Below are 144179 nucleotides of genomic sequence, written 5' to 3' on the forward strand. Positions count from 1 at the left end.
AGAACACTTCAGTGGCCTATTCAGGTTTCATGAATCAAACTTTGGGTTTTATCTTTTTTTTTTCCACTACAAATTCAAGAGAAAAAAAAATTAATGTGGTGATTGTGGACCATTGTCTTTAATGTAACAGTATACCAATGATGAGACTCTCGCTGAATATAGTTTTTCAGTCTTCTTCAATCTCCTTCTTCATGAGCTGAGGATTCGTCACAGTTCTGTGAGAGACTGAAGCTCAATAATTGTCGACATTAACAAACGCAACACATCCATTGTGTTGTCAGAGTCCAACAGCAGTAACCACGACAGATGTAGACGAGACAAGAACACAGGAACACAAGTGCACTAAAAATCAGACTACTATTAAGTGCATAAGCAGGTTTCTCCTGATGGGAGATACTGTGGTGATGTTATGGTGACTGGGCCATCATACAACATCAGACATTTACGAGTTTATTGCAGTTATATCTCCTTGTATCATTAATCTGACAGGAGTAATAAAACAGAGCTTCTGTTTCATCCTCTCCCCAGGTGAGTGTGTATAAATAACGCCGGCACCATCCAGCGCAGTACGCTTTTATAGAGAATTAACTTCTGATTCAATTCATGAGGGGAAGTGTACTCGTTTAATTCATTTTGTCCAACCTGTGTGAGTGAATAAGGGATGTTTCTTTTTTTCATTTTTCATTTAATTCCATTTAAATGACCCATCTTTTAGTGGATTATACAATAACAATAAACCTCAAAAAAAAAAAAAAAAAGAACAAGTAAATCATCCATAGACCTAAATAAAAAGGTCCTTAGTGGCAGTTGTAGACATGTGGATTATCCAGTGTAACAACACAAAAATCCCAAATCCCTGCAAGAGTTCTAATAATTACTACATCCCACATTGTGAAAATGTTGGAGGATCACAGAGGTTCATTCATTCATTCACGGTAACATTCCTTGCTTTACTCAAGCAAATGTGCCCATTGCATTGTTTTTGCACTTCCCTCGAAACAGCTAATGCAGCAGCACAGCATCACAGCAGTTTGTGAAAGCAGTATAATGTACAGGATGTGTGTGACATGGACACCAGTTTTATTTTTCCTGCACCGCGTTTCTTTGAATGAAAAGCTAAAAACCTATAAACTGTGCTTGAAGGAGATGTCAGGGTTGATGGCAGGTGTACAAAGTGCTGAAACGTAACAGATGAACGTGAATCGGCCAACGTTGTCAGTGAACATCATCTTAACGAGGAGGCCAGCAGCAGTCAACAAGGCTGATATGTTGGTACATCCCTATGACCGACAACATTATGATTGTGTAATTGTTTATACTGAAAGTGGCTCTACGGAAAGCATGTTTATTAAAAACAGGGCGATTTGTCCTCTGAATGCTTTCCTATGTTTTAGTGTTAACTGTGATGTTAATTGTGAAACCTGGTAGAAATCTTCTATCGCAATGACCAAAGTTATGATCAGACTATAAAGAAAGAGAGAGGGAAAAAGAAAAGAAATGGTAGTGTGGGGGTGGGTGGCTTGAGGTGGGAGTGGAGGGGTGGATGTGGATGAGATTACCACTTTAAGCACACAGAGGCTTAGTGCCACTATTATCCTCCTGTGGGGGGATTTTCTGTGTGAATTATGTAACAGTAATGCTTCCACACGAATCAGTACACAGTGGTTTAGTTGTAGTCTTTGTCTATCTCCTCTGTTCATCTCACTGCTCTGAGACGACGCGCTCAACTCCTCAGCACCGCGATCAGAAACACCTGCTGACAGGAAGGGTGGACCAGCTGTGGGCAACAGAGATGTTGTCATGACGACAGATTGATTGACAGGTGTTGCTATGATGCTAGAGCACTGGTGAGCAATAACATGAAGTACAAGAAGTTTATAACCATCATGCAGGCAGCTCTCGGAGTCGCCCCCCTCAACAAGAGAGAGCTGATCCCACCACCACGCAAACTCTGGAAACCTGCACGGTGAGTTGTTGTTGTTGCTGTGTGTGTGTGTCTTGTGCGTGTGTGCATACTGTATGTGTTGTGTGTAGGTATATTTCCACTGAGTATGTTTCATTTACATATGTTTACACTGTGGCTCTTTAGTCTGTTGTTTTACACACACAGTCAATCTGGTCGACCTGCTTTCTCTGCACTCTATTGTACTTTATGTCGCATATGTTAGTTTATTTAGTATGTTTAGTCTACTTTTTTTTTTAGGCCTTTTTTGGTTCTTTGTTTGCTTACTTTTGACTAACCTACACTGCTGTAATGGGCTACTGGATGCTTGAATTTCTCTCAGGATCAATAAAGCATCTATCTATCTATGTGTGTGAGTGCATGAGAAATCAGCCAGTGTAATTGTGGTGGTCAAAAAATCAACGCAAAATCAAAGAGAATCTATTTGTGTTAATGATACCTCAGCTCCCTGCAGGCCTTCAAATTAAAAGCTGACATTAATGTTTAACAGCCACTGCAACTGTTCAGCCACTTACATGTCTTTGCTTGTGCAAGCTCCATGCATGTTTACCAATGTATTCAGCTGTGTGTTTTTTCAGTGCACTTACGAAGAGAATGTTCTGGTTCTGAAATTTATACTTGATCTTCTACTTATTTAAAAATCAGACAGGAACCTTACAATATTCAATGACTTGATTGATTTAAAAGGGTGAATGATGTACCACTAATAACTGAAATCGAAGTGCTCAGTTTATCATATATAACAAGTAATAAACAAATTATGACTCGTTTTTGCTTTTCAAAGTAATTGCACTCAAAACAATCAGTTAAATAAAATTAAGTCACAATGCAAACAATAACACTGCAAAGAGATTCCTAAAATTTAAGTCAAAGTGCTTGATTTGACAAATATGTTGACTATGTTCAGTTCTGGAATATTTTCATTTTGTCATTTGTCATAAAAGTTAAAGAGAGATAATAAAATGCAACACTGATCTTAAGGTGACTTCTCATGTCACCTTTATCATATTGCTGTTGGTAAAACAGATAAAACATTAATTCTGGGGGCCTTTGGGCTGTTGCCTTGTGGGTAATTCAACCATGGCGGGATCACTTCTCAAACATCTAAAAAAAACCTTTCAAATCATTTTAGATCACACCCATGGAATGAATCTATTTATTTGTATTCTCTTATCAAAATCTGATCATGTTTTATTCTGGTAAAACCAAATATGTGCATATGAGCTGGAACCAACTAATTTTAACTAATAATATCATAACATGCACCCATCAATCAATCTTCAGCAGCACCTGTCAGAAGTTCTGCGCATGCTTGGAAAAACTCTTTCCATACCTCTGTAGGACATGACTTGGAAAAATCCATCTTACCAAGGAAGCATTCTTGACTTTGAGAAGCAGTGGAAGACTCACTTACAAGAGCACGGACCGTTCTTCAGACCAGATTAGGCTCGTCTGAGAGCCCGTCCTGTGCAGAATTGATCACTTGCAATCTCCCTACAGTGAATGCTGGTTAGATTTCTGTCCCACTTGATTTCTGTCCCACTTCTGTCCCACATTTCTTTCCTCCATGTTTGACTTGTGATGTTTCCAGTTTATTTATGTAGTCTGAGGAAGACAAGTCTGCTCAGCTGATTTATATATAGCAGCAAACTGATTTATGAGAATTTATGTAAAATGGTTGAATCATGGACAGATCACTCAATGGGCTACCAAGTGATAATTAAAACTGTAGACTGTGTATGAACTGACTGACTTTTTCAGTGGTTGGACTCGGCCCCTGACTTCCAGTGAAGAGAAATGTTAATGCTTCAGCATACCAGGACATTTTCCTGGTATGCGTGTCCAGGTGGGAGTCTACACCCACCTGGACAACCCGGCAAGCACTGTGAGAATCATGTTCTTTGATTTCTCGAGTGTGTTTGACACCATCAGGCCGGCTCTGTTGGCTGAGAAGCTGACAGCGATGCAGGTGGATGCCCCACTGGTGTCCTGGATCGCATACTATCTGACGGGCAGACCGCAATATGTACGCCTAAAGTGCTGCTTGTCAGACAGAGTCATCAGCAACACCGGGGCTTCACAGGGGACCGTCCTCTCTCCCTTCCTCTTCAGCATTTACACCACAGACTTTAAGCATTGCACAGAGAGAAAAATTTTCTGATAGATAGATAGATAGATGGGGGGGGAGTACAGGACTGTAGTAGACAACTTTGTCACATGGAGCAGGAAAAACCACCTACATCTCAATGTGACAAAGACCAAGGAACTCGTGGTAGACCTGAGGAGGACTAAGGCTCCAGTGACCCCTATCAACATCAAAGGGGCCACTGTGGAGGTGGTGGAAGAGTACAGATACTTGGGGGTGTACTTGGACCACAAACTAGACTGGTGCAAGAACTTGGGCACTGTTTACAGAAAGGGCCAGAGCCGCCTCTATTTTCTGAGGCGGTGGAGGTCCTTCAGCATCTGCAGGACGATGCTGAGGATGTTCTATGAGTCGGTGCTGTCCAGTGCCAACACATAAGCTGTTGCCTGCTGGGGCAGCTGCCTGAGGGTGAGGGACACTAACAGACTCAATACAGTCTTTAAGAAGGCCAGCCATGATGTGGGACAGGAACTGGACTCTCTGACAGTGGTGTCTGAGAGGAGGACGTTGTCCAAAATAAGAACTATACTGGACTTTCCCTCTCACCCTCTCCACAATTTGCTGATCAGCTACAGGAGCTCATTCAGCAACAGACTCTTACTCCCATGATGCACCACAGAGCGACACAGGAAATCATTCCTGCCTGTCGCCATCAAACTGTTATTGTGACTGACACACATACTTTTATATATATAATGTATATATGCTACAAGTGTAAATACCTGTATTTTTTTGATTTATACTTATCTTGTTGTTTATCCTATTTTTATATCTTTCACTTTTCTTTCTTGGTCGGGAAAACTGCAAGTGCAATGTCTGTACGAAAAAGAATTTCCCCTCTGGGATAAATAAAGGAATTCTGATTCTGATGCTGTGCTTCCAACTATGTGTCAACAGTTTGTTGAAGGTCCTTTTCTGATGCAGCATGACTGTGTCCCACTGCACAAAGCAAAGTCCATGAAGACATGTTTGGTTTGGAAGAACTTGACTGAGCCCACACAGAGTCCTGACCTCAACCCCATCAAACACCTTTGAGATGAGCTGGAACAGAGACTGTGATTCAGGCCTATTTGTCCAACATCAGTGTCTGACCTCACTATTGCTTTACTGCACGAATGGCTGAAAATTCCCACAAAAACGTTCCAAATTGTTCTGGAAAGCCTTCCAAGGATAGTGGAAGCTGTTACAGCTGCAAAGCTGTCTATGCATTTAGAATGTGATGTCATTCTAAATGCATGTGGTGTAAAAGTCAGGTTTCCCAATACTTTTATCTATATAGTGTATGAGTCATAACATTTTAATAAATGTAATCAAACTAGTGAGATGTCTCCAGACTGCCCTGCCTGTCTCTGTGAGCATAACTGAGTAAATGTGAGGTTGGAGGGGTCAAGCATGCACTTGTCAAAGCCCTGCAGGGCAGATGCATCCTGTGTGCATTTATCATGTGTACTGGTTTTGAGACTCATTAAACACTACATGAAAAGCAATAATGAAGGTAGTTGGAATGTAAAGTAAATTAATGAATAGTACATCTTTTTATAGACTTGATGAGATGACACAAAGTAACTTACAGTATGCTGTCTGCACACTAATGATGAGCAGTAATAAGCCAAAGAATGTCCCCCGTGCAGGAGGTTATCCTGTACACAATAGCAGTCACATGGACCTTATGAATCATTCAATGTATTTGAGTCACTCAGAAGCTTCAGTAGCAAAACAAACACTTTATGCTGATGGGTTGTGCTGTCCCAGCTGTATTTTCATTGTATTTTATTGATGTTATAAACCTTATAGAATCGTTTCTGCGTGTTACTTTCGTATTAATTATTGCTGTTGTTGCCGTTGCTGTCATGGTTTGAATGAAAAATCGTCCCCCCATGCTCCCCCCAGCCATTGTGTGCTTGTTTTGCCAGCTATTTTTATACACTTGTATGACTGCACCCAACATTGATTGAAAGGAACAAATTCCCGCCCCTTCTCACAGGAGTATGTGTGTGGATACGTATTCCTGTAGGTGTGAAGGGACAAAATCTGTTTACACGGTCACCTTGTGAAGACCCGCCTTTCTTATGGGGACAAAATGCAAGTCCCCACAACATAAATCATTTTTCATTTTTTTTTTTTCATTTCTCATTCATTTTTGCTGTTTAGCACAGTTTAGTAGACGTTTACTTGTTCCTTTTGAAAAAGTTGTAAAAAACATGTCACATGTTGGTTTGTTAGAAGAAGTAAACACACACATACACGCACGCACACACACACACACACACAGGTGTATACACACCAACACACACACAGACACACACACACAGGCACACACACATACAGGCACACACACGCACACACACACACACACACACACACACACACACACAGGTGTACACACACACACACACACACAGGTGTATACACACGCACACACACATAGACACACACACACACACACACAGGCACACACATGCACACACATGCACACACACACACACACACACACACACACACACACACACACACACACACACAGGTGTACACACACACACACACACACACAGGTGTACACACACACACACACACACACACACAGGTGTATACATACCAACACACACACACACATACATACGCACTCACACACAAACACACACACACACACACACACACACAGGCACATGCTCACAAGTCTTGCGTGCAGCAGCAGTAGTAGCGCAGGCATCCTTTTCCCTCCATCTCTCCCTTCCCTCTCTCTCTCTCCCTCTCTCTCTCTGTCTCTCTCTCTCTCTCTCTCTGTCTCTCTCTTTCCCTCTTTCTGTCTCCTCCTCCTCCTCAGTCTTGCTTGGTCTCCGCTCTGTCAACAGCTCCTGCATCTCTCTCTATCTCCTCTCTTTTTCATCTGTATATCTCCCCGCCGTTGTTGTCATCTATCACCATGCGTCTCGGCATCTCCTCCTTCATATCGGATATCCTGAGCACCTCCAGTAACATCTGTTTCTGCTGGACCGAGGGCAAGGTAGAGTGAAACCTCCTCCACCTCCACCTGCACCACCCTGCTGCTGCTGCTGCTGTGCTCTGGAGCAAGGCAGGAGCAAGGGCAGCTACAGAGCTCAGGGCCCCTGGGTCCTGCTGAACACACACGCACACACACACGCACACACACTTATTATCTTACATGATGTTCCCGTGGACTGCTGTGGCTACACTGTGGTGTGTGTGTTAAGAGTTTGCTGTGTGTGTGTGTGTGTGTGTTTTTGTGCGCAGGAATTTGTGATTATTGTCAAGGTCTGACTTGCTCAGTTGTGTACTACTGGATTGGCTGAACTGATGTTATAGTAGGTTACAACATATACATTGCTGACAGTCTGGTGGTGTGTTGGGACAGAACCTGTACAGGGTTCATATGTGGTTCACACAGGCTACTGTGCTTTGAGGGTTCTCTTATTCTTTACTAAGATCCATCATCCCCTTTGCCAACATGAGACTGTTACATATGTTTAAATACTATTCTTTCCAGCCTTAACTGTAATGCCTAAACAAACCCTAAACAAATTTAAAGGCCATATCTTATTCCTATTAAAGATAAGATGCTCATTCTCCTCTCTGTGCATCCAGTACAGGGATGTATGGCTGTATTTAGCCTAGCTTAGCATTAAGGGCGAAACTGCCAGTCCACTTCTATAGCTCTTACAAGAAAGTTCAAATCTCTCTAATAAACTCTCTATGCCTTCTTAGCCAGCAAGCTAATCACCAGTTATCATATATTAATATAGTGACTTAATAGGAACAAGATTCACTCCAGGTGCAACTCTGACGTGGCCTGACTTATGTCTTGGGATGGGGTTTGGATGCTATTGAATTGTGAAGACGATACATGTAGTGTGCACCCTGGCTGTTGGTCCAGGTACTGCTTTCTGGCTCGTTGGTTGATCCACCACTTTGATCCACACTAAAATAGCGAGGTCAGGTCCTGCCCTTTCCAATATTCCCCATGGAACCTTAAATGGTAGTTGATGACAAGAGCAAAGATTGTTTTGATCTTGTTCAAATTGTGACATGAAGTACACATATGATATTTGTCAAGCTTAAATCTCAGTCCAATTAAAAATAAACTGAGTTATATCACTGCACAAAAAGTTTTATGTATTAATTATTGGACTTTAAGATATAACATTTTGTGCAGACACCGGTTAACTGGTCATCAGTTCTTTCTGGGACAGAAAAGTATACTGCAGGTGGATAGGTTTTTATCAGAGCTTTTTATCAGAGCTTTCATTTGTGACAGGTAAATTTCTCTCCCGGGTTGAAAAATGAATACCACCTGGTGTTCTCAGGTCAGCTTACTTGTACACGCAGTGAAAGGATGTTATACAGTGTTTGCTTGTAAAATACATATTTATTTTTTATCAGCATTTGGCTCAGCTGCTTAACAAAGCTGATCATAATTTCTCCACTGCTCTATCAGCTGTACTGGAGTGCACCACAACAGAAGCTGTGCGGGTGTGTGCGTGAGTATGTGTGAGATCATAATGACAAGAAGATAAAGAGATGACTTCATTGATATTGACATACATCCTCTGGGAGTGTGTGTGTGGACGTGAGATATATAGGGAGACTTGAAATTTTGAACGTAATGTAACAGTGACTCTGCTGCTGGAAGTGCGATTCAGAGCTCATGCTGTGTGTGTGTGTGTGTGTGTGTGTGTGTGTGTGTGTGTGTGTGTGTGTGTGTTAGATTGATGGATTTGTCCCGGGACTGGAGCAGTATTAGATTCAGTGCTGGGCGTCGGCAGGGGAGTGCAGAGGCAGCTGCGGATCTGTCGCTGATAAACCAATCAAACATAACGGCAGCCTCTCTGTCCACTCACAGCTGGAGAAACACATCGTCAATCCTGCACTATTTATCTGGTAGTCATTACTGTAACACAGCCCAGAGGCATCGATTCAGCTACGCTAAGGTGTGGCAAGGTCACCTGACAGAAGAACTGCCAGCATACAGATAGCAAAGGCAACCGTGTGTACACCTGCATCACAGTTATTTTAGCCAGAACTCTGCAAAACACCTCATATTAACATTGTATGCTTATTATGGTATGATGCAAATTACAGTAAAATCCCAGTATAATTTGAAAAAACAGCAAACGACAGAATTTCATAAAGTACACCTCATGAATAACATCAGAAATTTCTAAATGTTCTAAAAAGCATAAACAAACACAGACTGGAGGTCTGAAATACATAAATACTGCTGCATAAGAGGTACCAAGTTGTTTTTCCAAGCTTTGCCACATGGTGCTGCGACAACCACCTGAAACTCAGTATTACCAAAACCAATTAGGTTGTGGTAGACATTTGTGTGAAGTTTTGTCATAATTAGTGTACCGGTAATTCTTGACTTATGCTTCTTTTTACTGTCTAACTTAAGAAAATTATTTCTCACTCTTTCTCTCCCTCTTGTGCTTTCTGTCGTGTTTTCCAAGTAAATAACACTAGTAGCCAAGGTGTTACATTAATGGATAAAATGGAACAAGAACAAAAGAGCAAAAGAGGAATGATTCAGGGCAGGCCACTGCATTGTGGAAACATTACAACCTTGGAGTGACAACAGATAAAAACCTCTATCCTCTTCAAGACCTTGTATGTAATGTTCTGTCCTGGATTATAAGTGTTTGAATGTTGTCTGGTGTAGCCATGCTCATCTCATTAATAAAGGGAGAAGACAGAGTTGATCTACATATCAGCCACAGTGTTAGGTGCAGGTAGTTTGCTGAAATGTGTGTCTTCATACTAAACTTCTGGCCTCTTGGTTAACAGTAGTTCTAGCTGTGTAAACAGTTGGACCACCGTGCCATATTCTATGTTGGTCTTGTGCCATTGTCATTGAAGAAGAAATACTAATATAGTCTCAGTTGGCTCGAGTCTCAAATTCAGCAGTACAGACAGCAGTGCTTTACAGACGGTCTCAGGTTTTAGCAATGTGCAGAACTGCGTCAAAATAAACCACAGTGTGTGTGTCCTCGTCATAATGAACATGTCATGCAGTGTAACAGTGTGGCTAGCTGATGTGTTTTTAATAGTTTCAGGACAGTGGAGCTCTATGGCACAGAGATAGTTAAGGATTTTGAATTTAAAATCTCGCAATCTCTGGAGTAAAAATACAGTTTAGCTCAAAAAAGGTCAGTTTCCTGGGTATGTAGATAGCACATGAGCATTCTTACACATATGTTAACATTCATCCCATGAATGGCCTGTCTCACTTTGATTGCTAATGTCTTCAGCTATTTAAGAAGTGTGAGTTGAGCCTTCACGCCTTGCTGTAGACCGTGGCTCACAGTGGAGACAGTGTGAGTGTTTCTCTGTGCAGTGAAGGCTGTTTGTGTCAGCACAGTGTCACCCTAGACTGGAGATGTGAGGAGGGGGTGTCGTTTTTATTGTGCGTGTGTGAGGTTGTGGCAGAGTGCAGGGGTGGGTGGGACCGTATTTCTTATTCTAATCAGTGTTGTCCTGTTGGGCCGATAGGCGAGCGCTTCTACAGATTAATGTTCCTCTATTGACTGATCCATTTGGCCGTGTGGATAGATGGCACCCTAAGGTGACCCACAGGCTACAGTATTCACTGTGTCTCCGTTTACACACTGCTGCACTCTGGAACACACTACAATCATACTGCCACACACACACAGACATACCTCATCAGAGCAGCAGAGTGCTGTCAATACGGGATTATTATTAGCAGCAGCAGCAGGCTGCATGTTAAACAGGCACAGAGTAACCATGAGGTGACAGGTTGCACTGCTGTCTCCTCTGATCTCTATTTACAGTTTCATCTCACCGACTACAGAAACATACGAGTGATTGTAACGTCACCCAGAGGTTGGTGAAGACATGTTTCGAAAGCTGTTTATGGATTCTAATTTGCTGCTTCCAGCAACTTTTACTGCAGCCAGGAAATCCTAGTTTAGACCAGCAGACACCAGCTGCCAAGGCTGACCATGACAGAAGCCTGCCAGTCAGGCAATCAGACGTTTCCTCTGATGCTCCTCTACGTATGATCCCCTCAAGGTATGGATCAAGGAGCAGGAACGTGCAGGGAAATACTGAAGAACAAATCAAGTAGAGAAGAAGATTCTTAGTGGGTTAGATCACTTTCTAAGAAGAGAAGTTTGTTTTCAAATTAATATGGATAAATAAACAGAGATAACGTAATGCTGCAGTTGAATTCGTGTTCACATGTTGATATTTAAACCATAAGCTTACAATGAGTAAAGCACCGAAACAAGAAGGCAGTTTGCCCTAAAATCTAAAGATGTGGTTGATATTTTGTCTTTAGCTAGCGTTGTTAAGACTATTGCTTCACTTGTTTCTGTTTTGTCATATTTAGACCTGTAGTATCAGATATTGTTATCACTGGGCTCAGCGACTTGCACTGGTGCCTTCTACTGTATATGTGATACTGGCATTTTTTCCCTGCCATAATCATCTACTCTGACATCATGTGATCCTAAGATTACGTTGCCTAAAATTGCATATGATGAAGACAAATGTTGTAAAATGTTTTTTTCATCTGAGCTCTTATGTCCCCACCACTTGTCAACACAAAGTGATGCCATTGGTCAAAGGGAAACCAGCTGAGATTGAGCACAGCTGTGAGGCTTATGAGCAGTGTGCAACAGCCAAGGTAGTGCTTTTCGGTCATTTCTCTGTGTGTCTGATAGAAAAGATGCAATTTTATTTCAGTCTGTGTATACAGTGCATATTTTGTGACCACAACCTACCGACATGCTGCTCTCACTAAGCAGTATGTGCAGACATGGTTAAACATTTTCCAATGGCGTAATGCTTATTATTATTATTTAGAACTAGACACACATTAGAACATGCAGAACATTAACTTTGTGTGTAAATACTGAGATCTCTCAAGGTAAAAAAGAAGTTGGGACTTTTTTGACACGATTGTTCAGACTTGTCCTGGAACCTTTTTAAGACACGTTTTGTATGTGTATCACATTTGTATCCAAGGTGTTTTAAAGTCACTCAGAGAGCAATTTAATTTCTGTATGGCCTCTGTTAGTCATTAAATAGAATATGATTCAGGGGCCCAGACTTGAAGAAAGGCCCTGCAAATGATCACTTGACAGTGATCAGAGCTGTTTTTTATTTAAGGACAAGATCACCTAAGGATGTGTTCAGACAGCCCCTGGTGCTCTGTTTAACGTCACATGGATCTCTAAAAGTCCAGTCACACCACAACATGACTGCAGCAACAGTGAGCCCTCAGAAAATGTCATCATTCTGTCAAGTCAAGGTCAGAAAAGCTGAACCACAAATAACAACACTGAACAAAAATAAATAAATAAATGAAAAAACACTGTCTGCAGTGTAACACTGGGAGTCCTTGCCAAGCCATGGCTCAAATGCTAGAACCCTGTACCATTGTTCTTTGAATCAGATTTCATTTTTCATTTTTCTTGCTCTATGCATCTGAGCAACTACATGAATTAAACCATGTAGGACCAGGGGATTGTGAAATATCTGCCTCCTGAATCTACAGTGATTTATGATCTCTTCTAATTCATTCAGTGGATTGATAGTCATGAAGAGTTACTTTGGCTCCAACAGCAAATGAGGATTTGGTCCTTTTAAATGAAGAACAGCAGGCAGGAGGCTTGTTGACATCAACCTTTTACCCCTTCACATTTATTTGATAACTTAAATCAGTAGTTACTTTCCAGCTTTAGATTTATACAATACATAGTACATCAACAAATACACTTTGATAGAATTATATCACTAAGATTTTATTGATCCCAAGGGAGAAATTCACAAGCTATGCAACAGTACATAAAGTAGTTACTTACTTTATCTACTTTAGAGTAACATATATTTTATTATATGTAAATAAATTCATATTATAAATATTATTAATAAGATTCTGCATGATGAGCACTTGTACTTAAGCATATTTTGATGCCTATACTTTTACTAAAGTAGATTTTTAAATGCAGGACTTACATGTAAAAAAAATATATTTACACTAAAGTAAATGACCTGAGTACTTCCCCCACCATTGCTTAGGACCACTGGCCAAGCTGCTGCTCTGACGAGTTGGGAGTGAGAATGTGTTGCCACAGCACTCTGTCTCTACATGTTGGGCTCTAAATGTGGGATATCGACATTTATGAATAAAACCAACAGCTCTCGTCTGTTTATTTCATACCACTCTGTTTTGTGACTTGTCTAAATTTGCTCAGAGGTTGTCACTTAGCAGATGTCTGTCTCTCAGCTGTTATGTCTTACTACTGGCCTGCATGAACAAGCACGTGAGGAGACTGCAGTCCATAACTGCTTCACTCAGAACACCCCACCCAGCCCCCTCGACAAACACACACACACACACACACACACACACACACACACACACACACTTACACACACGCGTCGGCCAGGCTTTCTATTTAAGAATTCTGTTCTGTGCCAGTTTTGTCTGCAGGATTGGATTAAAAGCAGTTGGGTGTATTGACCTGTCTTACTTGCTCCATTTCATTAAAAAGGCATAACAGAAGAAAATCCTGCAGACTCATCTCGTACCACCTCACAGATCTTTACCTGGTGTGCCTGTCTGCTGACAGAGAACACATGAACGCATACGTAATGAGATTATACACTGTCTCTTTGCACGTTTTTATACATCAACACAAGAGCTGCAAACACACAGCAGCTAATGCCACACACACACACACACACACACACACTTTTTAAATGGAAGCATGCACACAAGCACATTTTTTTGCTATCTTGACACATTTTCAACAGCCACGCTGACACATGAACTAAGGTGAAAATAAAACATGGCTCTGACCCAGTGTTCAGGAGGTCACCTCGTCTTTGTCTTTCCACATCCTACCCAATACTCCACCTCTCTGCCTCTTGCTGTCTCATTCGACAACCCAACAGCCTTTGGCATACAGACACCATAAGACACAGAGCTGCAAGGGTTCATTAAGCTCACAAAGAATCAGTAGGATTTATACTGTTTCATATTACAAATGACTGTGATACACTGTGTGTATAACTGGGGTAGAACTTTTCATTTCACAGCTCCATTAGCTCCCACAGTCACTTTCTGTTTTATTGGCTAAGTCTTGTACTTGGCATATTGCTCCCTAACACAGGGGTTGTCAGCCTTTGGTAACTTCAGGCCCACTTCCCAAATATAAGAGAAAAAAAAATAACATTATAAAAGTAGAAAAAATAAACTGAGCTGATTTCACTTGATTTAAACAAATTCAACACGCTCAGTGTCACTACATGTCATTATGAATCCAGATTTACTTGAAAGTCACAACAAAATAACAGAGAATTATCTGAGATAGGTCTAATCAGCATCGTGTGAACTCATTTGCAAGGTTTTGAATATATTATTTATTTACAGGTGAAAGTCCCCCACTGACCATACGCTAGAGAGCCTTGACTGACTACCCCCATGGGGAAGTGACAAAATATGGTTTTGTAATTCAGTTCTTCATGAGAACAAGTTGTGGCAACACAACTAATTCAGTAAAGCATAGACCGGACTTGACTTAGTAAACAGCCGGAGCATCTGTCTGTAAGAAAAAGTCTGATTCCCATAACCGGTGTCTTCCACCTCACACCAGACTTTATTATTATTATTATTTTTTTTTTTTTTTGATTTAAGTTACTTTATTAATCCCAAGCTGGGAAATTACTTCGCTGCATTTAACCCATCACTGATTGAAACACACACACAACATGCAGTGAAACACACAGGAGCAGTGGGCTGCATCAAGCGCCCGGGGAGCATATTGGGGGGTTAAGTGCCTTGCTCAAGGGCTCATCAGCCAGCTAATGGGGGGGTGGGGACATTATCACTCCACCACACTCAAATTTTTCCTGCCCATCCGGAGGGCAATAGGGGAATTGAACCAGCGACCTTCCAAACACAAGCCGCTTCTCCAACCTCTAGGCCACGGCTGCCCCTCAGAGAAAATCTGACATCAAACTAGTCTTCATTTCTCCCACAAGTTCTGCATCATAAGAACTGTTGCTTCAGTCTCTGTGCAGGTAGACTTTTGTGTAGCTTATGAATGGTCTCTGTAATATTGACTTAATTCAGCCTTGTCACAGACATGCCTTGGTTTTTCGGATATATTCTGATCTTGTTCTGTGCTTAGTATTTTGTGTCTCTGTTTTGTTGTTATATTACTACAACCCTTTACAATCCTCTTAGTGTTTTAATCTGTCTAGCTTCTAATTTGTCCCTTATAGTGTTGGTATCCCTATGAACTTTTACTTTCAAACTGAATAGCATTAAAGGTTTAAAAATTATTTATCTTACTATTAGAAGTCTTTTGACAGAAACTGATTTACTCTGTGCATGGTTAGTCTAACATAATCCTAATATTATTATTATGCCTTCTGAAACATGGATTACTAACAAAGTATGTGAAGCTCAATGTCGGTGGCTCCATCCATTGCCATCTTGGCTTTCCCCTCCCAGCTAATCCAGAAATGGACAAATAGGTGGAGTGTGGGTGGAGCAGAGGAAAGTTACTAAAACACACCCACCTAGCTTGAAGCTACCTAGCTAGCTAAGGTTAACAAGCTATGCTATTGCTGTGTTCACACTATAGACTGTGTAATAAATAGCTTCACAATGAAAGAGAAGCATCATGTCCTCGAAAAAGAGACAGTTCAACAATAACTATGCATCTGGCTTAACACCACTTTGAACTGGTGTCTTCCACCATACACCAGACAACACACATTATCAAAAACTAACATCAAACTTGGCTTCCTGTCTTTCTCTGAGGTGCTTGATGCACACGTATGTATAATGTAACTCTATTTCTATTGTCCAACTTCTTCCTTTCCTTCCTTTCTTCTCATGTTTTCTTGCTTCTAGGGATGTTTTTCTTATCTTTTGTCCTCTCCTCTTCCACCTCCCAGCTTCTTGTCCTGCTGCACATGCTCTCAGTGTCAGAGAGATGTGTGTGTGTGTGTGCATGTGCATCTCCTGCAGCAGTGTTAATTAGCAGAGGCCAGATGGATGAGGTGATGGCGTGTTATAGTACCCTCTACAAGGCCACTCCCACTTTTATCCATCACATGCTCAAACACACACACACACACACACACACACACAGAGAGAGAGAGAGAGAGAGAGAGAGAGAGAGAGGCTTACATAACCCAAACACAGTGCAGTGCAGATGTGCCCTTATTTACAGTTATATCTATTTTGAGGTAAAAGTGAAATGTTCTACTGTCTGCCTGCAGATGATTAGACTGAACAGCTGTTGTCATTTGGAATCTTTGACTTTTCAGCTCACTTCGCTTCCTTTCTTTTATTTACTCCTATTGCTATTTCTGGTCCCTTTATATGATGTAGACCTATTTTTGGTAGGGGCTCAAAGGGTGACACAGTTATTAGACAGCCATTTTCACACTCAGAAAGAGAGAGAGAGAAGAAGAGAGGAAGAAAGGCAGGTAAAGTCAGGTTTCAATATTCATGATGTTGCTCTCTCTGCCTAGGCGCACTGCAGCAGTCTCTCTCTCCTTCTCTCTTTCTTCCTCTTCACTTCTCTGTTCAGCTTCCTCAGCAGGTTGCCACTATTCCATAAGCATAATCTCCCCCTCTTTCTCTCCCCCCTTCTCTCTCTCTCTCTCTCTCTCTCTCTCTCTCTCTCTCTCACACACACACACACACACACTGACACAGTGACCTTGACAGACAGCAGCGGCACAGGCTGGAGGCAGAAGTTACTCTTTGACTCTTAATCACTGATTCAGGATCAGAACAAGCAGTATTTACCATAAGTAATATAATTACAAGGTCAGATCTTGTAATGCTGAGCAGTGACAGTTCTATTCAGGCTATTTTTTGCTATTTGCTATCACAAATCTACAGCTTATTTTTAAATTTTCCAGCTGTGGGTAGCTCCTCTACCTTACATGTTACATTATGGGACAACAGAGACCATCAAAACTTATAAAATCAGTAATTTTAAATGTCTTATTTTGTCATCATTCCTGCATGAACACATGAGGCACTGAAAACACCACTGGAGCTAATATATGGAGCTCACTGGAGCTCACTAGAGCTCATGCTGACTGGCAAAATCAATCATTTGCCAGTCAGCAATGACCAGTAAATGCAAGTCAAATTATAATGCAAACGAGGATGAAATCTTAAAGGGACAGGTCACCCCAAAGTCAACAATGCATATTTTCCTCCTACCTGAAGTACTATTTACTCATCTAAATTATTTTGGTATCAACTTTGGAGTTTTGGTGATTTCATCTGCAGAGACGTCTGCCTTCTCTAGAACATAATAGAACTGGTGCGCACAGCACTTATTTTCTTTACATATTACTCTGCAGATGGAGGCATGCATCTACTCATGGATGTGAGGCTAGCTGACCAAGCTGACTAGACTAACTAATATTACCGTTAATGTTTACCATCTCACCCTTTCATACTCAAATCAGGGTGTCTTCTTTTACTGAAGTTCTACTTCACTGAAGTAGAAGGTATCTCTCTCCTATATTGGAAAGTGAGTTTCAATGATATTTTCTGCAGATACTGGCAAAGCCTAAATGTCAAAAGTCTTGTGAATAGATACGGGGTCTGGGGAATGTAGAGTTCAAACTGAGATCTGCTGACTGGTGCTTCTACGGGACACAGCACAGCAGAGATGGTATCTACTGCATTACAATTCTCATCTTGGACAACTGCTTTGTTGTCATGACACAACAGAATCTAAAGTTAACATCCTGAATGTGGCTAATGTGGAATATCTATTCATATCATACTGACATTTGCATAGCCTGCATACTGAACATTCAAATCAGTAACAGTATCTGTTTATTGATGACAATGATCAGAAAGGGTCTTTTCACTGTTTACCTGTCCATTCATAAGGCAGTGAATCACCTGAACAGCGAATCGGTGGTATAAAATGGTACTCTCACCAGGAGATATCTGCATGCCGTGTGTGTGTTTGTGTTAGCGGTAAAGCCCTGCCCAAAGGTGTGACACTGATAGAATGTATTCGTAGAGTCTTGAGATTACTCATTTCACAAGGTAATCCTGTAGAAGAAATGTGCTGTGTGACCCGTTATCAACCATGATCGAAGCTCTTTGTCCTTCAAGGGATTGTTTTATCTTGGTGCTTGGTCTATAAATATTAATGGGGATTAGAGCAGTATGAGGTTCATTAGAATCAGAATCAGAATTCCTTTATTAATCCCTGGAGGGAAATTCTTGAAAAAAAAAAAAAATTAAATTTAATGCTTATGATTTAAAAAAGAAAGAAAAAAATAAGTCTATCCTAAATATCACAATAAAAGTGAGCCATAGATCATATTCCCATCAATACTCTTGACTACTCATATGACACAACTTCTACTGATATTTGGGCTCAAAATAAGTGTAAAACCCATCCATCCAGCTACATTTTAGTGTCCTGGAACCACCAGGATCAGATGCATTAACCATTTCAAATACCTTCTTGAGCTAGAGGGCTTCGGTTGGTGCCCCAGCACACACACACACACACACACACACACACACGACTATCAGGTAACATCATCACAGTCACCACCTCCACAATGAAGACTTTCTTAGAGCTTCAACCAGACAGTCCTATTTCATGCGCATTACATGTTTGAGTTCATCTGATCCACCCACTGACTTTCTCTGTCAACCACCTCAGCAGTCAGTGCTGTTCCCCTCATCACCTCTGCGTCTGTGGGACCTCTGAAGTCATATGAACTGGTAGGATATAACTGAACTAGTCTTCAATATGGACAGCGCATGACCAGCACAGAAGTCAAACAACAAAACATAGACACACAGATTCCTTTCACTGCATGTCATATTGCAGTTCTGTTGGTGTCTGAGTATGTGTGTGAATGCACAGAAATATCACGGGAGTGCTTTGATTAGAAAGAGCTGTACTGCTCCTGATGAGCAGGTCAGCACCATGTATGGTGCTACTCAAAATTTAGTCACAATTTAAATGTTCTTTGTTGCACCATGTTCCATTTATCTCCTATGTGACATTTTGTTGGTCCTCTCACAGTTCTTCTCCTATTCTAACTGTGATTCAATTCTGTCATAATTAAGGTCCCTTTTCACCTTGTGTTTCCATTATTCTGTCCCAAACTGGGGATGCTGTGCCTTTTGTTAGTCCTGGTTAGACTCAGCCTAGCTTTATTAATGGTTGAGTTGGCTGTCTGATCACATACACTAACAAGTTGTGCGACTATATTTCTCTGGGCGTTCTTACTCTTTTTGTTCTTTCTTCAGGACACATTGTCCTCTCTTCTGGAATTTTCTTTAATCTTCATTCTCTTTATTGATACCACTTCTTTTGTTCTTCTTCTTGCTTTCTGTCTATTTTGTGTAGACGTGTACGATAACCGTTCAACAGGGATCTGTCAGTGTCAATGGTGGAGTTACTGTAGAATGTGATGGATACCACTCTCTGTCCACTGTCGGTGTCCCACACACATGAACACACACACACGCACAGGATGAGGATTTACATGAGGATGAGGATGTGGGATTTACTGCTATCATCTGATACAAAGAGACAACTGAGATGAAGAACCCATTTGCTTCTGCCTGTGTGTGTGTGTGTGTGTATGGACACGTATTCCTGTAGTTGTGGGGACAAAAATGTTTACACATTCAAACTGTGAGGACCTGCTTTACTTAAAGACTTGCTTTAAGGTTAGGTTAAGCTAAAGGTTAGGATTAGGCAGGTAATGTTTATTGCTAAGGTTAGGTGGTGGTTAAGCCTCCAGGAAATGAATGTCATGTCAATGGAATGTCCCCAAACATGACTGTGTCTGTGTGTGTGTGCATTGTTTATTTATTTTGCTTTGTTGATGTGATTTCACATCCTACATCCTATTCAGAAAGACTGTATATCAGTGTTGGGAGTTGGTTCACAGAGATAAACTGTGGGTGGAGCTCTTTCTCCATTTTGCTACAGTGAAACCATCACAGAAGTGAAGAGCAGAATGGCAGTAATTTTGGTTATTTTATTCTAACCAGTCAGGTGTTGCTAATGTGCAGTGTTTATAGTCATTTTCAGTTGAAAAAGCAGCAGTTGCTTCTAAATGTTGATATTGAAAGTAAATTTGCTTACATGTTATTCATTTTTCATTTAGGTTAAGAAATAGACACAGACAGAAAATGAATGCTTCAGGAATCAGGACTAGCATCCATTTTCCAGAACAGTCTCAATAAAAGAATTGCCCCCTCCACCACATGCCTCTCTCCTCTCTTCTACTGCTACTCTGAAGAAAATTGATAAAAAACTGAAATAGTCACATGGCAAATATAAAAATATATATCTCTATATGTACACCTTGACCTACGTAGATATTGTATATATAGTAGAGTGCACAACAACACCAGATAAAAAAACAACAATAATGATAATAATGATGATTATTATTATTCTTAATCCTGATGGGTAAATGAGGGTGTAAAAGTGATAAGTGGAAATGTGTTTCAGGACTGAAATGATTTTTGAAGTTGTGCTGAATACATTTTGTCTTGAACTGACAACAAACAACCTGTAGTGCCATATTGATCTCCTCCATGCTTCTCAACAAATTTTCTGTAGATATTTTTCTGTCTGAGTAACTGATCCATCAGAAAAACTCAACGTTAGATGTTTTTAAAAATGTGAAAAAAGTGAAGAAGTTAAAAGCAGACCACAAAGATTTCCAAATCACATTTCTGCTTCAGGCAGTCAGATATTCAGAGTGAACACTTAATCTGCAAAGTCAATTTTCTGCAAATGTTTGGAATTTTGTCCGATACTCATAATATTTCTAATAACAAAGGTGAAATGGAAAGAGTGCAATCATGACACTTTCCCACATAATGTAATCCACACATATAAAAATCAGCTTTGATTAAGCACAAGAACCAAAAGACAGATGTTGCATGTTAAATATTTACATGTCCTGTATAATCCCTGTGAGGATAAACTGTTCTCACTGGAATGCAGTGCTATAAAACCCAGTGAGACAACGGATAAAGAAGAGATTTCTACTGTGCAAGAGGAAGGAGAGTGAAAGGAGCTCATCGAACAGTTTAATCCTTCAGTGGAAGATGAGGACCATAGAACTGTTAGATTGTAGCTGTTGTAAACCTCAGTCCAATTACTTACAGACTGATAATCAAACAGACTTAACTATGATATGAGGCTCAAATTCTAACTGTGTAGATTTTGTTTAATTAATTTAACTCATTCAAATGTTTGTGTATCCTGGTTTTGCTGTCTACAAAAGCTGTTCAGGCAGGTTTGAAACAGTCCAATATTTTGGCAAAACCTCTTGTTTTCTAATACCCAGAGCCACATGAGAAAAGCAACATCAACCTTGACTCCAAAAAAAAACAGAAGCCTACAAAATTGGCTTTAGCAAACACATTTTAAGAATTGCATAAGGTTACTACTTTAAGTCAACATAACAAATGTTTATATTACTATGTTCACACTCATCATATGCTCTGTTCCTGGCAACTAAAAGGTTCTGTTTAGACAACTCAAAGCTTTCGAGTTAAAGCCAGGATTTCCATTGTAAACAATGTACTAACTGATACAAAAATATTCCCTCTTACGCCTTACCGTCCACACCCTACTTCCAATGAAGAGAAATCTTACTGCTTCAGCAAACCAAGACATTTTGGATGATGCTATGCTTCCAACTTTGTGGCAACAGTTTGTTGAAGGTCCTTTTCTATTCCAGTATGACTGAGTCCCAGTGCACAAAGCAAAGCTCCATAAAGACATGGCTGGATGAGTTTGGTGTGGAAGAACTTGACTGATCCACATAGAGTCCTGACTTCAACCCCATCAAACACCTTTGGAATTAACTGAAATGGAGATTGTGAGCTATCCATCAAATGCTCTACTGCATGAATGGGCCAACATTCGGACAGAAACGCTCCAACATCTTGTGGAAAGCCTTCATAGAAGAGAAGAAGCTGTTATAGTTGTTCATTCAATCATTGGCAATGCTTTTGACCACACTCACCACAAATCAGTTTAGATAATGAAAGCTCCTATCCCATACACTGTATAATTTATTCAAAATTATACCTTCCAACAAGTCCAGAACTGTCTGATTTACATAGATGTTGTGTCCAGTTTCATGATTTTCTGTTTAAAGATGTATTGATCTACTGTTCCCTTATATAACTTGGGTAGATATAGCTATTGTATAAATCTGTCTGTCTTTATTTTTGTCCCAATATATGTGTGTGTGTGTGTGTGTGTGCATGTGCATCATTAAGACAGAGAGAGTGCTGACACTGGTGTTTCCTTGTAGGGAGAGATCAGAGGTGTATGTGCTGAGGCATTTGGAGGGCTTAAACACACACTGCCTGCACTCCCAGCAGCCTCACACTCTAAGTGTGTGTGTGACTCCCTGTCGGCATCAGGTATTCCACCAACACACTCAACTGTTCCCAATGTCATGGATATACTGCATACAGTAGGTCAGTTAGAGTGCCACAAGAAGCCCAAAGCACGTGATTCAGCTGGCCTGGTTTAGTTGTAACTTATTTATTTTAATTAAACACTAGCTCACACTATCTATAAAGGTGTAAATGTGTAGCTTTGAGTTGTTGCTGTTTGTTATCATTATTATTATTATTCAGCGTCTGTATCACACTTTCTTTCTCTATTTCTTTCTCTATCAGATTTTGCCTGCTTTAGTTTTCAATATCCTGCTACTTAAAGGGTCATTTTACCCAAATTATCCCTGTAGTTCAGTGATTCCAACCAGGGGTGACCTACTTGGAATCCTAATACCCGAATGCAAGCATGAAAGCAGAGAAGTGTAGAGCTTACAGGTGACAGGAAAATGGTTAAAAAAATTTTGTTCTAAGCTAAGTAGATAATGGGCTAGAATTATCTACTTACTGTATTTTGCCCATTTATTGGTAACTTTTAACAGCAATGCTTAAATGGTGAAGTGGTTAGAAGGCTAAATGTAATAATATCAATGGCTCAAACTGTTATATCAAAGTGAAAGTTAAATGATGGGCAGATAAAAATATATTCCATTATTCAATTGTTAAAGTTAAATGTACTGGATAAGTTGAAATAGTAAAATGTATTTGATATGGGATGCTAAATATAGTGCATAACATACTGTAAATACATAGGTGAAAGTTGGTCTTTAAAACTTGTTGTTTTAAGTTAACAATAAACAGTTGAATGTAATGGACAAATTGCTGAAATGTCCAGTGTCTTCTACCCCTGAGTGGCAGCAGAGCAAATGCAAATTTAACCAAACTGAAGTGAACACTAACATCAGGTGAGGTGAATGGGAAATCAGTTTTAATTTCTTGTGTATTTAATTTATGTAATTAATTTGTGAATTTTCTGTTTTCCATAAGCTTCCATATGAACTGCGAGACATGAGAAGTTGAGCTATAGATAGAGACCATTTATTTCCTCTCCTGATATTGTCATTTTTCTCAGATTAATTGTAGCCTGTTTGACTTCAGGAGAGGAAGAATAAAAATAATAGAATAAAAATTTCAGTACATTTTGTCAGCTAGTTGCTCTTGATATATTTTCTATATAAAACATGTATCAGGAATAATTTCCCACATTTTCTGTCACAATAATATTTTTATTGACATTTACTATGTTAATCGACAGTGTGTGAGAAAGTGTGAGCCAGATGAGCCCTGTAGGTTGGACTGAGCATTAGCTCCACATCTGACTCACCTTGCAGTAGGCCTTAAGCATATTTACTGATTTTTAGCCTAACTATTATAGGCTATATTTTATCTATCCTTGTGTAATATGAGCTGTTGTGTCAATTGAATGAAGATATGTCCCACACTGATAGGTAAGTGTTTAACCAGACAGATTTCAACACACTGTCATTAACACATCCTTATCTACAGTTGAGGAAGCACAATGTCTAGATGTGTCACTGTACGGGTGGTTACCATACTTGTAGGTTTGAAGGGTTTTGCAGCAGGATCAGTGCAGTGTGCTCCTGTCAACACTACCTTAACCTTAAAACATGTCTGTTTGGTCAGTGTGCCGGGGTGACAGCCAGACTGAACGTTCACAGGTTTCACCTGTCTGCAAAGTTTGGATGTTTTCTTCCCCCTCCTGCTGCTTGTCTTTCTCTTCTCTCTCATCATTTAAAGCCATGGTGTCTGCTCAGCACCAAACAGAAGACACTGTTAGCAACTAGCTGGTGAACATATCTTTGGCATTTAGCAGCTAAAGAGACAGATGTTTTTCTCTGGTTGAGACCAAAAACAGAGCTAAAAGTAGAGTGAATATTGGACTTAAATTCATCAGGTGGACACAACCACAACTTCAAGTGAAATGTTTAAGTCTGCTGGATGTGGTTCACTAACCCGCCATTGACTATTTCACTGTGTGTCAGGCAAATGAACATTTTATGAAATAAAATTATTTTAGCAAGGAACAAAGCAGGCACAGAGTTCAGTAATGAGCGACACTGAAACAACCTGTTCATCTTTTTTCTGACATCCTGAGAGGCCTGCTTCCTCCCAGGCCCATATGAAATCACACAGTTGGGACTTTATGATAATTTAGGAAACATGTCATTTAGCTATTTTTAATCAGAGAGAATGGGAGTGTTTTTATGCACAGGCACAAAAGGGACCAAAGAAGTTAAATTAAATGTCAGCCAGAATATGAAAACAGTTTGAATTGATGTGCAGCTCAGTTGTCCCTCCAGATGCATTATGATTCTTCTAAGAGACTGATTTATATTCATCACTGCACTGACTCTGTATACATAAAAGAAGAGCTTATTTACACATCATTTGCAAATATGACACAGTAATAACCATCACAACCTTCACTTAATTATCAAATTTAATTCTCAACCTCATCACACCACAGAATGTTTGTCAGTTCTCTGCTTGTGCAGCAGTGTTGCCTGTGTGTGATGCTCAGTGGTAAGCCACCACTCTGATTTGTATGGAAGAAGATATCCAGAGCAGACTGAAACGGTGACTCAGCAGTTACAAAAAGATTTCATGTTAGCGTATGTCACATCTTGTGAAATAACACCTTTAAATTGAAGGCATACATGGTCATAAAAGGAATGCTAAGAGAATAAAGGAAAAGTATACAAAGAATACGTATTTCGTAAGTTAAAATGTGTAAATGTTATCTGTATATTGGCAGGTTTTGTGCATTTAATTTCAAACAAGTTTTGTTAGCTTATTTATAAAAATAAATCTTCTGAGCACTGAATAATTTAAGGGCTGAGTTATTCACAGTTATAACTACATGCAGCCACACTGGAAACATAAAGTGTTGGTTGTTCTGCACTGCTGCATTGCAAGACAAAGTGAAAAACCATTCATTATGGAGAGGGAGAGATATGATTTTATTAAAATATGGAAATAATACTGCACATTTTCGGACACTCTCTCTATGAAGGCATTCATTGTGTTTTCCCGAGTGGTTCACATGAAAAGTAACAGAAATATTTGCGTAACAAATGACAAAAGAGAGAAACCCTGGCTCCTCCTCCTGGCTCACCTCCGCACAGCTGACAGCAAGTCATGAAGCAGGTGAGGTGTGAATGATCGATGGTTTCAGAAGGTTACAGAAATGTTGAATACAACTCAAACAACAATTAATTTAATGTGTCATTAACCTTGTTATTGCACTACTTCTACTGCTACTGCTGTAATAAATATATTTCTTGTTTAATTTTTGTTAAATTGCTTTTTGACCCACGTGACTAATTGATTGCATGGGTGAGTGTACAATATGGAAATGTTTCTGTTTTTTCTTCTCTCTCTGTCTGTCACAGCATATTTCATCAGTGTCCATCAGTGAGTCAGGTTTGGCAGGCGAAAGAGTCATGTGCCCTTAGTGTGACATCTCTGAAAGACAGATGTGAAAAACACATTTTAAATGTGTGGCATTGGGTGAAGGGATGATACAGTCATTTTTGTAGAGGGTGTAAAGGCAGGAGAAAACCCTGCAAAAGAAGAATAATTTCTGTTAATCATACTGTAGAGGAAATGCTCAAACACTTACACAAAAGGATGAAGATCATGTAAACACATTACTCAGTGTTATGGGTAAAAAGAGGATGTTGGTGGTGCCTCCTTTCCTTTCTGGGGCTGTTGTATTATAGATGGATTGTCTTTTTAAACATTCAGCTAAAGGGCAAAAGCACAGTGCACTTTTGATCAAATGAGAGTCACAGTAAACTTTTTCCCTGTCACTCACAACACTTGTCACTATATCTTTGTCTTGAAATAATCCAGCACTGTTCCTCTCCTTTCTCTCACTGGGCTGTTTGGTGTGTTTCACCTAGCAGCCTCTAGATGTCGCTGCGTCTCTGTTACCGAGAGTCTGGACTCTCAATGGTGGCTCTGTCAACTGACTGTCTTCATGCAAATTCTTATTTGCATGAAGACAGTATTTAACTTGCAACCTTAATATATTAAACTTTGAAGGAACTCATTTAAACATAAATAAAAATTGTAAAAATGATTTTTTACAGTAAAATAGTAGATTTTTTTTCATTATATAATGGGATTTGATAATACCGGTATATGTGGACAAAATATTGGAAAATGTATCCAATTAGCAAGGGTTGAGTGCAATTTATTATTATTTTTTGGGGATTTTTTGTCTTTTATTCAGATAGAACAGCTGAAGATATGACAAGAAAAGGTGGACAGAGAGAGGGGATGTCATGCAGCAAGAGACACACAAGCAGGAGTCAAACCTGTGGCCACTGACAGCCACAGTACACAGGTCGCATGCTCTACCAACTGAGCTACAGCAGTGCCCAATGGTGATGGATATAAATTCAGAACTTTCGTTCATGCAGAAGCTTGATGCATAAAGGAGCAAATCAAAGAGAAGTTTTGCCCTAAGGTAGTTTTGACTTTTTAGAGACTGAGGTGTTGTTTTCCCACTGGCAACAGGCCAAAGACTGGTGGTCCTGATGCTGCTACATCTGTCTGTCTGTCTGGCTTCATCCTGGCTTGAAACATGATTCCTCATCATTGTGGTGACCTGCTGGCTTTTCCTCAAGCGCTACATTCTGGCCAGCATTTTCACATGATATAGATCATGATAAAGTCCCTAATACCTAGTCTTGCTGATGATAAAACTATTATAAAGGAACAGAATCCAAAAATAAAAATTCTGAATAAAAATAAGAACAACAACAAACCTCAGGCATAATCCAAGTCTCCAGAAGCCCTGTGATCCTAAATTGATTTGACAAAACATTATTTACACTTATTAAGTCAAACACAATACAAAACCAACTTGTGTAGATGCATTGCAGGACGAGATGTTACGAGATGCTACCTTCCAGGTAGCAAGCGCAGTCTAAAGCACCAAATACTGCCTTTCTGGCACGTCCCTCTACAGCACCAGGCTGTAAAGAGCCTCCAGGAAATAGAGGTCAACATCAGACAATCAGTGCAACTGCATAACATGTTGTAGATTACAAAGTGAAAAAGTCACAAAAGGGATGGAGATCAGGGATGACTGGCGGGTCACACACACAGCTTTCATCCAGGAAGCCAGAGTTTGTATCCCGTGTAAAAGAAAGCACACAACACCAATTTTTCTGAAACCTAACCATGTGGCTGTTGCGTCTAGGTTTAACCAAAGTAGCCTTTCGTGGTAAGCAAAGGTTAAGGCTAAAATAAAAAAAATAAATAAATAATAATAATAATAAAAAAGAGATTTACAGTTATTTAAATGAAAATATCTGAGGAGATTCAAGCCCGATATGATGAGATAACCAAATTAGACAATGTTTTTTTTTTTTGTAAAGTGTCAAACTTTTATGGTATATTCTTTGAAGCTCTTCTAAAGTTTATTTTATTTAAAAACACCCCCAAACAACCTTCAGGGAACCCTTAGGGAGCATTATCTGAAGGCTACCTGTTTGCTAGACTGCATGGATGATGGACAACTTCTTAGGCCTGGTAACTTCTGAAAGAGTTAATTGACTTGTTCTTTTAAATGAGACTATTTGTATGACTGATGCTGGAAGTTGAACAGACATGAAGAAGTGCACTAGACTGTGCTGTAGTATGCTGTGCAGTTTCTGCCTAATAGCCCAGAATATTAACTGACTAAACAATCCAAAGACTGACAAGCCTACAACTTGATCATACAGAAAAAGAGAATAAAAAATTATAATAAAACACAAGGAATGACAAGAAAAGCAGCCACACAGCTCTTTAAAAATAAACAAAGCTGAAACAAATTAAGGTTAATTTGGTTCCAACATTTTCTTTTAAGTGGCGGTCAAATAGTAGAAAAATAGCCAACAGGAAAGAGAGAACACATGCTTGATAGTTATTTGATTATCACTTGATAAGAAACCAGTTTAACAAAACATAGGCTGTACCAAGTGATGTAGGCTACACGCACCTAATGGGCCTCAATTTAGTCTTCACGCCCCACTCTTATAAAGTCATATAAAGTTTTCCCTCTCTACAGTTAATAATGTATTAGGTTTGAGTGTCACGACTCTACAGTCGGGTTCTTAAGTGATTGGCAGAAACGACGCAATTTCCTCCTGAAGAGAGAAGCAAACGCGACCCAGTTCATGTCGGGAATTAACCAGGAAAAGGGAGCCGTGTCCGTGTATATTTAGCGTACAGTGCAGCTTTACGAAAACAGTGTATGATTATAGGTTAGTCGATATTCCCATAGCTGTAAGCGGTGTTTACCAGACTTCCGATGGTGCTAAGTGCTGCTAAGCGTTTTTATTTTAAGCAAAAAATATAAAGCAATGTTTCCAATGAAGGAAACAGGAAATGTGATGATCCATGATTGTTGTGCTGTCGTAGCAGCAGTGTGAGTCCACAGTTGTTGTGTTGGTCGGACGCACGGACCTCCCTCTTTCTGCCTGCTGGCTCTAGTAGGCTGTCCACCCGGAGGAACACAAGGCTGCCTGAAGACGAGGGCGGAGCTGGCCTTGGCTGTCACAAAGATATGTTTCATTTCAAAAAACTAGCCACCACGCTAACCGCTGTCTAACCTACACGGCTTCGAGTTCAACCGCGACGTCAAAGCGCCCGTTCAGCCGACTTGAGGCGAGGCAGGATGCCAGTGAAAGGCGGTGGGAGACTGGCCTCTTATCCGAGCAAGAGCGAAAATGTCGGAGTAAGTGACACTTAACTGTGTTTGACATGTGTGACGGTACATTTGCTAACATTTTTAAGTTCGTCATAACGTGAACACGTTTTGTCATGTGATTTCTGTGATAAGAGTGTGCTTGTACGTCATTTAAAACCTGTCAGAAGTGTCTGCGTGGTTTCGTCCAGGCTGTGAGGTGCATGTTGGCCAGCCAATAGCCAGCTTGACAGTACACCTGTTGTGCTCCAGGACAGCCAATAGAAAACCCTGTTACATAGCTGAACTAATATTTACTCTGCTGTTGTTTCCCGTTGTTCATCCAGTTGAGACAACTGGCAGAAGTTCGGCCTCATTCCAGTGTTTAGAGTTGGCCGTGATTGTAATCCTGTGCAGATTGACATCTTTGGTTTGATGGGGTGTTCTCAGGAGATTAGGAGGTCACTGGTTGTAATCAGTAGTCCAGTAGGGAAAAGTGTGTGTGATTGAGGGAGAGACCAAGACAAAATAAATGTCAGTGTCTGTACTCTCATGCAGCCTTTGGGAAAAGCACCCTAACCTATTCAATGGCCACTTGTGGAGCTTAAATATGTGCAAAATTATTGTAGAAGAAGGATATCTTAATGCTTCTCAGGACAGAGAATAAACCACCTACTCCTACATTTCCTTTAAATCGTGGGAGTCTTACACCCTATAGCATTGTTGCCACGTTCAACACAGTTCCATGACTTTCAGGCGGTTAGTTGCACTGTTTTTTTGGAAATGTTTGTTGGTTTGTTTATTGTTTCAGTTAATATTTAATATTTTGTAAGTGCATCATTTTACCTCATGTTGCTGTAGAGATGATAATCACACACTAACAACACTGCTGGTAGGTCAAGGTTGACTCTTCCTGTGTGTGTGCGTGTCTATGGGTGTGTACACACCCCTCTGGGCTCCATTTGGTCTGGCTGGTTGGGTGCAGAAGGAAAGGGGCTGTTCAGATTAATGGTCATCCATGATGGCTGTGTGTGTGTGTGTGTGTGTGTGTGTGATCATACTAATGACTATGAAAGTCCTCTTTGGTCCTCTCTACCGTGGAAGTGCAGTATTTTGTCCTGAATTCACCCTCCTTTTTGTTAGAAACACATACATACAGTATGTCTCATCTTTCTTTATGTCCGTACGTCTCCTCCATTCAGACTGTTTAACGATTAAAGTGTTCTCCCGTGCACAGAGCAGTCATAAACTTGGTAAACCTGTCAAATCATCTTAAATTGTAAACTCTTGGCTTGTGAAGTATTGTGTGAGAATTCTAGCTGAAGTTTAAAACTCTGAAGTACTTGAATTGTCGCTTGAAGAACTGAGTTTGATTGAATTGAAGAGTAATGTGTAGTCATGGAACTTTTAAAACTGTATGAGTAAGATATGGAAGTAGATGGACTGTTATTATGTGTGCAAGTGCTGAAAGCTGATGAATTATCAAGTGAAGTTCAATGCCCAGAGACAGTTAAAGGTATGCACTTAGGCAGTAGTGCAGAAATGTCCTTGTGAGCACTGACAGAATCAGAAAAAAAAATGTCAGGTGACGTGTAACAGGTGAAAGCAGTTTAAGCTTTATTTTAAGCATAAGTGAAAAGTGGAAGCTTTGGTTGAAGTGGGAGCTCCTAAAACTTGAAACCTGTCAGTTGAAATGTTAATTTACGTGTCAACAGTGGTGGTTTTGGACGTGAGGGTTGGTGTCCCAGCAACTGAACCTTAGGGCTGCCATGTTCACGATTATGAAAAATGGCAAAAATTTGAGAAAAGTGCTCATCGGTTACTCAGAACCCAAAGCAGTGTCAATGTTTACTTTGTCTAACCAATAGTCCCAAACCCAAAGACTCTTCATTTGCTATCATAAATGACAAAGAAAAGCAACGAATCCTGACATTAAAGAAGCCTCAACCAGCAAAAGTTGGACATTTTTGCTGGACAAATGCCTTAAATGATTAATCAGTTATGAAAATAGCTGACGACTAGTCTTCTTTCTGTTGACTGATTGACTAATCGACTAATTGTGGCAGCTCCATTGGATGATACATAGGTGTGCCACATTTCTTTTCCATGATTACTGACATACCAGTAGAAGTCGCACTAACAGACAGCATAAAGGTTAACCCTCTTGCGAGTGGCAGTTCATACTGGATACACCTAATTAACATAAAATAGCCTAGACCTCAACTTCATACAAATGAGTAGTGGCCAACATGACGCCTCATTTTTTTAAATTGCTACGACACGCACTTTAAGTCAGTGTCACAGATGAGCTTGTGGGGATACAGTCAGGTTTTTGTGGACAAGTAAAGGAAAGCTTTTTATTCCTTTTGAAAGAATGAATGCTGAGTGTCTTTTAGTCTTGGTCAGCAAGGTGCTTCTTATATGATTTAGAAAAAGAAGTTCAACAGTGGTGCATACTGGACTTTACTGAACACAAAGTCACAGCATTCCTCATTAGGGTAAGTCCATTCCTGTTCTCGAACCATGTCTAATGTAGTCAGTACAAATTGTTCATTCATACAGACAAACTGAATGTAGCACAGCACCTTAATGTATTATGGAACATCACAGCTCAGTCCTCTCTTTCCTAAAAGACAGCAAAGTGTATCATCATGTGCACAGTTCCCTGGAACACATCATCACTTTCCCAAAAATCAATGGTGCTGAAGTATTGTGAGTGTCGTCAGGTTTCTATCAATACTCCCATGATTCAGTGCAGTCTGTTCATCAAGCCCATTCTGTTTTCTCACAACAGCACAATCCAGTTCAGCCTGAGTGACGTATTCACTCCAGCACAGCTGCTGAGAGTGAACAGGGTGAGCATTCACTCACTGGCACATATCCTATGTAAATGGCTGGCACAGTCAAACACTGATGCAATCCCCAGGTTATAAACCACAAGAGGTGTAAAGCACCAGTTTCATCGAGATTTGATATTGTGTTGTTTCTTTGGACAATGACATAATATTTGCTGATATCGCAAAGTCTGCCACAGTACAGTTTCAGGTTGATTCAATTCAGCTGCCTACAATACGAGACGGTATCTTGTGCCCATTTAACACTGTCGTTTACACAAGAAATTGCCACCCCTTTATTTTCAGCCTACAGCCATAAAAGAACAAACGGCGCATAAATTATTACTGTAAGCAGCTAAGCACGGTTAAGTTTACTTAAAATTGACTTCCAATTACACATGCAGCATGGCTTAAAATTGAGAGCAGTTAACAAGTTTTATAATCAGTTCAATAATACATGCCAAGATTAATGCTAGTCAACATAATTTGCTTACACATATGGAATTTACATGTATTTACATAAATTAGCATACGAATTACATGTATTATTTATACTTTTTCGTACTCACCGAGGGTTTAAGTAAGTGCTGCTCATGACAGAACAGCACAGCTGAATTTCACCCTGCCTGTATGTTTTCTCAGTCTAACATTGTTATATATTAGATCATTAGATCGGCTAATATTGTTCTAGTGAGTGCAACTCGTTAGCTGATTGCTGTGTGAGCTGATTGACCAAGTTTGTCATTTTCTGATTAACCTGTAGCTTCTTCAAAATTCAGAATATTTCCACACTTCTGATTTATTCCTGAAAGGGGAATAAATTTATTACTGAAAATAATTTTTGTAGTCCAGCATCAGAAAATGGTGAGAAAGCCCATCTCAGATATCTCAGATGCCAGTGCAATGTCTCCTAAATTTCTTGTTTTCTCTGACCAATAGTCCAAAACCAATTCAAAACAGCATATTCTCACATTTAAGAGCCTGGAACCAGTGATTGGGTGACTTTTTTCTTTTAATGTCTTAACTGATTATCAATTATCAAACTAGTCGTGGATGTATTTTCTGTCGGTCAGCAATTAATCGATTGGTCGTTTCAAGATAATTTGAAGCTCTTTAATTCCCCCACTTCCTGATTACAAATACTGCTTAACTGTGTGAACCCTAGGATGCTTCATGTATTTATTACACTTGTTTTTAACAGTGATCCTTGAAGTGATGGTAGATGTGCTCAGTGCTCTTGACCAGATTTGGGCTTTCACCCCCCAACCACTACCTCCTCCTCCCTCTCCTCACCCCGCCCTGTTGTGCAACACACAAAGACTGTCTATAATTAGAGTGCTTACATTTGGGATGATTATAAAAGATTGAGGTTGTGTCTGGTTGTAGAATCAGCTCTCTCATGTCACTGTGTAAATGTGGTAGACATGTTGACATATGAAGCAGTTTACAGGCCCTGAACAAGGCTTCACATGTCGTATTATCTGAAGTCAGATTTTGTAAAGATCCTCAGGACATGATCTATCTAATGTTTGAAGATAGGAAACTTCAGAGTTTTAAAATCAGCCCACTCATATCTGGCCATACAACTGTGTTATTTCCATATTTTACAACTAATTTCCTAAAAGATTCAACAGCCACATTTCATGTCCTTATTTAAGCACAATGTGTATAAACAACTGTGTCTACATCAGCTGATTCACTCTAAAGACATTCTGCTTAAAAATCTAAATGGCAAAATCCTACAGGATTCGCAGCTCCCATTTGCTGATCTCTTCACTGCCAGACGCTCTCACTATGGTTGATTCCATCAGGGTTGGATTTTGCAAGTGAAATCCAGGCATCCAGGTTTCTGTAGAGAGCTACATTCACATGCTTGTGTTGAGTTTACATTAGTAGTAGTACAACAGTATCTTCGTCCCCCATCTGGAATGAGTTAGCAAACCTTTGAAGCCTTTTCTGCATAAAATGTTAGACAAATGAACAGAACCAATATATTTATTAACCCAAGTCTTTTTTTGATACAGTCATGTCAAAATTTTTGTTCATGCTTTCTTGCTGGATTGTAGGAGCTCTAGTCATCACCTCCCTCTTGTTTGTCAGGGCAAGGCCATCATTTTCGATGGTGAGACTAGTTCCATCTTCCTGAGCAACTGTACAAGGAATAGAAGCCAAACATTCACTAAATTGAACTTTGGATCAAATTTGACATGACATGCATCCAGTGACATTCAGGGACTGACTTTAGACTGAGGTCATGATGGGGCCACTTTCACTGCTGTGATAGCAGAGAAGTTAATCCTGTGTTTCTCAGAATTCTTGCAGTTCTGAAACTTAGTGCTCTGATTCTTCTTCCATTCAAGTAAAAATTAGAAAGTGTTGCATAACAGGTTAGAAAATCAATGTTGTTATTTTTTTTTAGTGCATTCTATTGTACTCAATCAATAGTCAGTCATTTTCATTCTTATGTTTTGCATTGCCAAATGATACATGCGTATCATGTTAAAAATGTTGCAAATCATGAAGTATCAACTCTTGCAAACTGATAGCGGTCTTTATTTTCATGATTCCAACAAATATTGTCATCATGTTTATATTTCTTTGTCTTACAGTCAGCCTTGGGTTAGACCGATAGCCAAGTGTCTGCTCTTTGTTTTTCTGGATGTGTCTTCATGTGGAAGCAGGAGGCTCAGCCCTGCCCTCTGTCAATCATTCAGTTGGTATTAGTAAAGACCAACACAACTATACCACCAGGGTTCCCAACGTGACCCAGATGAGATATGTTGTCACTTAAATGAACCTGTTCCCTAAATTTCCAAAAGAGCTGACGGAGGAGGTAGCCTGTATGCATACACTCCTTAAACTTGCAAGATATTCTAAATATTCCCTTACCAGCGGGAATCGTACCACATGGATTTGGACAGCTGCTGGGAGTGGCTGACTGATAAAATTCCTGCATGTATCTCTCCCTCTGTGTGTGTGTCTGTGTTTAGAGTTTATTGGTACTGCCCTCTGGCTGGGGAATAGGTTCAGAGGCCAAGGGCGTGGTGCGCTGCTGAAACCCAAGCTAACATCAGGGAAGACCACATTTGGTGCAGTGCTGGTCTCTGACTGGTCTGTGCATGTGTACATGACTTAAAAAGCATGTAAAGCCTGGTGTCATACAACTTAGAAAATGAGCACATAGACAGTGCACATGAAATCAGACAAGGACATAAAACCATGCTGACTAGGGACAGTGATTTGACACTGAAATACCTAGTAACCGAGCAATTAACCTTGACTTTTCAGTTTTGATGGAGTTTGACTAGCAATTTCCCTTTGCTTCCACTCTTTATGCTAAGCTAGGCTAAACACATCCTGGACCAGTGTCTGCAGGGAACATGAAGAGGTGAATCTTACAACATTTTCATCTAGCTCTGGTTAAAACTGTCAACTGTTAAAATAGGCATATTTTGAAAACTATCCAACTGTTGAGAGGAGCTGTTTGACTGGCCTTCACCACAGTATAAGCCAAAGATTTAGTTAGCACTTAGAAGAAGGTGCCAGACGTTGGTGTACATTTAAATTTTGTTCTATGTATTTTACCAACAAATCTGTGTCCAGTTCGTAGTGTAATCCCTAAAAGCTTGCATAGTAAGGTAGTAAGCAGCAACACATAGCCACTGTGAGTTGGCTTGATGAGCTTTTGTGGGACGGTGTTGGCATGCTTGTCCTCTGCTGATGAGCCAATAGTATCCCTGCCCAATGGGAGTGATGTGCTTGTCTCATGCAACTTAACGACACACCACTTAACAAAGCTTAAATTAGCTATTTTGCTTACTCCCAGTCATGTGTACAGTCACACACACACACGCACACACACGCCCCCAACAAATACAAATCTTCATACAAATGTTGACCCATTATTGCAGTGGATAACAAAAACGCTTCCTTTCTTTAGCATTCCAACCCCCACCCTCACCCACTCAGATCAGTTGACTTACTTAAAATATCCTGTCTGAGTCAACTTGTACTGTGGATGACTGTGGCGCTTACTCCACTGTTCAAGCACTCAAGATTTATTCAAGATACAAGATTCAAAACTTTATAGTCACCGAACAAACACCAAATATCCCTTCATTTCCTCTTTTGAAATTATTTGCTTGCTTCCTTTCTGCACATCCTCTCTGCTATGTGTTTCTTCCATCTTTAGAATTCACCAATGATGTAAATTCTAATATGACCTCCACGAGGTCCATGCAGCGCAATAACTTTGATCCTCTCTCTGTTCTTCATGATGTTGGACTGTCTGCTCAGTGTTAAGCGTATTTATTGTATTGCTGTGAACCCCAACCCTTACCCTAATGCCAGTAAAGACTTGTTTTGGTAATTAGCCTGTTTGTAAATTAAGTTTGCTACATGGTAAACTAATTGGCTTGCTCTGTATTACTGTACAGAAAGACAGAGCAGAGCAGAGGAGAAACATGGGATGTAAAGGTAATGGAGCTTTACTGGAGTTGACGACAACTAGTTTTGTTACTGTACATGCAATAAAAGCTTACCAAACAACAAACAAATAGGGGTGTGCTTTGCTTTAAACCTACGTCTTCGTGTCTAAATCTTGTCTGGTGGGGATGGAGACCATGTTTAATGGGCATGGTCACTAGTGAGCTGGTTAGCTTTGAGGATGCCACAGTGGCAATGGGCAGTAGTGCTGACAAATGTTCCTGCCTGACCATCAGTTTTTGTTTTGGAAGGCAGGCTGTCTGTGTTCACCATCTGTTTCTGAAGTTATCCTCAGGCTAAATGTTACTTCAAGAGGGGAAACTTGACTTAGTGAAAGGCAGGAGGTTGGACTTATAATAGAATGCCCGTCTCGGTACTAAAAGTCGCATTTTTAATTAGGTGTAATTAAAGATGTAACAATTTGATTAATCCTAATTACTTTGATCTTCTCATTTCTAAAATACCACCAGGCCAGCAGTTTTGGTTTCCCTGTTGGTGTAATGGTCAGGTGTCTCAATACTTTTGTCTATATAATGTATGTTAGCATTTTGAAATGGTGCACGTTATACCTGCTGAACAACATTGTTAGCATTGCTGCCGTAGGATGTTAATGTTCGCATTAATTTTAGCGTGTACAGCTTCAGACTGAAGTCTTGTAACATATGTTACATTGGCCTTCATCTAGTTTGAGGAGGTCTGAGCCTGTTTTTTGAGGTTTACATTTATCTTTGTTCACTGAAGTCTAACTCAAGGAGAAGAGATGTGAGATAATGCTCTCTGGGGAGTTACTAGATGTGTTTTTTTTTTTAACCCCCTTCACACACAAAGTCATAAATGTCACCTTTGGCAATTTTTGTACGATCTAAACAATATCACATAGTGGCCGTGAGTGTGTTATGGTCGCTCTGTACTGGTTTTGTGTGGACATTTGAATGTGTACCGTGTTGCATTTGCATGTGTGTCTGAGATTACAGGTCAGCATTGTGCGTGTGTGTGCGCTCCATCACAGATTGTTGTTTCCTGTGAGTGAACATGACTAAGAAGACGTTATCTGTGGAATGACAGGAACAGGGAGTGATGGTTTACAGGCCGCTTCCTGCAGCAGAAGCCCCTTTTTCCTGTGTTTCCCCCTCGCCACTCCCTGAGGCCAAGACAAGATTACACCCACTGTTTAGACCAAAACAAAGATACACACCACAGTACTCTGTCCTAGTGAACTACCACTGCTGCCTCAGGCCTTCATTTATCGAACATTCAGAACATCAAGTATGATCGTTGTGGCAGAGCCTGTCATCATTATCATTAGCAGAATCTTGGCACTGAAGCTGGCAGGATGCACAACTGTCTGTATTCACTGACTGTATGCAGGTCTGTGCGTCTTGTGACACAGCATTTATGTTGCTGTGCTCCACTTTATACTCCATGAAACACACCTGCATAAATTGCCTTGTGTGTGTCATATGTAAATAAAGGACTGCTGAGTCTTCTTGTTGCTTATCACAGCTCATCAACTTTAGAATTTAGCAATGAAATAACTGCTGACCGTTTAATACAACTGTACAGCTTCTGTGGTAACAAAACACACCTGCTTGGTTATGTTTTATGATTTCCTCCAGTTTATGTTCATGATCTCCTGTTGTTTGAGACATTTACAAATGTATTGGCTAGCTTTTTAAAACCTATAAATTTAATAATTATTAATTATTATTTCATTTATTTAATTTCATTAATTTTATTAGTATTTGTCAGAGTAATGTTCTTAGTTGCAGTGAACTAATGTCATGTCCTACAGATGTTAAAACTGCATTCAGTTATGAGAGATTAAAAACAAACAAATACTTCTTATCTTGAAATGAAAAGCCCCATTCATTACAGCGGTCGCTTACCTTCATAAACGAGGATCAACATATTCTGTGTCGGCGTCACTTTTTGCACATGGACCGTCATGCTGGAGACACTGCAACGACTGTAAACAAAGTTATACAGTGAGGTGTGAAAGGTCTTCAGTTATGTCCTCAGGAACATTTGGCACAGGGTGGTAGAGGAAAAGGACAATGTGTCAGTGGGGAAACGACAAGCTGACTCATTTCAGTTCATTTGACCAAAGTGGTAACTAGCACAACGATGCTAGCAATCGTCTGGATCTGCTAGCGTTGCAGCCTCCACCAGTCATTAGCTTTCCTTAGCTGCTAACTGTCACACTGAGATTACATAGGTTAGCTGAACTTTATTTATTCATTTTGAATTTTACAGTAGAGCTGCTACCATTGGCTGATTAGGGGATTAGCTGATTGAAAGAAATGTTGCTGCTGAATTGCTTTAGTCATTATACAAGCAAAAATGTCAAACATTTGCTGGTTCCACCTTCTTAAATCTAAGGATTTGATGCTTTTCTTTGTCATGTATGATAATAAACGAAGAGTATTTGGGTTTTGGACTGTTGGTTGGACAATACAAACAATTTGAAGCCGGTTCTGTTTATATGTTTGGTACTTACATGAAGTGTTTTCTTTTATCCATAATGTTTTAACTTGGTAAGTAAAATGTTCCCAGCTGAAGTGCAGTAACTTGACGCTTCACTGGAGTTTGAATGGCATTTTTCCGACCAAGTGATCTGAATCACTTCACGTTCCAGACAGATCTGGTGTGAACAGGCCACACTCCACAAAGGCGCAGAACAATGAACTGCACAGTACACAAACTATATAGTTGAAGTAAAAGGAAGCCCACGCATTGTAGAAATATTAGAAGTTAAGTACAAAAATCTTAATTGGAGAGGTTGAAACTGCCAATCTTGAATCTTGAGATAACTCCCCTTATTCTCCTATTATACTGTACTTGTTGTCATGTCATGTGTTATCTCTGCACCAGCCTAATGGTGTGAAAGTATTAGTACTGTTTGAAGTCAAATGAAATCCTTGCCTTGAAAAGCCTTGAAATGATACTATAGGTCCAAATTGTGATAAATGTCATCTTATTAAGAATACACGGATATGTCGGCAGCTGCCACATGCTTTTCCAGAAGCCATATTTGACAGATTTTCGGGCAGCCCTTCAGTTCACAGACTTTAAAATTGCGTAGAAATCAAAGTGTTGTTCTGTCGTGACTGGGATGTTAATCTGAGAAATGAAACACTGTAATTACTGAGAAATAACAGGAAGACCACATCAGAGAGCCATTGGAAACACTGTGTGTGTGTGTGTGTGTGTGTGTGTGTGTGTTATCATCAATGAAGTCTCCAAAATGGTCTCTCACAGTCCTTCCTTAAACATAACAAACAAAAAGATGATAGAAGAGACAAACCCCTCTGGCATAATGATATCATACACATAGTTAGGGAAGAAGAGGCTGCTTACTTCTCTTCATCAGACCTGTGTGTGATTGTATTAGTGTGAGAGGGAAGGAGGGCAGAGGAAGCTGCTCTGAGGTCAGCAACAGAACAATGGCTAGTCTCAGTTCTGCTCCTGGAAACCAGAGAGGCATGAAAGAATTGTGTTGCACTGCACATATTGTATTATTCTGTCGAGTGTTTTCTCCATCCCATTTATGTTAGTGATGATGGATTAATTGACAGTTTCAACACACACTGAATCTTCTAAGGTTCACAAAGGAGGATTTATTGGATCTAGGTATAGCTAATATACTAAAAGTGTATTTAGACTAGAAAAGGTGAGCAGCACATATAAGATTTTAAGTAAGGGTTCACTGATGTGTATGGATGATTTGGAGGACTCTATCAGAAAGCACAAGTTGGATATGAACCTGCCATGACTCCACTTGTCAACAAAATCCCATATGTTGTTAAACACCATAGTATAGTGCATGCATGCTGCCTAGCCAGAAGAATTTTTTACATTTGAATGAAATATATTAAGCCTCAAGGAAAGTAAGCACAGGTGCAAATTTATTCAGCAAAGACAGCTGGTTGACAGTAGCACAGGTGTTTCTAATAAACTGAATGATGGCTGAACCTGTGAATATGTGTGCTTTTGTGTAAAAGGACTATTAATTAACGAGTGAAAAGTTTCTATTTTTCACTTAACTCTCTTAAGCCACACTTCTCCATATCGCCTTATTTTCCAGTGTTGTTTTCGTCATGTTTCCTTTCTCCTTCCCCAGCTGTGTGTGCTCCTTAGACCTGATAGTCTAATAGTGCACTTTAACTAACGTACTTGAAGCAGTCCTGCTCTCCTTCTCCTCCTGTTAGTTGATTCCTGCAAATATCGAGCATGTTTGAAATAAAGTCAGAAAATCAAAGCACAAATGTTTGTGGTAATGACCTCACACTCAGCCTGGGCCTGTCACAATTCTGAAATTCTAGTTCACAATTAATTGTCATACAAATAATTGCAATTAATGATTTCATTTACTTTTCCGTCCATTTTCTACCACTATTAAGCTGGGATTCTAATGGCCAGCGGTGTGCTTGCCATGAACACAAAGGCTGACCCCAAATATTGTTGGCTGTTATATAACGGTGATGCCAGTTATGCATGATTTCCATTACTTTAATTTAATAAATTTCACTGCGAAATCTTACCTTTAACACTTTGTTGTAGGGTTGGTCCAATACCAATACTAGTATCAGAAGTGTCTCTGACGCTGCCTAAAAAAGCTGAACTGAATTTTGGTAAATACATGTATGTGACTAAACAGATCTTTAACTGTAGTGGATATCCATAAATTGCAAGTGAAGCAACATTTGAACCACAAAAAATAAAATAGAAGGCTTGTAAGCAAAGGAAGAGATTCCATGTTGAGCTTACATTAACAGCATAAGGTGATCCAAAATGAATGAGGCATCACTCCAATATATGACCAAATATACTTGTCCAGCAAAGGGAAATAGAAATCCATAATACAAGCCTGTTTCAAGCCTCTAGCTCTGCTGCACATGCACTTGTGAACTGCTGTGTGACCTAATATAACTAAAAGGTGGTTCATTAACTTCTGCAGTAACAGTAAAAAAGCTTTAAACTCAGTCGAGCTGTTTTTCTTTTCCTTTTTTTCCTTTCGCTTTTTTAAGAGTACAAGCAACAGGCAATGGAAACATTTTTTGTCAAGTGAATGATGATCAGCTGTTAGGTATGATTATATTGGACAACAGTGCTTAACTTGGTTTAAAAACTGAAATGAAACAGTCAAGGACTGTAAATGATCTCCGATTTAATTTACTTTCAAACACAGTGCAGCACCACAGGAGAGACTCTCAGCTATAAATCAGAGAGCCGCTTTCACCACATCCACATAAATTTCACTTCAGACAGTCAAAGGTGTCAGTACAAATGGCATGAAAAACAGTATTCACAAACACAGTGGCTCAGCATGTCCAGATATTTAAGGGCTTACACAAATAACATGAGCTCCAGTCTCACAGTTCTGTTGAATAGCACATCTCCCAAACGCTGTCACATGTTGTCCTGTCTCCTAATGGGCACTGGGTTAGCTGAGTTTGGTTCGTTGGAAGCAAATAAATGAATGAATTTGTGAGTGGAATAAATTTGGCTGCTGCTGTACTGATGAGTCCCCACCCCCAGGCCAGACACACAGACACACATGCGGGAGTAGTGAGGGGAGGATGTATAAATAGCAGCAGCATCATTTATCATGGTGAGGAAGCTGTAGCTTCCTCATTGAGTCAGGTAGCGGCAGCCTCCAGTTCTGCAATTGTCACCTGTCACTGTGCTTCTGACTGCTGCACTCATTTACGACCCTGCACACTCGCACTGTCTTTAGGAAACACCATGATCTGTTACGGGAGTGTGACAATTAAACTAATCACTATTTTAGAAAAGCACTGGCCACTCATTTTCAGTATTTTTTTCTAGCATGCCAGCTGTGATTGATCAAAAGTCCAGACATATCTTTATATGTTGCTGTTTTTCAGGGGTTGGTTAGGCCCCTTACTTCCAGTGAAGGGAAATCTTACTGCTTCAGCATACCAAGACATTTTGGATGATGCTATGCTTCCAATTATGAACTTTCAAAGTCCGTAAAGACTTTGCTTTGTGAGTTTGGTGTGAAAGAACTTGGCTGGTTCACACAGAGACCTGACTTCAACTACATTTATCATCTTTGCCAGTAGAGTGGATGCTGTTATAGCTGCTGAGCTATCTGTGTGTTTAGAATGCAAGTTCATTAAAGTCTCTACAAAGATGATTTGACACAATCGGTAGGGCTGTAAGTAACAATTGTTTTCGTTATCAGTAAATCTGCTTATTGATTGCACAGTTAATCTAAAACAATTAATCATTTACTGTAAAAAATGAAATTGTGAAAAATGCTAATCAGAGTCTCCCAGAGCACAAAGTGACATCTTCACGCTTTTTTTTTTGTCCAACCAACAGTCCAAAGACTTTTCAGTTTTATTACCATAAACGATAAAAGCCGCAAATCCTCACTGAAGAAGCTGGAACGAGCAAATGATTTACGTGTCGACCGGAAAAATGAGTGAAGTGATAAATCTGTTATCAAATTAATTGGCAACTAATTTTCTTTTGTTAAACTAATTGAATAACTTATGGAATATTAATATAATTAAATAAATACAGAAATATTTCAGAGAGATGGACAGTGTGGGGAAAGATAAACATACTAATAAATGAATAAATAAATTAATTTAAAATGCATAAATAGTTCAGCAGGCTGACATAATGTTGATCAACTGAATTTGTTTAGTATTAGACCAGCTAAATGCTTCTGTCCGGCAGCAGAAACAGCTTAAAGTGTGACATACGACCCAGGTGATAGTAAAGGGGCCGTGAAAAACGTGAAGCATCACGTTAGAGTGCATGAATTCTGTTTGTTTATCCATTTATATATTTATTTGCTGACTGTGGGGATTCAGTGAGGCGAAGTTAGTCAACCATTTTGTCAGTCTGACTTAACAAAATTTGGTTCAGAGTTTCATTCATGCATCCCATAAGCGGCCTGTACTCACTCCCAATGTGTCAGATAAGGCAGTCTGGTCCGTGGCCCATCGCTTCAAAGTACCACGCTGTAGTTTGTCCCTTAGCCTCATTTCTGGCTTATTTACGAAAGTTACAAACAAAGGTTACGGATTAAAGATCAGATGATAGAGTAATGAATACAGAATTGAGGAGAATACAGAACCGCATCAGACAGACAAACTCCAGAATGGGAGGATGGTAATCTGAATAAAGAAGTGTGTGTGTTGTAGACAGTAATTCTTGAGAGAAGCTCATTGTCTAAACATAACTCCAGCAGACACAGACAGTGCTGAGAGGTGGGAACACTCAGTCCTTGTTGGTGGAGTGCTCTGAGCTAATACAATAAACAGTGCCAATGGCTAAAGTGACCATCGAAGTTGTCTTTTCTGCTGTGTTTCTGCTGCTGTTCCCCCTGTTCATCTTCCTCAAGCAAAAATGCCAAACATTTGACATTTTCAGCTTTTTAAATGTTTTAAATGTTTTTAAATGATTTGCTGATTTTATTTGTCATTTATGATGGGTTTTGGACTGCTGGTTACTCTGCCCCTAACAAAGATTTACTTGTGTTTACTTCGTTGATCAGTGTTGGTCACCTTTCTTTCACTTGTCACTGACCGTGTCATCACAGAAAATTCTACTGTGGAATGTGGGACATGTAGTTTTTAATGATTCCCGGTAGATTCGGTAGGTTATTTCTGTGGTTTGTACATATTTATCAAGAAACTAAAGAGACAGTACGCAAACAAAAACACTGTGAACATGCTGTTGATAGCCACTATTCTACAACAGTGCCTTGTACAAAGGAAATGGAACAGCTTATTTGATATTTTATGGATTTTTGGAAATTTTTTAAAAAACTAATTCCACAGCAGTTTGACTCCACTACTCCACAAGTGCTTACATGCTCAGCATCGTCTGTACACACCCACTGCTTGTATTGTGCATTTTGTCCGTTATGTTAACACTGCTACAGCTGACTGCTGGCTGGACAGAAATGGTTCCCATGACCTTGAGTGCATAACTCTGCGTTTGTGTATCAGTGTGTGAGAGTTGGAGTGTGCATGCCTCTGTGGGTGTATTGTGTGGTTTCAGGTCAGTGCTGTGTGTGATGGCACAATATCTCCATTGTTGTCGGTCCAAATACGTGATTGTACTCTGAGACACACACTATATAACGGTCTATTGAACTGGCACATTACCGTTGTTATCTGCCTGACGCTGACTTTAATAACAGTTTGTCTTTTTAATATAGCTGAACCAATGCTTATATAATAGTGTGTTATAATGCTTTAAGACTACACTCACAAGCACACACAATGCTGCTGAAGCAGTACATCAGCAGTCATAACACATTATAGATGTCACTGAAAATTAAATATTAGTTCAAGTGTCTTATGGATGCTCTTGACTCATAATAAACTAGAAGTTGACTTGCTTATGATGCGTTATGACTACCTATACTCACCTAGACACACTTCAACAGTCAGCTGTAGTAATGACTCATAGTGTGCTGTAATAGTTCATGCAGTATCATAAGTTATCATTGTGTCATTGTGTGTTAAGTGAGGTGAAGTACATTTTGATGCATCCCTTTTAATGCAGGCAATCTATGCTGCATCAAGTGAATGTTTATGTACTATGACTCCTACAGCTCATTGTTAAGGTGTGTATAGAAGAAAAGCCTATTTCATGGTGAAAATTGTTAAAAACATGGACAGTGAATGAAGAAGGCCATTAATAAACGACTCTGTGCGCTGAACCTTTCATTATTTGAGAGTTAGCACCCTGCAGGAAGACGCTGCAATTTGTTTAGCTAGCATGACCTGCTCGCTGTACATCAGGCCTTACTTCAGCAGCTGTCAGGCTGGTTCAACCTCAGTGAGAAGGCCGCTCACTCTGTGCACATTCAGACAGAATCTGGACTGTGGGCAGTTCAAACTCTATCTTTTGAAGTTTGGTATTTTTCCAGGACAGTGCCGCTGCTTTAATGTCAGAGGGCTTTTATTGTTCTGAGCTGCTCTGTGCCTGCAGCCACTTTTCCACTTCAAAGCTCTCATGCCATTAGATATGTGTATATCCTGACCTACTCTCTGTTGATAGAACTGTACATTAGCATACCACACACACACACACACACACACACACACACACACACACACACACACACACACAGATGCTGTAACCAGTCAATCAGTGATTGATGTTAAATTTTTTTATGGCCTCAGTGAGGATGTGTGTTTCTACAACTGTCTGTTTCTGCAGGGTTTAGGTCTGTTAGTGTGTGATGTTTATTCTGTTAAAAAATATAGGACTGCATAAAATAGAAAAGACTATTTTATTTATTTCACTTTTGCTTAAATAACCATCATTTTCGCGTTTTGCGTCTGAAGCCCTCTCACAGTGAGCTGCTCTCCCTGTGAACATTCAGAGTCAGAGAGTCATTTCTTCTGTCTGATTTCTCCTGAGCTCTTCCAGCAGTGCTGCAGCTGACTCGTCCTTCTCTGGGCTGATGTGGGCTGGAAAGGTCACAGTGTGAGATAGGGAGTCCCTGGGTGCTTCAGCCTCTCATCTCCTCTTTGAAGATTAAACTTCCTTTTTAATGACCCCCTCCCCCTCTCTCCTCACATTGCAGGACAGAGGGTGTACTTTCCAAACTGTTCCAGTCTTCTTTGTAAGACCATACAGAGATTATAGTATATTGCATTACTTTACACAAGGCAATATATTCTGATCTTAAGTTTCATTTTAAGAAAGCTCTCAAACCCAGCACACCACCACATGCATAAATCTGATAAAATCATTTAACTTTTTATGTGATCAGAACAGTGGGATTTGCATTTGTATGTAACACATTAACATCCAGCATTATTGCACTAGTCTGAGCAAAGAGATTAACATTTTTTTCTAAATCAGCAAAATGAAATTTACTAGATAATGTAAGAAAATAAAAGTAAACTATACAAAGTCAGCTGTGTTTCAGTGTTCGCCGTGGCCCACATCACAAAACATAATATTTTGATACTGAAGTGTATTGATATGTTCTTACACCCATAATAATAAATGTAACGCTACATGTGTGTAAAATACAGCAACGGGCTGGTTTTTACATTATGTCACAGTTCAGGATAAAGGCTTTGTGGTATCGAAGGCCAGCAGGTTGAGTGGACTGGAGCGGCAGAAGACACACACCATCCTTTTTTGTCCAATACTTACTCAAACACACTTGAACTTTTCTTTCTAGATTTAGTTTTCCTGCTCTTTGCATTGCAGTGTTAGCATGACCACATGCTCAGGTCTCAGACTGGCTCTCTCACATGGGTCCCATGAAATATTACAGCATCAGTAGTTTGGAAAATATTGATACGGAATTTAACCTGACCAGCCTTAAATAACATTTTCTACCACATGGACAGAAAAATGGCCTGTGTAATGAGGGTGATGACAGGAGGACCTGCTCATTAATGCAACTTAATGCAAATTCATCATAATTTTCTATTGACTGACTCATTGATTAATCAGCTAATTATTTCAGCATCGTGTTGTGCTGTTGATGAACAGCAGGAATTAGCAAATTGTTTGAAGATAATTGGATTGAAGTAGTAGTCCCATTGATTTTCTTTTTTGACCATGGTTAGTGCTGTTCCTGTGCCTCGGAAGGAGGATTATAACGAATGTATGTTCACAAGCCAACATTTGTTGACTGACATTATGGCAGCAGTGCTGCATCTGTCAACCCGCAGTAAAGCTGTCTTCTTCATTTATCACTTACATTTTTGAGATCCCCTGCTTCATTGAGCTTCTTTTCACTGTAACTCAGCCTTAACTCTCTGATTCTCTGAAGAGTTTGAAACAGATGTAAGAACAAAGCATATCTGTGGAACAATACAACTAAACTCTGCATAAGACGGTGTTGTCTGATTTTTACTGAAGGATGATCTGAAATGGGAGAAACTCTGTGGGTTTTGAAATCTAGAGTATTTTTTACTCTGTCTCTGTTTTTAGTTGTGGAGGTCAGCAGGTCAGGCTCAGCAGTAATGTCCTCTTTTCTCTCACAACAACCATTACATGCCCAGTGCTGTTTGTGGACAAGTACAAGTGCAGCTCTCTCTCTTGTTCCGCCAGCCTTAGTTTTTCTCATCCCATCAGCCTCCTCTCTGCGGCTCTCTTGAGGAACCTTGTCCTTTATTTATAATGGAAAGATGATGTTTGAAATATTTACATCACAAGGAGGAAAGAGTTTTAAAAAGACATCGGGTAAAACAATGGCAGAAGTTGCTCTCAGCCTCAACCACGAGGACAGAGTAGGTCTGTAGAACCAGGGGAAGACGAAGTCAAAATGTCTGATGGAAAAGTGAATCCAGTTTAACAGCTAACAATGGAGGATTAAGCAGCATAATCCAGAGTCCCAAGGTAGAGGAATAAGTGGTCAGGAGTAATAGAAGAGAGGAACAAAGCATTTAATTTCATTGAACGGTTGAACCATTCCATTTAAAGAGTAAATTAACATATTAGGCCTTAAAACCTTTCTATAAATAAATTCTGGAAATGTCCAAGCTCATGTTGAATGTCCAGCAGCCTTTCCCAGAGCCAAAAAAGAAACACAATTAGATCAAAGCCTTGTATAAGACTGGCATGTCTGTGGTCCGATTTTTTACAGGGTTCAGTGTCTGTAATTTGAATTACTAAATATTAAATGTTCATCTGCAGATTTCTGTTGTCGTCCCAGTATATCTAGTTAAAGTGTGGTGAAGCAGCACATCACATGACATGGTGTCCACCTTAAAACTGTGCTGATTGTATAGATATTCTGAAGATGTGTGTGAAGATTCCTTGTTTTAGACATCCATATTTGAAGCGTTGTAGTACATATGTGTGTCTGGACAGACACTGATGTAAACTGCAACTTGACTGGTACACAGACACATATGACAGTGACATAGTAATTGTATTTAATAATAATTAATTATAGTGGCATTCAGTATTACTTGATAACACAAGCTGTCTGTGAAATTGCATCAATGAAATTAAATTACACTGACTAAATCTCTATCTGTATTACATGAATTAAATCTGCATCACAGCCACCAGAGCATCTTATGTGAAAAAATGCTTCACCTCCAAAGTGCTCTCAAACTCACCCACCTGGAATTTCTGATGACTTAACAGAAAATATTTGGCTCTGATTAATTTTGAAAGAGGTAAATCCAAAGGGGAAAACCAAACACTTAGCAAACACTGGCAGTACCAGTGGGATAACTTCATCACTAAGCTGCTCAGTCAGTCGACAGTTGTAGTTAGTCAGTCAGTTACAATAGTGGCCAGTGAAAGCTTCTGCTCTAAGTGAAGCAGTGATTAAATCTTTTATTTGTTCCTCGCTGAGTCAAAGATTGACCTGAAATTACCTTTCACTTGTTGCACCATAGAATCACTGGGGGGAAATTCGCCCTAAGCAGGAGCCAAAAATCCTGCTGTTAATACTGTATGGCAGTAAAGTGATCTTTTTCTGAACTTTTTTGACAGTTGTAGCTACACAAAATCTATTTTTAATGTCCCCTTGCAATAAGCAGTAGCGGGGATTGCCAGCTGAGAATTATCTGCACTATCTTCGTTCCACTATGCTAACTTATTTATACATTGCGCGTCATTGTGTGGAATCCATGTGTGAACATGTAGTTAACACCACAGTAGCACTCCAGGTCCTCACTGACACATAATTAGCAGCTAATTACATTAAAGCTATTTCAGCCTGGACAGTGGATGAACACCTCATGCACTGGTTAATTACATTGCTTCTGTTGGTATCTATAACTCTGCTGCTGTACTGTACTATTAAGCCAAATACACAGATAAATGATGACATATCACAGTACAAGTGATAGTGATAGTGAGTGCACAAATATATAATTGCATATATATTTTTTGTACAAATATGCATTCTTTATTCTCGTGATACAAGAATACCAAGAGTGTAGGGCTTTGACAATGAATCCAAAGCATCCCACATATGAGTGCTGCCATCTTGTGCTGGTGACATCATTTGGAGCCAGCAGCTGTGCAGTAGTGATCAGGTGGTAGAGCCTCAGTATTGAGTTCTCGCCCATGCACCCATCTGACCCAACCAGGAGCTGGTGCAGGTGCTCAGCTGTCGTTAATGATGTTTCACCCCCTTTTCGGATCATCAAAAAAATTATTCAAACCAAAACACTCTTTTGGGAGCTCCCGTGTCATCCATCTTAACATACAGTGAGTGGTTGAAACACACAGACAAAAACTCCAAACTATTTCAAGTGACATCAGACTTACATAAAACATGTCATTGCACTCACACAAAAGGCATTTTATTTTTGCCAAAATGATATGTTTTGTCAGTACATGAAGCCTGAGCAAAACCACCACCAACAGCACAGATGTTTCCAAAAATGGTTATTTAAAACTTGACTCCATGCACCAGCAGGCTTGTGTTTGTTATGCCAGCTGGAACATGAAGCTGAGTGTTGTGGCACAAACTTGACAAAACGGCAGACATACACAGTTGGAGACTAGCTGGTGACCATTGTGAAGCATTTTGGAGCTAATTGTTTCACCCTGTCATCTAAAAGGGTGATGATCTGTCAGTGTTGTGTGGCCAAAAAAATCTGCAGGCTCATGCATTTTCTGGCAGATTTTAGAAAATAAAAACTGAAATAAAAACATTTTCCTGCATTTCCGTGTTGATCAAGTTAAAGTGTCTGTATTACATTGTCATCACTTCCAGTTGTAGCCTGTGTTCTGTACTGTGGCAATACTCCAGGAGCAGAGAGACATAGAGAACACACACACACACACACACACACACACACGCACGCGCACAGAGAGAGCATTGTGTTTAGCGTGAGGGTGTTGTGATGACGATGTGCTGTGACAGCACTGAACAGGCCTGTCTGAAGCTCTGAGGGCCACCCGCAGACACACACACACACACACACACACACACACACACACTCACACACACACACACACACACACGCATAACGAGTGAACTGAAAGTGTGTACTGCACTTACTGAGTGCAGCTTTGAGTGAGAGATATTTTTTTACGACTGGTCACACACATTTCTGTACAGTGAATTCACTTTTTCTGTTTATACGGTTTTCTTTGTCAATGTGCAGCTCGAATGTAGTTAATCGAATGTCCAAAATGTATGAATTCAATTGATACATTTCATATATACCTCTCAGGTTCAACTTTTGTCTCCCAACAGTGACCAGTGGCTTTAAAAACACTAGCTACAAGTTGCATTACAATATGTTTCACTAGCTTTAAATTGTGTCCTATGTATTTATTGGGCATTAACCCTGATGGCACCTCTTTGAATTTCAGTCCAACTGAGCGTACATCACGTGTTTTACGCCTTTGCCTCTGATGTTTTTAAAGCATGCTAGAGGGCAAAGCATGTATGAAATAGAAATAGTACTTTCATGGATGTAGTTTCAGTGCTGTGAGTACATGTGTAGCCCTCTAATGCACGCAAAGCTAGTCCCTGTGGGGTCAGTTGCTGAACGCAAAGGGAAGCAGAGCAATAGTTCCATTGCTTTTTTTTCTGTTTTTTTTTTCTTCTTTTTTTTAATAGGTCATGTATGCTCCCTGAGGAAGACTCCTAACATGTGGAGAACACATTTTACTGAACAAGTTAGGGTGTATGTGCAGTGCGTCTTTGAAAAGGTCCCGCCTTTAATGCATATTGCGTCATCTGCAATCTTGTTCTATTGCTTTCATTCATCATTTTAAAGCAATTGCAAAGCATCATATACCCAGGTGACAGTGACAGTAATGCCCCACTTGGTTGCAATTTGCCAATAAGAGGGAGAGGAAGAAGAAGAAGAAGAAGAAGAGAGAGAAACGTGCACTTCAATGTAGTTATTCTCGGTGCTGTGAGGATATGCACAGGCACCCTTGATAAATCTCTGTGTTATGATGAAGGTTTAAAATCCTCTGTAGAATATGAAGGATCCTGGACATTGGAACACTCCTTTGTCAGCAATCCGTCACCGAGTCTCCTTCCTTAAGTCTATAAAAGACAAGGTACATGCTCATAGAACTGGAGTTATATTCAGATAACTACAATGTGTTTTGATGTGACTGTTTTCAAGAGCATAAATACATACCTACAATACATACAAAGACTGCTGTGTGAAGAGAGGATGAAGTCATATTTCAGATGCCAAATTTCTGTATGTCATAGTGTGCACTTTGGATGTATGAATTATTAAGAGACCCACCTGAGAGCAGACCATGATGTGTCATCTATTTTAAAGGCTAAGGAGGGTCACTAGCTTTGGAAAAATGATTTAATTAATGTTATTGTCATATTATTGCATGAACAATGTTAACATCGACAAATTCTGACCACACTTTAGTCAAATTACCATTGACAGTCCAGCCCATCACAGAGGCAGTTGCAACCTCCGCCGGCCTCTACAGTGCAATTTGCTGCTGGCTCAGATTGGCAGGAAACCTGCTGGATCACTGTAGCACAAAGTAAGGTTATGGCATGACAATATGAGCCCTATTACTGAGCCTCATTGACGCACTCATCTGTAGGCCCTTCCAGCAGAGGAAAAACTGCACTTTTTTATTAGTGTGTATTTTTTGCCATTGCCATAGCCTTTGTTCAGGTCACTTATTCACATAAATATTCAGTTTCAGTACAGTCAGAAAGGCAACACCGATTGCTGGTCTGTGATAGAAAATCAACTTTGGTCACAGGCATGAAAGTCAGATGTGGTGCACACCTGTCCACCAGTTTGACCTTACATTCCAGCTTGTAACATGTATGGCAGTCTGCTTCTTTCTGGCGTATGACTTTTGTTGACACTTTTTTACTATTAAATTCGGGTGTGGTATGGGGCTGTTTTTCAGGGGTTGGGTTTGGCCCCTTGCTTCCAGTGAAGGGAAATCTTAATGCTTCAGCATGCCAAGACATTTTGGACAACGCTATGCCTCCAACCCTGCGGCAACAGTCCAGGGAGGGTTCCCCTCCACCCCAAAATTCTGTACCCCAGGGCAAAAAGGAAGGTCCACAAAGGCATGGTTGAACTGGATGAACCAGGCTTGGTGTGGAGGGACCAACTCCACCCCAAGTGCCTATTGCTGTGGTCAGTGTTATCACGTGATATTATTTTATATTATGTTTTGTTGTATATGTTGATCAAAAAGTGACAAGGAATTTCAGTACAAAAAAGTCTGATCTATGTGCCATTTAAAAACACTGTCTTCATGTTGAATGTTGAACTTGCGTGAGAGTGAAAAAAGGAACTGTTTCCTGACAGTCGCAGTCACCATATCAACATAAAATGTGATGATACAGTATGCCAGTGTTTTTCATTTGTTTTGGTCTTTTTGACCAATTTGGAAGAGCAAAGTACTGCAAATCACCACTGAAGTTAATATGCCAGTAGACACAGTATAATTAGCACTTTGAGTTGTGTTTGTCTGATAACTGTGAGTGCGGTATACTGTCTCCTGTAAACTCAGACTGAGACTGCTGTTTCATCCTCCAACGTGTGGTGTGATCACATTTTTTCTTGTTATATTTTCTATGTTTTGTGGTGACCCGTTCCCACTGCCCACTGCTATGGAGTGTATGCTCTGCTGGCTTTCCCTCATTACCTTTGTTTACACCTTGTTGCTTTGAACACAGACATAGCGATACTTTTAGCTGGCACATGTGGAGAGAAGGTCCATACCTGGATTTGGTACTATTTTTATTTTTGATATTATTATATTTTATTGCGTAGAAATTACAGTGACATAGTTAAGTTTTGCCTTTATATAAAAATATTGGTTATTGTAGCTTTAAGCTTTGACATTTTAAAGCTGTTGTAATACACAAATTGCACAGTGGTTTGATTGATATTAGATAATGTTGCATGTGACATGGGTGTCTGCCTGCCAAGTCAGTCTACTGCTTGTTATCCATCAGTCCAACTACTCATCTGTTCCAGTAGTTTTATGATGATATTTACATTTTACCAGTTTGTTGAGGTTTAATTGTTAGGATTGTTTCTGTATTTCAGGTCATGGCCATTTTTGGTCTTTAAAAATAATTTAAGACGGAAAATAGAAATTAAGATATAATGGTAAGTAAATTTTGTGATTCTTAAAGGAGTGAATATAGTCAGGAAAAATTCCTGAATGATGTAAAAAGTGTGTGTGAGTGTGTGAGAGAGAGAGAAAGAGTAAGTGAGTGAGCCAGAGAGTGAGAGAGGCAGAGGAAAAGGAGCAGGATAGTGTGCAGAGTGACAGGCAGAGGGAGGTGGGAGGACAGGCGGAGAGCTCTGCTGGGCAGTTCTCATGCCTGTCTCTCCCTTTGAACCTGTGGATCCCGCTTCTACCTGGCCATGTCATCTGGCCTGCGCTGGAAGTGGAGGAGTGTGGTGCGAGCGCTCAGGACTCTCCGTGGGACGGGAGCAGCAAGAGGAGGAGGCGCTGTGAGTCTGCTGTTATTTTTAGTCTCTCCTCCCTCCCGGGGCTAGGCTAATCCGCCGCTGCACAGGCTTATCCAGATTGGAGGTAGGACACTGAGGCAGAGAGGTTAAGCACTTGGTCCTGTGGGAAGCCTGCTTTGGTTGCGATGCCGTGTAAACTACCCAAATTGAGCCGGACCATGCTGAAGCAGGATTTTACTAGTCTGGGCTATGGGTTTGACAGGGCAGGGGGACCGTGGCCACTCCACTCACACGAGCACTGAGGAAGCTCCCCTGCCAGCCATGAGTTTGGAGTGGCTCCCGACCGGCTGCTGCCCCGGCTACCCTGGCTGGCATCGCTGCTGGCAAGCTGGGATGGGCAAGATTGGGGCCTCAGATAGCTGCAGGGAAAGGGGAGGCAGCAGCAGTGGTGGGGGGGCCCGGATTCAGCTGAGGGGGCTTGACACTGAACAGCTCAAAGGCAGCCTGGTGGTCCTCTATGCACCTGCTGGCAACTCCTGTCTTCTGAGATTGGTGGGACATGGATGGATGCATGGATGGATGAATAGGCTGATAGACAGTGATGAGCAGAGTGTGTTGATGTGGTGTGTTATGTCTTCAGGTCTTATATTGAATTGAACACATTCATTCAGTGGAAAAGACGTACAGGTGTTCAGCATGATCAATTTAAAGATAATTTTACAGCTGGGATATTTCTGATGTTGATGTTGTCTTTAAGGCTTGTTCTCGCATGAAATTAATCTAAATCTGCAAGTTGGATGTAGTAAGACTGATACTTCTCGCTTTATTATTTGCCACTAATATTGCTTTGCTGATTGATACTTTACTTTCCTACATATTTGTGATGCTTACAGCTGGTAATGCTTTGTGTATATATGTAAGTAATTTCAATGCAATCTTGAGGGCGAATGTGCTGAAAGACTCAGCATTTAAAAATAAAATATGAAGTGTGTGTGCTTGCTTGCATGCGTATGTGTGTGTGTGTGATGGCTCTTTGAATACAGCACTGTGTGTGTGTGTTTCATATAACATGGAGGCAGTGAAGTACATGGTTGTCTGACACGCAGTGATGTTCAGTGATGCTCACATCAGTTGGTGGCATTTAACGCTGTGGTGAGGCAGCAGAGTGAGAGCTGTGCTCATGTGTGAACAAAGACATGAATTGAAATGTCAGTAGCACACATGTACAAGTACTCTGATATAAAAAGTTTTGTCCAAGAAGGTAAATTAATTAGAGACGCACCAATCAACCGTGCGTGTTCGGCCCGGACTGGGCCGGTCAGTCTCCTGTATCTCCGATTCCCAGCCGGTCTGTTTTATGCTTTCAACACAGCAATAACTTCACAGCAGCACGCTAACGTGTTTTTAGTTGGACATTCCTCACCGGGAGCGAAGAAGAAAAGCTTGCAATTTGTAATCCGTGTAAGGCCAAAGTAAACTGTGGGACACTACCAGGAAACAGCAAACTCAATCAGACACCTGAATCACCCAGCTGATAACCTCAGCCCTGCTGAATTTATAAGCATACTTTAAAATGATGTAAGTAACTGACATTTGCTTTGTTAAATAACTCTGCCTCACCTGCTGTATCACCTGCTTTTGTTTGGTAAAGTAAAATATGTCATGACGTTGGGTACAGTTCATTTTAAGTTTGTTCTTGTTTGTTGCTCTTTCCAGCTGCAGAGCACTTTATTTTGAGAGGAAAACGTAAAGATTAATAATTGCTTTTATTATGAAAGGCCAAAATGTTGCATTGAAAAAAGAGTTGATGTTTGTATGCTGTCATTGTGGTTCTTAGAAAGAAAATCAGAATCTGCAAAAATTGGTATCAGCGGGTCACACATAAAAAAATTGGAAATCAGAATTTGTCAGGTGTAAGTGGAGAAAGCTAGCAGCATGCTACTAGTTATCAGGAGATGTGAGACAGCTGATCAGCTTAGCACCACAGGGTGCTGCCTCCATGTGTTTTTGTGTACTAGAGATGAGAGCTGCACACACAACCGACTGACATCCACAACACACAACTATCATCAGAAACGAGTTGGTGATGGTTGTGCTGTCCGTTATGTTACACGTTACAGTACTTTGGTATAAAGCCTCTTTTTGATCCACTTTGTTTGTCCTGTTACAGCAATACAAGTCAATGCTACCTGTATCTGTTTCACGTTAAAACCTCTGTTGCCTTTCGGTTCAGGTGAACCCTTAATTTCTTAACAATATTTTTATTGTGAAACATTTTTAGGAATATGCTGCAGAAAACTCACTGACCTGCAAGATTTCCATGTGGAAATATAGCCACTGCTATGATTTCCCAAGTTGCACAATGCCAAAGGTTTATTTTACTGTTCTGATGATTTAGTAGAAGAAAAGTGAAGTTGAGTGGCTGTTGCAAGAAATTAAAACACGTTGCACAGCCGTCCTGATGGATTGCGGCGTTGCTATACTCTCATTCATGGTCTCAGTAGGGGCAGTGTATTTGTTTCAGTGACAGCATATGAGTGTCAGAGAACACCCCAAAACTAAAGCACTAATGATATTAAAATGTCATTACTTGCCATTTTAGACAGTCAAAGAAAAAAAAACAAAGGAAAAATCAGAGTGTAGGCCATCATGGTTTATTGAGTGTTTTGGCTTGAGGGGAGACCTGTTCAGACTTACACACACATACAAATATCACAGTGTTCCGTATATAGAAGTAGCCTGTGTGATTCTGTTCTAATGTATGATATAAAAAGAGCTGCAACCAATATTTGATTAATTAGTTAGTCTGCAACAATTTTGATAATTGATTTACCATCATTTTTCAAGCAAAAACTGCTTGAAATGTGTTTTATGTCACTGTAATCTGCATATCTTTCAGTTTGGAGTGTTAGTTAAACAAAACAAGATGTCTGAAGATGTCTCGTCGGACATTTTTCAGTGTTTTCTGATATTTTTAACCTTGGGATAAAGTGATTAGTTGAAGAAATCCTAGTTTCAGATGTAATATTATCTGAGTAGCTGTACTTCAGACTGCCTCGATAGAGAACACACTGAAGTATTTATCCATGACAAAGTGGTGCATAAATAATAAAAACACGTAGTGCGTGTTTGTAAGGGCCACATCGCATTGTTGTGCGCGTGCTTGTGTGTTTCCTGCCTGCCTATGTAGTCTTAAATCACAGCAGTGTGGCATTGAGATAAATGGTTTTTGGGTCAGGGCTCATGGGACACTCTTCTTCTTAAATCCAGAAGTCCTACAGTAAGTGCAGTAGAAGCAACTTAGCTTATACACACACACGCCTGGACATGGGTAGAAAAGTAACATCAATATGCCTCACCATCATCCTTTCCCAAAATGAAGATGATGGCAGTGTGCAGGAATTTAATTCTTTGATGTCAGCTGCAAACGGTGATATCAGTGTTTTCAGCTGCTGTTAAGTTACAGTCACTGTGGTAGGGAATCAACCATACAGACTATATATTCCAAGACTGGCTCTCTGACAACATGGAAAAGTGTAATTTTATGCACATGACACGTAGGTGTGAGGCTTTGGGAAAACGATGTCAAGTGGTGCCTGCAGAAAAGGATTAGCAATAGCAGTATACTACACAGTGTAGTATACCCCCCCCACACACACACACACAGACCCTTCAGTCCTCTTCAATTGTCTTTCACAGCTCTTGTTAGAAGCAGCTGAAGTTGAGCAGAGCGGCCTGCCTCGATCAGTGTCATCAGAACACACATCACTTGGTGTGTGTGCCTGTAAGAGAGAGAGACAGACAGACAGACAGACGGACAGAGAAAGCAGTGAGGTGGAAAGGGATGAGGGCAGATGTCTGCTCAAACAGTTGTCCAATTAAAATTATTCACCAGCCTAGCAGAGAGACAGGCAGGACAACATGTAGGCTGCTGTTATTGACATGATACTGACTGTTCTTTCACAGAGGTCATTTCCCACACCCACACACGCCCTTTTCCTGTGTTGTGTGTGTGTGTGTGTGTGTGTGTGTGTGTATGTTAATCTGGGTTAGTCTCCTTTCCACTTGTATGTTCTCAGCCTCCAGTGATCTATATGTTCGTACTGCTCGCACATTTGTGCAGTGTAGGTTTGTGTGCATGTCTACTTGTGCTGAGGCTTATTTTTAGGAAGGTTATTGGCAAAGCATAGCCTTTTTAATTGGTTCACTTGGTCAAGAAACAGTGACATGTGATAATGCATGTTTTTCATTGACAAACGATGAAAGAGTATCTGCACCAGTCAGGTTCACTGCAAAAAGTGAAACACTTTACACCAGAGGAGCGCAGTATACATAAAATCCTCTATCAGGGTGTATGCGCTTTTACAAGATTATATCTTTTAGCAATCTGTAGATTTTTTTTTCACGATTTTCAGCGGTGATCAAGAATGAAAATGTTTTACTTGTAATGTAATAGACAATATTCATGCAAGATAAAGGTAAAGATAAAGTAGGCTGCAATAAATATTTTTGTTAAAAGTCAGTGTTTGCTAAGATTTCTGTGTCTGTGTCCCCCCCCCACAGAGCTCAGGGATGGAAGAGATGGTGTGGGAGCAGTACACAGTCACTCTGCACCGGGTGAGTTCATTCACTGACTGTGTTGTTAAAACAAGAGACATCCACCACTACATTCATCAACCTGAAGCATACGCTTTTATCAGTGTCTGATATCTGACAACTTCATATTCAAATCTGTTTCATAAAAAATAAAACTGTATTCACACGTGTGTTCACCTGTCAGGCTGCTGTGTATGAATGTTCAGTTTTAGCTTTGTTTTAATATAGTATATTCAGTGCAATGAAGAATAATTACAAAGAGTCACACACACACACACACAGACACACACACACACACACACCTCTTTTACACCAAGTTTGAAAGGAAAAGATGACAGAGCAGCCAACATTTCACTCATGCTTTGCTGGATTGAATAGTTTATTAATTTTGTTGTTTGATGTTTCAAGCTGAAATACTTTATAGTTTATAGTTTTAACCATTACTCATGTGAGCTAGAGGTACATTTCTTGACTCCAGCCTTGATCGTACTGCGATTCTTATCTTCCATGTTTAATATCATTAATGGTTTGACATGGCTGAGAGCAGCTGAACGCTGTGTTATTGGTGGTAATGTGTTGTATAAAATATAATAATAATCCAAAATTCTACTAGTAACTTGTTATATTACTTAATTGCTGCTAAAACTGCACTTACACTTGTTATGCTTTACTCCATCACTGCTTATTACTGCCTAGAATAAGTAATGTGGATACTCCTTCAGAATACACATTTAATCACATAGGAAAAATGAATATTGGAATGAAAATAAAAATGAAATATTGAAACCAGTTTTACTCCTCATTTACAGACCATTAAATAAGTTCTCTAGTAATGCAACAAATTACCTGTATCTCTTCTAGGCCAGGTTTCTACAGTGCAGATGCACATCATTCTAAAAATAGACTTGCACCGCCTCGAGCTAACCCACCCATGGTTGTACAGCTGTTGAGAAGAAACAGCAAATAACATTTAGAAATTACGTATCCTTTTTTTTCTTTCTTTTTTTATAGCTTTTATTTCACTGATAATATATTCCATTAGTGTTGTACAATTTTGGCAACTAAAAGATTTGGCATGGTTATTTTTAGGGAACTAAAACACTTTGTTTTTATCAGGGAGCGATGGTGGTCTTGGTGAAATAAAAGAATAAAAGAAATCACTGGCTTTCATTATTTTCCCTAAACCATAATCTTTCCCTATCTTAGCCTTAAATGCTTCAAGGAATGAAAAAAATAACTAAACTATGCTACTGAGCAGCAATCCTGTTTCCTCTAAAAATGTATATACTACTGTGTATACTATACAACCCTGTTTCTTTGTTACCTATGTTTAACTGAATACAGTACAAAGACAAGATATTTTACTTTCAAACTAATAAAGTTGTTTTTGGTAAATTCTGACTTTGATGCAAAACGTTCAGTAAAACAGGGGTATGTTTTTACCACTGTGTCCCATCACCTTTTAACAACTTTCTGTAAGTGTTTGGAAACTGCTGACAAAAATTAATGAAGTTTTGAAAGTGGAATTCTTTCCCATTCTTGTTTGACGTACGACTTCAGTTGCCTTCTGTTGTCGTATTCTGTGCTTCATAATGCACCACACTTTCAATGGGAGACACGTCTAGTACCTGCACTGCAGTGCAAAGTTAAAAAGATTTGCTGCCATGTCCATGCAAATGTAGGTGTAAGCAGTCTAGGCAGCAACTGTTACTGTTGCCTGTATGCACTTTTCAGTCTTAATGGTGCCTTCACAGATGTGCAAGTTACGCATGCACAACTCCATGCTCTCACTGAATTTTGTGCTGGTAACAGTCTTGACAGTCCTTTCTTCTTTGGCCTGGAGGACACAATATCCATGATATCCAACAACCATTTGAAATGTGGACCACAGCACACTTTTCAGTTCTGGATGTTGCTGGATGCAACATGCTTTACATGATAGGATCTTAACTTGCATTTGCGGATGCCGCAGTGAACTGTGTTTACAGACGATGGTTGTCTGAAGTGTTCCTGGCCCGTGTAGTAATTTCCTTTAGTCACTGTGTGTGTTTTCAGTGCAGTGTTGCCTAAGAGGTCTGAGCTCACAGGCAATTGATGATGATTCCCCGCCTTTTTGTCCCTTATGTACAGAGCTTTCTCTGGACTCTTTGAACATTTTGTGTAAATAATGGATTGTAGAGGGTGAAATCAATAAATGTAATTAAAACCAAAATTGTAATTATGCATTTAAAAATGTTTCTTCTGTTTGACTACTCAGTTTGTCATAAAGCCTATCCTTGTTTGTGAGCGACTGAGCGTTTTAAGGATGTTCCTTTCATAACCAGTCATGATACTGTGATCTGATACCAATGAACCTGTTTACCTGAGGAATGTTCGAGACTGGTGTTTTGTGAACAGTACATGACTTTCCCAGTCTTTTGTTGCTCCTGTCCCAGCTTGTATGAAATGTAATGGTGGCACAATGTAGAATCAAGATGAGTGTGTATTTACAAAACACAGTAAAGTTTAGTTTGAACATTTCATATCTTGTCTTTTTACTCTATTTATGTGAACATAGTTGAAATAGGATTAGCAAATTATTGCATTTTGTTGTTAGATTTTACACAGCATCAGAGCTTTTTTGGAATCAGGGTTGCACAGGTAGTTTTAAGCAGACAGGGTTGTCATTAGCAGAGGTATTTGATGAAAAACATGAAACACACATCATCACCCTAGCTGGAGAGAAAAGACAATAACTAAGGAGATTTCAGTACAGATTGATTCATTAGTCAACAGAACCAATAAATATCATCACTGGTTTTTTAAAAAAAATAAAAAAATCAGCACCTCGCTAGCTGCCTGGTGGAAACAAAATGACAAGATTTTAACCCCCCCCCAAAAAAAAAAATAAAGTCTGGTTCAGAGTCTGAATGCATTGTAATCATTAACTGTTGTCTGTTCCTGTAGGACTCTAAGATGGGTTTTGGCATTGCTGTGTCAGGTGGGCGTGACAACCCCAATGTGGAGAACGGTGAGACGTCAATCATCGTGTCAGACGTGCTGCAGGGAGGACCAGCAGATGGATTACTCTTGTGAGTATGTCAAAAAGTGACCTCAATGGCACAGGCTTCAATGGACTGCTGCTGTGTACTGATTAAACTGTCATACCCACTGCCCCAACTCCACAAATATTACCACAAGTAGCAGTGGTGGAAAATAACTGAGCCAAGTGTTTAAGTACAGTTTAGAGGTATTTATACTTTCTAGTATTTTTTCTTTCCATACTTCTTTATACTTCCACTCTGCTACATTTCAAAGGGAAATGTACTTTCTACTGCAATACCTGTATTTGACAGATTTAGTTACTAGTTACTTCTAACATGAAGATTTCAACGGAACTGATAATATGACAAGCTTTTAAAATACAACACACTCTTTAAGACGAGACCAGTGCTTTCCGAACCTTTTGGCTCCTGATGTAGTTGGGGGTCGCACATCAGATATCTATGAGCTGTTAGCAGGTCCACCAAATACTGATTTTTGCCTCTAAACTTCTCACACGGTTTCATGTCACTGTGTATAAAACTGTGCATAAACTAGCTCCACCTTCAGCAGCGGCAACAGTAACATCCCACTTACACATTATGCTTCAGTCAGAGGGACTTTTACAAAGCAGTGCTTAAAGTTAATGCTTTTACTTGTCAACATGTTGACGTTCATGCTTACAGTGCCTCTAAAAAAGTATTCACTACCTGGAATCATGGTCAGTATATATATATTTTTTTTCCCCTGACAACAACAAAAAAAAAAAATAAAGTGAAAAACACACTTCTGCAAAGTAATGACAATGAATTAAAAATATATAATGTAAAATGAATGATTGCATAAATATTCAGCCTCTTCAGTCAGTATTTAGTAGATGCACCTTTGGCTGCAGTCAGAGTCTGTGTGGGTAGGTCTCAGGCTTGCATATCTGGACACTGCAATTTTACACAGACAGAGATGCATAACAAGAATGATAACAGCAGAGTACTGGAATGACAATGACAGTATTAACAACAATAATTTTGATAGTAGCAGTAGTATTAGTAGAAATAATAATAATGCAGAATTATAACAGGTGATAATAACAGTCGTCAGTGTCAAGCAGGACCACAGCAGGAGGTCCAGACGTGATCCATGGGAACCTGAGGGATGAGAAAGCACAAAGACTCTGGAGAAGAAGTCAAGTTAGTGACATGCATTGATGGGACATGGATATGTGTGAAAGGAGAGTTAGAGGAGGAGAAAGAAGCTCAGTGCATCATGGGAGATTCCCGGCAGTCTAAGCCCATAGCAGCAAAACTAAGGGCCAGCCCTAACTTAAAAGTGTTATCAAATTTTACTCCATTCTTCTTTGCAAAACTGCTCAAGCTCTGTCAGGTTGCACAGGGATTGGGCTTGAGCAGCCCTTTTCAAATCCAGCCACAAATTCTCTATTGAATTAAGGTCTGGGCTTTAACTTGGCTACAGAACATTCACCTTTTTGTCTTTAAACCATTTCTATATAGCTTTCGCTGCCTGCTTTGGGTCATTGTCTTGCTGGAAAATAAATCCTCTCCCAAGTTATAGTTCTGCATCCCTGCAGCATGATGCTGCCACCAACATGCCTCACGGTGGGGTTGTGTGTTTGTGGTGATGTGCAGTGTTTGGTGTCTGCCAAACATAGTGTCTAGTCTGATGGGCAAAAAGGTCAATTTTGGTCTTATCAGAACAAAACGCCTTCTTCCAGTTGACCTTGCAGTCTCCCACATGCCTTTGGGTGTGCTCTTTAACTGAACTCCAGGGGACTTGGGAAATTTTGTGTATCCTTCCCCTAACCTGTACTTTTTAATAACCTTTTACTGGAGGTCTATTTGAGTTGTTTTGTCTTCATCGTGTAATTGTAGCCAAGAATACTTATTAACCAGTGACTGGATCTACCAGACACAGCTGTCTTTATCTACAATCGCTTGAGACACATTCACTGCACTCAGGTGATCCCTGTTTCACTAACTGTGAGACTGCTAGCACCAGTTGGCTGGACCTCTGCTGAATTAGGTCAGTTACTTTAAAGGGGGTGAATATTTATGCAGTCACTAATTTTACATTATATTTTTAATTAATTGACTTTACTTTTAGAAATCTGTTTTCACTTTATCTTTTTTTGTTAATTTTTGTCAAAAAATATTATATTGACTGTGATCCCATTTATAAAAGCAATGCTAGGGGAAAACATCAAAGGGGGTGAATACTTTGTATATTTTCGTTCAGGATTTTTATTTGTAATCGTGTTTGTACATTGCTGTATTGGTACTTTTATTTCTTATATTTTTTGCACTTTCTAAGTAAAGGATAAAAATGCTTTTTCCACCACTGACTACTAGACACTGTTCTTAATGCTCAACTCAGTCAAAACACTGATGAAGGTTCTCAAGAATACAGAAAGGGCTAAAAATGTGCTCCCCAACAGCTTGTGCTACATGTGCTAATTGTTCACTGCTTACCTCACTATCAAGATTATCTCTATTGACAAAGCTGACAAGCCGTAAGGGGGGAAGAATTAGTTCCTGCAGTTAGCTTTAGTAGGATTATGCATGAAGCAGGACTGTGTTATTTGTAAAAAACTTTTTACTGGTGACCTTTTGTTTTTTTTATTTTTTTTTCTCTCACAGTTATCTTGTATCTCTATATCTTTTTCTTTGTCCAGTGAGAATGATCGTGTCATTCAGGTCAACTCCATCCCCATGGACAACGTGCCTCATTCCTTTGCTGTGCAGTCCCTCCGTAAATGTGGGAAAGTGGCCAAAGTAGTGAGTATGAACCACACACAAGGAACTTTCTCAGCGTCTCCAGATGCTCATAGCTCTGGTACAAATAATTGTCATGCAGTCAGCCAGTGTGTGTTTGTTCTTGGTAAGCACTGGAATTAGAATGTTTCAGTCAGCCAGTCTGATGGATTTTCCTCTGTGCACAACTCTCCCTCTGTTGTGGGTCACAAGCTAACAAGCTCTTACTGACTTTTTCTGTATACATAAAATCTCACTCTTATCCTGCACTTGATGGTAAATGGGGTTCAGTTATACGATCTGCAAAATTTGCTGTATGTATGTAAGTGTGTACACGTGTGTCTTGTGACAGGGGTCAGTGCTGTGTATGACCCTCCTTGTTTTAATGTACGTGCCATCAGATTTGACCAACTTTCAGCAACTAACTAACTGAGATGTATATTAATGTACGGGGTAACAACAACAACAGCTTCCTCCTGAAAATCAAAGTGAGGTCTCCGCTCATCTTAACTGTCTGCTGATTTTAAAGGGTTAATGGGGAACATTGTTTCATTAGAAATGTATTTTTCTTTTAAATGTTGGAAAGGAGAGCAGTGGAGAAGATGAAAAGAGTGCAGAGGAGTGACACTATTGTAGCACTGTACATCTACAGGGACGGATGGACTGTATGTGTTGTGTGTGTGCATGCAGTAATGTCTCATTGTCTCATTAATATCTCATCATCTGAAGTCGCAAAAACTGAAGTTTGATATGTTTGAATCAGATTTTTTCTTTTTTTTTTTTAATTTTCTTGGTAGACTGTTGGTGATTCTTATTTAGACTTTGAGCAGAACAGTACGGTGGTTAGCATTGTCGCCTCACAGAGGAAGATTTCTGGGTCTGGGCCCTTCTGTGTGGAGTTTGCATGTTCTCCCTGTGCCTGCGTGGGTTTTCTCCGGGTACTCCAGCTTCCTCCCACAGTCGCACTAACATGCATATTAGGTTAAGTGGCTACTCTATATTGCCTCTAGGTGTGAGTGTGTGAGCATGTGTGGTTGTCTGTCTTTGTGTGTTGACCCTGCATTCGACTGGCAGCCAGTCCAGGATGTGCCCCTCCTTTCCTTCCTTCCATGCGACCCTGCATGGATAAGCGATATAGAAAATGGATGGATGGAAGGTGACTTCTCCATGTGTGTCAAGTTTTGGACTTTAACCATGAAACTGAAATGTACTAACCCTACACTGAGTTACTGAATTATAACACTAATACTAAAATACAGTGCTGTCTTTTATGTACAAATACGAGTAATTCCAATTAGATATTATTTGTGTTAAATTCAGATTAATTCAGAGGCCACTCACTCTGTGCACTGTAGTTGTCAACCTGGGAATGTGTGTGTGTCAGGGACTCTGGTTATTTCCCTGTACTCTCTTCTTTACATTCATGATGTCTACTTCCCCACCAGTCAGCAGTCAGCAGGGCCAAAGAAAGACCAATTACAGTAGTCTACATTACACTCAGCTATGTGTTCCACACACAACATGCTGCAAAGACCTGCGACATACACAACTTTTTCTTTGTGTTGAATTTGAATTTGTTTGACCCAAACTTACTACTCAGACAGCCAAATTACCCCAAATAAGATTTCCTCATTGTCAGTAATTACATGCAAAAGGTTATTGTTATTGCTAACAGTTGAATAATTATGCAAAGAACTTTTTGGTAATTGGTTTTATAAAAATCTAACACTGTGCTTGAGTGCTTGGGCTCATCTGATCGGTCTATGGGGATACACAGACAGAAAAGGTTTATCCCGATGTAAACGGTTTTAATGAGAGGGTTTTTCGTTATTTTTTTCTCTGTCAGACGGTGAAGAGACCTCGCAAGGTGGCCGTTCACTCCCTTAAGCAGCCGCCCTCCCCAGGTGCGGACAGTCGAGAATACACCCCCTCCACCCACTATTACGATGCCGACAATGACAACGGCTGGTACCGTAACGAAGGACGAGACCACACATCTGATAGCAAAGGATACTTGGACCCTGAGTACAGGGGAGGGCGGGACTACAACCAGAGAGGAAGGAGCCGTGGAAGGAGCCAGGAGAGAAGTTCACCCAGTCCGGACAGATCTAGGAGGGAGGGTAGCCGAGGACGAGCCATGGACACCAGCACTGACCGTCAGAGGTACCATAGCCGAGGACGTAGTCCTGGGGACAGCTACCGTCTGGAGGACAAGTATGAGCGAGGGGAAGGAGGAGGAGGAAGAGGAGGGAGGTATAGGAGCAGGGACCAGCTTAATGACAACCCTCCATCCCCTGAACCTTCCAGAGAGCTGGAGCCACTGGAGAAACCTGTCAACGTCCTGCTGGTGAAGAATAGACCCAATGAAGGTAAAACACACCTGCTTTCTTCCAAGACTGTCCATTTACCTGGGGGTGTTGTTGTTTTACTGTATGACTGCATGGCTGTGGATGAAATATGAATCATAATTTTTACAGCTGAAATGTTTGTCTTTTATTTTGAAATAAGAATTACATTCTCTTTACTCTTGATACTGATGGAAACATTACAATTATGCCTTGTTTTCTAGAGGAAAGGAAAGTTTATAGTGAAAACCAGTGACATTAAAGCAAAACAGCATAAAAAAGCTTATTTGTTTCTGTGATAATACAGCTTTTTTTTCAAATACAAATGTTTCAATGCCAGTGTTAACTTTTTCAATTTAGGTTTAGCTCTCAATGGCAAATTTTATTTTCAATGCCATAACTGACTATTGCTGACTGCTCTAACCTCGTATTGAAACACCATTAGCTGCAGCCTCGGAAAGTAAGAATTGAACTGACACCTACGTCACCTACAACAACAACCACCTCATTCTGACTCTTGGGTTTAGTTACTCTTTATCACAACATTTGGATGGGGTACAGCGAAACATAACAGAGACTAAATACTGGTATACTGAATGATCCTACTTTCAGATGTTCTGTGAAGACAGGTTTGGATGAATATTTACAGGATAAAGATGACGGGATGGTAAACCCCATTATATTATAGGACCCAGCCAACGCTGTTCTCAGTTGTAAGATCATAGTGAGATTGGCTGAGATCAAAAAGATTAAAGATTACAACAGTTTCTCTTTCATGTGCCATAAAACAACAAAACTGAAATATGGTGTACACACAGTCCTTTAGGATGTGTTTGTTTGTGTGTTTTATGATGTGAAAATCTGACATCGAGCAGTACTGCATTCAGCTCCTATTTTGTCAAAATTGCAAGTTAAAATATCTTCAGTCAGTTCCAGAAGGATTTTACATTAACTGTGGAATGTTGTATGTTATCATGTGTTTTTGTAGAGTATGGTCTGCGTCTGGGGAGTCAGATCTTCATCAAACAGATGACTAGCACAGGCCTAGCTGCCAAGGATGGGAACCTGCAGGAGGGCGACATCATTCTCAAGGTGCACACACATTCACATCACATCCATTACAGATCAATCATCTAGCACGGTGGTTCCCAGCCTCATACACTGTGATCCTCCAAGGGTTACTGATACACATATGATGACCAGTAGATACCTAAGAGAATGCAAAAGAAAAATATATCTTTCTAGTGTTCACATTGCTAAGTAACAGCTATTTTCCCTTTCTACTTACACATCTTTCAAACTTTTCAAAGCAAACAATCTGAGAAAAAAAAAGATTTTTTTTTTTCATTTTTTTGTTGAACTGTTTATGTCCATACAGAAGCCAAAACCTGTGAAACAAAGAATAAAAGTGTGCCAGGTTTACAAAGCAGTGTCTGTGTGTTCGTGTGTGTGTGTGCAGATCAACGGGACAGTGACGGAGAACCTCTCTCTGCATGATGCTGGGAAACTGATAGAGAAGTCAAGAGGGAAGCTGCAGCTGGTGGTCCAGAGAGACCGCCGCCAGATCCTTGTCCGCATCCCCCCCCTCGCAGACTCTGACTCTGATAATGATGGTGAGTCACTGAATGCACGTTGTGACCAATGGGGCTAGTGTTAAACCACAGGGAAGTTTGTAGTGGTTGTCATGTCATTACACGACTGCTATGTACAGTGTCTCCCACAGGTCTGACATACACTTGATGTGGTACTCTGGTGTGTTGATGGTGTGTTTGTGACCTTCAATATAATATTTAAAAATATTTTTTTCTGATATGTTGCTGATATGTCTTGTAATACATAGGATACATAATTAGAAGTTATTACATAATCAGAGCTCTACAGAGACCTCAAGGTGTCAAAAATTTTCATTCACATTCAATTAAATCAGTGTCATAATCCCTGCTATTCGACTTCATATTATTTAGTTGACAAAATACATGGACTGCTGAATGTTAATCTATCCAGACAGCATAACTGTGGGACACACTGTATGTTGTGGCTAAGAATTTTTTTAAGAATTTGATCAAACGTCAGTGTAAGTCCAAATCAGGGGAAGTAAATTTAAACTGAAGATCCATATTTTTTTAGTGTGGGTTGTATGCTGTGCTTATTTGTAGTCAGTGTATTACGTATAGCAGATGATGGTCAGCACGCTCCCAGCCTGGAGAAGCAGTAGGAGCTGCTGTACTTTACTGCTGTGGAGAGCGCAGTGTTTTCTAACCATCTAAAAAATAATTATCCATTTAAGTGTGTGATATTTGGAATATTTTTACCGCTTTTCCTTGCCTTCAAACAGCCTTCTCTGATGGGATACTAGAGTTGTCATTCCTTTATCTTTAATGCCCCAGGCTCCTTTGACAAAAACAATAATTTTATTTGCAAAACATAGGAGTTGCTGGTTTGCTGCTACTTTGATTGGTTAGTTTGTTTGTGTTAATGTGTGATATTTGTGAATTCAAACTAACCCTTTAAAACACCAAAGTCATGATTACCACCATCTACTGCAGGTAATGCACTGACTGTGGATCAGGACCATCATACAATCCAAAACCTGAACTATCCTGTTAAGGCTGAGCATTGGTCATACTCTGTTAAATTGTTTCAGGTGCTCATGTTACAGACATATAAAACATGTACATGTGTGTTTATTGGTGCATTATTGACATAAAACTGACAGCTGACCACAGAAATAGAGCTAATCACATCTGTGCTCAGTTGTGGAGGTTGAAGTGTGTCATCAGATTAACCATAAATTTTTTAAGTTCAATTAGTCAATAGATTTTTTTGTTAAGCTTATACAGAGCGAGCGTTTATACAGCGATTGTTTAAATTTAGTTATACTGTTAAAACAGTCATTAACAAAAGGGTGATGAAATCATCATCCATTTAAATTCAGATTATCGTTATGTTGAGTGAACCTAAAGTGAATTTTTATGAGCTCTTGGAGAAGCAGGACAGACATTCATCAACATGTTATGAAAAGCATCACAGAAAGCAACACAAATAAAAAGACCTTTTGAACCATTTGGTTCTAAAACAGAGTCTAGATTGATAAAGAGCACAGTATAGATTCTAGACTGTTTTGGTTACTTGATGGATTTTGGAGATGTCAGCTGTAGACATAACGGCTGTAGAGATATTAGCTGTAGAGACATCGGCTGTAGAGATGGGTAGAGGAATATAATGAAATCAAACTAGACGACATTTTGCTTGTGGTGCCTGTGCTGAAATTTAAAAACTTAAACAGCAATGTTACATTCCAGAACTCATGACCAGGCTGCTAAAGAAAATTCACAGACCTTATTGCAAGCAGTTTCATGTTGGAGCTATTTTCTTTGGGAGTCACTGTGCAGAAGGAAGAGCACAAGAGGCTAAAATTACAGCTCATCCAAGGAGTCCACCATTAATGTTTACATCCTGCCTATCATGAGCACGAGCTTCTTGTTCATGACTGGATACACATTTCATTCCATGTGGAGTAGCAGTAAGAAAACAGTTCCTGCATGTAACATGCGAACAATAAAGTTTACGGATTGTCTTGAGAAATAGGACCCTGATTTTTGGAAAGAGAACTTTTGTTGTTTTACGCTGTTGCTGCTGTTGCTATTTTGGCGCAACGCCATGCAAGCAAGCAGTTTAGTCGAGCGGAACAAAATTTTAAAAACTTTGTATTAGAGCAGCAACAATAATCCTCTTTGAGCTCCACAAGTAGAGTGTCATCTACTTTTATCATGTTCAAGAGAAACCAGACATCGCTAAAGCCAATATCTCCAGTCCTCAACAACTCACATTCAAACAGTCTAGATGCATAAACACACTACAGGTAAGAGGAAAAATACGTATTTTTGATTTTGGGATGAACTGTCACTTTGACATTTTTCTCTAATTGAATTAATGTTTGCAGTTGGTTTTTCCTATATTTCAAAAAGTAATTTTTTACCCTCTCGTGTCCTGAAGTCTATGATCTAATCTTTAGTTTCTCCATTGTTAAACTGAAATATATCTCTGCCCCAGCCCATGATATTAGAACCCTCTCCTGTTACCATTGCCTGAAAAATAAAGTATTCCGGTGAGGAAAGCAGGAACCTAGGGGAGTCCATATAAAATGTAAACAGTGTTGAGTATCACTGAATTAAACATTTGCTTCCTCTTGTGCAACAATTTAAGAACTCAGAAATGCATTGGAAAAAAAAAATACATTTCAAAAAATGAAATTCCTATTGCACTCACTTTATTTCAGGACTCCCACTGACTAACTAATGTATGCAAATGTATAATGTAACCTAATGTAATTTATATATGTGTTTAGACAAAACAATGCAGTGGAAATAGTTAATACTAATGCTTTTTAATTATTATTTATTTTTATTACATTATTGAAATACAAAATTTTATTTCATTATTTCATTTAATTGTAGAAATTGTTTTAATGACATAATTATTTTTAATTAACCATTGAAAAAGTTGAAATCAATTCTTGTGGCACACTTAAACCTCCTTACCACACCCATTAAAATTAATTCATAATTGAAACATAGTGTTCATTGGCATCATTTAGCAGTTTCCTAGAGACATACAGTTACAATCATGTTTACATCACACATACAGTATACAAAGGTTTAAAATATCTCACACTCAAGCTGCTAAAAATACCTTCTGCAATATAAGTAGTCTTGAGCTTCTGCTTGCAGCTGCTCCAGCAGGTCAGGATTTAATCAGGACCTTACTGTGTTTTTAGGATAAACCTCCATCCCCTTTTGCTGACACCTGACTAAAAACTGATCATATTGATTTGAAAGTGTTCATCTTGACAACGGAAGCGATCCCTGTAATCGCTGCAATCTTTGTCTGTTTTCTCTTCCAGATAATATGTCATACTTTTAGATGAAGGACCACCCAAGACACAGCATATGTAACAATCTGTTGCCTTTCTCTAAGCTGTAAAATGGCTGTGACACAACCGAAGTTGTAAAGCTTTCACACCTTTTGCACTTCTCTTTATACTGCTCTAAATCTTTAAACTTTTTAATAAATGATTTATTTGCCTGAATAAATAAACAGATTTTAATCAATATGTACTCTGAATTGTGTGATTCATTAAATATAGAAGTTGAATAACGCCAGTGGAAAAAGATTTAAGAATTTCCCTTCAGGGATAAATAAAGGAATTCTGATTCTGATTCTGAAAAGGCTACAGGCTCTCTTCAGATACAGTTATATATTTTTACAATATTGTAATAGATATCTGAATGCTGAATCATGATGTTGCAAAGGGTGATGATTTATTTTTGTGAATACAGAATGTTGCATGACAAAGCGTGGCTCATAAAGTGGGTAAGATGTTCGTTGAATTTTTCAGTGTAATAACATATTAATGATTTGTCCTAACAGTGTAGCAACTCGCCGTTGTTTGTCCAGGTGGTATATCTGACCTCCCATCACCTTCCTGTTGTCTCTGTCTGCATTTCCATTTCACACAGTCTCCTATTATTCTCACACATCTCACTGCACTGACAGGGCCACCGTAGTTTAATGAAAGCTGCTCTTCTTTTTCGACACAATGTTGAAACAATTTTAGATAATTTTTTTATTAATGTTTATTTGTGTTAGTACTTTTTCAATAACTTCACAATGTTGGAATGGTGACAACATGCAGCTTTTCAGTGGCCCTAATTATTTTAAGACATGTTATGTCAAACAGGGCTCTAAATTTCCTAGATAGTATATGTTTAAAGTCATTTCACAAAAATTACAAAAAAAAAAAAAAATTACAGTTCAACAGCAACATGTCTTTTCAGTCTAGTTGAGTTTTCATCAAGATTGTTTTTCTATGCTCCAAAACCACTGATCACAAGGTCTGTGGATCAAGTTTTTGGTCATACTCATAGATGTTGTGGTGGTGTGGTATTGGGCCACCTTACATCAACATGTTCCCAGTAGTTTGGGTACAATATCCAATGCAATCCAATACAGCAGTATCCCTTGAAAAACAATTCAGAACCAGGTGAGTTAAGTAATTGTGTTGTGAAACAAAATAGTGGAACTGTCAGGGGTTAGTGGTGCAGCTGACTCTCTGTGTGTGTTTGTGTTTGGTTGGTAGTCAGAGTTAGGATGTCTGCAGGCTCTGGTGGTTGTTCACCTGGAAATACACGGCCACGCACGCCCCTGCCACACACTGCATCACTGACTAACAGCTAAAGCTTTGTTCCAAGCAGTCACTCAGTAGCAAATTCACATGAAAAGGACATGAATCGCTTAGACTAAGGAAAAGCACTAATATCTTTGCACATGGGCTGTTTCTGCTGCTGTGACCTTGTATAAATACATAAAACAAGAGTGTAAACTTGAAAACATGTTGGGCTTTTGAATATAGGGAATTTCCTGAAGGTGGTGGTGGAGGATTAAAATCATTTGAATTAAAAGGGTTAATCCCCTGCGCGGCATAAATGTACTCCGTAAACTGCACAACAATCTGCCTGTTAACTTTTGATATTGATTGTAAGAATTAATATGTACTTGTTAGATTTTATTGTTACTTCCACTGCTAAAAAATGAACTCACTACCATCTTGTAAATGTGTCTGCTGTGGCACACAGTACCTCCAATGCACATCAGAACTGTCACAGAGAAACACATAAAGTGCCTAATCTTTAAGCGGTAATCTAATTGGTAATCTTAAAGGAATTTTTTTGTATTTCTCTGTATTGAAGAAAACAGACTACCAGGAGTCAACTGACACCCCTACTTGAGAAAGTGCTATATAAACATCCACTTTTAGCCCTAGTTGTTCAACTACTAATGGAATTGAAAATACTTTTATATTTTAGACTAAAATTTGTTACCAGTTAATACACGAGAAAAAAATTTGATGCCGTTGGTGGAGGGAATCACCAAAAATGTAATGACTGATTCTGTGGGAACCAGAAACATCCAATGTGTAACGTAGTTGTGTATATCCTGCTGTGGACTAGACTGTTCAGTTGCCACAGATGGATGGGCCGGCCCACGTTGCCATCCTTAGACCCTGCCTCTGGAGGGCAGACAGAGAGAAAACTACATGCTGATTGGTACTTTATGATGGCTCTTCTGAGTTTCTTGCTGTAATGAAAACGACGATAGTTGTTTCTTACATATTGGCCATCACTTACCCATAGCAGGTTTGACCCAGTATCCTCACATTTCTCTTTCTGTCTGTTTCATTCTCTCTCTCTCTCTCTCTCTTTTCCATTTTAGTATATCATCACTACTTTTCATTCTCTCTCTGTTACCTCTGTGTAATGCTGCATGCAGAATGTCTTTAACCCTAATCAGACTAACATGTACTCGATCGTACCTGGTGAAACACGGCTGTGCCTCTCTGACCTCTAATTGGTGTTAAATTTAAGTTAAAAACAATCTGCTCAAAGCCATAAAGGAATGTGACAATCCTATTGAAAGTGACAGAGTTGTCACTGAGTTTGTCATGGTGTCTTACTTTCAGGGGGGACAGATTTTATGTGGCTTTTCTTCTCATACCTGAGTCTTCAAGTGTCTCTTTAGTTTCTGGGTTCTTGGTGTATTAGCTTCTGCTAAAGCCTCCATTTTCATCCTCCCTCTGTCTCTTTTCAGAGCAGTGTGTTATGTGCCACACTCTGACAGATAAAAGCAGCCAAATCAAAGACTCCGCTACCCATGTTCACTTCAAATGGAAAAAAAAACAACTTGAAGGCCAGGTGGTCTCTGGGGAGAGCAGGGATGTGTGTAAGCACTTTTGACCAGCAGTATAGATACTCTCATGAGGTCAGGGCTGCCCTCATACTGATATTCCAGAAGTTGCCTCGTGGATCCTTACAAAGAATTTCTTGAAAGCCTCGAAAGAACAACTAAGTTCTAATTCTATATGCATTACATCAAACCCTCCAAACGGTTTTTTACTCAGTAGCGTTCAGTAGCATTGTCCTTGTATAGCTGAATGCACGTAAGGTGCAAAGACCACCTGGCAAGCTTTCACCACCAGTTACGCAGGTGTCGCCAGACAACCAAGACTGAAATCTAAAGGACTGTAGTTGTACCGTATTAGTACAGTATTGGAACCACTACTTCACATTACACTGTATTGTATAGACAAGAGAGCTGATTTTCAAAGTACATTGATATAAATGGAAACCAGTAGCTGTCTGGAAGGTAGTTTTTACACATATCTGAAAGATCATGTTTTGATTTTTTTATTTTCTAATTATTGTAATTTCTGGTCTATGAATTCAAGTTGTTTTGGAGTAATAGCTGCTTTTATCTTGAACACTGAGCTGTGGCACTAGGGTTTGTCCTCATAGTCTTTCTAATAATGTGTTCAGCCTGTCCCAGGTGGTAATTAGTTGGTGTCTGGGTTTCCTGAGGCAACCATTTTGTACTGCTGGTGGTGGTGGTGGTGGTGGTGGCGGCAGCACTCGGCTTGGACAGGGGAGGTTAGTTTGAATGTAGAAGCATGTGTGTTTAACTGAGATGTCTGTCTGTTTTTCTGTCAGACATATCAGAGATGGAGTCATACCATTCCTATTCACCTCCAGAGGAGAGGAGGTCCCGCCAGTCTGACCTGTCCTCCCACTCTTCTAATGAAAGAGACAACCCCAGGTAGTTAAATGGACACAACTGACTTTCAGTTTGGTTATATAGACTTAAATTGGACATTCCCTCAAGGACTGGGACACTGACTTAAGACTTGCTTTGACAGGACATAAGACTGAGACAGCTGACTTGAGGCTCAGATTTGACTTTTTGTAGTTATCTAATTATGCAGACCATTAGTTCCTATTGCTTTTCTAAAATATATGAGAGGTCTCACTGTAATCTTGCTCCTGCATGAGTTAGTGCAGCTCACCCAGGCTTTAATCAGTTGTTGTTACACCTTGTAGTCTCTTTAGAGCCTCTCATTCTGTGTGTTTGTGTGTATGTCTAACAGGGACGAACTTATGAGGACAGCCAAAATGTCAGCCATGGCCTCCCCTTTCAGAATACCCGAAGACCCCCAGGCCTCAGCGGAGCTGGACAAAGACGCACAGCGCATAGAGGAGCCTCCAGGTTATTATTCATATCACTCACCCACCATGGCTGGGTGACAGTCCTTATATTACCAAATACCAGGCATAATACATACAGTGCATCCAGAAAGTATTCACACCGCTTCGCTTTATGCACATTTTGTTATGTTACAGTCTCATTCCAAAATGTATAAAAGTTAATTTTTTTCCCCAAAAATTCTACATGACAAAGTGAAACAAGTTTGCTTGATTTTTGGGTTTTTTTTTTTTTTTGCAAATTTATTAATAAAAAAGCAAAAATATAACATGTACATAAGTATTCACACCCTGTGATCAATACTGTGCTGAAGCCCCTTTGGCAGCAATTACGGCCTTTTTGAGTATGATCCTATAAGCTTGGCACACTTATTTTTGGGCAGTTTCTCCCACTCTTCAATGCAGGACCTCTCAAGCTCCATCAGGTGGGATGAAGAACGTTGGTGCAAAGCCATTTTCAGATCTCTCCAGAGATGCTCAATAGAGTTCAAGTCTGGGCTCTGGCTGGGCCACTCAAGGACATTCACAGAGTTGTCCTGAAGCCACTCCTTGGTGATGTTGGCTGTATGCTTAGGGTCGTTGTCCTGTTGGAAGATAAACCTTCGCCCCAGTCTGAGGTCCAGTGCACTCTGGAGCAGGTTGTCAGCAAGAATGTCTCTGTACATTGCTGCAGTCATCTTTCCTTCAACCCTTACTAGTCTCCCAGTTCCTGCTGCTGCAAAACATCCCCACAGCATGGTGCTACCACCACCATGCTTCACAGTAGGAATGGTATTGACCAGCTGATGAGCAGTGCCTGGTTTCCTCCAGACTTGTCATTCATGCCAAAGAGCTCAAACTTTGTTCCATCAGACCAGAGAATTTAGTTTCTCGTGGTCTGAGAGTCCTTCAGGTGCCTTTTGGCAAACTCCAGGTGAGCTTTCATTTTACTGAGGTTGCCTTCTGTCAGGCCACTCAAACATACAGGCCTGATTGGTGGAGGGCTGCAGAAATGGTTGTCCTTCTTGAAGGTTCTCCCCTCTCCACAGAGCAACGCTGGAGCTCTGTCAGAGTGACCACTGGGTTCTTGGTCACCTCCCTGACTAAGGCCCTTCTCACTTCTTCCACTTAGGGATTATGGAGGCCACTGTGCTCTTTGGGACTTTTAATACAGCAGATAATCTTTCTGTACCCTTCCCCAGATCTGTGCCTCAACACAATCCTGTCTCGGAGGTCTACAGACAATTCCTTTGGCTTCATGGCTTGGTTTGTGCTCTGACGTGCTGTCAACTTTGAGGGCAGTTTTGAGTGTCATGGAAAAGGGTGTGAAAACTTATGTACATGTTACATTTTTTGTTTTTCATTTTTAATACATTTGCAAAAACTTGTTTCACTTTGTCATTATGAGGTATGTTGTGTAGAATTTTGAGGGAGAAATTTAATTTAATCCATTTTGGAATGAGACTGTAACATAACAAAATGTGGAAAAAGCGAAGCGGTGTGAATACTTTCCGGATGCACTGTACATACAGCCATAAATCGCATATAGCTTACTGGACTGGAAAAAGAGAATTTCTTGTTTTGAGACTCTGGAGCAAGCAGTCAGATACAGTATACCCATATTTATAAAGATAAAATCTGCTTTACTTGATTTTTTTGGCCATGTGGGGTCAGCAAAAACAAGCTGTAAAAACCTGAGGTATTATTATCTTAAAAAGTTCATACAAACATGCAAGCTAACAAACTGCCTACATACACACTACACTACACACACTTAGAGCAATCACAAAGCAACACTTGCACTTTCTTTGAGTTGTGTTTTTGTTCAGTGGAGGATTGCAGGTTTAATTTACTCTCCCTTTAGCTTTGTTTTTGGTCTCTGCCAACACTTTCTAGCTGCTAAATGCTTCGTTATGTATTATGTGAAGTTGCTAACTGTGGCTGTTGTTTGGTGGTGAGCTTTTTCACTGAAAACAACTGCTCTCTGCTGCTGAAATGAACCTACTATTTAGGTTCATTACCATGAGCAAAACCAAGACATTGCACATTTGATTTATTGCCTCTGCAGTATGGAAAATATTGTTTAGCACAGCTTTGAAGGTATTGTCATATTTTAATAAAAAAATATCAGTATAGCCAAACCTCAGCACAGATTTGGAGCTGTAAATAGATATAAAATGAATGAAGTACTGTTATAATTTTGATTAGAAACAGTAAACATGTCAAGCTATATACTGCTGGTTCACTATTTGATTATCTCAAAGAAAGTCATTATTAGCAGCTCCTCTCTAAGCTCGGACAGTCCGTTCTGCATCGTGTATTTGCTCCAGCAAAGCGTGGACTTTGAACCAAAGCTTTGTTGGAAACATATGTGATGTTAACAACACTCTTCCTGATATATATATATGTATTTTAATCTACAGTTCCTGCAACAACCACTCCCAAGATTCTCCTCCGCCCGAGTCCAGAAGATGAAAAAATATATGGGCAAGTTTTTTTTGTTCTCTCATGACAGATCTCTATACTTCAGATTTGTACTGTTGTTTCTCTTGACATTTCTATTTTTCTATTTTTTCCATAATGACATGAAAACTTATGTGTATGAGAACAGAATATACATTAAAGGACCTTAGTTATGACCTTCACATCGCCAGTACATTAATCCAATCCCTGCGATCACTTGAGTTTCCACAATTTGTCCATACTAACTGTGTTCAGTGAATGTTGAATTTCTGTAGCCTCTCATATACAGTCGGAATAGAAAGTCACTTTACTAAGAGACAGTTTGCTTCATGTCACTGGGCGCTGAGTGCATTTTAAATGATGATATGGCTTGCACCTGATCCTGATGGTTTAGTGCTGCAAGAACTGGCTTCGGCTTGAATCACTGGTGTATGGTAGAGATGTTAAAATATTATTAATGTATCACAGTGCATCTGTTTGTGTGTCTCAAATTGGTCTCCAGTTCAGTAGGTAGTGAACCACAACACAGCAGCTCACATAGAGACATTACACACAAAGACTTCCTATACAAGTCCACGGCCTCATATAACGTCTATTCCCTCCACATCCCTTTCCAGAGTGTAAAGGTCAGATCATTACTGTTGTCAACAGCAGATGTGTCCACTCTGCTGTGTCCCAGTTTCATGCTAGACACCTTCCATGGTGTTCACTATACTAATTGGCATCTAATGCTGTTCTTTTCTGTAAGTGCGCACGAACTCATGGACTTTACTACTTCATACTAACAGACAGACAGTGAATCAGTATTCAAAGCCATTATCTAAATAAAACAAGTAATACTACATTATAAAAATACTTCTTTACAAGCAAATGTCCTGCATTCAAAATCTTACTGAAGTAAAAGCACAGACGTATTATCACATCAAACTGTACTTGTACATCAAAATTCTTAAATCAAAATCAAAAGTGTTCTTTAGGCAGAAAATGCTGCTTTCTATGATCAGTGGTTCATGTTGTCATGACTGACTCTAAGGACATGGCAACATCATTTTCATCATTTAGATTAGCTGATTCATTTACGAAACATAAATTACATTTCAAAAAAAGATATGGGAGGAGGATGTCTGTGTCGGCGTAAGTGAGTGGATGTGTGCGAAGTACACTGTGTGGATGCTGGTGGAAAAAAGTCGAAAGGTATCGAACCAAACCAAACCAAACCAAATGGAGAAAGTCATTCCAGGTGGCAGCTTATGTAATGTCTCAGAGCACTGGGACCAGGATACAATAAGAGCAAACAAAGCAAAGCAAACAGGCGGGTGGCACATTATATAATTATACATGTGTTCTCATAAAACACGTTTTTATTATTTCAAGTTTTTTATAATTAAGAGTGTTGCTTGAAAACAAGACAGAATTAAGCTGACTAACGCATTGTGAATAATTGTAATAAATGAAACAAATACTTGAAAGTCAATTTGCATAAAAAAAAAACACGTGTTTCGCAAAAGAAAATCTTTTAATAAGGCTCCACTGGCACAGCTAATGTGCTGATGTATTGAATTAAATATTACATCATTAAAGAGGAAAATATTAATGAACATCACTACTGCAGCAATCTTCACGTGCTTCTACCAGTAAAGAGGAATAGTGTGCATGTTTATGTACAGTTTACACAGTTGCAGTTTACACATAATTTGTGCATTTTATATCACACAATTTGAGAGTAAACTGTGTTTGTTTCATCTTAATACACCTGGCCCATAATGTTAATGGCAGCATGTGTTTCATCTTGCAGGCCTAACACAGTGATGGTAAACTTCCAGAAGGGAGACAGTGTCGGCCTGAGGCTGGCAGGAGGAAACGATGTTGGCATCTTCATCGCTAGTGTTCAAGAGGGCAGTCCTGCTGAAGAGGAGGGCCTGCGTGTCGGAGACCAGATCCTAAAGGTAAACAGTCCAGACAGAACTTACTCGCATTTCATAAACAAAAATCTCCTGTAGTTTAAACTCCAATGTGAATGGTAGTTTACAGCAAATAAGTGTTAATATTATCTTAATAGCAAACATTCATAATTATTGTACCCTCTGTTTGTGTCTTGAAGGTGAACAATGTTGATTTTCAAGGTGTAGTGAGAGAGGAAGCAGTGCTCTTCCTTCTGGAGATTCCTAAAGGGGAAGTTGTCACCATCCTCGCCCAGAGCAAACCTGACGGTAAACATTCCATCCAGAAACACCACGGGAGCTTAGTCACCGTGTACATTTCTTACATTAGTAACTTTACTTTATCTATAAAAGGAACAAAGTGGCATTCAGTACCATCATTAGGCTAGATTTCCATACAACAATATCACAGTCTATTTACATCTGATTATCATCAAAATTGAATTAATTTCATTTACATTCATTTGTTCATTCCTCAGAAGATGAAAACTTCATATTTTCTGCCCATAAGAAGCTTCTTTTACATCTTCAGACCAAATACTCCAGATAACCAGATATCTCATAGTTAATAAGATAATTTTATCACTTGCCATTAAGTTGAACGTATTTATGTTTCCAAATAGCTTTGTGTTTTGAGTTTTATGAAGGTTTTTGTCTCTAATATTACCCTCTGAACCAACTTTTAATTTTTTACAACTGTAATCCATCAGCTACTAATGATACAGTAACTGAAACGGGATCATTTTTTGATCAATGAATGAATTCTGCATGATATCATCTTGGGCGGCACGGTGGTGCAGTGGTTAGCACTGTCGCCTCATAGCAAGAGGGTTCCAGTTTTGAATCCCGGTCTGGGCCCTTCTATGTGGAGTTTGCATGTTCTCCCTGTGCCTGCGTGGGTTTCCTCCGGGTACTCCGGCTTCCTCCCACAGTACCAAAAACATGCACATTAGGTTAATTGGCTACTCTACATTGCCTCTAAGTGTGAGAGTGTGTGGTTGTCTGTCTTTGTGTGTTGGCCCTGCGATTGACTGGCGACCAGTCCAGGGTGTACCCCGCCTCTCGCCCGTAGTCAGCTGGGATAGGCTCCAGCTCCCCCCACGACCCTGACGGATAAGCGATATACGCTCATAGCCTGAGTGTATACGTGAAGTTTGAGCAGTGCTGCAGGGTGCTGTGACTAGAAATCCTAGATCGACAGAAAGTGTTAATTGAAGCATTTTTAATTAACGTAGTCGTAGGCAGAGACTTGTGGGATTTCCCAGAACACAGTGTACTTTACCACAGTGCTCAGCCAGCTGCCACACTCACACCTCAGCACCAGAGTCTCTCCACCAATCTCTCTCTCTCTCTACCTCTGATGTTTCTGTTTAATGAGAGAGGCACCAGCTTGGTCGCCCAAGGCTTTTAAACCAGATCTGGCTAGTTTTGGTTCAACCGACCGTGACACACATGGACACGTGCACTAACACTGATTCGCTCAGGAACACATCTGGCGACAGAGAGCAACACAAACTGTTATGTAATGAGCACATCGGCCCCTTGAGCTTGTGGCTTTGGAGGAAAAAAAGGGCTTTGGCCTTTTTATTCCAAAAATCTATATATGAAGCAAAGCACATCGCACAATGAGGCAGAACACTGACCTGACATGAAATGTGGTTGACTCTTTACTGCTCGCCAGTGGTGAGAGGACATTCAAGGTTGACAGAGAGAGCTGGCAGGCCCTCGCATAGAAACGGTAGCAGTTAAAATTAGAAAGGTCACGGTGCTGGTTCTAAGGTTTGTTTTGTATTGCAAGGAATTTTGAATGACTTTCAGGTTCGATTTTCTGAAACAAATACATTGCACGCACGTCCTAACAAGTACAGTGAAACAAACCCCGCTGCCACAGCTGTTCATAAGTTTAAACTTAGCTTTGTTATAGTGGAAGAGATTCATGCATCACTAAAATAAAGGGAGTGGCAGCACACAAACTAGTTTTCATGTAGAATAAAATAAAGGTTATTTTTATTTGTCACCTTTGTAGAGCATATAACTGCATATATAATGCAGACACAATATGAGAATGAAGGGGGAAAAAAGAAAAAAAATGAAAGAGTCCCACAGTTTAGGAGCTACACTTTTAATTTTGGACTTTCCTTTTAAGCTTGGTGTAAGAAGTCCTGATTAGTGAATGCCAGAGTAGTTTCCTAATGCATGCCAGAGCCTGATATAAGGGTTTAAGGCTATGCAAAACTGAATATCATGTGCAGAGCAGTGATATTTATATCTTTAAAATAACTAATTATCTACCCAAAGGGAAACTCATACACTGTAGACAAAACAGGGCTCAGGACAGAACCTTGAAGCGCATCATGCAATCCCACTCAGTGTGCCATCTGCCCTGGTCAGTGAAAACTGGGACTCATACATGAAAAGAACACGTCTCCTCAGTATCAGACACTGTCAGAGGTGAAAATTTACCCACTTAAGTCAGTTACAACGACGATGTGCAGTCAGGTCAAAGTATGGAGCCTGGGGATAACGAACACACAGATGAGATGGTTTCTGGCAGGTTCTGCAGAAATGTTTTGATTGTGCAAACAAACTATTGCACCGGCTATCTGTGTGATGTGTCTCAGATGATCACGCAGATGAAGCGGCGGGATGCGGTGGTCGGTTGGATATACTGCCTGTTCTCTGAAATGGAATTCAGTTCATGGACAATTCAGCAGCTCTGGAAGACATTCCTGCAGCCATCATGCCAAATGTGTGCTCCCGTAAACCTGCATATTTTACAGTGGCCTTTTACTGTGACCACACCTGTCGGATGGATGGCTTATCTTAGCAAAGGAAAAGTGCATGGATTTACACAAATTTGTACTCAAAACCTGAGAGACATAAGTCTTTTTTGTGTATAAAAGAACTTAATTCAACTTGTGAAAAATGGGAGACAAAACAAAACCATTGTGTTTACATTTTTGTTGAGTGTAATCTCTTGTAATGTTTTAAATTTCCTACTTTTTAATATGTGTGAAGTGCCATTGCTCACACGTCTTTGATAGTCTGTGAAGGCTTTTTGAGGAACGCTGAACAGGAAGAGACTTATACGAGCCGAACTCTTTGTTTTACACATTTCAGCGTGACTGTGTGATTATCTAAGTCCACAGTGTGTACGATGTCTTGTGTCTGCAGCCAGCCAGCCTTGGCAGCAGCGGATTGTAGTCAGTATGACTGTTGCCTCTGTTGGTCCTTTTGGGTCAGCGCTTTGTCAGACCACACATATCAAATCAGCAAGCCTGGAGCCTGAAGCGGGCTGTGAAGTGTATTTCCATGCAACAGTCAGACAGATATGTGCATTTGGTTTCAACCGTGCAAATGAGACTGGAAAGTTGAGCATGTAAGTTCATTTTTAGCCTTTGAGAACGGTGCATGTAACGAAATGATCTAAATACTGGTTTTCAGTTGCACATCACGGTCTTCACTGTGAGTGTTAACAGTGACTGGAAATGGCTCATTTGGCATCACATAACTTCAGTGGAACTTTGGTCACATTTGATAACAAGTGATCATTTATGCGGGATAGTTAGTAACAGTCGTCAAGGAGTCAAAGTCATTGAGCAAAAATCAGTGTAGAAACATTAAGCAAATAATGCATTTTCTGGGGACTAATTTGAGTGGCAGATTAATCCACATTCCGTGCTCTAGTGGGTATTTGGGACAGGTCAAAACAAAATACTGTGTGCGTACGTTAAAGGCAATGAAGAGAAGAGAAATGTCAGCCAGTGCAACTTTGTGGCTTATTAATGTGTTTTAATCATATATATGCAATATATGATGTATAAATATGTTAATATATAACAATAGTGTAAGGGAGTTTTACATGCATACCGAAATAAGCTGAATAAGCAAAGTCCACAGATACTGCAACCAAATGTCCAGAGTATTCAGAAGCCACAGAAAACCCAGAATAGTCACATAGAGTCAGTTGCATAAAGTTATATAAAGTCGAAGGAATTGTGGGACACACAATGGACACACAAATGTAATCCACAAATGGTCCCCAATTCCAACTGGCTCTCTGACAGATCGATTTGGAACAGCCCAACATAGAAAAATCCAACTATATTTCACATTTACACACAATCACATGTGACATCATGTGACGGGGGTGTGACGGGGGAGCCTCCATTTTTTAGGGTATTTTTTGAGCTTTGCAACTGTTTCAAGGTAGTTGAACATAAATAAATGCTTAGGACCACTTGCTATAAATGGTCAATTTGTGGGTAATAGTAAAAGATTATGATGAATAATGTATTATAACCTGCACCCAGAGTATTTTTACTTGTATTGTGGATTTTATGTTTCAAAAAGTGCAGGTTCAGGTCTGGCATAGCTGCTTCAGGCTGCAACCTCCCTAATCCCTGCAAATATGAGAAACTCAAGTTGCTTCTAACATTGCTCTTCTCTTCCTATAACCACCTTTTCTGACTCAATTTAATGCCTTTTTCTCTTTGTCTCACTTTTTTGGCTGTCTAGTTTATAACGACATCTTGGTGTCGGGGCGTGGAGACTCCTTCTTCATTCGGACGCATTTTGAGTATGAGAAAGAGACTCCTCAGAGCCTGGCCTTCAGCCGGGGGGATATTTTCAAGGTCGTGGACACCCTGTATGACGGCAAGCTTGGTAACTGGCTTGCAATCCGTGTTGGCAAGGACAAGCAGCTACTGGAGAAGGGCATCATCCCCAACAAGAGCAGGTAGGATCATCAGCCATGCCAAGCTCCTGAACGTCCTTCAGGTGGCTCAATGCCTCAGAATCTTTCAGAGATAGTCCTTTTCACTTCATGTAACAACATCTGACAGACAGGCTATCATTCATACTTTATGTAGGGATTGTCTGGATAATTGAGAACTCAAAGACTTCCAAAGACACCAGTCTGTTGAAAAGATATCAGGAAGGGAGTGTGTAGGACCTTTCAGATACAATGCGATTTGAGCATTGGGCGTTACTGAGTTCAGTGCAGTCCCAGTGCTGCAACAGCATCGTGGCTGTGCGAGCTGCTTGCCAAGTGTTGGCAGGAAAGATGGTAGTGCTGAGACTCATGAAACTATTTCACAAACTGCTTTGATACTATGTTGCATCATCAGGTACAGACCAAGATGTCAGTAGATGCAACTGGATAGACCTACAACCAAACCAAAATGTGTGACATAGCACAGAGTAAAAGTGACAACACAACTTGCACAACTCAAAGCACATTTTAAATGTTTGCTTGTCAGCTGGACCCAAGTCATAGGGAAGCTAGCTGGCTACTGCTAACGTTAATATGAAGAGCAGTGTGAGTCATGGCCTGCTGCTTTGTTTGTATTAGCAAACTAGCCTCTATCCACAGCCACTGCAAATAAAACATGAATGTGCAGATTCATCTGGCTCCCATGCTTTTAAAATACACAAACATAAATTCAAATCATACATTCACATGATACTATTGAAAACTCCACATGTTCAACAAGACAGCAATGTGGCACGACTTAGTAACCAGTACCACATGGGCACAACAGGTGTACTGCCAGTCTCTCTTCACATTTTTATTTCAGCCCTGTGGTTTAACCATTGACAGTTGTACAGTCACAGACTGTGTGAACAGATAAGCAGGTGACAGTGACTATGCTTTTCAGTTCTGGATCAGACTTCTCTGAGACTGCAGTAAATTACCTTATTTTAATTAACGCAGACCAGCTGCTGTTACCTGATTTTTACCTCAGACATCTGTCCAGGAAACCACTAATCCACTCATCCTTTCATCTCCTCTTGTATCTTTTCCTCCATCAAAGTGTCTACTTCTCACTGTCCTGTCACTGCTCTTCCTTCTTCACATCGTGCATGCTCTGTGACTATAGGGTTCCTCTAGTGTTCCTCCAGAACTCTCATTAACATTTTTTTTCAGTGCCACAAAATGATAAAGAAAGATGCATAGTGCTGCTGCACTTCAGTAAAATGACACTAATTGGCCCAAGAGGGTTATTGTAATTACAGGTAGACAGCCTGGAGGCTGAGGAAATCACTGGTTTGAGACAATATGTCCCAGCACTCTTCATTGCGATTCTTCTGTGATTTGGGTGCACCATTCATTCACACTGGGAAAAACTTGTGTGTACTTTAACATTACTTGAACAACAGTTTGCTCAAGTAATAGCTTTCCAGTCTCTCGCCTAGCACCTTCCTCACAGTTGGTAATTCGGAAACTCTTCTCCGGAGCGTGGATTTAAAGTGGGTAGAATGACATTTTTTACACTGCAAAAGTGGGTTTACCTGGGGAGCAAAGACACAACATGTGAAAATGGTCGAGAATCACAGACCATGGACGAGTCATTATCATGTAGATATAGATTATGATATAGTAAGTAAGGCTTATTTCTACTTCATCAAAACCAAATGTTTAAACAGGTGAGGTTTTAGTGTAGATATGAAGTCAAAAGGGCGTTTCAACAGTCGAGACAGGCTTTGACTACAGGATATTTGTATCTTTTTAGATGGTCACCGTGTCTGATTGGGTGATTGTTTAGACATTGCAGACTGTATGTTCAGCCCTAACCAGTCTCAGTCTGACAACTTTTGATAAAATACATCAGAAAGTGTTTTTGTGTTATGTGTGTTTAGGAATGTGGTCATAATGCATTATGAATGCCTTACAATTCCCTATGAATGCCCCAGTAATACACTACAACTATGGACCTTATAGAAAGTGTTTTGTCTTTGTTTGTTTTGATACTGTATCTCTTGTGGTCTGCTGTGAAACACAACACAGGATAAAACCAGCGTTAGTCGCACCCTCTTTGACCATCTTTATCAGTCCCAGTGTGCTGCACCACCTCCCATACTTATCTATAATAATTTAGACAGGATTAAATGAAGAATAAACTCCATCTCAGAATGAGACACAATGGGAAGGAGTATACTATTGATGCTCAGCTGAAAAAATCAAGATGAATACTTCTAATACTACCCATGCTGGTCAATAGTGATGACCAGTGTTTCAGAGGTTAGATTTAAAAGAAGAGGGATTTGGATTAGATCTGTTTATAGCATAGTCATTTAAAAAGAAGTATAAATATGCCTGTCGCATTCAGATATTTAGACAGTTCACATAAGTGAACGAGAAGCGAAATTATTTTCTGTTTCATGGACAGATGCACTGAATCTTTCAGAAGTGTATCTTGTACGTGAATAATGAATGGATTAGTGACATATGTATTTGTCCTGTCAGGGCGGAGCAGATGGCCAGCGTCCAGAGCTCCCATAGAGCTGTTGTGGGTGATCGAGCTGACTTCTGGCGGTTGCGAAGCCAACGTTCTATGAAGAGGAAGGACCTAAAGAAGAGCAGAGAAAATCTGAGCAGTCAGACCTTGGCCACCCGCTTCCCGGCATACGAACGAGTTGTGCTCCGAGAAGGTGGGTGGAATAGTGGTGCAAAGGGTTTATCAGTCACCAATGGCCAATGTATATATAATGCCTACATTGAAACAAAGGAGAAAATGTAAAATTGTCATGTTGTTCCTTGCGCATTACAATCTAATGTACCTGGTTATCTTAGTAACATGCTGTTTTAGATGGAATTGATAATCGGTGGCATAGAAAAATACTTTTAGATTTTAGAATGTGACTGGTATTAAGGGGGAGTGTACAGTGTACGTGCTGTATGTCACAAGAGACACCATTCAACTGCATTATTCTATACATTATAACATAATACCTTTAACAATAGCCAGCTATGGTTTTAGGTTAGGTTTGCTGTCAGTTAGGATGGGAGGAGTGTGTTAACATGTAGAAAAGACTTTAGTGACTAAGAAGAGTATGATCAGCAACCTGCTGTGTCTTTGTGTCGTTGCAGCTGGTTTCCGGCGTCCTGTTGTGCTGTTCGGCGCCATCGCTGATGTTGCTAATGAGAAACTGGCCTCTGAGTTGCCTGACCTGTTTGTTATTGCCAGTGAGTGTCTGCCACCCTCTTTTGGTTTATTTCTGTGTTTTTGTAAACTCTTCCTTCCACAGTTGATAGATATCTTAGTTCAGTTTGTAAATGACTTTTCCATTTGTCTTGTGTCATAATGTTAGAAACCGAGCCGAAAGACGCCGGCTCTGAGAAGTCCTCAGGCGTGGTTCGATTGAACACCATCCGACAAATCATCGAGCAGGTACCCAAACACAAATGCACAAATACATACAAAATATCAAAGCTATGACCAATATGTTTAATTTTGTGGACATAACAATTTTTTTATCAATCTGTATCTCGGAAATATTAGATTTAATAGGGGTGGATACAACAAACCTCTCAACAGTATGTTCCGTGTTTCATTATTGCTGGCCGGTTAAAGATTCTTCTTTTCTGTTTCACTATAGAATAGAATAGAATCTTTATTTGTCTGACATCTAAAGGGGAGCTGGTCTGGTGAGACAATCACCTGTCCTCCATTACCTTCTGTCCTACTTCTTCACACCACACAGGACAAGCATGCCCTTTTGGACGTGACACCCAAGGCAGTGGACACCCTGAACTACACCCAGTGGTACCCCATTGTTATCTTCTTCAACCCAGACAACAAGCATGGCATCAAGACCATGAGACAGAGGATCGCCCCCAATTCCAACCGCAGCGCCCGCAAGCTCTACGAACAGTCCGTCAAACTGAGGAAGACCTGCTCTCACCTGTTCACTGGTACTGTCAACACACACAGACATTTAGTCGTGTGTAATGCAGAGCAGTACTGCTGTAGCTGTATATTAGCTGTTATTTGAATGTGTATGCTGATTTTAGACAGTTTTCTCATCCAGCCACCATTGACCTGAACTCAGCCAATGATGCCTGGTATGGCAGTGTCAAAGACTCCATCAGAGAGCAGCAGATGCAGGCTGTGTGGGTTTCTGATGGCAAGGTAAACACACACACACACACACACACACACACACACACACACACACACACACACTACTTTACTCAGGGATAACCAGGGAATTAAAGGGAAAACCTGTAAAATATGGCCATAATCCAAAGGTAGCTCCAAAAGTACAGGCAGCAGCATATCACCAGAATAACTGCCAACCGCTGCTCACTATGCTGTTTGCTGTAGTTAACTTGGCTTGTGTTTATCTTTAGCTGTAACCATAGCTACCGCTAGCTCAGTTAGCACTATTTATAACTGGATTGAGCATCAGAGAGAGCATCTTTCAAGTTATATTGTTTCTGGTATACAGGCTCTGTATAATACAATTATGGTTCAATTGCACAAACTACGTCTTTCAGAACAATTTTATAGTTTAACAATACCTCAATACCAGTTTTGACACAAACTGAACATTATCATATTCACCAGTGGTGGATTTATTGTAAGACTGTTGTATTAGATTACATTAGTTTTAGCTAGGTGTGCCTAATAAAGTGGCAACTATCATAGTTAGTTCTCATTAGTCTGTAGTGGACTAACTGCCCTTCTATCATCCTGTCACCTTCATAGCAGCCACTTAAGTGTGCGCTCTGAGCATGCTCACTGTGTGTCTTCCTACTTCCTGCCAGTAGTGCTCTACAGCTCGGCTCTGTTTGTCTTTCTTCTCTCTTGTTCTTGTGCTATCCGTCTGTCCATCCTTCCTGCCTGTACACCCAAGATCCACCATGTGTCTCTTCTAGCTGGAGGGAGTAGAGAGTGAACTGGACTGCCAGGACGTGGAGCGTTTGTCCTTCCTGTCCGCCGACTACCTCAGCATGGACAGCCGTCTGACCTCTGACCTGGATGACACTGCTGATGAGGGCGGGGCCTACACCGACAATGAGCCAGACATGGAAATGATGCACATCTCGGCTATCAGCCGCTCGTCTGAACCTGTCACAGCTGAGGAGGTCAGAGTCACACATACATGTGCGCACGTGCATGCATACACAGTTACAAACCCACACACTACTGTTATAGAATCAGCTCATCTTTTTCTCACTGTACTGCTGTATTTCCTCAACGATTGTAGTACAGTTTTGTGGTACTTAATGAATAAGTAATAAATATAAAGCAGTAATACTTATGTAAAATCTATTCAAATTTATTCATAAACCACCTTTCACCAACAAGGCAAATCAAAGTGCTTTACATGAGACATGATAATAACAAGTGATAATAAGACAAAAACATAGCTAAAATTGAATTAAACAGAAGAATAAAAAGTTACAGTGCAGTGCAAGATATGAAGATATATGAAGATATGAATCTAGTCTAAAATTAGTGTTAATAAAAGCTATGTACCAATAGAAAAGACCAAGCCTTTCTTAAAGAACTGAGAGTTGGAGCAGACCTCAGGTTTTCTGGGAATCTGAGCATTACTTCTCCATGTTTATCTGGTGACATTCAGCTAACTTGTCTCAGACCTGTCAAGAAGTCTTGATGGTTCAGCACATAGCATCTTGCACAGTTCAGGTCTTTGTGAACCAACACAGGAGATCATGCTGGACTGGCTGTCAAGGCCTCAAAATGTGCGGCAAGAGGGTCCCAGGTTCGAATCCCGGTCTGGGCCCTCCTTTGTGGAGTTTGCATGTTCTCCCTGTGCCTGCGTGGGTTTTCTCCGGGTACTCCGGCTTCCTCCCACAATCCCAAACACATGCACATTAGGTTAATTGCCTACTCTATATTGCCCCTAGGTGTGAGTGTGAGAGTGTGTGGTTGTCTGTCTTTGTGTGTTGGCCCTGCGATTGACTGGCGACCAGTCCAGGGTGAACCCCGCCTCTCGCCCGTAGTCAGCTGGGATAGGCTCCAGCTCCCCCCACGACCCTGACGGATAAGCGGTATAGAAAATGGATGGATGGATGTTGAGGAGCATGTCAGTCACACTCCCTCACACACAACCTGACACAGACTTCACTTTTCTTCTCCTTTCTCTCAGGATGGTGCTGCCATCTGTAGTCCAGACTGGGCATTACTGCTTTATCTCAGTCTACACTCTGAACATTTGAAGTTCTTCTGTACACAGTCATAACAAACAAACCAAACTATCAACAAATGTCTTTCCCGTGGCATCAGACATACCAGGTAAAAGTACACCTGAGCAGTCTGGTGTTTAGTCCTGTCCCATGTACAAACATGATGAGGACAGACAGAATCAGAGGTATACAGTCCAGACAACACGTTTTACAAGGCTTACCTTTAAATGTTTATTTTTGTAAAATGAAAGCTAAAATAGAAATGTAAAACAAATATGTTACAAATAACAATAGCAGAACAAAGAGCAAGTAACTATTTATAATAACTGTAATTTATCATTATCAAAAAAAAAGTAAAACACACAATACACGTGGGGTGAGAGTATGCAGCTGCAATACCAAAATAAAGTCACACCAAAAGGTTGAAAATATTGCTTTTCATTTTCACTTTATATCAGACTGATGCCAAACAAACCAAATTCAGGCCATTAAAGTGAACTGTATCTTAATGGGCTGAAAGAAGAGAACAGTAAGTCTTTGACATAAACACAAGATGGTGTCATGGTCCTACCCACTGACCTTTTGTATGAACAGTGTACATCTGTGTGTGTGTGTAGATCTTGCGCAGGTACAGTCCAGACATCAGGAGCCGCATGAGAAAAATCAGCAGCCGGGAAGTCCTTAAGGGGTCCAGCCCTCCACCTGTGTTCTTGCCAGACAAGGTGAGGGATGCATATATCTTTGCAGTAATAATCCACCTACCTCTGGAAATACTGTCATGTGGCACATCTGGAGGAAGACACCAAGATCATGACGTTGAACCAAATCATTCCCTTTTCTGCCTTTAGAAGCACTGTGTGCTGTGTCCCAACCATCTAACAGGCTTATGACAGAAGAATGTAGACCCAGACCTCTTTCCTTACTCACCTGGCACCTTGTCACATGAAATAAACCTGATAAATGCACATATTAAAATAACTTTTGGGGAATATAATCCATACCATTAGTTCACTTCCATTGTCCTAAGGGTGAGATCCACATGCAGATAACAATGAACAGCAAGAGTTCATTCTCCATCAGCCATTTGTCTTTTCTATCTATTGGGCATCACTTCTATTCTTCTCATTCACACTTCCACCACATTGTGTATGGCGCCACAAATATGAAGAATGATCGCCAACACTGCAGCTCTCCTCAGCTCTACCAAGCTCTTTAGCTTCCTTCAAATCATTCAACTCAAACTCTCTACAATAAACCAGAGAGCTATGAGTACCACGTGCGCTCTAAGCATCTGTTATTTCTCTGACGCTTGCCCATTTCATTCAGGTGAAACTGTCTCTGAGGGATGATCTGGTTCTGATGTCAGGCTCCACCAACCCGCACCATCATCACCGTCAACACCATCCTCCACCCCCCAGCTCCAGCAGAAGTTACGATTCTCCCTCCAGCAGCAGCCCCGCCAGCAGCAACAACGACCCTCCACCGCCCATCTCCCGTTCAGCTGCCTCTTCTGGTCTGCCGCCTCCACCTCCGGCACACCATTTTAACTCTTGCGGCAAACTGCGACCCCTTGGTGCTCCCCAGCAACACTCTGTGCCCAAACTCAGCAGCTTTGGGAGCATGGCAGAGGCTGCAGTTCACGCACCTGTGGTTCTACCCAGTGCAACCGTTGCGGCCTGTAGGCAGCAGGAGGAGACAGCAGAGGACAGCCCTGTCGAGGACCCGTCCATGAGGTCCTTCCTGGGGAAGATCAAAGCCTTTGAAAAAATGGATCACTTCGCCCGAGCACAAAGGATGCTGGCGGTGCAGGAGGCTCAGAATGCCAGGGTGGGCATGGCTCAGTATTCCCGTTGATGATCCACAGTGTCATCTGCAGGTGTACTACATGCAATAGAAGTCAGGGACTGTAGAATTTTGCAGATTGGTCATTTTTCAGATGTACACCTCTTTTAATGGTGCATTCACAAATACCAATCACACTCTGGAGAACACTGTTAATTAAACCTTTTATAAGGTATTGCATGTTATTAAAGGTTACTGTACTACAGAGAAAGAGGGCTTAGCTGATACAACATTAGATCCATCCCCTGGCCCCTAGTTTAGTTGACCTATTACAGGTCTCGCTTTCAGCACTTCCAGCTGGATTATACAGTCATTGGGAAAATCACGTTAGCCTTAAGGAACACATTATCTTCACCTGGTTCACTGTCACTGTGTGTGATTCTGACATCTTGTTGGCTAAAATGTAAGTGACATTTTTATGTACACAAACACGTGTTAACACGTAAAACAGGCAGTCAGGTATTTTGCAATGTCAACAAAAATGATTAGTCATGTCCAGATAATGAATTACCACAATAACGTGTTATGATTGAACAGCCTGCTGTGTCGTAAAGCAGAAAATATTCTCAGTACATTTCAAAGATTAAAAATACCAACACCACAGTACATCATTTAAGCCATTTGATTTAGAATTGTAACGGGTGTTGTGCTAAAAGTACATTGTATTTGCTCATCTCATCTCATAATTGTAACTTCTATATAAAAGGATGTATTAAGAGATTTGTATTACATGATTATGATTATGAGTGAACAGTCTAATTATCTAGAACTTTCTCTCTGAAGCTTGTCTGAGATACAGGTCTCAGACAAAGATCTCTTAATCCTAAGATTTTCTTCATTCAGAGTTCACGATGCGGTTGTTTGAAAGATCTGGCACCTGGTCATTCCATTTTTATAGCCCCACTCTCACATCCTGTGCACTGTTACTGGGTTGGATACACACCAGAAGTGTACTGAACCCTGCAAAATAAGAAAATATAAGCACTGCCACATATTGATGTTGATTAAGAGGGATTGCTTTTGTACATCAGTAGATGCTGTTTTCAGTACAGTAGTGTAATACCCTCTCACAGTGTATTATACAGTTCCTTCTAGTTTGTTGCTTAATTTCTGAAGTCTCTTATAGTGAACTACCTTTCCGTATCTATAATGAGGAAAAGGTGTGTTTGTTTGGTTACCAGTAATGACGGACTTTGCTAATCTGTGTTTCCAGTTGGAAATTTCTCAGAAGCACCCAGACATCTATGCTGTTCCTCTGAAGACAGCCAAGCTGGATCACAGTCGCCCTCAGCCTATCGGGTAGGCTCTCTACTGCCATTCGACTGTTTCCACGCTCTGCTGTGAGTGTGTTTGCATCTCTACAGCGTTTGCTAATCTCACAGTTTACAAGATATCACCTGACTGGTACACAGATGGATATCCAACAGTTTACTAACGCAATAAAATGTCTTTAAAGTACTTCAAGATTTCAGTCCTGGTTGATTTGGAGAAACCTGTGCTTAACATCATGGCAGACTCTCCTTAAGTTACTACTTGTGTCAGAAATGCAGCAGCAGCTGGTGTATCTGTGTACAGTGCAGCCAAGAAATGATTAGCATTAGCATTATACAACAGCAGTAAACAGTGAGACACAAATCAGTGCAATCAAAGTAAACAAATTGAAACAGTAAAAGTGGGTTGACTTTTGTGTGTGAAGGTAATTTGAATGCAGAATTGAAACAGCATCAACACTGAAAACTATTTTGAAGAGAAATTTATTGAATGTAAATACATTTTATGGCTATTGCTGTTAAAAATGCAGGACTTAATAGTATTAAAATTATAACTATGCTACATGCATAGCAGATCATTTGTGCAGTTTGTACAGCATGTTGTGATTTGTAGTACAGTGTACTGCAGTACATAAAAGAGGTTCCTGTTCATTCGTCATGATGATTACCACACAAACCTGTGAAAACCCTTCTGTAATGTCTTCTGTGGCTCTACAGGAGGTTTGTCAGGTCAGCATAATAAATAAGGCAAAATAATAAAAGGCTTATCTCAGTTAGGGTTTGAAGGAAGTGACATTTAAAGAGATATGTTTGTTTACCAGGCAGGGCAAGTCTATTGTTACATAATGGGAAATGTAGCATCCTGTGTTTTGGAGCTTGAATTGTATTGGTGAATAAAAGTCACTAGCCTATTGTACCTTCTTTTATTCTGCATCTTGTTAGTGCCCCAAAGTCCTGGAAGTGCCACTAAATCACTGAGTCCTTTCATCACTGCAAACTGTCAAACACTGCTGTTTCCAAGTCTTAAATTATAATATATAATATTTTTATATTTAAAATTAAAGATCGGTAAGCCATAGACAGACATCTCATATATATGAATTTTTTTATTATATCTGGGGTTTTAAGAAGTCTTCATTGTTTGGAAACCATAAATGCCTCTACAAAATGTGTACTGATCCATCTATCTGTTGATAGATCTATCCTTGAATAACTGTAGAACATTTCAGGACAATCCATTAAAAGTAGAATGTCTGTACATCATTTTATGGGAATCCATTTAACAATTGTTTAGATATGTCCGTCCTTACCAGTGTGGTGGACTGACTTTGCCAAATAGTCGAGCAGCAATTGCATGAAGTTGCAGAGGCTAGTCAAGCACAACCATGACTGGACTGAGTGCGCCTTGTATTTTCTGTGTCCTTCCAGCTCCAGTTCCTGTCCTGAGTCCCAGACTCTTCAGTCCTCAAAAGAGGGAGGTCCCTTCTATCCCAGCAAAGAGGAGGCAGAGGAGGAGGAGGAGGCAGTGCCGGGATACTACACCGCCAACTCCTACCAGTACCAGGACACTGAACTGTAGGGCCAGCACACAGCAGCTGTGCCAGTCGTCTGTTTCCTGGACATACATGTACACATGCACTGCATATGCAGTCTATTTACACACTTACCATTCCATCATGTCCTGCACAACAAGTAAGCTGCTGACTTTGAACTGACTCTTGCTTCTTAAATAATTGGGGGGGGACACGACTGCCTTTTTTTTGCTTCAAAGAAGTTAAAGCAATCTGTACTATCCATATGGATAGACACACTCTGTCTTCACTTTACTTTTTATGTTGTATTTGATTGTTTCTTTCTTATGTACCACTTTTATTGGTCAAAACTGAGTGACTAGGAACCACTTGTTTTCTTGCCTATGCAACTCTTCAGTTTGTGCACAGCAACTGAAACCTATTGCCACGATTTTTGCCCTCACGAAAACCTCAACAAACCCAAAAACCCACAATGCGCTTTATCATATCTATACCCTGCTTTTTTAAGCTCCTGTTAATGCCAGCTTCAATCAACAAAGGTTACATATATATTATTACATACAGCATATATATCTAAAGTAAAGTGTTTATACTCTGTCTTTGCATTCCTTCGTATATGACAATGCCTGTGTATACATACAGTATCTATCTATCTATCTATCTATCTATCTATCTATCTATCTATCTATCTATCTATCTATCTATATATATATATATATATATATATATATATATATATATATATATATATATATATATATATATATATACATATATCTATATTCTAATCTAGTAACTCTGGAATTTGTTACAATTTTTTGAAGTGCCTTTTACTTTCTTAGTCCCATGAGGTTTGGGTTGTCTTTCCTCTGCCCCTCAGTCACCCAGCCATACTAAAACCTCTGCTGCTGTCAAGCTTAAAGGGAAACCAGGGAACCAGTGACACCAAATCCTTAATGCTCTCCCCTCACACTGTACTGTCTGTTGTCACCTCCAGTGGCAAAACACACCAACTAAAATACAGTAGGCTGCACACCGTGCACCTCTAGAAAGAGCAACCGCTGTCTGATCTCTAGAATTCAGTCTGACACCAGTTTAAAATTTTAAATGAAGAGAATTAGACTTGGTCAGTGCTGTAAGGGCCTGGTCACTCCAGCATCAAAGCATCTAAATATTTAAGTAAAGTCAATTGATTTCATGCAATTGTTGGACTCACTGGAAGGGGTGAAGTAAATCTACGCAAATCTTTGGCATCACGTTCATGTTTGAACTTTAACCAACACTGAATTGTGAATTGTATTGACGGTGCTGATCTTTGTAGGAACAAACAAGTTAAAGATAAAATGAAGGTTTCATAGTTTTGCCATTTGCCTTTTATATGGCCTATTCTATCAAGAGTATAAAATGTTCCATAAAAGAGGCATGGATTTTAGGCAGTTATGTGACAGAATTCAGTAAATACACAACACTGATTTCAAAAAGTTGGGAAACTGTGTAAACAAAACAGAATGTGAGAATTTTGTATATTTGACAAGTACTCAACTAAAACAGTGCAGATGCAATATATTCAATGTTTAACTCAATACCTTTGTTCATTTTTGTAAATTTAAGTTTATTCAGAATTTTAATGCCAAGAACACGTTCCAAATGAGCTGGGACAGGAGCAACGAAAGACTGAGAAAGTTGTGTACTGCTGAGAAATCACCTGTTTGCTGTTCCACAGGTGAACAGGTTCACCAGTAACAGGTGACAGGGGCGTCCTCCAAAGGCTCAGTTGTTCACAGGCAGCTGCTGGGTGAGGCTCACCACTTTGTGAAACACATGATTGTATAGAGGATATTACTATGTGGGCTCATAGACACTTTGTAAACCTGTTGTCGGTAAACAGTTTATTTGTTAATAATTGCATTTATTTTTATTTGTTTTGCACAGCATCCCAACTTTTTTGGAAACCAGTTTGTAGAACAAACATTTTCAAACTATTGTTCTGTTAGTCACCACGCTCACTAGCTTGCTAAACTGAGTTATCTAGTAAGCCAGTTAGTTAACTCAGGAGAGCTTTAATGTCTGACTAGCATCAGCGTATTTTCAGGCTCGCTAGTGTGTTAGTGATGTCAGCACAGTTGGACACATTCAGTTAAAGGGAAGTTCTGGTTTTATTCAACTTTGAGCCTCCATAATTTCTAAATATAACATTAGTATTAGTGGTTTGTAGCAGTAGTTACATTATATTTAGCAAATTACTAATTTCTCTGAGTGCAGCTACTCAAAAATAGTCCAGATAATTTATCTTAGATAATTAAGTCAGTAAAATTACTACTCACACTGTCACAAATTGGCGGTAAGGCGGTCTTGTCACTCTTTTGCCAGCCCTCCTAATCACGGACATATATCAAGATGGATGATGTGTCTCCACTTCCTCCCGCTGTACAAAAGTGAAGCCCGAATATCCTTGATATTACTGCCATCTTGCAGTAATGATGTCATTCTGAGCCCACAACTGCACAGCAATGGTCATGCAGTAGAGGGCTCGAGTTCCCACCCTTACCACTGTCCGACCCAATCACAAGGAGCACTCAACTGTCAATCATGATATCTCACCCTCTTTTTGATAACTCCAAATAAGTAATTAAAACCAAACTTCTAAGCGAAATGAACACTTTTACATACATAGTTTTTAGTTTGGTCAAAGTCCCCTCTGCTAACATGGAGGGGAATTGTTTTATGACTGGATCCACCACCAGGGGGTGATCAATATGCTTTGGCTTCACTTCTGTGGAGCTCTCATGTTGTCCGTCTTTATATACAGTCAGTGCTTCTAATACATCCATGAATTAGCTGGCCAGCTACAGTAAGTTGCCAAAAAGTCCTGTGAGTAGTCACTATGTCATAGAGCTTCTAGTACAACGTATTTTATTACAACATTCAATGAATTTTGGTGTGCCACTTTCTGGTATGACTGGGCCTTAAGATTCCTTTAGCTTATTTTTGCCATCTTTGGTGCTCACCATTCATTGCTGTGCTGTTTTTGCACTGTACTTTCCAGCCAGAAATATTTTGCCAGTCTTAACTGTGTGGCTTGTAGAGTGATGTCTTTTGCCTTGTTGCCATGTTGTGTTGATCAAAGTTTCTGCAGGTGGAACCCTCTTCTGTCTGTTTAGCCATGGTGGCTATCACTGCCGATGCTTAAATGATGATGAGGTTGGTAATATTCTATATTTTCTTATTATTAGCGAATCCAATGTGCAGATACAAACCAAGAATGAATTGATCCTACTAACAAGTATTATGTGTGTATCCAAAGCCTGTTGCATCTAATTCCTCTGTGCCATAAAGCTCCAAAGTATTATAAACACATCAACATCAAATTTTCAGGAGATAAGCAAATGTGTATTAATCCACTGCTAAAAATAGTCCCCAACAAATGTACTATTACCTCCTGTTTGAGTTATGTTTTTAAGCCTTATTTGAACCTTTTTAAAAATATTAGTGTCTGCAATAGAAACTAGAAAGTATACAATATGGTCAGAGATGCACATTGTCGGTTTTGGTCTTTATGTGGAGTTTATTGAGATTAAGAGGAATATAGCATAACACCACCCTTATCTTTTCAAAGCTGTGTCCCATTTCAAAACAGCTTCTGATGACAACTGAATAAGAGGAGCAGGATCAGTCGCGAGGCATTGTTCCTAGATTTTGACTCACAACCGCTTAATAACACGTCAAAGTCAATAAAGCAGGACTCACCTGAAGGCTTTTATCATTTGATTATGTAGTGCATATTCCTATATCAGTTTTCAGAGTAAGCTTTCAGGGCCCCGAGGGAAGAAGCCCATTTGGGCAGGTTGGTAATCCAACCTTGACTGAAGAACACACATTTGTTGGCTGTGTCCTTCCAAGGGGGAGGCTCTGACTTGTGACACAACTTCTTTTATTAGACATTAAACACATGACTTCCTGTATGCTAGCAGACATTTCCCCACACAAACCTACCAGACATGGAGAACAGCAAAAGTATAATCTGAAATGTGCTATCTGAATCATTTTGTGTCTATTAGTCATTCACAGAGGGGTGCAAAACAAATTTAGAAATGTGTACTTCCAGAGGGAAAGCTGTGATGATGGGTCTTCTCCTGAAGCCACATTTGCTAACCCAGCAGAGATGGGGTCTCAGCGACCTGCCAGGGTCTTGGTATCTGTGTTGGAGGCACTTGGGCAGGGCTCCATCAGCACTGTGAATGAATGGTGTCCCATATCTTTCAAATATGCTTGATTGTATATCTCAGTTCACTCTTTACCTCCACATGAGTTACAAAGTGCTTACTGTCAAAATCCAAGTGCTCATGAGCGACGTCCTTCACATGGACTGGCGTTGAACTCATGGAGTACACTGTACCTTGTTGTGGCAGAGGGTTATATTACAAATGAGACAGAGAGAATGAGAACAATAACTGTGTCTGCTGAGTTTTTCCATGTTTTCACCTTAAAACACCAAATAAAATAAAAAGTCTTAACCATGTGTGTAGTCTATGTACCAACATCATTTTGACAAATACAACTGGTTAGTCTAAGCCATGTAAATGAGGCCTAACATTAACATCACAAATGGGGATTTTGAGCCCATCTCTTACAGTAAGTCAACCAGGAGAGGCATTGTTTCATGGTCAGGTTTGAGAAGGATGATTGTAGCAAACAGTAACTCTTTCAGCATTCATATGGGATGTAATCATAATTGAATCAAGATGAACCCTATCCTTTAATCCTCTCTTTCTACTTCCCAACAGGTTTATCTACTCGTCTTCTCTCAGATTGTTTGACACTTTTTCCTCTTTGCTTTGTGGCTCAGACCAGGTTCACCTGGTTTGGACATCAGTTTGCTTTGGAATGTGCAATAGACAAAGTATATATATCAATTATGTGGATTTAGCTGAAATAGAAGGACACAATACAAGTGGTCCAAATGTAGACAGTCTTTTTAACACTTTGATTCCAAACTACGACTCTGTGTAGGCACAAAAGCTTTTTCAGTGGTTGTGCTATCACATTCATTGACTAAATGTAACAAATATAACAAGTGTGTGTGTGTGAAACATGTGCACCACATTTTACAGCTTTTGGTCAGAATTTAAATCCTTCCAACTCAAGTACTATATATACTTACTTGTACATTACCTCCACGTAATATTGTACTTTTTACTCTACTACAACAAGCAAATATATATAATTTGCTTCTACTTTTAATACTTAAGTATATTCATTGCCAGAAAAATTCTTGTTTACAACACTGCTCTCTTCTGAGAAAAACACATACTACTCAGATGGAGGGAAAATATAAAAAAAATATAATACCAGACTGACTAACCTGAAGCCAGAAAATCAAAATAATCCCTAAGGACTTCTGTCATAATTCTGTAACGTTCTTATTGCATTTTTTTTTAAATTAAATTTAAGACTAATTTTCAATTAAGTCTCTCCTGAATTAACTGTATTTCATTCATTATTGAGGAGTTTGGTAAAGTGTAACGGCCACTTTCTTTTAATATTAGTGTCTATTTTGTTTCCATGTTCACCTTTTACTTTGAAGTGCTACTTATAATTCACTGAGCCAAAATCAGCTATGCTAAGAAAAGAAAGAATACATTTAGAGCATTCGAGTGTGACATTACATTATCAAACAGTATAGTATTTTGCTAGTGTTTTTTTTTTTTTTTTTTGTCCCAGCAACAAACCTTCAGGTGACTGCCGGGACAAATCCATCCAGAGGAAAAAAAATCTAAATCTAAATCTTTCAAAGGTGTTACCTGCATTTGTTTCAGTACTTTTGAATAATGCCCCCTCATAGTGACAGATTTCATAGGAAGGATAGTATCTGTTTAAATTGTCTGTAGTTTTTCCTTTGCAGGCATGTAACTGGTACTGGGGACTGAGGCTCATGTCCACAACTAAACCAGACTTCTAACTGGTAAAGAGGAGTCATCTTGAGTTTGTCAAGAATCAAGAGTCTTTATTGTCATTATGCAAGCATAACGAAATTTTGTGCAGATTCTCGGCTTAAAAGCACACTTATAAATAGCAGCAGAAAATTAAAATTGCACACTTATTTTGCACACTTATACTTATTGCACAAAAATATAAAATACAAAATACAAGTAAGGTAAATAAAGTGCACTTAGTGCCAGTCTATGGTATGCTGTGTGTGTGTATGTGGCTAGACGGGGGAGGGTGTATGTATGTATGTAGGGGGGTGGGATGTGACTGTTTCACTGCAGGGGGGTTATTGCTTTAACAACTCTGGGGAAGAAGCTGTCCCTGAGTCTGTTTGTGCTGGTTTTAATCTTCCTGTACCACTTTCCTGATGGAAGTGGTACAAACAGTTCGTTGCCCGGGTGGGTGGGATCTGTGGCAATGCGTCTTGCCTTCTTCTGGACTCGGGCAGTGTAAACTGAGTCTGCAGCCCACAATCCCCTGTGCTGTCCTCACCACCCGGGATAAGTCCTTCCTGTCCTGTGCTGTGCAACTGCCGTACCACACGGTCACACTGAGACACAGGATGCTTTCAATTGTGGCTCTGTAAAAGTTCTCAAGCAGCTGAGAAGACAGTCCAGTCCGTTTCAACTTCCTGAGAAAGAAGAGCCATTGTTGGGCCTTTTTCCCCAGGTGTGAGGTGTTCACTGATCAGGAGAGGTCAGAGGAGATGTGGATGCCCAGGAACTTAATGCTGTCCACCTGCTCAACCGCCTCCCCAAGTATACAGACGGGAGCATGATCAGTCTTCCTGGACCTCCTGTAATCCACTATGACCTGCTTGGTCTTGCTGATGTTCAGGATGAAGTTGTTCCTGGAACACCACTGTGTCAAGTTCTGGACCTCATCTCTGTAGTGGGTCTCATCATTGTTAGATATGAGACCCACCACAGTGGTGTCATCTGCAAACTTAACGACCGTGTTTGTGGGGTGGATAGCGGAGCAGTCGTGTGTGTAGAGGGTGAATAAGGCAGGGCTGAGTACACAACCCTGTGGCGTGCCAGTGTTGAGGATCAGTGGGGCAGATGTAGACTCCCCTATCTTACCCACCTGGGGCCTGTTGGTGAGGAAGTCCCTGATCCAGGAGCAGAGTGAAGCTGACAGACTCAGGTTGTGTGAGCTTCAGGGCCAGCATATTGTGGAACCATTTATGCACATACAGTCTTTGGGCCTTCGGCAGAAAACCATGTGTAAGTGGTTATTTCTAAAGGATTACATGATGTGATGGAGATGTTCTTATCTCTAAGCAATATCTACACTTGATGTGAATGATCTTCCTGCTGGTTATGTAGGGGTATTGCAGTTTGGAGTTCATGTGCATCCAAGCCTGTGTTGAACTTAGAATGGGCTTTATAGGTAATGTGATAGGAATTATCAATGAAATGTGTGAAAATTCATTTCACTACCATTTCTTTTTATCATTAGTTGTACCATTCTACAGTGAGTTCATCTCTACAGTGAGTGAACGAGGTGGAGAGCTATGATGAAGGAGACCCCTAGTTAAAGTTAATCAGACATATTCAGCTTCCATTGCCACTAACTCAGAAGCAGCCCAGAGTGAGTGAGCGAGTGAGCTCACCCACTCCTTACACCTCATGCAGATGATTAAAAAGCAGATACTGCAAATACGTTAATAGGGAGGTTTTTACTTTGAGGTTATTGGGAGCAAACAAACAGATCCTGATATTGCTTTCCATGCTAAAATAGTGTTGTCTCTGGTTGGTAATATTACATCAGAACCCTCTTATGTTGTTCGAAGAATATCAGCTTTTGACATCAAACAGAAGATTTAGAGCCCCAGGCTTGACATAACTCCTTTGTCCATCAGTCTGTCTGAGTTTGGGTTCTGAGTAGGCCTCAGTGCTCCTGTATAGAACAGGCACTGTGAAAGTAATCTATTACATCAATGGCAATGCAGCTACTGCTGTATGCTAATATATGTTTGTACTATTTGTTTTGTTGCTTGGTTAAATGTTGTCTTTTGTTATGAAAGTGCAACTGCATACATACTGGGATGAATTTTAGAAAAATATTGTGAAAACAGAGTGAAATCCAATTAAATTGTCCCGTTGGTCACACATACCCACGTTTGCGTGGTAATTCTGAAACTTGCATGTCTGCCAGTGTGTGTGTTGTTGCAGTGTGATATTCACAGTGGATAAAATCAATATTTCTGAGTGGATAGGCTGGGATTTGACACCCCAGTGTTAAGCAGGAGATGCAGATACTTGATCTATTGATAGTGTTGAGGAGAAAAGAGAAGGACAGCATGAAGATACTGCAGCCTCTGAGTTAGAGACAGAACACATTCACATACGAGCAAGACATGTTGTTCATGTGTTTTGGCATTCGAGTAGAATTTATCACCAAATTCAACCATCACCATTTCTTTCACCTTAATGCCACAACAAGTACAGTAAAACTGAAACAGCAAAGCAAAGCACAAGATGTAACAGACTAGTATGGAAGTGTTATGTGTATTTTGTGGCTGTCAGATAAATCTATCTAAAACCACTGACAATGCATTGTGGGGATTATCAATTCTTATAGACATTTTCACGCATACAGAGAAGATTAACAAAGAACAACAAATTTCCAAAAACATCCTTCATTTTCATTACTGACTTTTTCACTTCTGTTTGGTGTCAGTGAATCTTCTGATCAAATCTGTGATGGAGCAATTAAAAAATGTATATATCGTGCAGTATGTGAGGTCACTTACCCAGATTTCATGTAACAGTATACATATCTTGTATTATGCTAGTTTAATACCGTATATATTTTTAATGCATATGACATAAATAGAAAAAATAATTGGAGTGCTTCACCACCATCTTTGTAAACCGCATCAGGTATCAGCATGAACTCAAGTGAAATGTGTGTCTTGTGATAGTAGCCCAGTTGGTAACAATTGGTTGTCATATGACCAGTCTTTGACACTTTAGTCACAAGACAGTATTTTAGCCAGGAATGCAATCAGTAAAATACGAAAAGATGAAAATGAAAAGGTTAGTGGTGCTTCAAGCAACAAAGGCCCACCAGATACCTTGTAACAAGCAGAGTGTTGTTTGATAAGGTGCAGCCATGTTGTCAGCAGAAATGCACTGATGGCAGGTACCTGGTGGGTGTGAGGCTCTCAGGACAGTCGGGTCAGCGATGTTGTCACATGAGCGTCAACAGTAACACACATTACTGAAGATTTATCACTGTCGCAGGTACGGTCCTGGAATGATGTGTGAAGGTTACACATGATTCATGCTCAGGTAGCTCTCAACACGGCGAACCGCTGGAAACTGTAATTCTTCTTCAATTACGAATCATGTTTTTACAAACTAGAAGACAAAATACTTCATTTGGAGCTTCAGTGTCATATAGAACTGCCAACTCACTTGTCAAACTACCTTACTTCACTTTAACTACATGGACATTTTTATTTGTCTCTTTAATGTAAATGTTCAGCCTAAATACCAAAAATACTTTAAGTGTAAGTAGTCCGTCTGCCTAAACCTAAGCAAACTTTCATGAAGATCATGAAAGGCTCATATGACTCAATTTTGTAATGATCATATGCGTTTTGGAGGGCACTCACTATTTTGTCATTTATTTTGGAGCACTTGTTTGCTAAAAGATGCTTCTTTTAGCTGTCTTTACTTTAGGCTGTTTTCAGGACAAGAAACAGCACTGTGCCATCAAAAAAGGGCCTTTTGTTGGTGGGGGTGTGTTGCTAAACAAACACGTATGAGTCCTGAGTCACTCGGCTCCTAAAAATAACTCAGTTTGACGAATCGTCCTCTTCATAAACCCAGATCTGTTGAGTCCTTGGCTACACTTGCTGATAACAACCCATATAAATACATAATTAGAAATTGCACCATTCATAGTCTCTTTATAATCGACCCCATTCGTTAGCAAGTAAATGTTGCAACAAATAGCATAAATTACTTGGACCAGCAGTGCTTGCTACCTTAGTCATCATCAGGGGACTCAGGGAGCTGATGGAGTTGGGTTAGAAAAACTTCTTGCATTACCTGAAACATAGCCGATCTGGCTCCGTTGGATCAGGCCGTAACCGCCGAACGCGAGAGAGCGGGACTCAAAGCGCCAAACAGATCCGCATCCACAGTCTCATGACTGTGCCTGAGAGCCAGTAAATTGGTTACAGTTGCAAATCAGCAATAATGTTACGTTGCATTACATTTATTTAATATCCCTGTTAACTTTATTTATTCCAAAAGCATGACACCACATAGCAACCTAATGTGTAGCTAATATCTTTTTGGTGTTATGTTGGAAACACATATTCCATATTACTCTGTTCCAATCTTTAGTCGGAAGTGAAACACCATTTGTTATGGGTTTTATAGCGATAGGGATATTGCCAGCACTCTTAATTGTATGGAATTGGAATTGCATGACCCAAGAGGACTTTGGATTCGGGTTTTACCCGAATGGCAGGTTCTTGGTGATACTGACTCAGGTGACTCAAAGGACTCAAGTCACTTGAATCAGAATATTGAGTGATCCAGAAGGACTCTTTCTGTATGTGGAATCGGATTTGCCATGATTATTGCTAAATGCACAGAAAACAAAACAGTTAAATAACAAAATGAGTACAGATCATCAGCTACCTGAAAATTTGTTGTGAAAACTTTTTTTTTCACAACAAATTGTTGAAATTGTTGGTTTAAGAAGTTGTGTTTTGAGTTTTGGTCATGCAGCCCTTTTCTTTCCTCTTGTATTGTACCTTTAAAAGTTTACTGTGAAAAAAATAGGACCAAATGTGGGCTTTTGTAGGCGCTAAAACAAGATCGCAGTTCATTTCTTTCCTTTTGTTTTCGTTAGATTATAAGACTGACACCAATTTAATTTAAATTTTAGCATAAAAAAACCCAAGAGCACATTTTTATAACAATGACATTACATTTATTTACAAATACAAAATGTAAAAAATATATATTTGTGGGGTGGGGGTGGGCCTGCTGTATTTGATACATAATGCATGTGTAATACTACTTAATCTGCATTTTATTTCACGATGCTACATGTCGAGGATTTCCAGAAGAGAACCTGTCCTGTTTACATGTCACACATGGCCTGCTCCGCCCCTCCCCCGTTTCGACTTTACTGAACCCCCCTGCCAAAATATGTGAAAGTCAATCCAAGCGAGTGTTATTTAAAACTGGTCACCATCGCGGCAGGGGTACTGAACAGCTCCAATGAACCCAGCGCGGATCCACCCTTTAGTGCGAGAAAACAACTATTCTCTGCACAAACTCCGGGAGTTTATTTGATTTTCGTCCAGTCTGTTGAGATGTCACTCCCAGTGGTGCTGCCGGGGTCTTGCTGTCCGGTTACCGGGGCTTCGCAGCTCGTAGAGCCGTCTTACCGAAACCGACCCCGTGGATTGTCCGCCTCTTCTCGGATCGCGGGCAGCGGATCTCGCCTGCTGCTGCCCGGGCGGCCGCTGCTCTCCCTGGGCTTGTTGCAGCTGCTGCTGGGCGGCTCCATGGTGGCGCTGTCCTTTGGAGCTCTGTCCCTCAGCAACTCGCCTCCCATTCGAAACTCCTGTCCCTTCTGGGCAGGCTCCTCGGTAAGTCAGCCCCGGGCTTCCATATCATCAGTGTGCATGGTATTTCATGTTCATAACAAGTGTGCGGGAACAACCCTTGCCAAGAGCTCAGAAATCCAGCGGGCTATACAGCGATGTTGGTTACACAGCAAACGGGCTGTTGTATTGCTATTTACCTTTAAAAAAAACAGAAATAACGATAGAAAATATCTGGAAAGCTCATGGTTTCCATTAATGCCATTAAGTCTGTCAGGCACATGACATGAGAGTGTATCAGTACGTGCTTCCTTCCATACTGTGTCCTGTCAGAACTACAGGAATGATAGTTTAGTGCCTACAGTTTGGCACTGTGGTGTTCCTGCAAATAAACCTAAATCGTTTATGACAAGACTCTTTCTGTGATTGTCTGGACAGCTTTGATGCCTCCCTGATGGGGTTTTTGATTATTGTGTGTAGCCAGGGTGTTATTATTATTATTGTTATTATTATTTTTTACCTCAGTTCATTGAATCTAGCAGTTCAAGTAACATCACACTCAAATGGATGAGAATTTGGAACAACTTCACCAAAAATACATCAGCAGCACCAGTCAGACAGGTTGTAAAGCAAGCCAGCAGGTTTTCCAAAACTTATGTTGAGGAGAATACAAAGGTGAATGGTAAAATAACATCTCACCCAAACTGGATGAACAGTTTAAGCTTTGAAACTGCAGTTGTTCACAGTTCAAAACATCGCATGGTCCCAAGCTGAAAAATATGGCATGTAATACAGATCACATGTTCATGATAAATGAGGAATTCTTGTGTGAAATGAGTGTTGCTGGTAACAATTCCTCCATGTTCTGCTGTCTTCCTCAGACACAACATCTCATTCTGCTGCTCCGCCAGCCTCTGGAGAAGATTAAATTCCCTTACCTCCTGCTTGTATTACATATCTAATTCAAAGCTATTAAAGTATAAAGCCTATCACTGTCCACTCCAGCTCTCCACTCTCTGCTGAGCCATTTATGTGTTTCACATCATGTCTTACACAAGGCAGTGTGTGTGCTGTGATACAGTATGACAGTGATTGGCAGCAGTGCAACTCCCACAACATAGTCCTTTGGGAAATTTGTTGAATGTTACGACTAGAAGTGCTTTTTTGGCCGCTCACAGGCTGAAATTGTTACTCTGACAACATTATCAAAAGGATCCCTACAGCAATGGAGACCTTTTGATTGAAAAAATAAAATTGTTTTTGTTTAACCAGAAACATAAGTCTCGTTTGAGTTGAGAGTTTTGCACAGTGTTCCCGATATACAAAACGCAAAGAGGGAATTTGATCATCAGATCCTCTCCTCCACAATAAGACTGGCTGTCTCAGGCTCTGCACTCTGTTTGCATCCTACCTGTTGGCTCTTTTCTACCAGGTGATGTGGAAAGAATCGTGTTTGAAACATACATCCTGACAGCAGGAGTTCCTCAGGGCTTCTTTCAGGGTCCTGTCCTGTACTCCATCTACACAAGGACAATTCTTTGCACCCACCCCACCCTGTGATACCAATGACTACTGGTCCAGTTCGAAAAAGTCAAACTGCAATGTTTGTGTTGTGTTTTGCTGTTTTTAAATAATGGTATACTTTTAGCTGGTGTTTGGCTTAAGTTTTGCATCTGTTTGTTTAGTGCCTGCCATGTTTTGTCTTTTTCAGTCAATGTCGTACCACATGAACATGATTTTTCTCCATGTGTTTCCAGGTCATTCTGTCAGGCATTGTAGGCCTTACAACATGGAGGAGGCCCATGCTTCTACTGGTAAGGAATACATTTTTGGTTCCTTCTAGAAGCTGTAAATTTCTGTAAATTGAAATCCAATGATAAAGGAACAGTTGGATTTACGCAATCAACTAATCAGTGTCCAATAAAGTTGTCACAATACCAGAATTTCAGAGTTTCCATGGCTCCATCTGCTCAACAGTACAGTCACCTGCTGAAAAGCTGATCTCTCTGGTGCGAAATTGGACTAATGATCTCCATAAATCTAAGACAGATATGTAGAAGTTTATGGAAAGATTCCTTCCTAATCTTAAAACATCTCAAATTTTTTTATACCTAAGGTCTAAGAATGTCTTAAAATTGCAGAAGGTGAGGCATTGAATATGTTTTTATGTTTCATTTCATATACCTCAACAAGATCCAGTACCTGTTTGTTGTTTGTTAAACAGGCAACATACACTTTGCTTGGCAGATGGTGGGAGCATAATTTGTGTGGCTGTGGCCAACACTTTAGCCTCAAAGAAATACAGAGAGAGAGAAAAAAACAAGAGCAAGCAATGCAAATGTAATGAGAAATGATCGGAGGAGGAAGAGCAGGATGAATATTGTCAGAAGCATTGAAAGGTCTTAAACAACAACAACACATAATACCCCAATAACTGAACAGTTACAGAGCACCAAATAACCGACATCATGGGGTGAACTGAGAAAAGCCTGTAACATATTCAATGGTGAGGTACACCTTCTCAGAAAATTAAAAGTTAAGCAACAGATCTGTTAAGTCTGAAACACCAGAAGATGAAGATGTAAAAAGGACGAGTCACAGTGAGGCCAGTCTTCTTCCAACAATGACCACTGTATAGATGTCACCCACAGCGAAAAGCTGCCTCTTCTTAGAAAGCCATGGCAAGTGGATGCCCACACCTGCTCCACCTGTATTCTGATACATGTAACCCTTAAGATGTCACTTCAGTTGATTTGGAGACACCCATGGCATCATGGTATGGCGTCAGTGCAGTTTATTACTAAACGTCATGAGCAGCTACTTTGTCACTTTGTTCGCAGTGCAGCCAAACAAGCTTGGCTGTTTTAAAAATGAGCTCAATCAGGACACAGTAAAAGGAGTTTGATTTTATGTTGCTGATGAGCTGAAGCTGTGCAGATTGTCACCTACAGCTCTCCATCTAGCAACTCGCGGCTGCTGCTTCTCATTCTTCCATTTCAGCCTGCTATATATCAGGTAGATCTGCAGAAAATGACTTGTCTTATTTCTGTAGTAACCCTGTTGATTTGCTGATCTGCTGTCAGCTCTGTCCTCAGTAAGCCTCTGAGCCGCTTCTAATAAAAACAACTTTATGAGGAAATAATTACTGAATCTAAACACACCGAATGACTAGTGCTGAAAAAATGTCGACCATAAATAGTAAGTAGAATACTGGATTAGACCTTGCAAAAATCTTGTAACTTTAAATGCCAGGGTTATGTAACTTGTTTATACAACATGTGATCTGACCACATCCGAAGAAGAGCGGGAATAGATTTGATAATCGCACAGATGGGAATGACACAGCACACTTTCAGATGGTTTCTCCTCCAGTTTGTTCATAGTTGCACTCAGTTGTACTCATCAAACTCACTCACTGTGTAGTTTCTCTTGTCCACACACCTGGCCAATCAGCCCACGGAGCAGATGGGAACGTCTCATTGCCAGTTTCAGTAGATTCTTTTTTTTTTTTTTTGTTTTTGAAAATGATTCCATCCAATAAATAGTTCTTTGAGTCAGAGTCATGGAAGAGTGAGCGTATTGTATTGACAGAGCTGAAGAAACTCACTTTGAAGTGAGCTGCTTGGCTCTTTTGGCTTTTCCATTTAATTCAGGATGTAATGAAAGATTTAGAGCAGTGCTACCAGACAGTGTTCGCCGTCCCGTGGTTGTGTATGGAAGTGTGGTTGAACTGGAGGCGTGAGATTAAGTTATTGATCACATGGAATCCCACACTGTCTCAGCAGTGTTTCAGGGTTTTGGAATGGGACTGTTTTCTGTGTTGCTCCCACAATATTAGCCGTGAGCTACTTTGGATCCATTTCCTCTTTTTTTCAAGAAACTTCCTTAGGAAAGAAGAAAGATGCATTAGCTTACTCGCGACACTCTGTGGAGGTCAGTGGGTCATGGGAAAGGATTATCTGCAGATTCTATTTAGGACTTTCTTGACTATCATCCCTAAAGTAATCACATTTGTGAGCATTTGTAACATAAATATGGAGTTAATGAGTGGTTTGGATGAAACATCAGCAGCACAAGATGAACAGACTGACCTTTCCCGGAATACCACCACTGTTTCTGAGAAAGAGGCTATTCTAAGAAAATTAGACTCACAGTAGTGCTGTGCTTCAGCAGAATCAAGCATGATCGGAGATTGAACAGAAATCTTACAGCTACTTGTCATATTTTGAACTTGATACAGTCAGAACAGGCTCCCACACACCAATTCTACTCCCTTAAGTCTAACTACAGCATAAACTAAAATGTGAGACTGGTGCACATGGGATGAATTTTCACATTGAAAGACTGTCTGGAAAAGTTTGTAGTTTGAAAAGTCTGTACTAAAATATATTGACATATTAGAAAATATCCTTTATCATTAAAATGGATGACTTTCGTGATCTCAGATGGACTTTTTATTTTGATCTAATGTCTGTGATCTCTTCACTGTGTGTGTGTTTGACCTCACATTGTAACCATTTTGTCACTGTTACCATTTGTTGACGTCATCATGGTTTAAATGTGTTTTTAAAGAAAATGTCCACAGGGTTAGACACAAGCGTGCAAACCACACTAATCCATCTTCCCTTCCTTCTTTCACCCACCCCCTTCCCCCCATACCTCCATCTCCAGGTCAATGTATTTGTCCTGCTGTCTGTGGTGTGTGTGCTCCTTAATCTGGCTGGATTCATCCTGTGCTGCCAGGGAGCCCAGCTGGTTTCCAGTATGACCAGCTGCCAACTGGTGAGGATGTTACTTGTTTGTGTGCGTCTGGTTTTGGTCTCACCCTTAGCAGGTTCCCTGTATTCTGTCCTCTTCACGTCTCCATGGCGTCACTCTGCTTTCATCCATTCCTCCTGTGGAAGTCAGTTGGTAATGACATCAGGAGAGCAACATGCTCATTAATTAAATATATTCCATGTTGAACTATTTTGCTCGACAAGGATGCAACAAGGATGTGCAGTGTGTTATGAAGAAAATTACCTTGTAGTCACTTTTTACAATTTGGGTGTAAAGCGTTTTCTGCCTGCCTGTCTTTCGTTGTTTTGTTTAACAACTGATCAAGATCAGAAATCCTCTGTTGCCAAGGGCTCATCAAGGAAACTAGATTTCTCAAAGTTAATTTTTGAAACTGTTATTTCTGTGCAGTAGTTGCAGTCACATACCTGGTTCTGCCCTGTTTGTCTTGACTGACTAATGACAGACTAAGTCTTACCAAGGCTTTTGCAGCTGCACATGTATTTAAGGGGGAGGTGTGTGATGGGAGCATAGACATGTTCGTGGAGCATGATTACACCGATCAGCCACTAAATTCAAGGCACCAACTACATTGATTGTCTTTTCACTTTACCATGTCGTGCTGGAAAACTTTGGGTATTCATGTGGATATTATTATTATTATATAATGCATTATTACTTAATTGTCAACTGTGCCTTGTAGTGTGCTTCTAGAGACTGATCAGTACCAGGTTCAGTCCAGGAGCCTCATTTCTAAAAACGTTGAGACTTAAATCTGAGTCATGAAAGATGCTGAGGATAAAAAACTTTGCTTTAACGGATGCTAAGAATCTCATTTGTAACTTGCGCCCCTGTGATCCATAAATCTCAAATCAACACATAACACCTGCCCTGTGATTTCCCTTTATATAAATTATAATGAGGGTTTAGTCCGAGCCATGGACCAAAAGAGAAAATATGACCTTTTAAAGGATGAGATCACGGAGATGGAAGTCAGGCAACACGTTATTCAGCCGACTGAATGATGGGTGGACACACACACCCAAACACACAGCCTGTGTGTGTCTCTGCTACAGTCAACGAGGTGGAGCAGAAAGACACAACTGGGGCCCATATGTAAAAGAAATGGCCTTGCTTAAGAATTGAAGTGAGTGATGCAGTGTGTACAAAAATTCTGACTGCAAATCTGCTCATTTCAAAAATGTTTTTGAATTATTCACAGTTTTGTGGTTGTATTTTGTACAGCCTCAGTCGGCTCATGTTGGCCTGTGCAGACATGCTGGTATCAGTCTCTGTTGGCTTATATGTTGTCTGATATGCACCCATACGATTTCTTTTTTCAGATTTTAATGCAGAAAAAGAATCTTGGGAAAAGATTGAAGATCATATTGTTTAGTTACTCTCATTTATTGAGCCTCTTTTGAACACACACTGTACCGCTTTTGCCGACTCGGCAACTTTCTAGCTAACTTAGTGACTTTTCACACCCTTTTAGCAACTTCATTTCCAATATGCGCCAGCAACAAATTTAGTGACTTACTCAGACCATCAGGGAAAAGGCAAGAAATATATTCAAAAGTATTATACTGTAATTCCTCCCCATGCATGCTGCTCCTCCACAGCACCAGGGATTCTCCCTCTTAATGTGTGATGACGTCGTCAGCATCTAAATGGACATACAACCTTTAGAGGTAGTTACTTTCCTTAGAAAGTTGGCCACACTCCACCGTACTGGATGTGTGAGTGCTGATATGTTTGCAGTATGTCACTGGGAGAAGTGTACAGCTACACGTTTGGCTTCGACCAGGGGGAGATGATTTCTTGTAGGTCAGGCTACAGGAAATGTGATGAGTCATGTTCAGACGAGAGCTGCTCTATCCTCTGTGTGACCCTTTGACATTTCCTGCTGTTGTGTTGTCTTTCCTTCCTCCCTGTGCCAGGTTTCCTCTCCTCAGTCTCTTTCCTGTCGCTCTGTTGTTCACCTTTATTTGTGTCCGTCTGTGCTGTCTGTGAGGGGTCTGGATATTGGATAGATGGGGTTATGCAGTGTTTTGCACTCGGCTCTATAAATAGAGGCCTGAGTGTATGTGGCCTGTTTTCATTCTGATGCAGGTCAAGTGCAGCCTCATTTGGCGTTGAATGTAAACAGATACTTTCCTCAATAATTCATATTTCTCTGTCGTTTTGCTTTTCCCAAAATAAAATTGGGGGCATGCTCTTATTATTCCCATTATTATTCAGTATCAGGTTTTAGTATCCTACTCATTGTTATTATTAGCAGCAGTAGTACTAGTCGTATTTTCGTCAGTGGAGTATAGCTACAGAGTCCCCTGTAAACTTGCAAAATGTGTGTAAATGTATCTGCTTCTCTCATCTGAAAGTGTGAGATGTTCAACGGGATATGAATCTCATGTTTGTCTAAGTAGCCTAGCTTAGCATGAAGACTGGATTCAGGGGGAAACAGCTATCCTGGCTTGGTCCACAGCTCAAAGATACACCCACCAAGCCTATGGCTGAGGTTGTCCAGCAGCTCAGACGTGTGAATCTTCTTTTGATGTTAGGCCCAGTAAAGGCTCAACTGGATGAACTGAGTCATTTATTTGGACAGCTCCAAAAGCAATACATGCAAGCCCCACGTGTTAGTTTACAAAGGCAATCTTCTTGGAGCAACAGGAGGTGTTCTGTGAATCTATGGAATATCTTATAATGAAGAGCCATACCTGAAATGATTATTTGTACTGACAAAGTCCCTGGTTTGACATTAACCCTGAGGTTAGGGTTAGCAGCTTATAGTTGTCATAGGCTCAGCTCTTCGTTGTCTCTGGGACCATTGGGATTATTATTTATTGTTTAATACGTTATGTCTGCCTGCATGTTGTGCTGCTGACTCATTCACTCTGAGTTTTGTTTCATGCTGTCAACCAAAAACAAATTCCACTGACTCTGGTTGTGTGACCATTGAAGTGAGATGAAATGAGCGTTAATGTCTGAGCATAACAGTTAGAGCTAAACTGTAAAATCCTGTCAATGTCGGGGGTAAAACAGCTAAAGGACCATCCACAGGAACATCCACAGCAACTTTGATGGTATATATTTTTCCACAGTCGCTAAATAGATCAGCATGTTGTTTCTAGCTGGTTGGTCAACTGAGCCGCACTGACTGCTCCTGATGAAGGATTCCTAAGGCACAAAGTCACAAATCAAGAAATGAACCTTCTTTGTATATGTGTGTGTGTGTGTGCGTGTCGTGTTTCAGAGTGAGGCTGGAGATGTATGTTATTGCTGCTCACTCTCCCCCAGCTCCAAATGTCCCGAGGGGAAGCTGCTGGAGCTCCACCCTGCTCACTCATGCAGCACCATGAGGATGCTGCTCAAGGTACACGTCTTTTCACACATAGCACTGCTGAGTGTGTCCTGTGAGCTGACCAGGGAATACATCCTGAGCAGGGGTGCACATTTGACTTACACTATATAGACAAAAGTATTGGGATGGGACTGTTTCTCAAGGTTGGACTCGGCCCCTGATTTCCAGTGAAGGGAAATCTTAATGCTTCAGCATACTAAGACATTTTGGATGATGCTATGCTTCCAACTTTGTGGCAACAGTTTGTTGAAGGTCCTTTTCTATTCCAGCATGACTGAGTCCCAGTGCACAAAGCAAAGTCCATAAAGACATGGCTGGATGAATTTGGTGTGGAAGAACTTGACTGGCCCACACAGAGCCCTGACCTCAACCCCATCCAACACCTTTGGGATGAACTGGAACAGAGACTGTGAGACCTCACAAATGCTCTACTGCATAAACGGACAAAAACACAGAAACACTCCATAATCTTGTGGAAAGCCTTCCCAGGAGTGGAAGCTGTTATAGCTGCAAAGCTGTGTATGTCTTTAGAATGCAATGTCATTAAAGTACCAGTTGATGTAATGGTTAGGTGTCCCAATACTTTTGTCTATATAGTGTATTTACAATCATTTATGTTGTTAAAATCAATGATGTCATTCCTGCTTTAACTTAAGTTCATATTGCTTTTAGATGCAGAATTAAAGTCACATACCGTCTGGAGTGTGATTCACTGAAATAGTTTATTTACCGTTTGAATGCCCAGTGCGTAGGATTTAGTGGCATCTACTGGTGCCGTTGCAGATTGTGACCAAGTGAACACCCTTCACCTCATCTACTGAAAAGGCCATCTCTAGAGTCAGCCTTTGGTTTGACCATTCTGGGATACGTGGTGGTCCAACATGGGGGAAGAGCACCCACTCCCTCCCTAAAAGGCTCATTCTAAACACAATGAATTGTAGTTTCAGGTGGTTATGCACAGGTGAAAACGTCATTATGAATATTACAGTTACTAGTTCTTACACACTGAACCGTTAAGCTTTGCTTTTTTATAGCTGGATATAACAAAAAATTGAGCCCATGGTTTGTTTTGAATATGGACAACAGATAAAGTAGTTGTGTTTAGTGATTGACCGATATGCTGTTTTTTTTTTTCAGGGCCGATACCAATTATTAATAATCATAACATCTGAAATATCTGAGTTAAAATAACAAGCTTGGTGTCAAAGTTTAGATTAGCGAATGATGGAATTAACAATACAAGCAGTATACTCAAGTACTGTACATAAGTATATTTTTTGCTACTTAATACTTTACTATATTTTGTATTAAAATATTGTACTTCTTATTCCACTGCATTTATTTGATAACTTAATTTTTATATTATTTACACAAAATATAAACACTGGTATTTATTAGCACTATTATAAATTATTTTTAATTAAATTTATTTTATCAGCAGTCAGACCAAAAAACAAACAAACTCTTAGCCATGTATCCAGCTAGCCCGGCTAGCCCGGCTAGCCTAGCCATGTTAGCGCTGCCTGAACTGATCTCACTGTGTTTCTTTCTCTCCCAGAAAGTGCTGTTTGCACTGTGTGCTCTGAACGCTCTGACCACAGCTGTGTGCCTTATGGCAGCTGCCCTGAGATACCTGCAGATCTTCACCGCAAGAACGCCCTGTATGGTATGATCGCACCACAGTGTGGTCTGCTGCAGCGAGATTCATGTTGTCCATCTGCAGTGGGTTGGTGTTGTGCCCTGTTGCATAGACATGTAAATATGAGATGTGTTTATCTCAAAGGTAACTGTGCACTTTAAGAAGAAAAATCCTTTTTTTTTTTTTTTTACTGATTATAATCAGCTGTCACACACCACAATATGTATTGCTGGACTCAATGATTGAAAAGAGGCAAACGACTAAAGTGGGATTAAAGGGAACTAGGCTAGGGAATCTTGAAGGTCCAAACAAACTAAAGGCTGTTGTTTTAAAACACTCACCAAAAGCATTAGAGGCACCTGTTTGGAGTGAGCTAAGGTAAATCTGAGAGAGCACAGCTGAGCCCCACTCTGAGCAGCACACCCCCCCTCCCAGGGGTGCTCTGCCCTGAAATCACTCATCAGCAGTGACCAAATTCAGCTATTCTGAATACTTGTCTCAGATCTGTAGAGCTGAGGTGAATGTGTTCCAAAATGTTTTTCTGAAATATTACTCTTTCTGGGGTTAGTATTTCAAATCTGTGTACCATGTTTAGTTTGAACTCTACAATACTCTACGTCAATAACAAGGCCCTTGAATTCGGGTCTGTGTCTAACTGGGGGCCAGTGTTCTCTCGTCTTGGCGTTAGTTAGCATTCTAGCAGCAGTAATTACTGGTCTTCCTCAGCTTCAGAGCTTGTTTGTTGAATCTACTACACTCAGACTGAGCTGTAAAAACAGCACATTGTGGTTTAATGGGAAGGTAGGAACTGGAACTAGGGTGTATAGACATTAGAGGTGTGTTGGTCTTCACATTTCACTCTCTGAAAGAAAGCAAAAAGAGCCTTTTTTCCAAAATATTGAACTATTCTTTTAATAAACTCATCATGCCCTCAACATGCAACACAAGCCAGCTTCAACATGTCAAGCTTGGGAATTTGTTTTTGAGAAGAGACTGTCGCTGTCCTAAACATTTTACATGATTTTCATCTGATGCGATAGCAATAATGACATGGTGTATGATGTCACGTGTCCCTGCTCTGTGATAGGATGAGCCCAGGGCAACACTAGAAGAAGGAAGGCAGGAGCCTGCTCAGGTCCCGGATCCAGATGAATTCGTGGCCCCAGCCCCTCCCCCTTCTTACTTCTCCACTTTCTACTCATACACACCACGCCTTGCTCGCCGGTAACAGTCCACACACACACACGGACACATTGTGCTGTTGTCGCTTTTCATCCTTCAGTCATGGGCCTGGTCTGTTAAAGGGAGAGTTCACCCCAAATCAAATTTTTCCTCTTACCCGTTATGCTCTTAATGCATCTAGACTGTTTGTTTCACTTGTGTTTCAGGATGCTCGGGGACAGCGTGATTCCTCTCCCTCATATCTACGGGGCTCGGATCAAAGGGGTGGAGGTCTTCTGTCCGTTAGACCCCCCACCTCCGTATGAGGCTGTTGCTGGAACCTCCACCGATGCAGTCGCACAGGTCTGAATTAGCATCCTTTACACTGTAGCCCAACCAACGCTGATATAAATATGTTAAAGTTGAAAATTTTGTTTCTCATCACCTTTACTGAGCTGGAAATTTTAAAGATGACAAATCCTGTTTGTGGTGGAGACACCGTTATATATATATATATCATTTTATAAATATATATATATATATTATGTATTTTATATATATTTTAGTGTGGTTTTCTTGTTGCTTACCGTCGACATGTACATCAAAATTCGCAAATCTACAGTAAGCTGATATCAGCCAGTATGTCTGCCTGGCTGATTCGTCAGTCTGGCTCTGCTTCACACGTTGTGGGCCAGAAGTGCAATTCATCACTGTCTGTTTTCCACACCAAGCAACCGAAAGACATCTGGAATTTGTAAGCAGTCTCTTTGATGAATAATTTTTGAAATCCAAATTGGAATTTGTCTCTGGCAATCACTTTTTGTTTGTTTTTTATTAATTGATGAAAAAATATATCGTCTTTTTTTTTCTGTCCACGTGCATTAGTTTTTATTTAGTTATCGTCTCACTTCATCTGGGAAAGAAAAGGTCATTGACAAAAACTATGACGAAAATGATTTGTTAACAAAATCAGGTCAGTACTTTGTCACAGTCAACATGTAGTCACCTTCACGTTTTGCCAAAGCTAAAAAATCTCAATTTCAGAAAGCTGCCACTAAGTTTTTAATCTTCTACCAAAAAAAAGCTTAGATTGTACATTTCGCCTTAGCTTTAAATATCAATCTCCTGCATCTTCTTTTCCAGATAGCAAGTTTGTGATGGATTAATAAAATGTAGATTTGCCTGAAAACATCTTGCGGTTACAAAGTGCATTTTATTTTCCAAACCTTTGCCTCCATTCACTACCGTTCATAGGCATCAAGGATCAGTGTTTCCAATGTCGCATATTTACAACATTATCAAACCTTTATTGTGAGAAATTACCAAAGTTTCTTGAGCTTTACAGGAAAAACTTCTGTGACTGGAGAGAGCATGAATTGTTTTAGATGGTTGTTGTTCACCATATGAAAAATAGAAGCAAACAAACACATGTATAATAATAAGGTGACTGAGTGGTTGCTGTAATGGAGTACCTAGATTTTGTGTTTTTTTTCTACTGTAATGTGAGTATTTAAGTATTTAACTATTTATAGAGTGTAGGTTCAACTGCCCTTGAATTCTGAATGCAAATACAAAACTAATCTATAATCACCAATTAGTTAACAATACCTGTGTGATGGTGTCTGTGTATTACAGGACACAGAGATCGCTCTGAGAGAGGTGACGATGAGCCCAACTGCCTCTTCACCAGGAGCCTCAGATGCAGGTATGCCAGGTATGGCCAGCCAATAACCAGCAAGGGTGGAGGTGTCCCATTAATTACTCAGAATTAATTCCCATTAATTAGTTCATTAATTCTTGGAGCAGACAGACTGAAGTATTCAGCCAAGCCCTTGCTTAATCTCACTGTAACATTACCAACAAACAGAATGATGCATACATAAATATGAATACACTTTAACTGTAACTACACTTTCAGGTACACTGTTTAGAATAATGTAATGTTTCATAGAGGCTCTGCAGCAGCTGATGTTGATTCATGCTAAGGTTTAAACACAGTATTGCAGCCCAAGCTGCAATCTTAAGGTTGAATTAAGCACAGCATTTTTAGATAATAAAAATTTTTTAGATAATAAAAAGAATGTTTTAATCATAAAATTAATTTTTATTATTTAAAAAAAAAAAGAATAAAACTACTTACAAAGTAGTTGTGTCTGTTTGTCTTCATTGTGCTTTTCTGATTCATTCATGTTATTATTGCTACTAATACAACCCCATATCATTATTATTATTATTACTATTACTATTACTTATACTATTACCATCTTTACAGCATGTTCATCACGTGTGCTCATGGCAGTTTGCATTTAATGCTTTTAAGTGAAATTATTAAACTTTGCATCAAGCACTTTTCTTATTGCTATTGAGGATGTGACTATGCGACTTCCCGCCCAGGCCCAACTTCCACCCATGTTCTGTTAATGTGTGTGACTTGATTTAAAAAGAATAATGCTAATAAAAGTAACAGCAAATGTCCATCTGTCTATATTTGATCTTAGACACGAGTCCCCAGATGGTATCGGCATCATCAGATGTCCTTCCACAGGCCAAACCCCAGCATCCTCCTCTTCCTCAGCAGCAGCAGCAGGTTCCAGGTCTGATTCCCCGGAGGAAAGCAAGGATCCACCGCTCCAACAGTGACCCAGTACTCCTGGACCTTGTTGCTAAAGGTTTGGCTTTTTTTTTCTCATGTGGAACTATGCAATTTTTGGAAATTGGTACACCAGTGTGAGACAAGACAACTGAGACACACCAGACCAGACTATATGCATAATCACTGAATTCATTTGAATGGCTGCAGGTTTGACAGTCATCCATCAGCACCTTGAGATTAATTTAGCACAGTATCTAAAAGCCGTCCTATCAGTTCAAATCAGCAGTGTATGAAACACCGTGAGGGCTAACACATGGGCTTGAATTGTAATTCTCCATTCTTGTGTTATATCTGTACACAGCACTGCCATGTGGTCATTATAGATTCATGTATGTGCGCAGGGCTGCAAACGATTATTTTCTGTTGATTAGTCGTTTGGTCTATAGCATGTCAGAAAATGTGAGACAATAGTCAATCAGTGTTTCAGTCAGTTGCCATTTTTAATCAGTTGCTGATTAATTTAATAGTAGACAATAAACTGATTAATTGTTGCAGCTTTTTGCATGCCTGAGTGCAGTGTGTTGATTCATAAACGCACGGTCAAAATGTAAATGTTGGCCACATATGGATGATCTGACAACCTGAACCATCTTGTTTCACTCCGATGCTGTAGTGCAGAGCAGCAGCGACGCTCCCCTCGCCCCCTCGCCTCAGACCACAGATTCCTCCACCCAGACGTCACAGCCCACGCTGGCCGCCCAAGGCCATGTCACACTGCGAAGGGGCAACAACGACAGGACGCCCCGCCGACCCCGGCCCTCCTCCATGGTGGACTACCAGAGTTACCGACACACACAGCAGCTGGTCAGGAAAATCCTGGAGCAGCCTGCAGCCCAGGGTCTGGCCCCCGAGGTCCAGGAGCTAGTGGACAGCATCCGAACTGTCCTACAGTCAGATCAGGAGCACATGGAGGAGGCTGTACGCTGTGCCAGTTATATAGAGCAGGTGGGAGTTCATACATAGAGAAACATTTATTATGGAAACATGCAGCAATGCTTGGCATTGGTGATGATGATGAAGAACATGTCAGCCAGTGCAATAGTGTGACTGGTGCACGGATGTGTTCAATAGTTTTTGGTCAAAAATAGAGCTCTGTGGCACAGAGGTAAAATATATATAAGGTTTGGAGAGACACACAGTACTAAACACAATAGTATGATACATTCATTGTTAATTTGGCTATGCACATTTGTTGACTAAAAAAACCAATACAGAGCATAAGTTATGCTTTAGGCAGTGGTGTTGAAAAAGTTATTAATATAGACACGCTCACACAACATACAAGATGGGCTCACAATATTTTTGTCAAAGGGTTAATCACAGAAACGCACTTTGTTGCTCAGAAATACTCCAGAATGTTCCCTTTCAACATTACGACAGAGATGATTGAGTTTTTCCACAGGTGGACTGCTTTTGGCTTCATGTTTACTGTAAAAAAACAAAAAACTTAAAAACTGCAGCATATTGGTTAAGAGTGAGTTTTTCATTGTTGCTTGTTGGGATTTTGCATGACCAACACTTCCAGGCTTGAAAACAGAGGTGACTGAGCCTATGAGGTGGCTGCCTCTGAACAATGAGAATTGCTCAGGCCAGAGATTCCAGTATGGAAAAAATGATAGAGGTCCATGTGTCCTGGAAGGTTTCAAAATTGAATGTTATCTGTGTTTTAAAACAATTCACAGAACATCTGTATAATGTACATTACTGTACATTAGCCAAGTCATTGAGCAACGGCAGACACCAAGAGTGTATTTTCATCGATACATTTATACATCTGTATTTTGAGGTGTCAAGAACATCAATTTCCTGTTTGCTTTCAGGTGTTCACTGACTCAGAGATGGGTCCCAGACAGCCTAAACCTCACCAGCAGCAGCAGCAGCAGCAGCAGCAGCAACAGGCGGCGGGCACTACATCCCAGACTTTCCCTCGCCCCCGCAGGAGACGGCCTGGTCTTCTGCACCTACAGAGCTGTGGGGACCTCAGCTCCTTCACCTGTGCTGCACTCGAGTCTGTGGAACATCGAGGAAACAGTAGAAAAGTGGTGTCAAGGGCAGGCTCTAGAGCAGGGTCAAGGACTGGGTCCCGCCAAGATCATCCTGAACGGCCTCACAGTCTGATTGGAGTTTTTAGGGAGACGGTACTTTGACGGAAAACTAGTGGCAATGAAATACGTTGGAGGGAAAACACAGCTGGTTGCTGCCTTATCTGTTGTTAAACTTTGAGAGCAAACTATTGAAGTGTGTGTGTGAGTGTATGTGTGTATGAGTGCAGTTTTTAAAAAGATTTTTGTTTGCTAATACTGTTTTTATGACAACTTACTTGTGAAATACCAAAAATGCAGGCACTTTGTACTGAAACTTGGTACTCCAATGTATCCAATGTTTTGTATGCTTTCTAAGCAGTTATTGAGATTTTAACATTGTAATAAGCTTGCTCCAGTCACTCAATACAGCTGTACTTGAAAACAGATCTGGCATGTATCTTGTGTTTAATGGTCAGGTGCTCTGGCTTTAACATTTTCAGATGTTGATAAAACAGATATGCTTTATTTTATGCGTCTGTAGTTTCTTAGTCAAGTTTCTTGGAAAGACATTTGGTACTAATTAGAATATGAGGAAAACAGGAACGGTAAGAACAGTAAACATCCATCTGTTATTCATGTATTATATGAAATTTGTTGAATTTTTGTCTGTAGACAGATTTAGTTTTTACCTGCTGTGCATTGAATAGAATAATAAATATTATAAAAAATTCACCCAGAGTTAGTACCAAATTACTCTGCACTTTCCAAGAAACTCTTTGGAAATTATTTGATTCTTCTGTGGAGCAGTTTTTGCTCTGTCAGAGCACTGCCATATAAAAGTGGATGATGCGGCATAGCTAATATGCTCCTTCTATTTTGCACTCTCACTTATATGTCAGCATATACACATTTACCAGTTCACATTGAAGTTTCACACTGATTTATTTAGCCTCTACAGTTTAAGAGTAGTGCTCCCATTGCCATGAACTGACATTTTAAGTGTTCTAAATGTTAGTGTGAGTGGGCTCTAATGTTGCGTTGACATCATAAAGGTGGTGGTGGCTCCCTTATTTACAGTGATGGTTTATGTCGTCACCTCAAGTCAGTTGCATGTTTGCAGAATTAGCTGTGCAAGTTAAATAAAGCCCTAAAAAATAGATTTAATGATTAAACACAGACATTCATCTTATATAGAACTTACAGGCAGAATATAATGGAGCTTTCAGAAAAAGCCAATTTCTCAGTCATAATTACGACCTAAATTCTGGCATAAATAGTGTTAAAGTCAGAAAAGATAATTAAAATCCACAATATGTGATGGCAGTAGAGAAAATCTTTTGGGCTGTAAATATATCCGTGAATTACTTTAGCCGGGCTTCTATGACTCGTGATCTGTGCGTCACTGGACTGCACTGCTGTGCAAACAGCAAGGACACGGTCTCTGACTTTGTCAGTGCGCAGATGAATTATACAGCTGTCTCACTCTGCTTGAGATATGGCTCCAGCCAAATCTGCCGACAGCCTTCCACACAGTCTGAGCTGACTGACAGCAGACAAACACTTGATCCACATTACATGTTAGCACTTTATCAATATGCACATAGAAAACATATCCCTTTGTATGTTACTGTTTAACATGGCTCATATTATATAAAGCCTATAATGCCAGCAATAGGGGCTGTTGCCATGTCCTTGAAACTTCGCTCTGATTCATTTGATTAATTCATTTCTGGAGAAAGCCAGAGCTCCAACATGCAACCACACCATGACTTTTTTGGGGGTTCCCTAAGTTTCAATGATACACGCTAATTTTCTCATCATGATATCAACAACATTCATTGAGCTGTTTGCCAAGTTACATGTATAATGGTAGCAGACATGTATGACACCTGTGACTGTCTATGATAGTCTATGCAGAGGAGAGGCTGTTTGAAATCAATCACATCACAAAGCTGTCAAAACCTTCATGATGTTTGCCTTTACAGGAGCATGTGCAGATTAGGGCACATTGCCACTTCATGAAATCAAAGATGTAGACGCTATCCTTACTGAATACTGATGAACAGATTGGCACTCAAGTGCCCAGCTTTCATCACCAAGCACTACTTCATCATGCTATAGTTAAAGTATTGACGTGATATGTCAGGATCACTGTCATCTTGACTCTCTCTGCTCACATTTGATAGGTTTCAAACCGTCTGAGTCTTTCATAGAGGGGAATTCCAGTGTTTCTAAACCTATGCCTTTAATTTACATAGTTTGGTAAGAAAATTATTCATCCTTACCTAAAGTTTTGGAATTGGTCCAGTAGATCAGCTGGCTGCAGTGGCTGCAACACAATCCTTTGGGGCAACTCTGACATTACATCCACAACTCAGTGATCACAACATAAAAACCTCATGTGAACATATTTCCTTGCAATGTCAGGACATGTGCATAAATTGTGATGCCAGAAAATAAGACTGTCTACTAGAATAAAAAGCAATAATAAACAATAGAAATCTTCACTATCAGGCTTGGCTCATTGAAACACCTCAGTCCTTCTGCAAGTCATTTATTGTTGTAAATACTGTTACAAACATTCTGGCTCTGGTACAGAACTGTAGCTCCAATAGAACATCACGGGAAAAATAAGCTAGCAAATAAATAAACATTGCTGCTGCTTTGCAGAAATGGTATATTTCTTGTATGTTCTTTAATCTTTAGACACATTGAGAGATAACATTTCAGTTACATTCAAAATGAGTGCACTTATATATACTTGTTAGCCAACCCTGCTGTCTGCTACTGGCTTCAAGTGCTTGTTTCCTTGGTTAGCTCCATTGTGTTACGCTAGCCTACAATCCCTGACAGAACATGGAGGGAAAATATCACACACCTTAAATTATCTTGTGCTCTAGCTGTATACATATATATACATGAATGTCATTTCACAAAGTTTTGTACATTCCATTCACGTTTAAAGACCCTTGAAATTGCTTTCTATTGACTGAAGCACAAAACCATTGGAAGTATATACCTTTACATAGTTTTCTATATATTTCATCTATATGCGTATTTTATATATCCAGCTGGTTTTTGTTTGAACATGGAGTACATTGGTTGTAATCACACACCGCACACGCCACACACGCCACACACACACACACACACACACACACTAAAAGTGAGAATGGTACAGCGTAAACACATGGCTCCAGAGAAGCTGTGTTCCAGTCTATTCTTCTTCAATATCAGTTTTAACATCATCATCATCATCATAAAAAGTCCAGCAGTAGTAAGGCCAAGATGAGCTTCAGTAATGAGGACAGACATTTGGAATAAGCAGTGGGTTATGAAAGAGGGTTGTACAATGGGATAGATGTTACAGTTTAGCCTTAAACTCATAGTAGAAGGAGAACACAAGTCCTGTTGAAAATGTCCAACAGGAAAACAAAAACTTGTTAAATTTTTAAAAAATATGGGTACATTCCCAGAGAAATAGGAAGGGAGCAGAGGAGTTGCTGATGGGTTCAAATGCTTTAGTGAACTGCAGCAAAGAGGCTCCAGGGATTCACAAAAAATCCAGAAAGTCCACATTTAGTAGCCTTTTTCCATGGAGTTGTTCATCAGTCTTACAGATAGCACACACCACAAGTCATGTGGAGAGCAAATCCCTCTTCAGACTGGTTTAGTTTTACAAGGAAGAACATGGATCCACCATCTGTGACAGTCTCAAAATAAAAAAAGGAGAAAAGGAAAACGACCTTCTGCTTTTGTGTAAACTCTAACATCATCTGTCATTGCAGTCAGTCACAGTAGAAAACATCAATTCAGCTTCAGTCCAAGCTTCAGTCTCTGTGTTGTAGCTCATTTCTGACCCAAAAGAAATAAAAACAGCTTGTTGATGGGCTTTTCTAGACAGACAGGTGAGACCAGGGGCTGTTGAAACGGGACAACTGTAACACATTCAGTTCCTCCAATGAGAGTGGAGCTAGAGTGATGACACTTAACCGTGCACATTCTCAGTAGGATACTCTCTTTGCCTGTGGAAAAGGAGCGGGATCATTTCACCGCTACAGACGTTTTCAACAAAAAAAAAAAACCTGACTGTGAGGTATGAAAGTTACTTTTTGGATGTACTGTAGATTTAAAATGTAAACATCCATTTTATCAGCAAGTAATTGGTTAAAAATGAACAAGAGGAACCTGTGCAAAACTATCTTGCTAGCCAGCAAACAAGGTTTTATCAAGGGGACAATCTTAACACTGTGTTCTTGTATTCAATGTAATATTACAGTACTGTTACTGTTAGTCAAAATATGCCAACTGTAGACTACTAAATATGAGTGTGGCATCTAGCCCAGTCTGGATAACTGTACCACAGACTTGAATTTACTGTATTTATCAGGTGTCTAACTGACCTCCTGATGCATGGAAATGGTAGAGAACCTCTTCCAGTAAAAGTAAACCAGTTTAAAAGGTATTCATGCGTGTTGTTGTTGTTGTATCATACATCAGTATGCATTAAAAACATTCACTGTGACAGATTTAACATGTCCTACCCCTATCTTTACAAGACGGCTGTCACGGAAAACCTCCGTACTTTGCTCACGTTAGTTTGTCTCGTGATTCTCAGCACTTTTACTAAAACACACGTTGATTCAAAGTATCTTCAGTTCAAAACAGCAGCCAATCGGGAACATCCACAGTCTGTCCATGCCAGAGTTGTTGCATGTTTTAACCCAACACTGTTTCTCAACATCCCAGCTGACCATTTTCCACAGTAGAACCTTCCTTTTTATATTTTTGTTTCTAGAGGAAGTCACTGACTTACCAACATCCAATTTGTCAAGGTTAGAAACAACAATAATGCTCACTGTGATGGATTATCTACCTCAGGTTTCAGGTTTTTTTGCAAGCTGATTTTCTTAAAGATAAATAAAAAGCATATTGCACTTTGGAAATGGCCACCAGCAATGCAAAGAATATACATTTTATAGTAAATGGGATAAAACATACAGCAACTTGTTAAACACTGTCATTCAAGAGTACATTAAAGAAAAGCACCATTCTGAAAAAACAAGCTACTATACACTGTGTTCATGTATTAATACACAGTATTTATCGAATTTCCCTGAAACATTAAAATATAGAGAAAGAAAATCAGACTAAAAGGGTTATGTTTCAGTTTTGTTTTTTTTTTTTTTTTTATCTTTTTCTAAATGAACACAAAAACTCATTGCACTTTTGATAAGAGTTTAACGCCTGACAGGTTTGCATTGCTGGAACAGAAATGTGACTGTTGAGGGATAATTTAGAGCTTAGGTGGAAATGAACTGTTGTGGTGAACATTTGCTGCTCTTTCGGTATGACTCCACTGTATGATCTGAAGACAGAGTGGCCTTGGAATACATGCAGTTATGCTGCAGTTAGGGACATGTATTCCCTCAGCTTGACTCAAAATACAGCTTTGTCTGAATACACTGATGGAAAATATATTGAACTGGACTGTGTATTGTGTCACAGCTGTCACATGCATCATTCAAAATAGTGTAATAGCAATCCTGATTACACATTTCCCTTCCTGTAAAATGCCCTCCTTCCCAATGATAATTACCCAGTTCTTATCATTTAAGAGAACATTAAAATTCGCAAAAATGACACATTGAACTCATAATAAAATTCTGTTACCCATTCACAAATTTGGTTATTAAATACTGCTACATGTAGAAATGTGTATGTCTTTGGTGATCAATAGTTACACTGTATCTTGACTGCACTTAGGTTAAATGTTATTTGTTGATTACTGTAAATTCTCCAATAGTTACCACGACCATAATTTAGAGAATTAGGTCTTGACTTGAAAGAAGCTTATTTTAGAGACAAAATTTAAATTCTCGTCTTTTATGGGTGTATCATATTTCATCATATTTTGGTAAAAAGCCTCCCTGTTTTCTGATCAGCTCCAGCTTTAACTCCTTCATGTTTGTTTCCACTGCTCTCACTGTTCCCCATCACGCTTAAAACAGTTAACTGGAAGTGAACAGTATTTGAGTTAGAAAGAGAAGCTGAGAACAACAGAGTGGTGGTTGTTGTGCTGATGAAATTAGTGCTGTGAAAGTGTTTTTTTCCCCCATACATTTGTTGCTGTATTTGCGATGAGCAGTGTTTAATGTACATCCCTTTTAGTAGCGCAGAGCCCCCCCAAACCTTCAGAGAAAATGCCTACACTATCGTACACAGTGCAGTATGGTGCTTTGTACATCCACTTGTGGTAGCATGTTGTCATCCTAAACTCATGCCACATAACTTACATTATCAAAAAAAAAGCAGTGAACAGAAGCCAAAATATTAAGTCTTGGTATGCTCATATTGTTTGTCCACCACACAAGAGGCAGAGGATTGTTTTATCCTCTCCTCCCGATTTCAGGGGAAGAAAGGGAATAACCATCACATTTAGATTCATCAGCCTGGGGTAACTTAGAAAACAGCGGGCTTACTTTCCATTCCCGCATCTTGTATAAACACCTTGACACGGGGACGTCTTAGGTCATCAGGTTTGGTGGAACAGGGTCTCATGTGAGTCAGCTTGATGTTTGGACACTGGTCTGTGGTGGATCAGAGGAGTCTAATGGGGGTCATTACATGCTGACTGGAGCAACTGCTGGTGCTATGTACAGAGGATACAAAAATTAACCAAATGGAAACAAAACAACCAAACTACAATAGCGTAAAAGCTTTCCTGTTGGAAATGCGAAATACAAAATGGAGCTGCATGAAATGCTTCAACAATGCAGCCAACTTGTGGAATGTGATGAGGGGGAGTGTGTATTCACACACTCATTTGTCAGCGAGATTCACATACTCCCTCTGTGGAGAGCTCTGTGTTGTGCAAAGAACACCATAGTGGAGTAGTCTGAGGGAATAACAGTGGCAGGAGAGAGAGCTGAGGTCGAAAGCAAGCTTGGTCCCATGGAATGTAGCTAAAGCATGAGTGCATAAAATGCACATCAATCAAAAAAAAAAAAAAAAAAAAGATTTTGTCACATCAATGATTTGGTGGAGGAGAAATTACTAGCCACAGGCAGTGCTCTGCCAGTGACATAGCAGCACAGTTGAAAGCCCAGTCATGGTGTGGAGCACTACAAGGTGGTGAAAATGCATCAGGTGTAAACATCCTTTCAACTAGTTGTACCTTTAGCCAAAGCACACAAACAAATTTGTCAGGTTTCTCTGTTGTTGTCACGTGAAGACAAAGCTGAGCAACAGAACAGCCCAACAAGCTCACTATAGTCCAGATGTGGGTAGAAGGGCGCAGGATGAGCACGGGGGCAGAGGGTGTCAGCTTGGGGAGTGACTGATGATTGCGGGACATTTAAAGGGTGTGTGAGGTCAGGGCTTTGTCTTTTTAAATGTAAACAGGCTGCTCCTGGGCGGTCAGCAGGCGGTACATGGCTGCAGGCATTGTCTTCATGTGGATCTGAGTCACAGACAGAACACAGCATTCGGTTATTACGGTGCTTTTAAGTGCTTTGAAGATCAAGTGCCAAAGGTTGCCAGTCCACACATCTCACTGGATTCTAGCAACTGCCACTGTTGATAATGTTGTCTTTTTTACGTTTTATGCTGTTTTCAAAGGGTTAACAAGTATATAGTTTCAAGAGGAAATGCGCATTTGTTTGGGACCATTTTGTGAGTATTTATATGTATAAAAGTTCCCTCTCTATTCTCTTACTGAGAAAGATTAAGACATACTTGATGATCTGTCCGCTTGGGTTTGTATACATTTGTCTTAGATATGCATGGTAAAGTATTTATCTAAATTAAATGGGTCCATTTAATTGTTGAGTTATTTAAGATATATGAAATATCATTCAGACACTTAAAGTGGCTGAAGCTAATATCAAAGATATGTTTCGAACACTTCTGACCTGAGAGTACACTGAGAGGTCAGGATGTTGCTCTAAAGCTTAAAGCTGCCCTAAGTGCTGAGCTGCTTAGACTGGTTGCACTGGCATGCACCTTTGGGTGTCATGTAGCTGCTGTTGCTGTTTATAACCAAGCAGTCCTTGCTGCAATGCCAGTTAGGAGACATTTGATGCTGTTTCTCCTGCATAGCAACTGAGCTGTGACGTTCTCTGCTAAAAGCTCTAATAATCATATGGCCTCAGAGTGCAGAAATTCTCGATGATACATGGCTGTTATTTTCCCATAGTTCCTTCAGTTGGTTAGTCTACTGTGTGATGCAGATCACGGTGTTTGTTAGGTCAGTGTTTGGGATGATGTCTCACCTCTCCCACAGCGTTGGACAGGATGTGGACGATTTTTTCATGTGGAGTGGCCACCACGCTCTGGCTGTTGATCTCGATAATGCGGTGACCCACTCTGACCCCGCCCCGTTCGGCAATGCCCCCACGCATAAGGCTACAGATCTGTTGAAGGAACAAATCAGGCCTTTAACATGACAAATCAAATTTTACTGTTGCAAATTAACACACGTTGAACATTAAAAAAAGAGTAGGACCACAGTGCTACTGACAATCCCATTCTGGACGCTGAAGCCCAGCTGGTAGCGGAGGTCTGGCCGTCTGATGAGTACAGTGGTCACCGGGGGGCATCTGACAATGTTTAGCTTGATCTGAGACTGGTTCTTAAGACCCTATGTAAAAGCAGTACATGATATAAGTGAACTGTCAAAAGGTATTCATCACCACACAGAAATATGCCAGATGCCAGTGGTGATAATTTCATACACATACCTTGATAATGCTCTGACAGGTAGACAGTGGCAGTCCCACTAGACTGGTCCCATTAATGGACATGATCTGGTCTCCTATGTTCAGTCTGCCAGACCTCTCAGCTGGCCCAGCATGCATCATGTTGGCAATGATGACAGTGGGCAGGATGGAGCCCCACCCACTCTCCACAATGACCACGCCCAGAATCTCTCCTTTAGCTTTCTCTATGAACACCTGATGTCACAGCAGGCAGGATGCAAGCAAACAAACCCAACGCAAAATCATATCAGTGAGTGAGTGAAATCAAGAAATGTTTTCAGTTTTCCCCATAATAATGCAAAAACACATCAAGTAATGCAGAACAGTGTAGTTACAGTGGTTATTTCATATACATTCATGTAAATGTGTGTGGCAGAGGTAAAGAACATGATCACTGACTTTTTCATGTTGAGCAGTATCTAACTTATGATTAAAGAACAAATTGATCTACCTGAATCAGTAAAATAGCGTCTGAATGTCCAACTTACATCTTTGCAGTTTTCAGACTTGGAGAAGTGGATGAGGTCATCATTGTACATGTCCTGTGTGTTGAGCAGGTCACTGTACTCCTTCTGGCTTAGGTCCTCAGGGTTTATGCCATTGGCCCGTAAGAATTCCTGGTAAGCCACACTGAAGGCCTGCCCGATGGACTGGGCAATCAACTGGGCCTAGAAAACAGCAGGAGAAGTAATAATAATCCTGTGGTCCACTCAAGCGCTTTTTAACAAACTGCAGTCAGTTTCACAGCTGATTAAATCGTCAAAATGACAAAAACCCTTCTGACAAGCAAAGACATATAATTGCTGTTGGACTCACATCCTCAGACTCAAAGACGTGGCAGATCATCTTGTACTGGCGCTTGCTGTCTTGACCAGGGTCTGAGGCCTCCACATTCTCCTGGGAGTCGGGTCGAGGCATCCTACGGCGGGCCATAAGAACCACAATGTTGCCAATGTCGGCAATGTAGGAGATGGTCCGCAAAGGGTGGTCCATCATGGTCTCCTGGTGGTCAGACAATCATAACTTGTAGAGTCAAACTAAGTAACCAAACATACAAAATTTAATTTAACACCAACAAGATGGACACACTAAATCCACTGGACCTCCCGCTCAAGTAAAACTGTGAATTTCTTCTTTTTGCTGCAGCTGAATGTTTGAGCTTCACTGTGTAGAATGACACTAAAATGCTGTTTTTACATCAATTACTGAAAGTGCAAATTGTCCATGCGCTTCACTAAAAATCTGACTTTAAGAGGCGGAGCCAACAAGCAGGATTACTGACATCACAGACAGTTTGGAAGCCAATCAATATTCAGCATACACAAGTGTGATGTGGACACTTGAAGTCTCCAGTCTACTTATGTAGACTGAGAATTGACTTTACAGTGAAGTAGGAGATATCTTGAGTCCAGCAATTAAATTAGAAATGAAAATTATTTGCAAATTTCATACTTATTGAGGGAGAATGAATGAGTGCCATTTGAAGTATTTTTATACTTTCTTTCTTCAAAAACCATGTCAGATACGCATTTCAACCTCACTTCAACAGCCTCCCAGTGAACTCAGCTCAACAATCGACAGGTACCAGATACAGCGGAGGTGAGTTTGACGACAGGGCATACAGAACAAAGGTGATTTACAGCAGCTCTGATGCAGTTTATGATCCCGGGAACAAGAAAACGTGACAGGCGGGGACAGGAGAGAGGTGAGGCGAGAAGGTCGGGCACAAGCAGCGGCCGAAAACAGTGTGTGGAATTGGAATATTTTTATATCTTACTTGGTGAAACTGAGATTTATTTTGAAAATAAAAATAAATTAATGAATTTAAAAAAGCATTGTGTAAAGATAAACCAAAAAAAAATTGGGTGAGTTTCTTTTTTGTTTGTTTGTTTATGTTTAAATTAAGTGTGTGTTGATGTAACAAGGTTAAAAGCATGTTTGAAAGCAGTTTGAATACCCATTAATGTCAGCCACCCATAACAGGGATATGCATATAACTACAATAATGAATCAAACAGGAATTCACCTTTTAGCCGTACTATTTAAACTGCTGGTGAAATCAGTATGGCGACAGGAAAAGGCACTGCAGTTGTGTGTCGTACGTCTGTCAGAGTGAGTACCTGGGAGTCAGCGTTGAGCACTTTGATTCTCTGGGTGGAGATGAAGAGATCCACCTCCGTCATGGGCTGAGGCTCACCCTCTGAGGCCTACACACACAGCCACACATATCGGTATTAGACACGCATTCGTAAATAACAAATTCAGGCATTAAAAGGCCAAAATGTTAGTGAGAGAACGAGCAGAGTGTAAAGTCTTATTACAAGCAGAGCACACAGCAAAAGCAAATTTACTTGAAAGTTCAAACAGCTGCTAAATGAATGGCAATAAGTCAAGACTGCACAGCCAATTATAATCTGTCCTTTTGTTGGCTTGTTGATCAATAAATAGTGACTTCGTTACACTATTGCTGACCATCTTCCAAAGAAAGCTACGGCTGGGCTTTTTGATGGATCCTCCCACCTTAATTACAGTATACAATGAAAATCTATCAGCTGCAGCTCCAGGAAACATCTGCTTTTGTCACTGTAAAAGTCATATAACAATAAAGCTCTCGTAGTATCTTTTGTGATATTTTTTACTTTTTGTTATAATTTTTTCTTATATCATTGAATATTTCACTTTTATAGCTCGTGTTTCATTGTAAAAGAGCATTCAAACTGGAAGATAAAGGAAGAATTTCATTGTACAGGGAAACCTCTCTTTAACTACGCATTCAACCTTTGACCTTGTTCACACTTTTCAATCCTCTCATTTAACTCTTGGCAAGAAAGTGAACATGAATGTTTCCCAAATGTGGGACTGTTCCTCTAAGGCTCTTTGAAAGAAACAGACACAGACATGGTAAAGAAAATCAATGGCTACATGGAGGGAAGGAACAATTTATACAAATATTTCAAACACTGCAGCATTTGGAAAAAAGCGCTCAGCTTTCAGCAAATCTACTCCTAACGGTCATCATCATCAAATGTGCAGCAGCAATGAGTAAACTTAACAGCAGAATGGTACAATTACTACCAGCCATCTCACTTAATTTGAAAGAATATGTTTGTGTAAGCCAAAATGAATATTTGAAAAATAAAAGCAATTAAGTAATGGCTTAAATTAATTCAATAATTTATTGCCTTCTCGTTAGTTACTGATTTCAAAGTTCATTCATTTTAGAAAATTGTTAATAAGGAAGGAAACTACTACTAACACTACTACTACTACTACTACTACTACTACAATATTCTACTACTCAGAATGCATTTCAGCTTTTGGGAACATAAAGTCAAGTCACCAAAGAGTTTTCCCTCACTGTGCCCCTGCTTTTTTGCTAGGCTCCAGTACTTCCTGCTTGGTGTCACAATCAGTGAAAGGTGCCAAACTGAAGGAAAAAGCTTTGTGTAAGCATTCCAACACAAAAAAAATCAAAGTAACAAAAGACTTTATAGTTGATATTACATGCATAAATATAAACACTTTGGCTGTGGCACAGGAAGCTGTAATGCCATTCATTCTCTTCTTCTAATATGATGTGGGCACACTGTTAGTCTCACACACACTGTGTGACTTTTTTAAAGTTTTACTCCACTCAAAATCTGTATGAAACAGTCACCCCTTGTACGATTGAAAAGTGAATGTCAAGAGTTATTATCTTTAAATCCAACTTGGACTGAATTTCAGTGGATTCCAACACTGATATTTCTCCAAAGTGAAGCAAAGCCTGACAGCTAGTCCAGACAGTCAACTTGTCAACTTCTTACTGTAACTGTAACACGTCCTTCGGTTTACTTCATCCACCGGTGCTCTGCTGCCACCCTGCTCACCTTAAAGCTCTGCTGTTCATACAGCTTTTCATTTATTAACATCACTCCCCAGTCCTTGCCTTGCTGAGCTCAGTGCATCCTTGTGGGGAGTGACAAGGTCAGAGCACCGGATGCCAAATATTTATGCTGCCATGAAAGTTGTTTTTCTGAAAAATAGCTAAAAACACTCATACTTGTATCTCAGCTCACAAGCAGGCATGTTCATTGATTTGGTCAGAACTGCTATCTCTTTTAAAAGACTTTTAAAAGGCTTTTAAAAGATTTTTGCTATCACCCTCTTGTTACCATTAGTCTGTTTTAATCAGAAATTCAGCTTCAGCAGTTTCAACATGTCTGTCCAAATGGAATTTTGCACTCACCCCACCCGCCTACACATCTTAAATATATCTAACAGAGCAGCTACTGCAGCAGTCACAAATGGTATAGGTGCAACTGCTTCTATATACACACATACACACACAAAATGAGTCACTGAAAACCAAAATCAAAGAACTGCTAAGCAGTTTCCATAGTAACACAGTATGTCAAAAGGTCATATAGCGATTAGTAGTGCGTGTTTTTAGTCGTTCAGCAGGTCATGTATGAATGTGCACTGTCACAACTGACTTGCGCAGTGAAAAATACTGTGCAGCATGGCATATGCATTTTAAAGAAATAATTCAAGATTTGCAGAAATTTTAAGCCAGAGTCATATGACAAGTTCAGTTTCATCTCTGTGCATCAAGTACAGAGATCCAGAATGTGTTCAGCCTAGCTTCAGTACAAAGACCAGGAGCATCACCTCCAAATGTCCCACTGCTGTGTTGTTCATTTTTCCTTTGGAGAGTGACAAAATCAGAGTTCTAACAACAAATATCAACACTGTTTATATTCTATTTTCACATAATAATCATTCCCATGTGACTTCCCTTTGCTGACTGAAATTATATTATTGTATTATTATACTCGTACGCAAGCATTCGTTTTAACGCTGTAGCAAGCTAAGGTAGAGGTAATTTTAATCTATTAATATACAGTTGTCAAATCACCAAGAGCACCTCATATTTTATAAAGTAATTATAAAAAGTGTATTAGCGAATGAGAAGTATAAGAAACGTAGCATAAAGTAGTAGGATAAAGTCCATTTACTCTCTACTAAGGTTGAGAGGACATTCAGCTGAAACGAGTATCTGATACAAATAATGCACTTCTTATCAGTGACAAGGGAAAATCCTCACTCAGTAGCTGACTGAGGTTCATTCATTCAAGTTTCTAAAAAAAATTGTGTTGTGTGGCAGAGCAGAGGGGCACAGAACCACTGAGGACAGGGAAGCTCTGGAGGCCGCCGAGGGGGCAGCCAGAGGAACGAATGAACCTGAAGGAATTCACACTAGACACATCGTAATCTGCTCTCACTGGCTGCAGTTTATCAGCAGGAGAGCTGAGAGTTTACTTCTAAACTTTTGGGATTAAAAAGTGGATCAGGCACTGGTCGAACTGATCTCAAACACAGAGACACACACCTTCGCCTGCTGTCGCTCGCTAACGTGCACCTGCATGGTGCACCTATTTGGTACAGTAAGGAATATCTCAACCAATACTTTGGATAGATTGCCATGAAATAAGGCACATGGTCCTGTTGACACGGATGAACTTTTGACGTTATCATCAGGTAAGACTTTGAATTTGTCTGTCTCTTCGTGTTCAGATGCAAGCCCATCAGCCACTTTTGGTTTCGTGCCTGTTAGCAAGTTAGCATACTGACATTTTGTTTAAAGCACTGCAATTACACAAAGCATATCCCATACCCCTGTCTGTACTAGATGCACAGATCAGACATTGCATTTCAGCAACTGATCCTTGGTATGTTGGCAAACAAGAATATTCAGGTTATTATGTGCTGTCATTCATAGTATCACTACAAACACAAAATCAGCAGCAGAGAAAGAAAGCACGCTGCATGCCACCACAAACGCAGCAAGAACTCATAGTGGCACAAAGATCACAGCTGTTTCCTGCATCCAGCAAACTGGATTCCTTCCATGATGAGTAGATGACTAACTTGACAGACACCAGTGTCCAAAATTTATGGATGTGACAAAATGTCTTATATGGAATGAAAAAATGCTGAGGCGACTTGAGACCTGAGGGAGGGACAAAAACAATGAACATCGCCTCCAACTATACAAAGCTAGTTGCTGGATTCAGGAAAATGCCAACAATACATCAGAATGACAGAACACTGAAGAGGACACAAAGGACAGGACAGTGATATAAAAACAGACAGACATAAAGAGAGACAAAAAAGCCAAGCAGAGGGAAAAGAGGAGCTTTGCTCTGCAGAGTGGAGGACAGGACGGATATGTAGGTACTGCACCTTCTTCCTGTGCTGGGCTAATTTCTGGGCCGTCTGCCAGGCATGGAATAAAGCAGACAGGAGAGTAATGGGTTAGAGCAGTGCACAGGAGAGACTGACTGGATCACAGGGAGGGAGGCAGGGACGGTTGTTCAGTGTATGTCACATGTTATAACCACTGTCCTGCACAGTGTTTGCTATTTTGTACATGTGCTCATGTGCAGGAAATTGTTTGTGCGGTTGTTATGCTTTTGTGTAACGTTAACATCAAATCTGGCGTGCATGTCTTACGTAAGAGGTATAGTGCATATAGATGGTTTCCCCGAGAAGCTTACCGTTACTGAAAGGTTAGGTGAAGGCTTTATACGTACAGACAAACAATACAGGCCAGTTTTTCAGGTTATATATGCAAATTTACGATGCTAAATAAAGACATAGAAATAGAAAACAGAAATAGAAACAACCACATCTAATAAGGGGTAACAGGCAGTGTATCATAATACGCTATTATAATACTCCAATGTGTGTTTATGAATTTAGCAATAAACACAATGATTGCAGTATAATATAGTATGAATGTCCCCATAACGCACCACAGATGAGGTGTTCATATAAAGTGTTACTAAAATCTGCAGTAGGCTTTAAACACTGACTGACTGCACAGTGTAAAAAGTAAATGTATATAAATTGAATATAATTTGACTCAGCTGCATGAGAATACTGTCAGGCATACCCAGTCACATTATTTTATAATTGTACTTCATCTTGCACATAGTGTGCAATATTGCACACACAGCAATGACCCCGCAAACCCTCTGTGGTCAGTAGTGCATCTCGCCATGAAGAGCACATATGTTTATTATTAGATTCAATTAAATTAATTTGTACATACATTTATTGTTTTACCCACTCCGACGGCATGTCTATGTTTCCCTGATCTTGCCTACTGCGCACATTGGCAAGGATCATGATGAAATTTTAATGCCAGCTCTACAGGTATCTGGTTAACTTTAGGATACGTAAACAAAGCAGTAAAACATAAAATCTTTTTGTTTACAAAGCCGTAAACATAAAGCATACAAATAAAAATAGTGTAATTTTTAGTTCTGAATTTCAATTGTACTAATAGTCAGAGAGTCTTCTTTGCAGCCGTTATGGTATGGCAGCCATACATGGCCAGAACACAGCAGAAAATGCCAACACTTACACACTGACCTCAGAGGCCGTGCAGCTGCAGGACGACAGGTAATTCTGAATCCATAACATCTAGTTTAAGGTGGCTTGATGGGATTATCTCAGCGCTTACTGAGCTGCATAGTTCACTTTACAGCATTCATCCAGGGTGTTCACAGATTAAGATCTCAGAATAAACACTGAGGGGGGTTTTAAACCTCCCACCAACTCAAAGGCAGGTTGATTAGCTCGAGAGTGGAGCCAGAGTGGAGTCCCATCAGCCTTTGACTGTCCCACAGCTGAAAACAGGGGAGTTCATCTGTCCTGACCACCATATGGCTATAGAATACTTCCTGCCAACACAGTCCAGCCTCAGCCAACACACTCTGGACTGGTGTCAGTGTTCATTTTATGTTCCTGCTGAAACTGTATGCTCTCACAGTACAGTGTATTTGCATTAGCCTTCCTGTACCAGCAGGTGGCTCTGCTGTTTGGCCTCTAGAACAGTAACTGACTTTCATGAACAGACCTTCTTCTGCTATTGTTTCAATGTGCAAAAGGAAAAGCTGAAGACTGGGAGCACAAAGACAGACTATAACAATGGCTAACATTGTTATAGTTTTTTAAGACCCTCCACAGGTGTTCAGGTCCATCAGTTGCACCAAGCTGTCTAGCTGCAGCAGGACTAATTCACTGTGTTCTGGGAAATGAATACTCCTTTTGAACTAAACTCCTCAAGCTGGTCAGTTCTGTTCACTCAAGCAGAAAACCTGTGCCTTCTGGGAGACTTTCAACATGTGAAGCGGCATTTTAGTGATAATGTCACAGCAGGAGCTGAAAGAAAAAGAATTTCAGTTTGGTAGATTAAGACAGAGCTGATGAGATCCAGCGGGAACACTGACACCTTTGGCGATGCTGAGTGAGCTCTGAGACAATCCCACAAGCGCAAAATGTTTGGTTGCTTTAGATTGTGGAGCCATTTGGAAATTTGTTTTCCATTTTTTACCTACCTTATTTACCTTATTTATCAGACTTCATCATCAAGCAAGAAATTATAACACAATGTGTTTTTCTGACAGTTACACTTTGAGTGTATGTATGGTAATGTAGAGAATAAGAAAAATTTGGTAGTTAATACACAACAGTTTGTAGCCTGAACTTAATGGGCTGGGGACACAGTGAAGTAATCTCACTTATGTGGCTATATATCTGGTGGACTGATATATTTATATATTATGGTAATCACCTTTATTCAAGTTGAGAAACGTCTCACACTGCCAAGATCTAACACTGGATAAACAATATTTAAGAATGGGAAGTGTTTCTGGATCTTGTGGGAGTATGGGAATAGTCACCAACATGGAAATGGAAATTAATGCAGTGCATAGCAGATGTTGCCATGTGGCAGCCTGTGTGACGAAAAGAGCACTGGTCTTTATTTAGACCCTTGGGGAGGGGCAAAAAAGAAAGAATGTGTGTGGAAAAGAACTTGTTGTATATTTGTTTAGCCCTGTGATGTAGGTTAAAACCAATTCAGGCCCATTTACCTGTTGAAATTTTTGCCAGGCAATCACTTTTTGGCTACCTACTTCACTTCTCCTCCCTCTCCCTCAGCACATAGTTGTCCATCCTCCTCCACAGCAGCTGGTGGGGTCTCCTACTTCCTTTTAATGCATATTATATATAGATAAATTGACACTGATGTCTTGTGAGGCCCCCGGTAGGCCTGGGGCCATTGTGTGTGTGTGTGTGTGTGTGTGTGTTGTGCTTATCACTGACTGAAAAATGCAATGTCACTGTGAGCTACTTGACCAAATAAATGATGGGAGGGTGAGGTTGGGTGGAGTTGGAACAGTTGAGAACAGGTGGATCCAGGTAACAGGTAGGGAGTGAGGGGAGTGAAACAGTCACAGGTAAACACAAGAACATTACAACCAGCATATATCCATAGACCTTCACTGAGAGATACTGTCAGAAGATACACATTTAAGTTTTTACACTACCTGACTGAAAGTCACACTGCATAGTGTAAATTACGGACAAGCATACAGTTTAACTGGAGTTTCCATGAATTCATGCACTGTCTCAAGCCAAGTGTCAGATCTAATATTCTCATAGATAAACAGATAGCTATAGAGAGATACAAAGACTGAACTGAAACACAAGAAAGAAGTGGCTTGTAAACAATACATGTGCAATCTGCTGACTTCACATCAGTGTGTGAGTACATTACATGAGTGCTGCGTGCTTTCACCTTGATGCGGCTGACGGCCTCCTGCGCCTGCATCATGCGGATGTTCTTGGACGGTGTCTTGTCGGACAGCAGCTGGGTGGAGCCCAGGTAGTTGGCTGCAAAGATGATCCCATCGATCAGGTCCTCTGGGTCACATGGGCCTGGGACTGGAGGGAGGGAGGGAGCGATTCAGTCCAGCTATAGAACACAATGTCTCCCCTCCAGCTTTCAGATTAACATAATAAGCTGCACTAATGAATATTTTTATATCGATAAAGGATCATACTTGGCTGAATTTAACTATATCACTATAAACTATAGAAGGATATCACTGAAATACATGAAAAATAAATCTAACTATGCTTCAAGGTGCATGGCAAGCACTACCAGTCACCCCCACATATTCTGTTCCTGTCCAGTTTTGCAGACTAAAACAAATAGACTGAAACAAATTCAACCATGGACACCATAGTTCAGTGTTCAGCAACTGAAATATGATATACCACAAGTTCCTACTGCGTAAAACACCCCAGCTGCTCCCTCAACAAGCTGATAGGGTTACCTCTAGCACTTGAGCAAGAAAGAAAAAAAACTGGCTGAGGGGTACCACTTTCTAATAATAACACTGTCTTGCAATACCATGCTGTGTATGTATTAAAAATTTTAAATGTTAATCTTAATTGTCTGGTTGGATTTGGTCATTATGCAGTGTATAAATGTTCACTATCCATTCATAATTATACTGACAGGTTTGTCACAGTCAGTCTCCTCATCTCTGAACTTGCTTCAAGCACACTGTCTGACATTTCAAGTCAGTAATTTTTTTATTTTTATTTTTTGCAACGTTTGAAAACTTTTATAAAAATCATGTTTGCTTGACATCTTCTAAATCCCTCGAAAGTCATCCATACTACAACTGCAAACACTTGCCATTAAACAATGAACATGGACTTCTCACTTTCTTAGAAGTGATCGGTAAAAGTGATGAGTGAGGCAGTGACAGAGGGATGTTATTAAAGATCCAGAGAGGGTCAGCAGTGTTCTAACTGACAAATATGAAAACTAAAGCTTCCAATAAGAAAAAATAATGAATAAATAAATATCTTGACCTGAAATCAAATTAGTAGCTCTTCAATGGAAACTGCTATGGAAATCGACAACCGCTTAGAAACTCAACATTGGGCTTTCATTATTGTCTCTTATCATATCAAGTATGATGAACATCAGCAATTTCAATAAGTTACGGAGCAGGTTGTTTTTTGCCACACACACACACACACACACACACACACACACACACACACAGTCACTTTCCTCTATACTTGCTGTCTCCTGAAGGACTTGACATTTGGGAAACAGACTCAGTTCAATAAGCTGCATATGAGCAGGGAATCACTGGGGAATCAGCTTTGGCATAGCAAATACCGGCAGCTGTGGGACAGGCAGAGGTTATACTGACAGCACACACACATTCCCCATGCCGTCTTCGGGATTTATTCTGTTTGCCAACAGCTTGCCAGTCTGCCAACGTTGTTGTGTCTGGGAGGGTCAAAACGTGTCTGTTTCCAGCTAATGACCTGAGTATTCAATTTCACAGTTAGTTTAGCATTTTACAGTCCCAGTCCACTGACAGGATGTTGGTTTAAAGCAATGATTGTGCATTCAATATTTAGAGGCTATCATAAATATTGTCAGTCACCCTGGCCCATGTTATCTAATCTAAATTATAATCAAAATTAAGAGGTGATTTTGCATTTTAGTTTTTGGGTGTATTTCCAGGTAAGAAATGACAGATTCTTCTTGGAGCCTCAGCTTGCTTCACAAGATCTTCACATTTTGCCTCTGCAGTGTTTGGATCAGCATCTTACTGATATTTATTTCAGTCACAATTTTCATCTTCATATTTGATTCTTCTGTATTCATTGTTTATTTCACCTTCCCAACCTCCTGGCGGTGCTTTCACTTTTTCCTTGAGAATTCCAAAGTTTCCATCAGTAAATATTTCCATCATATACATTTCAGCAACTGTACTCCACTGACCTAATTTCACAAGGATGAACTATATTTTTCTTCAGGTTGACTGATTGAGAAGAGGTCCTTTTGCTTTGAATGTCTTTGCCTAATAGTATTTTTGCTTAATTAAAGGATCTGAGTATTTCATTCAGCACTGCAGGCAGTCCATCAGCAATCTTGTCTTTGATTATCTGTTTACTCTTCCTGTGATGAGAAGAAACAGAAGGTACCTTAATGTCCTCCAGGAGCTGCTGTTGGTGAGCAGCCAAAGCAGCCGACTGAACTACCAGAACGAATTTCCCTTTTTTCTTTCAGAACACCGGCACACACCTGTCCCTTTCACGTCAGGCAGTATCCCCTCTGCACCTAACCTTCATCTTCGTTTGAATCCCTCTGCAACAGATGATGAAGCACTTACCTTCTACATATGTCGGGAAGGATGCAAGGCTTTTCCTGGACTAGTAATAAAAAGAGAAAAGAAGGAGTTTTTCAAGCATTACTTCAACTTAGCAGACATAATAGAACAGTGCAATGAATATCTAATGAACAGTAAAATTTTGAACACACCTCTTTACTGGAGGGAGAAGATTCAAAGCTGTCATCTTGCAGCAGATGTCTGCTCGATGACTCTGCTCCTGGAGGAGACGGAGAGCCTGAACCAGGAGACTGCAGGGACAGAATACAGAGCCACTTTAACACCATTGCATCACGTGTTACCAAATGAATGTACTTATGTGATGCAGCAGAGTACATCCTTAATCATCCAGAGCGGTCACCACATATGTGGGAACACACTGTGTGACTATAACTTTATGTGCTGAGTGAACATGGACTCTACAAAGTATCTAAATATTCAAATATCCCATCAC

The 144179-nt window shown here is 40.2% G+C and overlaps 3 protein-coding genes across 12 annotated transcripts in view; 2 read left to right on the forward strand and 1 right to left on the reverse strand.

The window, feature by feature from the left end:
• Positions 1–28707: 28707 nt before the first annotated feature.
• On the forward strand, positions 28708–96338 carry LOC124057673 (tight junction protein ZO-2-like). 2 transcript variants are annotated; one of them, XM_046386142.1, is made up of 23 exons: positions 28708–29311; positions 58521–58574; positions 61500–61624; positions 64261–64363; positions 66186–66708; positions 67673–67776; positions 68144–68297; positions 75228–75333; positions 75662–75780; positions 78179–78242; positions 80014–80164; positions 80320–80428; positions 84677–84896; positions 87408–87592; positions 88032–88127; positions 88253–88332; positions 88646–88856; positions 88973–89073; positions 89823–90032; positions 91715–91819; positions 92424–92924; positions 94153–94238; positions 95639–96338. In XM_046386142.1, the coding sequence occupies exons 1-23, from the start codon at positions 29252–29254 to the stop codon at positions 95787–95789; spliced, it is 3618 nt and encodes a 1205-aa protein (XP_046242098.1). In that variant the 5' UTR covers positions 28708–29251; the 3' UTR covers positions 95790–96338. The 2 variants fall into 2 exon arrangements, with proteins under 2 accessions (XP_046242098.1, XP_046242099.1); XM_046386143.1 differs by having other exon boundaries at positions 28710–29311; positions 94153–94279; positions 95639–95776.
• A 10345-nt stretch (positions 96339–106683) lies between these two features.
• On the forward strand, positions 106684–123660 carry fam189a2 (family with sequence similarity 189 member A2). Of its 2 annotated transcripts, none has more exons than XM_046386162.1 (11): positions 106684–107356; positions 109069–109125; positions 111983–112093; positions 115344–115463; positions 117010–117117; positions 118178–118314; positions 118479–118614; positions 119887–119956; positions 120750–120920; positions 121518–121849; positions 122725–123660. In XM_046386162.1, exons 1-11 carry the CDS (start codon positions 107078–107080, stop codon positions 123049–123051), a joined length of 1848 nt encoding a protein of 615 aa, XP_046242118.1. In that variant the 5' UTR covers positions 106684–107077; the 3' UTR covers positions 123052–123660. The 2 variants fall into 2 exon arrangements, with proteins under 2 accessions (XP_046242118.1, XP_046242117.1); XM_046386161.1 differs by having other exon boundaries at positions 106685–107356; positions 119887–119965.
• A 1807-nt stretch (positions 123661–125467) lies between these two features.
• apba1a (amyloid beta (A4) precursor protein-binding, family A, member 1a) overlaps positions 125468–144179 on the reverse strand; it is a 38208-nt gene continuing 19496 nt past the window's right edge. For 5 of the 8 annotated variants that reach the window (XM_046386149.1, XM_046386145.1, XM_046386148.1 and 2 more), the window contains 11 exons: positions 143878–143976; positions 143729–143768; positions 141319–141464; positions 137913–137945; positions 133808–133894; positions 132504–132689; positions 132176–132355; positions 131670–131882; positions 131450–131569; positions 131202–131342; positions 125468–130390 (listed from right to left, as the gene is read on the reverse strand). In XM_046386149.1, coding sequence (XP_046242105.1) covers positions 130319–130390; positions 131202–131342; positions 131450–131569; positions 131670–131882; positions 132176–132355; positions 132504–132689; positions 133808–133894; positions 137913–137945; positions 141319–141464; positions 143729–143768; positions 143878–143976 — 1317 coding nt within the window. In that variant the 3' untranslated portion in view covers positions 125468–130318. The remainder of the gene's footprint in view (positions 130391–131201; positions 131343–131449; positions 131570–131669; positions 131883–132175; positions 132356–132503; positions 132690–133807; positions 133895–137912; positions 137946–141318; positions 141465–143728; positions 143769–143877; positions 143977–144179) is intronic. The other 3 variants (XR_006843148.1, XM_046386151.1, XM_046386152.1) reach the window with 3 other exon arrangements.

The sequence above is a fragment of the Scatophagus argus genome, chromosome 4, assembly GCF_020382885.2.
Source record: "Scatophagus argus isolate fScaArg1 chromosome 4, fScaArg1.pri, whole genome shotgun sequence".
NCBI lineage: Eukaryota > Metazoa > Chordata > Actinopteri > Scatophagidae > Scatophagus > Scatophagus argus.

Excerpts from the sequence above, each read along its gene's own strand:
- fam189a2 (XM_046386161.1), top strand. The coding sequence starts at position 107,078 with ATGTCACTCCCAGTGGTGCTGCCGGGGTCTTGCTGTCCGGTTACCGGG. Across the intron at positions 118,315-118,478 it reads ACACCACGCCTTGCTCGCCG|GATGCTCGGGGACAGCGTGA; the intron begins GTAACAGTCCAC and ends CTTGTGTTTCAG. Across the intron at positions 119,966-120,749 it reads CTCAGATGCAGGTATGCCAG|ACACGAGTCCCCAGATGGTA; the intron begins GTATGGCCAGCC and ends ATTTGATCTTAG.
- LOC124057673 (XM_046386142.1), top strand. The coding sequence starts at position 29,252 with ATGCCAGTGAAAGGCGGTGGGAGACTGGCCTCTTATCCGAGCAAGAGC. Across the intron at positions 64,364-66,185 it reads GTGGGAAAGTGGCCAAAGTA|ACGGTGAAGAGACCTCGCAA; the intron begins GTGAGTATGAAC and ends TTTCTCTGTCAG. Across the intron at positions 67,777-68,143 it reads AGGGCGACATCATTCTCAAG|ATCAACGGGACAGTGACGGA; the intron begins GTGCACACACAT and ends GTGTGTGTGCAG.